Consider the following 144,179-nt stretch of genomic DNA (forward strand, 5'->3'; position numbering starts at 1 on the left):
AAGCTGTTGAGTCTAGTTTGTTGGATATATTCAAAAGGGAGTTAGATGTGGCCCTTATGGCTAAAGGGATCAGGGGGTATGGAGAAGGCAGGAGCGGTGTACTGAAGTTGCATGATCAGCCATGATCATATCGAATGGTGGTGCAGGCTCGAAGGTCCGAATGGCCTGAATGGCCTGCTCCCGCACCTATTTTCTATGTTTCTATGTAAAGCACCAAGACCAAAGTAATAAGCAATCAATCAATCAATAACAAATAAAAAATAGAAGTTCTACCTTTATGTGAAGGGAAGGCAGCGGGTCGCCGAAGAGGGAGCCCATTTGGCCAGGGACAGGGGCAGCGCGCTTCGGGCCCCTCCCACACAGCCTGCAGAGCACACTCACAGATTGAGGGGGCGAGGAGCTACTGCGCATGCGCGCACACTCTAGCGCGCATGTGCAGAGGTCCTGGCACTGTTTTCAGCACCGGGACCTGGCTCCGCCCCCGAATCTAGTTGCCATGCTACGCCACTATCGAGGAGAGGCTGGGGAGCGGCCAAACTCGGCCCGAAGATTTTTGGCGCCCTTGGAGTTCTACAAAAGCAGCGCACCTCTGGTGAGTGTGCCAGAAATCTGCACTGGCCAAATTTGGGCCCTTTGTGTGTAGAAGTGCTTTCTAATTTCACTCCTGAAAGGGCTGGCTTTCATTTTGAGACTATGCCCCCAATCCCAGGTTCCCCAACCAGTGGAAATTCTTGAGGTGATAACATCCCTTTAAAAAAGGGCTGCAGCATAGCTTAATCTCAGCTTCTTTCGGTGTAGCAGAAAGCTGGGACATCCTTTGTGATCCAGTTTGGGCTGCTCAAAAGGAGGTGCAAATCCACCGAAACACGAACAGGAGAATAAAATAACCAATGTTGTGAAAAATAGTCTGCTCGGGGCAAACAAGCAAATCCTAAAATAACTTTTGTACTTGCTGCAGGGATTGAGCAAATCAGCATCTAATGCCTTCAAATGTTCTTACACTGCAATGACAACTCAGCATGAACACATATGATCAGCTCACGATTTGCATTTATATCCCCACAAACACAATTACAAGGCGCATTTAACTCGCATTTTGTTCATTCAGAAAACCTTGGAAATTGGAATATTTTTATTGGCGCAGTCATATGTCCTTTTCTCTGCTTTCATTTGTGTCCTTGAATGACTTCTATGATCGGACTCAAAAGAAACCCACACAATGCATGGAAATGACAGAGTAAAACACAAAGACCTGTAGTTTGAAACCTGAAGGAATTCAAATGTCATAACAGCTTTCGGTTGAGCAAACCCTTCTAATCTATTACTGAAGGCTAACAGGAAAGTGAGCGCTGTAGTAAGTCAGTAATCCAGTCACATTTGTGCAACTCCAATTGGACTGCATTAATGTTACTGGATGAACAGGACAAGTTTACACTCTGAATGACAGCAACACTGTAAAGCTACAGCGGATTATTACAGGGCAATCTCTTAGGTTTTATTTTAATTGTGCCAGATGATTGAGGAGGGGGGCGAAAAATAAAACAACACAAAAATGGCTTTGCGCAGGCAAAGGTTCGATACTGAAGAGCTGGTGGGTGATGAAAAAGCTAACAGCAATAGGACATGCAGGAAGATTGATGTGTCTGGTGTGGACATGTTACCCGATGTGAAGGGACAAATTATATCCCTGTTGATTATATGCTATGGGACAAGGATTTCCAAAGGGGGGCCACATCCCAGCATTATACTGCCTCTGTTGGCAGAAAGCAAGCCGAGAATCTTTCGTCTAAAGCTTTTCTCAGCACAGAATCATGAAAGAAGCACCGATTAATATTAAACACAAACGATTGTTAAAAGGACTAGGTTAACCTTTCCCGTTCTATGGTAGCATTTCTGCACTGATTCAGATGCAAGCTAGTTTAAAAAAATTCAAATGGCATGGTCATATAGTGACTGTATATATTCAAAATGCACCGAGAGTTGAGTCAATCACTGCAAGCTTATGGTGTACTAACCGACATTTGATTAGAAAGACAGATCTTGCATTTATTTAGTAACTTTCATGCCTTCAGGATGTCTCTAAATACTTCACAATAGAGAGAAACTATTTCTTCTGGTGAGGGAGTCCAGAACAAGGGGGTATACCATTAAATGTAGAGCCAGGCCGTTCAGGGCTGATGTTAGAAAGCACTTCTTCACACAAAGGGTGGCGGAAATCTGGCACTCCCTCCGCCAGAAAGCTGTTGAGGCTAGGTCAATTGAAAATTTAAAAACTGATATTGATAAGGGTATTAAGGGTTAAGGAACCAAGGCGGGTAGATGGAGTTAAGTTTCAGATCAGCCATGATCTAATTGAATGGTGGAAATGGCTCAAGGGGCTGAATGGCCCACTGTTCCTACAGCCTATGAATTACTTTTAAAATGCACTCACTGTAGTTTTGTAGGCTGATGTATGCAAATTGGTTCTTGCATTGCCTAAAACATAAGTGACTCCATTTGAAAGTGATGTATTGACTGCGAAGCACTTTGGGAGATCCTGAGGATATGAAAGGCACTATATAAATGCAAATAATTTATTTCTAGCTAAATGTCGCTTATTATGCAATAAACTTAGTGATTGCACAATCATTAATCCCTCAGTGAGAACATCACACCTTGACTCCATGAGTCTGATTTGATAATGACTCTTAAATCCCAGCCTCGCCGGGTCCGTATGGAATACGTATTGACCCGGCGAGGCCTTGCAAAAGCTTGTTTTCAGGGCGGACTGCGCATGCGCCGAAAACCGGCTTTTTCGATCTGTCAAGATATCTACTTTTACCAGCATGAGCTTTAAAACATTTAAAAATAAAATTTAAATACACATTTTTATAGTAAAAACCCTGTTTACTAAGGTAAGTGTATTTTAAACCCTATTAAAACACATTGAAAAAATACAACAAAAATTTTTTTTTTCTAAAACATTTAATTAACTTTAATTTCAATTAATTTTAAATATGTGAGGTATTTTTTTTATTTACTATGTTGTGTTTGGGTGTTTTAGGGAGTTATTCTCATTGATAGTAATCGGAACTCGTAAAATTGGAGCTCCCATTACTATCAATGAGAATACTGTACCGTGATTGGTTGTCCAGGCCCACATGACTCCAGCTTCTCCATCCATATCTAGAAGACATGGGCGTGCTGCGAAACACGGGAAGAGAAGGCCTCCGACTGGAATCCAAGGCGTCTCTGGGACCACCAGGTACTTTCGTAAAGAAATTTGGGGTCGGAAGTATTCATCCGAAGGAAGCCTCCGACTGGAATTTCAGGGCCAATAGCCACTCTGAAGTCTACCACCAACGAAAGGGGCAGGAAGCCAAAAAACAGTGGCCCATCTATGGGTTTGGAAGATGGCTTTCAGATGCTCAGATTTTGATCTCGTGGTTTGTGTCACTTGAACCAATTATTGAGTTATAAATTCTTCCTGATATCCACTGCTCTATTTTTACTCTTTCAGATGCTCTACCATAGAAACTAAGCACTTTCTGGTTTGAGTTTCAAGATGCCACACATAGGTTTAACGAATGCCAGCAGCTTTGCTGTACTGTCATAACCTTTGTATAACTACCGAAGAATTCATTATGTTGGGTTTGCCTCATTCACATGAGGAGGGGCTGAAATCATATCAGTGTATGAAGACTTAACCTGTTTAGGGGTACAGTAGCATAATGGTTATGTTACTGGACTAGTAATCTGGAGACATGAGTTCAAATCCCACCACAGCAGCTGGGCGATTTAAATTCAGTTAATTAAATAAATCTGGAATGGAAAAACTAGTATCAGTAATGGTGACCATGGAACTACTGGATTGTTGTTAAAACCCAACGAACTCACTAATGTCCTTCAGGGAAGGAAATCTGCTGTCCTTACCTGGTCTGGCCTATATGTGACTCCAGATACACAGCAATGTGGTTGACACTTAACTGCCCCCTTAAATGGCCTAGCAGGCCATTCACTTATGGCAGACAGCTACGACAAAGTCAGCACTATGGGAATACCTTCTCCACACGGACTGCAGCGGATCAAAAAAGCTCACCACCACCTTCTCGAGAGCAGTTAGGGGTGGACAATAAATGACAGCCTTGCCAGTGACACCCACATCCCATGACCGAATATTTAAAAAGGTTCATATAAAATGTTTTTTGTCCGCTATTTGAATGGAGGCATTAACCGATTCAATTTCAAAAGAATGTCTTACAAGCTTTCGAAGTGTTTGCAGGTTAATATTACACAGCGCAATTTACCCACAGCAATGTTGTGGAGGTTGTGTTGCGTTAATGTTTATCAAGGAATAAACGTCAGTTTTGAAATTTCATGGCCGCTATTGTATCTGCAGAAAGGCAGAAACCCCAACAACTAACATCGGCCACAGTCAGAACCCACAGCCTAGTCCAGCAATTTCAATAAGGCTTTGAACACAAACGGATATATTGTCGACCATTTTTCCAAAGTTGCTATTGAAAGGATGAGTAAGCTGTCCTCTCCCATCGTGCACAAGAGTCCAGTGAACAGATCACGCTGAGTTTGGTTCAGAAAGCACTGAAGGATGCAAGGCTGGTGGTTTTTAAAACTTTCTTGGTCCGTTTGTTTTTAGAACAGCTGGTGCATCCTTTTCGCTCACTGTGAACCTCAGACTTCATTTCTGTTTTCCTTTTGTCTAATTTGACAACGTTGATCAATTTGAGTGCTGTAGGGTGGAGGTCAGCTTTTCTAGAACTTATTGCTGCCATGCTTATCACCTAAGAGGAGGGAAGAAATAAAGTCAGCTTGTGTTCATTGGATGTGTCACCCTGCTACACTCTGCATCAAGCTGCCACTCCATTGGTTATTACCAGCCACCAGCCCCAGGAGAAGGGGGGAAAGAGCATGGTTGGTTCCAGTGGGTTTTTGTTTTTTTGCAGGGTGCCATAACTTACATATTAATAGAGCTCTTCACAAAGAAAGTCTTGAATTCATATAGCGCCTTTCACAACCTCAGGATGTCCAAAAGTGCTTTATAGCCAATGAAGTACTTTTGAAATGTAGTCACTGTTGTAATGTAGGAAATGTGGCAGCAATGCGACAATGACCAAATAATCTGTTTTTTGTGATGTTGATTGAGGGATAAATATTGGCCAGGACATCGGGGACAACTCTCCTGCTCTTCTGTGAAATAGTGCCATGGGATCCTTTATGCTCACCTGAGAGCAGACGGGGCCTCGGTTTAACGTCTCATCCGAAAAACGGCACCTCTGACAGTGCAGCACTCCCTCAGTACTGCACTGGAGTGTCAGCCTAGATTTTTGTGCTCAAATCTTTGGAGTGGGACTTGAACCCGCAACCTTTGGACTCAGAGAGAGAGTAGGACATCTCAAATCAATCAGAAACGAACCCAGTTAACACCGCATTTTATATTGGTGGGACATGGAATTGTCTTGTTTAGTTGGAGGCTTTAATGTTATTTAACTTGAATCGAACAACATGTTCTAAAAGGAGGTGAACTACTACTTTCCTAACCCAAGGAAGGATGTACTTTCTATTGAGGGAGTGCAACAAAGGTTCACCAGACTTATTCCTGGAATGGGGGGATTGTCCTATGAGGAGAGATTGAGTAGATTAGGCCTATATTCGCTAAAATTTAGAAGAATGAGAGGTGATCTCATTGAAACATACAACATTCTTACAAGGTTTGATGTTTCCCCTGGCTGGGGAGTTTAGAACCAGGGGTCACAGTCTCAGAATAAGGGGTCGGCCAGTTAGGATTGAGATGAGGAGAAACTTCTTCACTCAGAGGGCGGTGAATCTTTGGAATTCTCTACCCCACAGAGCTGTGCAGGCTCAGTTGTTGAGTATATTCAAGACAGAGATGGATAGATTTTTGGATATTAAAGGAATCAAGGGATATGGGAATAGTGCAGGAAAGTGGAGTTGAGGTAGAAGATCAGCCATGATCTCAATGAATGGTGGAGCAGGCTCGAGGGGCCGAATGACCTACTCCTGCTCCTAATTCTTATGTTCTTAGATTTCTAGAATTCATTATGTTTTCAACCCCTCCCCTCCCAGTACAGACCTGTTGGGGAGAGTTAGTCAGAGTTACTGGAGCATTCCAAGCAGCAATCAAAAATAAGGAGGAGGGCATCTGCTCAAAACAAGCCCTTGATCTTTGACCAGTGAGGACATGGGCACGTCTCCCTGTACCCATATTTATTTACACGATGGGCCCCAGCAGCAAATGAATTAACAGAATACATGTGAAGCTGGGGTCAGGTACAGTTCCATATATTTGTAACTTTTCAAGGCATTTTGATTTAAAAGTCCCCATAAATCTATAGTGGTTTTCTTTCAACCTGGACTTTCTGTAACTTCCTACAATTGCAAATTGAGATTTTCAATAAGGCAATTACACCATTCTCGTTTTCATTTGCTTTCTCATCTTGACAGACAAAAAGTAAAGAAAATAATAAGTGTTGCCCTATTCTGCATAAAGTGTGAACACTCGGGGTTCGTAGGTCAGCAGAAAATAGTGATAATGATTAAACCAGGACCATGGCTTTGGTTTCAAAATGCAGTGATTACAAATGGCTCTGTTTTTATTTCTTCAGTAGCAAAAGGTTTGTCTGTGCAGAATGGAAATTTCATCTCACTGCAGCATTGGAGATAGTTTAAGATATATTTATTTCTGTTCATAGTTATTTTTAATCCAGTTCAAGGGAGATATCAAAACGTCAGCATTCTTCAAGTAATGGTAGTAAGTTTTAAGAGAATTGCCTGAACAGCCCAGCAATGTTGGTACGGATAAGGCGCAATCTCAAAGCCTCCCACATTTGGTGAATTTGAGATGTCAGCTCTGAGAAATGATCTTTTTCTTTCTCCATTTCAGTCACCCACGTATCAGCATTTGTCTGATCTAGATCAGGGATGGTATGAGTTAGATATCTTACTGTGCCTCACTCCTGTGCTTTGCCACCTATCTTATAATTCATAGTTAACCTGCCAATATAGTGTTGAATTCAGGGCAGTTCTGTGCTGTGAACTCATGCCAACTAGGAGCTGGATTAAGAATGTCCAACGCGTTGCATTTTTGGCCTTTATAGCTATCGGAGAGAAAGACATTCAGCATGGTTTGGATTCAAACCCAGCTCCAATCCACTGTCCCGCCCAGGACTCAGACCTTAGGTAGGGCTCTAAGTTCCATTTTTCCCTTTTTTTTTAAACTACTGTCATTACGCACAGATCAAAGCTGTAACCTTATTGAAAAGAAGAGTCAATCTATATCTGCTGGATTTCTGTTAATTCATTAAACACTTGCTGCAGCCCTCCCCTATTTATGTAGTTCCAATAATGTTAGCGACATTATCTGTACTTTTGGGAGGAAGGAGTTGTGGTGGAAACAATGTAAGGTAGACCTCTTCACAACCACTGGGAATGGGGCTTTTCTAAGTGGGTGGACCTGGGCCTGTGTCTGCCTCTGCAGAAGGATTAAGGAAACGAGGCAGGAAGGGCTCTTCACACAGCGCAGAAGGAAGCCATTCAGCCCATTCTATCCATGCCGGCTCTTTAAAAGAACTATCCAATTAGTCCCACTCCTCTGTTTTTCTCCTTAGCCGTGCAAATGTTTCCGTTTCAAGTATGTATCCAATTCCCTTTTGAAAGTTACTATGAATTCACTTTCAGGGAGTGCATTCCAGGTCGTAACAACTTGCTGCATAAAACAAATATGTTTTGCAATTTCCCAATGCTGTTACTAGCTGCTTTTCTTACCCAAATGAATGCTATAAGTTGATGTTGATAAAGTGCTTGCTTGGCTCTGATATGCTACCTGCAGTAGTATGGTTAATCTCATGGTTATTAATTACACCCAGGAGTTGAGTCTGACACTATTAATAACTTATCTGTTTTAAACACAAAAGTTAATACTCTAGACCTCATTAGAACATGGCCCTTAGAATTCCCCACACAGATCCCAAGATACAACATGGTATATTAAAGGATCAAATTACTAGTTATAAAGATTAATATTGCACAGAGGGCAGGGTGAACTGTTTAAAATTGTGCTATTAAAAAGTTTGCAGGAGGAGGTGCATAAATTTCAATTTGTGATTCGAAGCCTGCGCTTCAAGTACTCTTTATAATTGTGGTAGGTAGATTTTTGTGAGCTGGGATTCCTGTGAATAATGCAAAGGTAAGTTTACCTAAAAAATAATCAGTTTTAAAAATGAGGTCTCTATCTTAAAATACACACAGGAGGACTTTGTTTTTGTATTAATATTGAAAAGTATCAATAATACTAATCATGTTTACACCTGGATTGATAATTTAATACCATAACAAGCAATGTGCATTACATTAATATAATAATGAGTACAGATGTACAGAGTAAGAATGCAGAAGAATTAACTACACATTAATACGAGTTTTGTGCTCTTGGGTTTTAATGAAAGTCAATGCATAAGTAAAAATATTACTAATGTTATCCCCTCTAACTTGTAGATTAGAAACAATTTAAAATGCTAAATGCAGGCAGAGTTCAATCATTGTTGTATAGATGCAGGGGTCATTTGCTGCATCAAATGTCCTTTGAGATAGCACGATATTCACATGTGTTCTGTTCAAAGAATTTGCATCGGAATCCTGAGCACTCCCTCAGGTGTTGCAACAACAACAACAATTTTTATTTACACAGTAGTAAAACATCCCAAGGTGCTTCACAGCATTGTTATAAGTCAAAACAAATAAATTTGACACCAAGCCACATAAGAAGAAATTACAGCAGATGACCAAATACTTGGTCAAAGAGGTAGGTTTTAAGGAACGCCTTCAAGAACATAAGAACATAAGAACATAAGAAAAAGGTGCAGGAGTAGGCCACCTGGCCCCTTGAGCCTGCTCTACCATTTAATATCATGACTGATCTGATCTTGGGCTCAGCTCCCCATAACCCTTCACTCCCATATCGCTCAAAAATCTGTCTATCTCCGCCTTAAATATATTCAATGACCCAGCCTCCACAGCTCTCTGGGGCAGAGAGTTCCAGAGACTTAAAACCCTCTGAGAGAAGAAATTCCTCCTCATCTCAGTTTTAAATGGGCGACCCCTTATTCTGAGACTGTGCCCCCGAGTCTAGATTCCCCCATGAGTGGAAACATCCTCAATGCATCCACCTTGTCGAGCCCCCTCATTATCTTATATATTTCAATAAGATCACCTCTCATTCTTCTGAATGCCAATGAGTACAGGCCCGATCTGCTCAACATTTCTTCATAAGTCAACTCCTTCATCGCAGGAATCAACCTAGTGAACCTTCTCTGAACTGCCTCCAATGCAAATATATGCCTCCTTAAATAAGGAGACCAAAACTGTATGCAGTACTCTAGGTGTGGTCTCACCAATACCCTGTACAGCTGTAGGAAGGAGGAAAGAGAGGTAGAGAGGAGAAGCGGTTTAGGGAGGGAGTTCCAGAGCTTAGGGCCCAGGCAGCTGAAGGCACAGCCACCGATGATTGAGCAGTTATAATCAGGGATGCTCTAGAGGGCAGAATTTGAGGAGTGTAGACATCTCAGGGGGGTTGTGAGGCTGAAAGAGATTAAAGATATGGGGGGCAAAGCCCTGGAGGGATTTGTATACAAGGATGAATATTTGAAATCGAGGCGTTGCTTAACCGGCAGCCAATGTAGGTCAGGTAACACAGGGGTGATGGTGATGATGCGAGTTAGGACACGGGCTGCCGAGTTTTGGATGATCTCAAGTTTTTGTAGGATAGAATGTGGAAGGCCAGCCAGAAGTTGGAGTTGTTAAGTCTAGAGGTAACAAAGGCATGGATGAGGGTTTCAGCAGCAGATAAGCTGAGGCAGGAGCAGAGACAGGCGATGTTACAGAGGTGGAAATAGGCGATTTTACTTATGCCACGGATATGTGGCTGGAAGTTCATTTCAGGGTCAAATATGATGCCTAGGTTGCGAACAGACTGGTTTAGCCTCAGATAGATGTTAGGGAGAGGGATGGAGTCAGTGGCCAGGGAACGCAGGTTGTAGCGGAGATCAAAGACAATGGCTTCGGTCTTCCCACTATTTAATTGGAGAACATTTCCGCTCATCCAGTATTTTTACAATTTAGAGACCATGGAGGGGTCGAGAGAAGTGGTGGAGAGATAGAGCTGGGTGTCATCAGCGTACATGTGGAAACTGATTCTGTGTTTTCGGATGATATCGCCAAGGGCAGCATATAGACGAAAAATAGATGGGGACCAAGGATAGATCCTTGGGGGACACCAGAGGTAATGATGCGGGTGTGGGAAGAAAAGCCACTGTGTAAAAAGGGGACATATAGCTTGGAGTCTAAGGCCTTCTCATCCTTCCTAAAGTGTGGTGCCCAGAATTGAACACAGTACTCCAGTTGGGGCCGAACCTGTGTTTTATACAGGTTCATCATAATTTCCACACTTTTGTACTCTATGCCTCTATCTATGAAGCCCAGGATCCCATAAACCTTTTTAACTGTTTTCTCAACCTGCCCTGCCACCTTCTACGATTGCTGCACACATACCTCCAGGTTTTTCTGTTCGTGTGCCCCCTTTAGGATTGTACCATTTAGTTTATATGTCCTCTCCTCATGTTTTTTTTAATACCTGTTTTAGATTGTGTCAGACTGAAAATTTTAGGTGCAAACTATGTTTGATTGGCATATATTGAGTATATTCAAGACAGAGATCAATAGATTTTTGGATACTAAGGGAATCGAGGACTATGGAGGTGGGGCTGGAAAGTGGAGTTGAGGTAAAAGATTAGCCATGATCTTACTGAATGGCGGAGCAGGCTCGAAGGGTCGAATGGCCTACACCTGCTCCTATTCCTTGTGTTCTTATGTGAGTCCAATGAGACAAAGAGAAGAGTTGACTGGAATAAATTCACCGTCCTTCATGCATATTAGGTGTCGGTATTATGTGTTTTATCTTGCCAGTATTTTCTTTGAAGGTCCCCCATCTCATGATCCATTAAAGCCAAGTGGGTCTGAATTACTAACAGAAATTCCAGTTTAAACAATGTCCGCTTCTGAGTATTACACAGTGTGAAAATGTGTCTCTCAGGGAATTAACAATGAAAATGTTCTGGACAGTTTGATAACTGGAAACTTTTATGTGACAAACACACTTTAACTTTCTGGAAACTGCTGTTATATATATTTTTCAAAAACACTGTAGATTCACATTTTCATTGCCAATTTTGGAGTTTGCTAGGCTGATAATGGTAACCATTTAGGCTGTTGCCTTCTGGTTGCCTCCTGACCTATTGGACAACAGAGCGTCTTTAATTCAGGTAAGCACTTAGCTTGACAAAAACAAACAGTGGCAGTCAGCCTAGTTTAGTGCATGAGACTGAGGATTAAGAGTAGGTTGATAAAATTAGTGATAAAATTGTATTTAAACAGACAAAAAGTGACCTTACAGTGATTCTCCCCAAAAGGTTTGACGTTATATATTGCAACATCTCAGGGAATAGCAGCTAATTGTAAATGAAAGTTTCATATGATTTTTATAAAGAGCACTTAACATTTTTTCTGAACTATAACATTGATTTTACTAGTTGTGGGAACAGGATTGCCATCACAGCCATTGGGAAAGTACGGTGCGTTGGTGCTTTAAAGCGGTGTGTCAGAGTTGTAGTTTGCATGGACCATTATCCGTGGGACCATGAGTATGTGATCATATTTGAGCATTCAGAGGAAAGCAATGGTCAGGGGCCAAGCATTTCCTTCCTGGAGAGCGTGAGAGCAAAAGAGAGCTCGAGTGCAAGACCAAGAGCCAGCAAGCAAGAAAGAATCATTCCAAGATCCCATTCGCTAGCAGCATCTACATAGGTCTGGAGAAAGACCACTTTCCCAGCCTTCTAGGCACAAAGTGTCACTCGGCCAGATCTGAAGACAAGAAGAACTAGCACTGCTAACAAATAACTAAAGACAAATGGTTAAACTGACTTTTCCACTTGATTAATTACAACAGTAGAGCACATTCCTTGCTAGTGTAATATTAACTCTTTTTTTTCTCAGGGAGTCAGATGTATTCAATAATTTGCAACATTTTTCAGTGTCAGCTGTGGCACAGTGGGTAGCACTATCGCCTCTGAGTCAGAAGGTTGTGGATTCATGGGATACGAGCACAAAAAAATATAGGCTGACACTCCAGTGTAGTGCTGAGTGAGTGCTGCACTGTTGGAGGTGCCATTTTTTGGATGAGATGTTAAAAGCGAGGCCCTGTCTGCTCTCTCAAGTGGATGTAAAAGATCCCATGGCACTATTTCGAAGAAGAGCAGGGGAGTTATCCCTGATATCCTGGTCAATATTTATCGCTCAATCAGCATAACAAAAAAACAGATTATCTGGTCATTATCATATTGCTGTTTGTGGTAGTTTGCTTGTGCGCAAATTGGCTGCTGCGTTTCCTACATTACAACAGTGACTGCACTCCAAAAGCACTTCAGTGACTGTAATGCGCTTTGAGACATCCGGTGATCGTGAAAGGTGCTATATAAATGCAAGTCTTTCTTTTGCATTTCAACTAGGATCCATAGGCTGTAAGTGAATGTATTGTGAATCTATGTCTGGAGATATTAAAACTGTTACGTCTTTAATACTCTTATGAATGACTCCACGATGTCTAGTATTGTACTTGAGCTGTTGTGACCTTAGTCCTATTTATTGTAACCCCAGAGTCAGGCACAAGCATGGTGGGCAGCCCTTTATACTGGGCCCTGCAAACCTATGCAGGTGACCCTCAGGTCTCCCACTGCAGTGGCCTCTGGTGGCACACCTTATGTGGCTATACAGTTAATATACATGGTCTACATACATGACAAAAACAATTCTCTTTTCATGTTTTATTACATTTCTGTGAAGTGTTGATGTCAAATCATAAACAGGTTAAAACTAAACTGAATGGTGGCCATCCCTAATGCAAATGATTTTGATTTAAAGCTACCTGGGTTTAACATCCCCCATGTATTATTTTGGTTAAGATGCTTGAGTTAAATTGCTGACTGTGTCATTTTGGTGCAATCTTTAACCTGGGTATTTTAACCTCATTAACACAAATGCATTAATAGTGCGCTAAAAAGCTTAGAGGAAATGAAACCCCACACACTGTTATCAGGGCCAAGTTATAAGATTAAAGGCCCTCACACTATGAATGCATCAGTATACAGTATCCTTTTGGTAAAGTGCTATATGAAAGAAATGGAATAGTCCCTTCAGAGTTGCGTCAAAATGTACAGCTATTAAAATAAGCCTGTTTTTAAATGATCACCCAGTGTTCAGTGAAAGCCATTTAAGAGTGAGACCGAGGGAGAGAGGCAAGCCGAGGACAATCTCACACTGATGACTCTTGTCCTCTGTCTTCAGCTAGCTCAGTCTCACTGTGAAATATTTTGATATTTCAGTGTGTCGATATTTGATGTATCCAAGATAAGAGGAGATTAATTGATGTCCTGTTACTGACTGCTCCATTTTTGATCAGGGCGGAGGAGCGGCGAGAGATCGGGGTCCAGGAGAGGCAAGGGTTCGGGACCCAGAAGACGTGAGGGCCCAGGGGCAGCACGGGTTGCCCACACTGCAATCTATGGATAGTAGGAGCATGTGTGCGCACTAGGTCCGTGCAGTAGAACTTGGTCTCCAGTCGTCTTAGTTAACCCTTGCCACTGGATCAAGACCTAGCTCTGTCAAGCCATGTGGTGACTGGTGTGCAATGGCCACTCCACATTAAAAGAATCCATGCACAGGTATCTTCCACCTTTCAATATGTAGTTTGGGACCTGGACTATCAGGTCCCTCATTGAAACACCTGTGAACTCATCCCTTTTTGGTGTGGAAGCAGGTCATCGTCGATACGAGGGGCCGCTTAATACTATACTGTGGCCTGCCAGTTACTCTCCTGTTGCAGTGTTGTTTTCCATCAGGATTCCTAACTCTCTCCTCAGTATCTCTATCTCCCTCTGCTGTCTTTGTGTTGTGACCTTTCTCACTCTCTCTCTCTCTCATATCTTTGTCTCTCTTTAGCTGAGGTTCCTAAGTTAAATGAAGCCTTTCATTATTCCCCCAGCTCGTTCCTTCATTGTTACTCAGAACATTTTATGCAATATGCAACAAGAGCTAACAGCGTTTTTTTTAATAGGTATGCCCACGACCGTTCCTTCTCAATCAGCGTGCGAAGCATGCTCCCATGGGCCGTTAAATGGATTTAAAACTGTGGAAAGCAGGATATTCATTTTATTTACAAAAATGTTTCTGTGGAACAATACAAATTATGCAACAACAATTACTTGCATTTATATAGTGCCTTTAACATAGTAAAACATCTCAAGGCACTTCACCAGGATTTGACACTGAGCCACATAGGAAATATTAGGTAGATTTTAAGGAGCATCTTAAAGGAGGAGGGAGAGTAGAGGTTTAGGGAGGGAATTCCAGAGCAGCTGATGGCCGGCCACTAATAGTGGAGCAATGAAGATCGGGTCTGTGCAACAGGTAAGAATTGGAGGTGTGCAGAGATCTCGGAGGGTTGTGGGGCTGGAGGAGATAGGGAGGGCCGAGGCCATTGAGGGAGCTGAAAACAAGGATGAGAATTTTAAAATCAATATTGTAACAAAACGATTATCTGAAACACAAAGCATTTCATCCAGTCATTTCTCATAACTGTCTAACATGGCAGAGTGTTGAAACAAGAAGTAACTGTGCAACCTGATCTCCAAACATTGTAAAATGTATCATTTTGATGGAAAGTAAAACAGCTAGCTCTATCCATTCAGCAACAAGATGAATAAAATTTCTATTCACTTACAATTGCACTACAGATACGGAATGCAGTACAGATCATTAAAAGTAATCGAAGTGACTCAAGCAGAACTACGGACAGTTTTATATGAAATGAGTAGCAAGGATGACAACATGAAATAGAAATTGTTTAAAATCACTAAAAATGCTGCTGCTTCAAATCCCACCATGGGCATCTGGAATTACACAAGATATCACAGCTACTCTCAATGAACCCAAACCACAAAGCATCAGAGCTTCGGATCCTGAAAGTTAATGTGCATTTAATGTTTGTATGTAGATTACATTATTCTATGGAAACTCTCCACTAATTTCCTGGGTTACAGCCATTTCAGTCTTGCAGCCAGTGCTCCTCCATTCTTTCATCTTTTACAATATGCAATCACATTTTCAGATGCCTTTTATAGGCACATCCAATACATGAGCTGAAAGGTATTGATTATGGCTAGTGTGCTAGTATGGCTCTTGGGATATTGCCATATCATGATAATCAGGACAAATTATCGATTTTTTAAAGGAACGATCCATTGCCCTCCGACAGTTCCATGTTATTTATTCTGCGGGCAAATCTGACAAGGTGCATTTATTGCCCATCCCTAGTTGCCCTGAGAAGGTGATGGTGGGCCTCCTCCTTGAACTGCTGCAGTCCTGCTGCAGTGATGGTGCTCCCATGATGGTGCTAGGTAGGGAATTCCAGAACTTTGAACCATACAACGATGAAGGAACCGTAACATATGTCTAAGTCAGGATGGCATGCGACTTAAGTTGCCATACTGAGGGGGTGCTGTTTAATGGATGCACTTATGCATATGCTCATAGGTTTGTAGAGCTGTTGCATTGTGAGTGGTGTTCACGGAACTCAATAAAACCCCAGTCAGTTGGGTCTAGGTCATCCACGATGAAGTATGCAGTTGTGAGCCGAGTGGATGAACTGGTAATGTGTAGTGTGATTGTTAAACCTTTCTTAATAAACCAACTAGTTCTTAATAGCAATGTATTGCTATGAATTATTAAGCAAAGAACCCATGAGGCAAATACATTACATACTGCATTGTTGGAAATAAGACATTAAACTGAGGCCCTGTCTATCTGTTCGGTGACGTAAACGATCCCTTGGTGCTGTGTGTAGAAAAGCAGGGAATTCCCCAGCCCAAAATTCCTTCCTCAACCAACAACAGCAAAAAACAGATTCATTTGTTATTGATCTCCTTGCTAGTTCTGAGACGTAACTGCCATTTGCTTACATAACATCAACGACTGTAATTAATTGGTTGTGAAGGTCTTTGAGATGTTGTAACGATGTAATAAGGTGCTATATAAATGCAAGCTTTTTCATTGATGAAATAAAACCACATTAGCCAGGTAGGTTGCTAACTTTTTTAATGTTCTGGACAAATTAGTATTTGGGAAGCCAGGAATTACTCACTCACCAGTTTCCATCATTATTGATGGCAGGGAGGATCCTTAGACAGCAAGCTGGATCTTAGTAAAGTCTATTCTGTACTATATTCAGCTGAGTACTGCAACGTTTACTCTCACACACCCCAGCTTAAGCAGTGTCTTTGCTGGAAGAATACATAATTGGAGATCAACGAAGACAAGCTCTTGGATTAAAGAGGCCACATCCTCAGAGAAAAACCGAGGATTACTTTTCTTCTTTTACAATTCACGCATCATCGCAGTCTCTCCTCCAGGTGGAGAGAGTCACAACCATGGATTTCTTAACAAATGTCTGTTTTTACATTCTACCCCTCCCTCCAGACTGGAGAGGGAGAAATCAATATGTGCTGCACTGTATCTTGTTCCTTCCCAAGATCTCAGACCTCTGGCAGTTCAACTCTCTTCCTTTCCTCTTATAGTCAACAGGGTATTGAGACCTAAGCTTGGTATCACCTAATCACTTCCAAATGTACTTTGCCTTCTCTATTACTCTTTTCAATCTTGGTGGTTGTAATGTAGGCACCTGTGAGTATGCTCACAGCTTTGTAGAGCTGTTGCAGTCCCATGCTCCTGATCTTTGGACACCCTGTGTGGAGGGGAGCGGGTAGGTCTGACGGCCTCCTTGTAGGACTGCTCCTGGGCACGGCCAAGGATGCCATCAGCCGGTCCAGGCAGTGGGTATTCGAGGGGGTCGTTCAGCCTGACTGCCTGCCTCTCTTCCGTGCTTACATCCGGGCCAGGGTGTCTCGAGAGATGGAGCACGCGATGTCCACCGGTACGCTCGCGGCCTTCCGCGAGAGGTGGGCGCCGGAGGAACTGGAGTGCATTATCACCCCCGGCAACCAAATTTTAATTTGATGTTACATGTTTTAAATTGTTTTAATTGCCAGGTTTTAATGTCCCCCTCCCCTTTTATAGAGGGCACTTGTAAAATATATAATTTTAATGACCCCCAAAAAATCACAAAAAACCCACAAACAAACCCCCAAAAACCAAAAAATATAAAAAAAGAGGGCAGTTAAAAGTGTCTGGAATGTCCCCTAGATCAGGGGGGCACTTGATCTAATGTTTATTTTGTCCCCCCCCCCCAAAAGAGATGTAGAGCTGTTGCAGTCCCATGCTCCTGATCTTTGGGCACCCGGTGCTGAGGGGAGCAGGCAGGTCGGAGGACCTCCTCGTGGAACTGCTCCTGGCAAAGGTGGCCATTAACAGATCAAGGCAGCGGGTATTCGAGGGCGTCGTTCAGCCCGACTGCCTGCCTCTCTTCCGCGGTTACGTCCGAGCCATGGTGTCACTGGAGATGGAGCACACAGTGTCCACCGGTACGCTCGCGGCCTTCCGCGAGAGGTGGCCGCTGGAGGGACTGGATTGCATCATCACCCCCGGCAACCAAATTTTAATTTGAACTGTTAGTGTCTAAAGTTTCATTTGTTTAATGTGTCGGTTTTAGTGGCCCGCCCGTCTTTTAGCCAGGGGGCACTTGTATAATTTGTGTTTCTGGTGCCCTCAAAAAAAAAAACAAGGGGTACTTGTTTTAATGATTATGTTTTACAGATTACAACAAAATAGTTGTAGAGCTGTTGCAGTCCCATGCTCCTGATCTTTGGGCACCCGGTGCTGAGGGAAGCGGGCAGATCAGAGGGCCTCCTCGTGGAACTGCTCCTGGCAAAGGTGGCCATCAACAGGTCCAGGCAGCGGGTAGTCGAGGGGATCGTTCATCCCGAATGCCTGCCTCTCTTCCGCGGTTACGTCCGAGCCAGGGTGTCCCTGGAGATGGAGCACGCGGTGTCCACCGGTACGCTCGCGGCCTTCCGCGAGAGGTGAGCGCCAGAGAGACTGGAGTGCATCATCACCCCCGGCAACCAAATTTTTATTTGATTATTATTGTTTAAAGTTTAATTTGTTTAATTGCCAGTTTTAGTGCCCCCACCCACCCCCACCTCTTTTAGCCAGGGGACACTTGTAAAATTTGTGTTTTTTTAGTGCCCTAAAAAAAATGGGCACTTGCAAAGTTTTTGGAGTGTGCCCCCCCCCCCCCCACCCTCTCCCCATCTCTTTAATCAGGGGGCACTTGATTTAATTGTTTAATTCGGTTCACACCAAAAGAGTTGTAGAGCTGTTGCAGTCCCACGCTCCTGATCTTTGGGCACCCGGTGCTGAGGGAAGCAGGCAGGTCACAGGGCCTCCTCGTGGGACTGCTCCTAGCAAAGGTGGCCTTTAACAGGTCCAGGCAGCGGGTGGTCGAGGGGGTCGTTCAGCCTGACTGCCTGCCTCTCTTCCACGGTTATATCTGAGCCAGGGTGTCCCTGGAGATGGAGCACACAGTGTCCACCGGTACGCTCGCGGCCTTCCGCGAGAGCTGGCCGCTGGAGGGACTGGATTGCATCAACACCCCCGGCAACCAAATTTTAATTTGAACTGTTGGTGTCTAAAGTTTCATTTGTTTAATGTGTCGGTTTTAGTGCCCCGCCCGCCTTTTAGCCAGGGGGCACTTGTATAATTTGTGTTACTGGTGCCCTCAAAAAATAAAACAAGGGGTACTTGTTTTAATGATTATGTTTTACAGATTACAACAAAATAGTTGTAGAGCTGTTGCAGTCCCATGCTCCTGATCTTTGGGCACCCGGTGCTGAGGGAAGCGGGCAGATCAGAGGGCCTCCTCGTGGAACTGCTCCTGGCAAAGGTGGCCATTAACAGGTCCAGGCAGTGGGCGGTCGAGGGGGTCGTTCAGTCCAAATGCCCGCCTCTCTTCCATGGCTAAGTTCGTGCCAGGGTGTCCCTGGAGATGGAGCACGCGGTATGCTCGCGGCCTTCCGCGGCAGGTAGGTACCAGAGGGACTGGAGTGCATCATCAGCCCCGGAAATCAAATTTTGATTTGATTTCTAAGGTTGTCTTAAATATTTTTGATTAGTTTTCAGTTTCTAGTTGTTGTGCCCCTTTAACAAGGAGGTACTTGGTTTAATTGTATAATTTAAAAAAGAGTTGTAGAGCTGTTGCATTATGAATAGCTTAGCCAGTCACATGATGTTCACAAGACTCAATAAAACCCGTCAGTTGGGGCTAGGTCATCCACGATGAGGTATGCAGTTGTGAGCCTAGTGGATGAATTGGTAATGTGTCATGTGATTGTTAAACCTTTGTTAATAAACCAACTAGTTCTTAATAGCAATGGCGTGCTATGAATTCTGAAGCAAAGAACCCATGAAGCAAATACATTACAGTGGTGTCCTGCACTTTAGTCCTTGGCCCTTCATGTAACAAAAGTGGAAAGGACATGCATCACGTGCATTGCTCCTTTTTGTAGCCCACTTCAAACTGTCCCAACTGAAATGGACAAGAATGAGGGATGGATAACCCGGCATTCAAGTTAACGATGGCCTGAAGTTTTATCTTCACACCCTCAAGCTGTTACCTTACTTGATGTGATTTAGTTTTAAAGTTATAATATAAATATATTCTCTCGAATGCTTGTATTGTCAAACATCACATAGTGACATTCATCTTCATAAATCGCCTCGCCAGAAGGCTCTTAACTAGCAACAGGACGAAGGTTAAAGTGTAACTATTTTGTCCCGGTGCACTCCAGCACACTCAGTCACGTTTCCGCTCGCATTGTCTCCATTTCTCTGGTTAAAAAGTTAACAAACATCTGAGCATAACAATTAATGATTAACAGACCCAAGCAAACATCACATTTTAAAGTCTTGCAGACTGGGGTTGCTGAGGTCAGAACGAAAGGATTTTCTCATTACTTACACAGCAGGTTTACTGCATGAACCACTGTTTCGGAATGAGTCAGATTTGCCTGTTGTTTCAGTAATAGCCTTGTATGTTTTAGAGATATACTTGAGACTCATCCAATAATTATTATGTATCAGCAGTGTGAGTTGGAGAGCTACCTTATGAGAAATGATGAATACAATCCAGTGTTTCCCATCTTATTTGTATAACTGTTATTTGCATATTCTCTACTTAAATGAGAAACTGTTTTGTGTCATTCCTGTTAACACTGCAGGCAAACAAAATATTTTAGGTGCACAGTGTTTAATTTTCCTGTTTGTTGTTTTCTGTTCTGATGTGCTATGCTGCAAGTGGTTTTTAAGAAGATTTTGCTTATTGTGGAGTCACAGAATCATAGATCATGCTGCCATTTGGCCCATCATGCCTGTGTTGGCTCTCTGAAGGAGCTGTCCAACAAGTGCCACTCCTCTGCACTTTCCCCATGGCCCTGCAAATGTTTTATTTTCAAGTATATATCGAATTCCCCTTTTGAAGTCTACCATTGAATCTGCTTCCACATTATATGGGATATAATTAAATCTCCTCTTAACCTTCTTTGCGCTAAGGAGAACAATCCCAGTTTCCCTAGTCGCTCCACGTAACTGGCTTCCCTCATCCCTGATACCAGGTAATGAAAAAATATAGAATAAAGAAAAGAGTATCGCGAAAAATTATGAAAAATGAAATTCGATTGTAAATGAATGCAAGCCGTCACACACAGCGTCAGACAATAGACTGAGCACAAAGTAGCATATCAGCTTTAAAACTCTTCCCATTTTGGCACCACCCAAAGTACCTTGGGGGTGGGGAGGGATGCCAGATGGGCAACTTGCCCCCCGAGCCTCTATGAGTGGCAGTCATGAGCCAGCTATGAGCAGGTGTGTGTGAGAGGCCGTGTGGAGAGGGTGCAGCCTCTTTGATGGTACGAAGATCTACAGGTGTTTTAGAGTGTGTTGAGAATGTCACAAGGGTGAGAAGAGGAACACACAACTGTATAATTGTTGAATGTAACAGCCAACTAGTTACCGTATCTGTGCTCCACTCACCAGCTTATCAAACAAACCAGGAGATATAGAGCCGTAAATTGCGGCCTCTCAGGGTGTGTACGATGTGTGCATGCACCCGAAGACGCCCCCCCAAGTTACGGGTTAGGGCGCGCAAATTGAATACGCCGAAATCCAGCACTTGCGATCTGTCAAAATCCGTTTTGACAGTTCCAACGCATATGAAAGTAAAGGGCCTCCGCGGGTGGAGATTTTTCCCAATTCTTGCCCAGTGAATGTCCTTCAAACTCTTACACCTGGTAAAAGCAGCGTAAGGCCTGCTTTTACCAGCCTAAGAGTTTTAAAAGATAGAAAAAATAAATATCATCACTAATTTTTATATGAAAAACCCTGTCCATTAAGGTAAGTTTATTTTTGACCCTATTAAAACAATATCCTAAAATATTTAATTTAGTTCAATTTCAATTCATTTTAAATTCGAGGTGTTTTTTTATTTATTGTGTTGTGTTTGTGTGTTTTGGGGGTATTGTCATTGATAGTAATGGGAGCTCGTACAAACCGAACTCACCATTATTATCAATGAGAATATTATATTGTGATCCCAAGATGCCCATACGTTTCTGGGATGTGTGGGCTTCCGCGCTGGGCTCCGCAGCCAGGCCTCGGCGCAAGTGTTCATTCCTCCTGGATCACCAGGAACTTTTGTAAAAAAAAGTTTATGTCTGAGGCATCCACGGGAAGCTTCTGACCACAATGTTTGCCCCATAATGTTGTATTTTTAAACAATAACTTAAAATGAGGTCAATTATTTGAACCAGCATGTTTGGATAGACAAAGTTTCTCTCATTTTCCAAACCCTGAGAGTGCATTATATCTTCATGCGCACCCTTGGCATATTCGGCTTTTTATAATGCAGTCTTTTTCCCTTCCCCCTCACGTTGTACGTTTGCTTTTTTGAATTTTATTGTTGGTGTGCACCCAAACAGTTGTTGGGTCATGTGACACTGCTTCATGTGACAGGAAGAGATTTCTTCATTGTACTATTAAAGTTGTGGTAGTGTCAATGACAGGAAGAACAGTCTATGGAACAATACCTTTACTGGGCTCTAATATTCCCGCATGTGTTTTACTTTCTACCTCCCGTCTCCTGATGGTGTTGACTCCTTGCTGAGATATCAATGCGATAACACTGAAACCTAGCTAACCCCTTTTATCTAAAAATTTTAATCTCACTCGAGGACATTGATTTGATGACTTCTGCACTCCTGATTTCTAACAGCCTTCAATTGGATAGCTGCCAAAAGCAGTGCGAAAACCTCAGCAGTGTTACAAATCCAAATTGTACAACTCCTTGAAAGCAGAGAAGCCATATTGAATCAACTGCGAATTAAAAAACAAATAGCACATGGAAAAAAAATCTATAAAATTGTTGTTTGACTTACACCACCTTATTTTACCTCTTGAAAACTGCGAAGTTATTGATCAGATAGATGGAAAGTGTGAGGAGTGAACTGCCAAAGCATGTAATGTAAAAAAAAAAGAGGATATTGTAGGTGTTAAAATCGATTCTGTGAGGAAGAGGAGAATTTCTCACAGCTTTTACTGCAACGGGTTGTCACAGCCAGATTTTTTTTAACCCATTCTTTTATTCACGCTCAGACAAAAAGCTTTTAATTCACAGAGGTTTCAGAATATCGTTGGCTCTAATTTTGCTTTTAGGCAGTGCTGGGCAAGCAACATCTTTGAGAGATGATCTTATTGAAGCATGCAAGATTCTGAGGGGGATTGACAGGGTAGATGCTGAGAGGTTGTTTCCCCTGGCTGGAGTGTCCAGAACTAGAGGGCACAGTCTCAGGATAAGGGGTCAGCCATTTCAGACTGAGATGAGGAGAAATTTCTTCACTCAGAGGGTTGTGAATTTTTGGAATTATCTACTGCAAAGGGCTGTGGATATTGAGTCTCTGAGATTGTCATGTGTGTAGGCTTGGGGTTACTAGCCATCAGGGGGCGCCACTGTCGGAGGTCATTGGGCTGGACGCATATGTGTGCGGCCCAGGTATAAAAGGCGAGCCATCATGTAATGTAATCACTTTGGGCCCTAATAAAGCAGAGCCAGGTTTGTCCCGTGTTAGTTTACAATGTTCAGTCTATCGAGTTATTACATATATAACATTTGGCGACGAGGTAACTCAAGAACCTTCGCATGCAAAATGAGCACCATTGGAATTCTGGAGAGATTCATGGAGGGAGAGGACTGGTCGGATTTTATCGATCGCCTGGACCAGTACTTCATGGCCAACAAAATGGAGGAACCCACTGACGCAGTTAGGGCAGTTTTCCTCACGGTTTGTGGTCCGAAAATCTATGGACTCATAAAAAATCTTCTCTTGCCTGCAAGTCCAACGGACAAGGACTATGAGGAATTGTGTGCTCTGGTACGTGACCATCTCAAACCAAAAGAAGGCATCATCATCTCACGATATCGATTCTACACACATGTTCGTTCTGAGGGCCAGGATGTGTCAAAATTCGTTGCCGACCTAAGACGTCTTGCTAGGCCATGTAAGTTCGAAGACACGTTGGGAAACATGCTGTGAGATTTCTCCGTAATAGGAATCAGCCACGAGGTGATCCTCCGGAACTTATTGACTGCGGAGACGCTGGATTTGAGCAAGGCCATTGCGATTGCCCAGGCATGCATGATGACGGTTGATAATTTAAGGCAGATATCATCGAAGAGTCGGAGCTCCACGGCAAGTACTGTAAACAAAATTTTGTCATCGCATGGCAGAGCTGCTTATGGCAAGGCCTACTCAACTGCGTATGCGAAACCTGTAGCTGCTCAAAGTCCGGCAATGGGTACGAATCCGATTTCACCCTGTTGGCATTGTGGGGGCAATTATCGGCATGATCAGTATCATTTTAAATAGTACATCTGTAAAGGCTGTTCGAAAGTGGGGCATCTTCAGCGAATGTGTCCACAAGTGAGCAAGCGTGCTGCGACTCACCACGTGGATGATGACGACCAGTCTAGCGCGGACCTGGATAGGCAACCCGAGATACCTGACAAAGAGCCAACCGATAATCTTTAATGTAAAACTAAATGGCATGCTGGTATCAATGGAATTGGACACGGGTGCGAGTCAGTCGATAATGAGCCAAAGGACATTCGACAAGCTGTGGGACACTAAGGCTGTGAAGCCTAAGCTGAGTCCAGTCAATGCCAAGCTGCGTACTTACACCAAAGAACTCATAACGGTGATTGGCAGTGCAGTAGTCAAGGTGTCGTATGATGGTGTGGTTCATGATCTACCATTATGGATCGTTCCAAGAAATGGTCCAACGCTGTTCGGCAGGAATTGCCTCGAAAAAATCAAATGGAATTGGAACGATATCAAAGTGTTGTCATCGGTGGATGACACTGCGTATGCTCAAGTGCTGAGCAAGTTTCCCTTGCTGTTTGAACCGGGCATTGGCAATTTCACAGGAGCCAAGGTGCAGATTCACCTGGACTCGGGTGCAAGACCCGTCCATCACAAAGCTCGGGCTGTTCCATACATGATGAGTGAGAAGGTCGAAATTGGGCTGGACAGACTCCAATGTGAAGAGGTAATATCACCTGTCGAATTTAACGAATGGGCCAGTCCCATTGTTCCTGTGTTGAAGAGTGATAGCACTGTCAGGATTTGTGGAGACTACAAGACTATGATCAACCGAGTTTCGAAACAGGATCAGTACCCGTTACCAAAGACTGATGACCTGTTTGTAACGCTAGCTGGTGGGAAGTCGTTCACTAAACTGGATCTGACATTGACCTATAATGACAAAGGAGCTCGTCGTCATATTGAAGAAACTTACATGCATCAACACTCATAAAAGACAGTTTATCTACAACAGGTGTCCTTTCGGAATTTGCTCGGCTGCAGCCATATTTCAGAGGAACCTGGAGAGTCTACTGAAGTCCGTCCCTAGAACCGTCGTGTTTCAAGATGACATTCTGGTCACAGGCCTTGACACTGCCGAACATCTGAACAACCTTGAAGAGGTTCTACATCATCTGGACAAAGTGGGACTCAGGCTGAAACATTCGAAGTGCGTCTTCATGGCACCGGAAGTCGAATTTCTGGGGAGGAAGATTGCTGCTGATGGCATCAGGCCTACGGACTCGAAAACCAAAGCCATCAAAAATGCACCCAGGCCGCAGAATGTGACGGAGCTGTGTTCGTTCCTTGATCTACTCAACTACTTCGGTAATTTCTTACCTAGGTTGAGCACTTTATTAAAGCCACTGCACATGCTGCTCAGAAAAGGCAACAATTGAGTTTGGGGTGTGTCTCAAAATAGAGCTTACGAGAAAACTACAAATCTGCTTTGGTCTAACAAGTTGCTGGTACATTATGATCCGTGTAAGCGTCTAGTATTGGCCTGTGATGCTTCATCATATGGGGTTGGTTGCGTGCTCCAACAAGCTAATGAGTTGGGTAAACCACAACCTGTTGCGTATGCTTCTAAAAGTTTGTCAAAGGCGAAAAGAGCTTACAGCATGGTAGAAAAAGAAGCTTTAGCCTGCGTATATGGGGTTAAAACGATGCATCAGTACCTGTTTGGTCTTTGTTTTGAACTCGAAACGGATCACAAGCCACTCATTTCATTATTTTCGGAAAAGAAAGGTATCAATACCAATGCATCGTCCCGCATTCAAAGGTGGGCGCTGACATTATCTGCATATGATTATGTCATTCGCCATAGACCTGGCACCAAGAATTGTGCCGATGCACTGAGCCGTCTGCCTTGGCCCACACTGGAGGTGGAGATGCCACAACCTGCAGATCTACTGTTAGTTATGGATGCTTTTGAGAGTGAAGGAACCCCTGTCACTGCTCAACAAGTTAGGACCTGGACCAGACAGGACCCGATTTTATCAGTTGTAAAATGTTGTGTCCTTAGTGATGATTGGTCTGCTATACCTATGAAAATGTGTAATGAAACCAAACCTTACAACCATTGCAAAGACGAACTATCCATTCAGTCAGATTGTTGACTGTGGGGTAATCGTGTTGTTATGCCTAAGAAAGGCAGAGAGAAATTTATACGTGATCTACATAGCACTCATCCCGGTATTGTCATGATGAAAGCCATCGCCAGGTCTCACGTATGGTAGCCTGGAATTGACTCTGATCTAGAAGCATGTGTGCATCAGTGCAACACTTGCATGCAGCTAAGCAAAGTACCAGCGGAATCTCCGCTGAGTCTGTGGTCGTGGCCATCCAAACCATGGTCGAGGATCCACATTGACTTTGCGGGTCCTTTCCTGGGTAAGATGTTTTTTGTCATGTTGGATGTATATTCCAAGTGGATAGAGTGTATAATCATGTCATCCAGTACATCCACAGCTACCATTGAGAGCCTTCGTGTCTTGTTTGCTACTCATGGTCTGCCTGACATCGTTGTGAGCGACAACGGATCTTGCTTCACAAGTCTGGAGTTTCAAGAGTTCAGGAAACTCAATGGTATTAAACATGTGAGATCAGCACCATTCAAACCTGCTTCTAATGGTCAAGCAGAGCGTGCTGTCCAAACAATCAAGCAGAGTATGAAATGTGTAACTCAGGGTTCACTGCAGACTCGCTTGTCATGCATGTTGCTTAGTTACAGGACAAGACCCCACACGCTTACCGGGGTCTCCCCTACTGAACTATTGATACAGAGAGGTCTCAAGACCAATCTCTTTCTCGTCCATCCTGATTGAATGATCGTGTTGAAAACAGACATCAAAATCAGCAGTGGCATCATGATCGTGCTGCTGTGTCACGCGACATCTCTGTTAACGATCCTGTGTATGTGCTAAATTATGGTCAAGGTCCCAAGTGGGTCGCCAGTACTGTTACGGCCAAGGAGAGTAACAGAGTGTTTATTGTCAGGCTCAAGAATGGGTAAACATCCAGGAAACATGTTGATCAGGTAAAGCTGTGGCACGCGGATGAACTGGTACAAGTTGAGGAAGATATGATCAATGATCAACCAACCTATATTCATTCATCAGAGGAGTCCACCGTCATCAATGAATCTGGACTTTCAATCTCTGACATGGTCATTGCCACTACCATCAGATCGGCTACCCAGCCTCCAATCATAACTGACTCAGAACGCTCGCCCAGAACTGGAGTTGAACTGAGACGATCAATTCATGAGTGGAAAGCCTCGGACCACCTTAACTTGTAAAAAGACTGATACTAAGATCTTGAAGGGGGATGTTGTCATGTATGTATGCTTGGAGTTACTAGCCACCAGAGGGCGCCACTGCCGGAGGTCATTGGGCTGGACACACGTGTGTGCGGCCCAGGTATAAAAGGCAAGCCATCATGTAATGTAATTACTTTGGGTCCTCATAAAGCAGAGCCAGGTTTGTAGCTGTGTTAGTTTACAGTACTCAGTCTATCGAGTTATTGCATACATAACAGAGATAGATAGATTTTTGGACTCTAGGGGAATCAAGGGATATGGAGATCGGGCAGGAAAGTGGAGTTGAGGTTGGAGATCAGCCATGATCTTGTTGAATGGCGGAGAAGGCTCGAGGGATCAAATGGCATACTCCAGCTCCTATTTCTTATATTCTTATATTTTCAACTTTTGTCACTCACTGTCAGCATGAAATACACTAAGGTCAGAAATGGTATAGATCAGAGCAAAGTAAAATGCCCGCTAACCTCCCCCAACAACATACATTCAGCTGAGCCTCAGAAAACTGTTTCCAACTGCAACAATCTGAATTTTTCCATTTCCCACACACAAAAATAAAACCTTCTAGCTTGTCTGAATGAAGTGTTCATTTAACATCAATTTGCCCCAATTCACATCCAGTTTTGAAATTACTAGTATCTCTGTTGAAACTGTTGTAAACCATTTTATTCAGGTCCTTACTATTGTGATCCTAACACAGATGAGGCTGCACACAGGGAGGTTAAAGTAACAGTGACCTCAGTCTTTAATAAGACACTCCAGAGTGAGGAAAAGGCCTTAGGGGCCGGCTTATATGCAGTGCTCCCAAGGGTTGCTGGGATCCCTTGGGACTTCAGGGGATGAGCTCCCTGGTGGCGGAACATGGGAGTGCATGCTTTACAGATACACAACATCACTCCCTCCGCAAAGTCAAAGTGAAAACTATTTACAAGGTGAGGTGGTCGGGAGCCTTTCTTTCCCTGGTGGACCGCCTTGGTACAAATGTCTGTTCTGGTGTGTTGGCTATGCCCTCGCTGGGCTGGCATGTTGTTGGCCCTGCAGGGCTGCTAGGTGTGCCTGGCCTTGTTGAGCTACTGGGCATGATGGGTTTGATTTCCTGGTCCGGGGTGGTGTCGTTGATCCTTTGGGTGTGTGTTATGGGCTCGAAAAAGGTGGTGTCTGCTGTGGGTTGTTCAGGGCAGTCTGTGAACCGCAGCCTCGGTTGGTCCAGGTGCTTTCTGCAAATTTGTCCATTGTCTAGTTTGACTACAAACACCCTATTCCCTTCTTTAGCTAACACCGTGCCCGCGATCCACTTGGAACCGTGTCCATAGTTTAGCACATACACAGGGTCATTCAGATCAATTTCCTGTGACACAGTGGCGCGACCATCATTTACATTTTGTTGCTGCCGCCTGCTCTCTACCTGATCATGCAGGTTAGGGTGAACCAGCGAGAGTCTGGTTTTAAGTGTCCTTTTCATGAGTAGCTCAGCCGGGGGCATCCCTGTGAGAGAGTGGGGTCTCATGCGGTAGCTGAGCAGTACTCGGGACAGGCGGGTTTGGAGTGAGCCTTCTGTGACTCGTTTAAGGCTATGTTTGATGGTTTGTACTGCCCGCTCTGCCTGCCCATTGGAGGCTGGTTTAAACAGAGCCGACGTGATATGTTTGATCCCATTGCGGATCATGAATTCTTTAAATTCAAGACTGGTGAAACATGGCCCGTTGTCACTGACCAGTATGTCAGGCAGGCCGTGGGTGGCAAACATGGCCCTCAGGCTTTCAATGGTGGCGGTGGCGGTGCTTCCTGACATTATTTCACATTCAATCCATTTTGAAAAAGCATCCACCACCATCAAGAACTTTTTACCGAGAAACGGGCCCACATAGTCAACATGGATCCTCGACCATGGTCTGGAGGGCCAGGACCACAAACTTAGTGGTGTCTCTCTGGGCGTTGCTCAACTGAGCACATACGCTGCATTGCTGTACACAGGACTCTAAGTCAGAGTCGATACCGGGCCACCACACGTGGGATCTGGCTATCACTTTCATCATTACTATACCTGGGTGTGTGCTGTGGAGATCCGAGGTGAACGTCTCCCTGCCCTTTTTTGGTAGCACTACGTGGTTACCCCACAACAGGCAGCCTGCCTGAATGGACAGCTCGTCCTTTCGCCGCTGGAACGGCTTGATTGGCTCTTGCATTTCAACGGGGTTGCTGGCCCAGCTCCCATGCAGTACACAGTTTTTCACTAGGGACAGCAGAGGATCTTGGCTAGTCCAAGTCCTAATCTGGCGGGCTGTGACAGGTGATTTATCATTTTCAAACGCTTCCAGGACCATCAACAAGTTTGTAGGCTGCGCCATTTCCACCCCTGTGGTGGGCAATGGTAGCCGACTGAGAGCATCCACACAGTTTTCGGTGCCTGGCCTGTGGTGGATGGTATAGTTATATGCTGATAGAGTGAGTGCCCACCTTTGTATGCGGGCTGAGGTATTAGTATTTATCCCCTTGTTTTCAGCGAACGGGGATGTGAGGGGCATGTGATCGGTTTCCAGTTCAAATTTGAGGCCAAACAGGTACTGATGCATTTTCTTTACCCCGAACACACACACTAATGCCTCTTTCTCAATCATGCTGTAGGCCCTCTTGGCCTTCGACAAGCTCCTGGAAGCATAGGCGACAGGTTGCAACTTCCCCGCAACGTTAGCTTGTTGTAATACACACCCGACTCCGTATGATGACGCATCACATGCTAGCACAAGTCTTTTACACGGGTTATACAATACAAGCAGCTTGTTGGAGCATAAAATGTTTCTGGCTTTCTCAAAAGCAATTACTTGTTTTTTTCCCCATACCCAGTTCTCACCTTTGCGCAATAACACATGTAAGGACTCTAAAAGGGTGCTTAACCCCGGTAGGAAGTTACCAAAATAGTTGAGGAGTCCCAGGAATGACCGCAGCTCCGTGACATTCTGTGGCTTGGGCGCGTTCCTGATAGCCTCTGTCTTGGCGTCTGTGGGCCGAATGCCGTCCGCCGCGATCTTTCTCCCCAAAAACTCCACTTCTGTTGCCATGAAGACGCATTTTGACCTCTTCAGCCGCAGCCCTACGTGATCCAGTCGTTGGAGGACCTCCTCCAGGTTTTGTAGGTGCTCGGCAGTGTCCCGACCTGTGACCAATATGTTGTCCTGAAAGACCACCGTGTGTGGTATCGACTTGAGTAGGCTCTCCATGTTTCTCTGGAAGATCGCTGCAGCCGACCGAATTCCAAACAGGCATCTGTTGTAGATGAACAGTCCCTTGTGCGTGTTGATGCAGGTGAGGCCCTTCGAAGACTCCTCCAGCTCTGGCGTCATATAGACCGAAGTTAGGTCGAGCTTGGTGAACGTCTTGCCTCCTGCCAGCGTCGTAAATAGGTCGTCTGCCTTAGGTAGCGGGTATTTTTCCTGTCGCGAGAAACGATTAATAGTTACTTTATAATCGCCACAAATCCTGACCGTGCCATCACTTTTGAGTACTGGAACAATCAGGCTGGCCCACTCTGCTGAATTTCACTGGGGAGATGATGCCCTCGCATTGCAACCTGTCCAGCTCAATTTCCACTCTCTCCCTCATCAAGTGAGGTACCGCTCACTCCTTGTGGTGAATGGGACGTGCCTCTGGGACCAAGTGGATCTGCACCTTCGCCCCGGAGAAGTTTCCAATGCCTGGCTCAAAGAGAGAAGGAAATTTGTTAAGAACCTGGGTACATGAGGCCTCATCGACATGTGATAGCGCTCGGATGTCATCCCAGTTCCAGCGGATTTTGCCCAGCTAACTCCTTCCAAACAGTGTGGGGCCATCGCCCGGGACAATCCAGAGTGGCAGTTCGTGTACCGTGCCCTCGTAGGTGGCCTTGACCATGGCGCTGCCCAGGACAGTGATAAGCTCTTTGGTGTACGTTCTCAGTTTCGTGTGGATGGGGCTCAGGGCTGGTCTGAATGCCTTGTTGCACCACAGTCTCTCAAACATCTTTTTACTCATGATGGATTGGCTAGCACCAGTGTCCAGTTCCATGGCAACGGGTAAGCCATTCAATTTTACGTTTAGCATTATAGGTGGACATTTCGTCGAAAATGTGTGCACCCCGTGTACTTCAGCATCTGCCTCCTCTCTCTGAGTCTCGAAATTGCTTTGATCCACCATGGACCGATCTTCCTCTGCCATGTGGTGGTTAGCAGGTTTTGCAGAGCTTGCAGCTCGTTTGCAAGCTTGTTGGAGGTGCCCCATTGTTCCACAGCTCTTGCAAACATACCCTTTGAAGCGGCATGAATAGGTTGAATGGACACCTCCACAACACCAACAAGATGTGAATTGCCTTGCATTCATCCTTCGTTGGGGACTCTGAGTCATCTGGGTCACCTGATGCCTGCTGGCAGTTGCAGACTCATGGGTTCTGCCCTGTACATTTCTGCTCGCAAACACAGTTCCAGTTAATTTATGAACATTGCTCGCACTTGTGTGCTGAGAGATTTGTTTGGTGTTATCACTGGTGGACATAAACGCCTGTGCTATCGCAATGGCCTTACTGAGGGTCGGTGTCTCTACAGTCAAAAGTTTTCGTAGGATAGTCTCATGGCCAATACCCTGTACAAAAAAGTATCTGAGCATTTGCTCCAGGTAGCCATCAAACTCACATTGTCCTGCAAGTCGCCTTAGCTCGGCGACGTAGCTCGCCACTTCCTGACCTTCAGATCGCTAGCACGTGTAGAACCGATAACTCGCCATCAGCACGCTCTCCCTCGGGTTAAGATGCTCCCGAACCAGTGTACACAGCTCCTCATACGACTTATCTGTGCGTTTCACCGGAACCAGAAGATTCTTCATGAGGATGTAGGTCGGTGCCTCGCAGACTGTGAGGAGGACCGCTCTCCTTTTTGCAGCGTTTCCTTCTCCGTCCAGCTCGTTGGCTACAAAGTACTGGTCTAGCCGTTCGACATAGGCTTCCCAATCCTCACCCTCCGAGAACTTCTCCAGGATGCCCACAGTTTGCTGCATCTTTGCGTTGGATTCATACTCTCGTCGCCAGTTATTGTGTTCCTAACACAGATGAGGCTGCACACAGGGAGGTTAAAGTAACAGTGACCTCAGTTTTTAATAAGACACTCCAGAGTGAGGAACAGGCCTTAGGGGCCGGCTTATATACAGTGCTCCCAAGGGATACTGGGATCCCTTGGGACTTCAGGGAATGAGCTCCCTGGTGGCGGAACATGGGAGTGCATGCTTTACAGATACACAACACTTACACTTGGCAAAGAGGGAAATCTTTCATCCTATTATTAGGGATTTCATTTGAAGCTTCATCGAGGAGAAGGAAAGGAAACTGGACAATTCCAACCCTGAAACTGACCACTTTTCATGATTGAAATGTGATCTCTGCCTTATCGTAAACTCTTCCATGAGCAAACATGATATACGAATTAGGAATAACCTTTCAATGCATTTTGTTAGCCGACTGACCATATACACACATGGTAATTATGACCTGTATTTTTCACTGTTAGTAGGCAATAGGTCAAGTGACATGTATTTGTTGTAAAGCCACACAAGCATGATATAAATACAACTTGCATTTATATAGCACCGTTAATCTAGTAAAACATCCCAACGAGCTACACTGGAGCGTAAACAGGCAACGATTGACACTGAGCCAAAGAAGGAGACATTAGGACAGGTGGCCAAAGGTTTTAAGCAGCATCTTAAAGGAGAAGAGGGAGAAGGAGAGGCAAAGCGGTTTGGGGAGGGAGCTCCAGAGATTAGGATCTAAACATCTGAAGGCATGTTCCTCAATCGTGGGGCCGAGATAGGGAGATGTGAGGCCATGGAGGGATTTGAACATGAGGATGAAAATGTTAAAATTGAGGCATTGGTGGACCATGTGCCAATGTGGGTCAGCAATCACAGGAGTGACGGGTGACTGGAACTTGGTGTGAGTTAGGATTCAGGCAGCAGAGGTTTGGATGAGCTGAAGTTTATGGAGAGTGGAAGATGGGAAGCCGGCCAGGAGAGCTTTAGAATAGTCCGTCTGGAGGTAATAAATACAAGGATGAGGGTACAAGATACATCTACATTATTACTGCATTCTAATCTCCAGAAGTTGTGATCCCGTGACATTTTAAAAATTGTGTGGCTTGGCTCAATGGTAGCACCCTCTCCACTGAATCAGAAGGTCGTGGGTTCAAGACCCACTCCAGAGACTTGGGCACATAATCTATGCTGACACTTCAGTGCATTACTTAGAGAGTGCTGCGCTCTCAGAAATGTTGTCTTTTGGAAGTGTTAAATCGAGGACCGTCTGCTTTCTCAGGGAGACATAAAAGATGCCATGGCACTATTCGAAGTAGAGCAGGGCTGTTCTCCTCATGTCCTGGCCAATATTTATCCCTCAACCAACATCACTAAAAACTCAAATTGCTGATGATAGGACTTTGCTCTACACAAATTGGCTGCTGCCTTTCCCTACATCACAACAGCGACTACACTTCAAAAGGACTTATTTGGCTGTGAAGCACTTTGGGAGGCCCTGAGGTTGTGAAAAGCACCATGTAAATGCAACTTATTTTTTCTTTCTTAAAAGCATTGCTTGAAACCGAAACTGTGGAAGTCGAGGAGCAACTGACTGTGCTTGACCCACAGTTAAGTATTACTCCCTATTTTGATCAAAAGTGGCCAACATGGACTGCACAAGTTATTGAAAGTTAATCCATAATATACTTTATATGTGTCTCAACTATAAATAGCCGTCTCTAATTGTCATGTATGTACATGTTGTTTGTAGCCACCAGACGGTGTCATTGTTGGAGGCCACTGAACAGCACGCACATGGTGCTGCTCTGGTATAAAAGGCCAGCCATTTTGTGAGTCAGGCACTTTGGGTCGTAATAAAGCAGAGCCAAGGTTGTAACTTGTTCAGTTAAACAGTACTCAGTTTGTACCTTTATTGCATACTTAACACTAACTCACTATCAGATTAAGTGGTTTGAGTAAAATGATTGGGATCAGTGTACTATGTAAGAACACTGGCATGTCAGGACATTCCGTGGGAAATGTGCCCCAGGGTTGGGCCACATATTAACGTAAATTCGATGTAAATCCCTCAATTGACATTTCTTTTGGGGGGGTGGGGTGGGTAGGACAGGATGTTCAAAATGTATATCTAGCAAGACAAAACCAGCCACAGTCCTATATAAAAAAATACAAAGCACAGTGTCACTGGGGAAAGATTAATTAGAATGCACACCAGGTGAGTTTAATGGAGTGTTTTACCATTTAAACTCCAATTAAACAATTAACTTGTTCAGTTGGTCATTTAAGAGAGCCTATATTGAACATTTCGTGAAGGCCAGCCTGTGTTCCAATGTCAGCTGAGTGAGTCTGTATATTGATCATTTGGAATGGCAGCATGAGCAGGGCAGGAAGTTACCAACCCAATGAATTACTGTTTCTCTGACAAGAATTTCTTCACCTTTCCCCCCTCTCCCTCCCTCCCCGTTAATTCATTTTTGTCACTTGAATATTTCCTGCACATTGTTTTGTGACTCAAATGCAAGAGTGCTACATTTCTGAAGCAACCAGGCCTCTTCTGAGCTTCCAGAAGTGGGAATGCAGCTCTTGAAGGGATTCATTAATATTGCTGGAACGTGGAGAATGTGAGCAATGAGTAGCCAGCCTGCCCCCAGGCTCTCTGGTGCCTGCCTCAGTTGAAGAGGTGAGGGCAAGGAGGGGTGTCCTGTTTCCCAGAAATGAGAAGTGGATTGGAAAGATCTATATACATTAGGTCCAGAGAGAGGTGGTAAAAATGATCTGTTTCACTCCCAGGACCTGGATTCAGTAGAGGAAACACTTCAGTGACCTTACAAGACTAGCAAGGGAGAGTACGTCTCTCTATTTCTCCATTTCTCTTAGTAACACCTGGCAACAGTCCATCTCCCTCCCCCGACAATTCATCATCATCATAAACAGTCCCTCAGAATCGAGGAAGACTTGCTTCCACTCTAAAAGTGAGTTTTCAGGTGATTGTACAGTCCAATGCAGGAATTACAGTCTCTGTCACAGGTGGGACAGACAGTGCTTGAAGGAAAGGGTGGGTGGGGAGCCTGGTTTGCCGCACGCTCCTTACGCTACCTGCGCTTGGTTTCTGCATGCTCTCGGCAATGAGACTCGAGGTGCTCAGCGCCCTCCCGGATGCTGTTCTTCCCCTTTGGGTGGTCTTGGGCTAGGGATTCCCAGGTGTCGGTGGGAATGTTGCACTTTATCAAGGAGGCTTTGAGCGTGTCCTTGAAACGTTTCCTCTGCCCACCTGAGGCTCGCTTGTCGTGTAGGAGTTCCGAGTAGAGCGCTTGCTTAGGGAGCGTCATGTCGGGCATGGGGGCGACATGGCCCACCCAACAGAGCTGGTCGAGTGTGCTCAGTGCTTTGTTGCTGGGGATGTTGGCCTGAGCGAGAACACTGACATTTGTACATCTATCCTCCCAGTAGATTTGTAAGATCTTGCGGAGGCAGCATTGGTGGTACTTCTCCAGCGCTTTGTGATGTCTTCTGTTTATGGTCCACGTCGCTGAGCCATACAGGAGGGCAGGTATCACTATTACCCTGTAGACCATGAGCATGGTGTCAGATTTGAGGTCTTGGTCTTCAAACACTCTCTTCCTCAGAAAACCGAAGGCTGCGCTGGCACACTGGAGGCGGTGTTGGACCTCATCATCGATGTCTGCCCTTGCTGATAGTAGGCTCCCGAGGTATGGAAAATGGTCCACGTTGTCCAAGGCTGTGGATTTTGATGACTAGGGGGCAGTGCTGTGTGGTGGGGTCAGGTTGGTGGAGGATCTTTGTCTTACGGATGTTTAGTGTAAGGCCCGTGCTTTTGTACACCTCGGTGAAGGTGTTGACAATGACTTGGAGATCGGCCTCTGAGTGTGCGCAGACGCAAGTGTCATTCGCGTACTGTACTTTGATGACAGAGGATGGGATGACCTTGGATCTAGCTTGGAGGCGGCAAAGGTTGAACAAGTTCCCATTGGTTCTATCGTTTAGTTCCACTCCAGTGGGGAGCTTGTTGAGAGTGAGATGGAGCATTGCAGCAAGGAAGATTGAGAAAAATGTTGGTGCGATTCCTTCTCAGCTTCAAAACTCTGAAGAAGACACCCTGGATGAGGACAATGCTCCTGAGGATGAATCGTCATGTACTCCATCCCTCTCAAGCACCAGCACAGAGATTAGCACCTTGGGTGGGTTCGACAGTGAGTTAGAGGGGTCTGCAGTTGGTGAAGCACCCAGCACGAGTAAGCAGGAGCAGGGAGCAGTGCAGGGACAGCCCAGATGTTTTCTCATCAGAGGTCAAGGTCATTTTTCAGCTCTGCGGCTGACTTCAGGGTATCAGCCTTGACAAGAAACTGCTTGCATCGCACAAGCAATTGTATGAGGTACTGGAAGGCCTGCCAAACAATTTCTACATCATGGCTGAAAGTATGAAGAGTCCCCTTCCAGCTTGTGTGGTATCCTGTCTCCTGGCATCAGCACTCTGCAGTCTACCTTGGAACATGTATTCACTTCCAAGGACAGTGCAGCCGAGCCCACACACCAGGAGTCTGTGCTTCCAGACTTTGTCGCTTTTGTTGGTCCAAATGGCTGCCACCCAGACTCTGGGCTCCAATTTGTGTTCCACATTGGAGAGGCTAGTGGACTACAGGGGTAGGGTCTTTCAAGGCATCACTCAGCTCCTACGATCTCTTCTCCCGCAAATCAGTGGGACCGATGAGCTGTTGCCCCGTGGGAGTGGCAGTGGCAAACCGGAAGTGGCATGTGTTGCCCTCTCTGAGGATGGCAGCATGTATACCCCCTCACCGCCGCCTTAACCATTGTCACCATGTGTCAGAAAGCCAGCTCAGCCAGCCTCACAGGCTCGAGCTCCCAAAAGCCGCTGACCACGAGCTCAAAGCTCTTAACATGAGTAACAGCAGCCTCAGCCAACTTCGATAAAGATTTCGGAGGGGCACCTTGCAGGAGCAGTCGAGTTAGTAAAGCTTCTTGTAAGAAAGGCATTTTTGGTCGACACTTGTGTGAGAAAGGAATTCAAGGCAATTATTGTGTTTGGCATTAAATTAATCACCTTTATCACCTTTGGCACTTTGGTCCTTTCATAGCAACGTCTAAGGCTGCATTGCCCATATATGGAGGATTCTTATTTGCAGTCAAAAAATTCTTGATGGTGTAAGACCGATGAGGCTTACGCATGTAGTAAAGTACGCAAAACATGCATAAGTCTTACAAGTCCAACCACTTTGGATTTGAATCCTAACGCATGCAGAAAGACAGTGGTGTCTTGCATGTATAATTACTTGCATGTTGTGCCAGCTTCTTATCATTTGTATATGTGTATTCAGGTATGTTTTGCACTATGCATTTTGTGCTTATTCATACAATGAAATATTTGACTAAACCAAGACCTGAGTTATGATCTAGACAGAACAAATTAAACAATGCAAGGTTTTCCACATATTGAAGCACTACAGCATGCAGTCTAATCCTGAATTCTAAAAATCTGATTGAAGCTTAACTGTATTGGGAAGCAAACACTGGCAGGTATAATTAGGAAGAGAATTTGTCAAGCTCTTGACTTTGCCTAAGAATGAGAGGGCTGGAATAGCAATATCCTAACTGTTTGCACAGTGTCAATGCACACACAATGGCAATTGCAGCTCCAACCTCAACTGGATTAATATTTGATGCTGGAAGAGAAATGTGAGCTGTTCATGTTTATTTAGGATATCATGAAATACACTGAAATTTGCAATTTTATTGGTGCCCAAGACCCCCTTTTTTCCTAAAGTCTTGCATGTGTACCTGACAGGAGGAGTTAACCCCACCACCCCCCCCCCACGATCCGATGGCAGATTGTTTGATGCTTTGAATAGGATCACATTTAAAATACAATACATGTCATTTTATACCTATGGATGCAGTTTGAAATCTTATGTACGATATTAGTAACAAATAGGATTACATAGGATATACGGCACAGAAACAGGCTATTCAGCCCAACCAGTCCATGCTGGCATTTATGCTCCACTCGAGCCTCCTCCTGTCTTTCCTCATCTAAATCTATCCACATAACCCTCTATTCCCTTCTCCCTCATATGCTTGTCTAGCCTCCCCATAAATTCATCTATACTATTCACTTCAACCACTCCCTGTGGTAGCGAGTACCACATTCTCACCTATCTTTGGGTAAAGAATTTTCTGCTGAATTCCCTATTGGATTTCTTGGAGACTATCTTTTTTTGATGACCTCTAGTTATGCTCTTTCCTACAAGTGGAAACACTCTCTCTGCATCCACTCTATCAACACCTCTCATCATTTTAAATTAAGTTCACATGAAGTTCCTTCATTAACTATTTTAATGATGATGCAGAGCAACTTTGGATTAATTAAGATATTAGACGGAACAAATTCATACAAATGTGTTATCTTGTTTGGTACTAATGCCGCACAGCGCAGCTTTAATTTTTACCCCCTCAGAAATACATGACATTTAAGAACATTTATTTTCTTGCACAAATCATTGCTGGGTCAATGTCCTGGAGTTGCCGACCTAACACTGTTGTGAGAGTACCATCACCACAGGGACTGCAGCAGGCCCAACACCAGCTTCTAGGAGCAACTATTGCACACCATTAAATGCAGCCTTTCCAGCATTACCCAAGTGAAAAAAATTCAATTTTGGTCCTTAATAATATCTTTTAATTTCCACTAAAGCACTGAAAAAAGTGGTCTTGCAATGCGTGACATACTCTAATCAACAATTCATGTAAGTCCTACACCGTTTTCTTCAGGTACAAACCGCACTCACGCCTTCTGAATTATGGATTTAATTTTTTCTCCAAATTCAGGCGAAAAAAAAATCTGGTGAACTCAACTGTGAGCAAGAACTGGCCTTTTTGAACCAATAATAAATGTTTGTCATTTTTAAAAAAATGCTTTGACTGGCAAAATAATTTTGGAAGTAACAACTAAAATATTTTAAGTAAATAATAAATGCTTGCAGTTGTCTGCTGAAATGTTGATAACAACAACAACTTGTATTTATATAGCGTCTTTAATGTAGTGAAATGTCCCAAGGCGCTTCACAGGAGTGTTATGAGATTTAAAAAATTTGACACTGAGCCACATAAGGAGAAATTAGGGCAGGTGACCAAAAGCTTGGTCAAAGAGGTAGGTTTTAAGGAGAATCTTGAAGAATGAAAGAGAGATAGAGAGGCAGAGAGGTATAGGCAGGGAATTCCAGAGATTAGGGCCCAGGCAACAGAAGGCACGGCCACCAATGGTTGAGCGATGATAATCAGGGATGCTCAAGAGGGCAGAATTAGAGGAGCACAGACATGTCGGGGTGGGGGCGGGGGGGGGGGGGGTGGCGGTGGTGTGGGGAGGGCAGTTGTGGGGCTGGAAGAGATTACAGAGATAGGGAGGGGCGAGGATTGGAGAGATTTGAAAACAAGGATGAGAATTTTGAAATCGAGGCGTTGCTTAACTGGGAGCCAATGTAGGTCAGCGAGCACAGGGGTGATGGGTGAGCGGGACTTGGCGCAATTTAGGACACGGGCAGCCGAGTTTTGGATCTGTTGTGTATGTGTAAAGCATGCACTCCCATGTTCCGCCACCAGGGAGCTCATCCCTTGAAGTCCCAAGGGATCCCAGCATCCCTTGGGAGCACTGTATATAAGCCGTTTTGTAACACCGTTTTCTTTTCAACTATTGTATTTCAAAAGACTGGACAGATTTTATTCTTTTGCACTTGGCTATCAATAATTCCCTGGGTAGCGTGTGTAGAGAAAATTTGGGCAGAGATGATCACACGTCCAAAACACAGCCAATTTAAATTAATGAACATAATGAATGGATTGAAGTTCAGACATGCTGTGTTACAATTTGCGATCTTCCCTGTCTGATTTTCCTCTAAGCTCTCCAAGATTATTTATATCCAAGTGCAAAAGACGAAAATCTGCTCCTGTACATTAACCTCACCCCTCCTCTGCCTGCATCACTCTGTTGTGAGTGGAAGTCGCATAATATTTAATTATGATTATTCACAATCGCTACAATTGCAGTGTTGTAAACTACATGATGTGTATAAATGTGGTTTCCATGAAGTATGCTTCATGAACTTGACAACATATTTAAATTACTGGAGCTATTCTTTATTTGAAGATTTAAAGATGAAGTTGAAGACAATGTTGAAACCACAAGCATTCTAAATCCACAGCAAGCAAAGATAGTTTAATTAGCATGTGCAGTAGGAGTATAATCATCCCTTTTTAGCCACTTTACTATATTAACTTGACTTAATTCTTTAGCAGATTGATGTTAATGTAAACACAAACATCATGGAGACCTGTGAGATATGATTTATGGAACTACTCAGACCACATTTTCAGCTTCATTGCTCATGGGTTATCACGTCAGATCTCTTATGGGATACTAATCATATCTCAAGTGTCTTCATAATGTCTGCGCAGCATTACTTTTTTTTGTAGACCCCCAGTATTGTTACTTCACAGGGGTGAAAATAAAAAGATAATATACATGTTGCAAATGTCCTGCCAAATGCTTCCAGGGCCGTGCACTGTCACCCAAAAAATACAGCGTAGACAATCCCTTGCCAAATATGAATCACAAATGATTCTGTTCCATAAATGTTCAGCTGGTCGCAGACCCTCATATCTAGAAAGATGTAAAGGGCTGCAAGATACCCGGGCAGCAGCCATGATGCTTTCATATTTACAAATGTCCACAGTGTCACAGCTATTGAAGGAATAGGAAGAATGATGGATGGTGCAACTGGACATATCTTTCAGCAACTGGTGTTTATAGCCAAGGAGGTGAGGGCATCTCCAGTTTCTGATGATGTAAGGGATAAATTGTAAAGTTGCAAATAGGTGATCAGAATTATGCTGAAGTGAGAGAACTTATCAGTATTCGGAGGGTCTGTATAATTGCCTATGTATGTAACACTTACTTATGTAGGGATAGCACAAATGTATGATGCATTAAGCTGAATCTGTAAACTCTGTAATACTTAAACAGCAAAATCAGCAGTTGTTGATCAGAAATCTCTGAGGAAGAGATAAGGAAGCCAGTTTAGGTGTCTATTATACTGTCGCTAAGTGCAAGTCATAGGACAACACCATAGAAGATGAGCAATTGCATAAACCACTCAGAGACAGTTTGATAAAAGTCGACAAATCAATGTAACTTCGCTGATAGAATTAGACCTATCGAGGATTTTGTAGGGGGGTACTCCTCTCCAAAACCTGTCTAAATTGTACTTGAAACCTCTTGTATTTCGGAGGTTCCACGACTGAACTTTCCCGTGCATTGCTCGTAATAAAACCAGTAAACCTGAGGTTTCGTTTGTTTACTTCCGTGGTCGTTATACAGTGGGAAGCTGGGCGAGGTGTCGAATAACTATATCAGCTAGTCCACCTTGAGGGAGAGAAGCCTCTTTTTACCCCAACAGACGGGCAGGTGTCGATTAGCTATATCAGTTAGTCCACCTTGAAGGAGAGAAGCCTCCTTTTTACCCCAATAGATGGCAAACTGCTGCTCCTGAACGAAGACCTTACAATCAAAGCCATGCTTCTGTTAGGCCATAGATTGCCTTGCTCTGCTGCCATCAGCTGAATGGACTGGTTTCTTCTATCCCCTACCTGTGTACTCCACAGTCCTCCGAACGGGCTCGCTGGGAATGCTGGATGAGTCATTACTTTGAGAGGTCAAATTCTAATCTATCTCTCTTCCTGCTATTCCCCTGCTTCTGGCGGATGACCAAGAATTTCGATAGGATCAGACCTTTAGTTGGCATTAAAGTGTGAAGACTCCTATCAAGGTGCTCTAAAGCCAGTCTCCCCATTTCTGTAGAGCAGAAGGGAGAGCCTCCTGTAAGTCAAAACCCAAGTTCTCAATAGCGGCTGACACAGTACTGGTGAAGAAAATGGCATCGGTGTTTTCTTGGGGCTCTCCCACAGTTGTCCTTGAGTTGTCCTTTTCTCTAAGGTGCTTTGCAGGTTCATTAACCTTTCTTGTATGCCCACACAGAAACCTTTCTTGTACATCACTGCTGCATGTCCTATGCCATTACATGCTGTGAGTTCTGAAGATTCCCAGAGAATTGCATGAAGAGCTTCTGCTCCTTAATGACTGACGCTTGCTATGCAGCCCCCATGAGGTCAAATCCGTGGGCCGCAGAGCAGCTCTCACCTACCCCGAACATTCCTATTACTGCTGATCTGTCCCCACGTTCAATGTTTCATTGTCACTGATGTGCAATAGTTCACCAGGTGCTCATTCCTGACTCTCCCTATCTAATTCCCCTTAAGTGGATATTTCTGTGGGGTCTGAAGTGCTTGATTGGTGCACATGCGATGGGGTTACTTTCTGTTCCTCCCTGGTGCTGGTGTCATCCTGGGAGGCCCTACACACAATAAAAGCTACATGTGTTGACATTGTGTACACTGCCAATGGCTCTATACACAGTTGCAAGGCCATTAGAAACCCTTGCAACAGAGGTACAGATGTGACTGCTTGTTAGTCACTGAGTGTAACATGCCAGCAAGAAGATGCACTACAACAGTTACTTTGTTGGGTTTGCACGAAAACATCAAACTCTCCCTCGCCCACTCACTTGATGGCCTCTTATGTCTATAATGTACTTATGAATGACTCCACAAGGCAATGTGTTGTACTTGAACTGTAGTGACCTTGGTCCTTTATTCCAAACTCCAGAGTGCTGTGCAAGCATGGTGTGCAGCCTTTTATACAGGGCCCTGCCACCAGGGCAGGAAACCCCAGTCTCCACCAGTTGCACCCTCTAGTGGTGCCAGCATGTATGTACACGGTGTAAACCTTATTGATAGTACATCAGGTAAACAAGTCTCCAACTTATGCAATCACACATGTTTCCAGTAAAGTGGACAAAGGAGAACCAGTTGATGTGGTATATTTGGACTTTCAGAAGGCTTTCGACAAGGTCCCACACAAGAGATTAATGTGCAAAGTTAAAGCACATGGGATTGGGGGCAGTGTGCTGACGTGGATTGAGAACTGGTTGTCAGGCAGGAAGCAAAGAGTAGGAGTAAACGGATACTTTTCAGAATGGCAGGCAGTGACTAGTGGGGTGCCGCAAGGTTCTGTGCTGGGGCCCCAGCTGTTTACATTGTACATTAATGATTTAGACGAGGGGATTAAATGCAGTATCTCCAAATTTGCGGATGACACTAAGTTGGGTGGCAGTGTGAGCTGCGAGGAGGATGCTATGAGGCTGCAGAGTGACTTGGATAGGTTAGGTGAGTGGGCAAATGCATGGCAGATGAAGTATAATGTGGATAAATGTGAGGTTATCCACTTTGGTGGTAAAAACAGAGAGACAGACTATTATCTGAATGGTGACAGATTAGGAAAAGGGAAGGTGCAACGAGACCTGGGTGTCATGGTACATCAGTCATTGAAGGTTAGCATGCAGGTACAGCAGGCGGTTAAGAAAGCAAATGGCATGTTGGCCTTCATAGCGAGGGGATTTGAATACAGGGGCAGGGAGGTGTTGCTACAGTTGTACAGGGTCTTGGTGAGGCCACACCTGGAGTATTGTGTACAGTTTTGGTCTCCTAACTTGAGGAAGGACATTCTTGCTATTGAGGGAGTGCAGCGAAGATTCACCAGACTGATTCCCGGGATGGCGGGACTGACCTATCAAGAAAGACTGGATCAACTGGGCTTGTATTCACTGGAGTTCAGAAGAATGAGAGGGGACCTCATGGAAACGTTTAAAATTCTGACGGGTTTAGACAGGTTAGATGCAGGAAGAATGTTCCCAATGTTGGGGAAGTCCAGAACCAGGGGTCACAGTCTGAGGATAAGGGGTAAGCCATTTAGGACCGAGATGAGGAGAAACTTCTTCACCCAGAGAGTGGTGAACCTGTGGAATTCTCTACCACAGAAAGTAGTTGAGGCCAATTCACTAAATATATTCAAAAGGGAGTTAGATGAAGTCCTTACTACTAGGGGGATCAAGGGTTATGGCGAGAAAGCAGGAAGGGGGTACTGAAGTTTCATGTTCAGCCATGAACTCATTGAATGGTGGTGCAGGCTAGAAGGGCTGAATGGCCTGCTCCTGCACCTATTTTCTATGTTTCTATGTTTCTATGACTACACATAGAGTACATCCATAGTCAGCATATACAACATCCTCCACCCCAAATATTTGGAGGGTCTACTCCTCATGGTGGGTGAAGTGTCACCGATTGGCTGGTGTGCGTCCAGTGCAGGTTCTCTTCTAATGGTTATGTGCAGCCTTCTCCTTTGTAAAGAGATCCTTTGACTATCAGAAAATAATATGACCTCCCCCACCCCCGCCCCAGTGAGTAGCCCATTCCATCAAGTGTGAAAGATTGAGCAGAAAGCCTGACAATAATTAGAGGAGCCACAATGAGTTAGTGAGAAAAAAAATGCTAGAATTTTGTAAGTGAAAGGAAATCACCAAATTGGAGGTGCAACTTCAAGGACAGTATTTTAGAGGTTTAAGAAGTGGGAGGGGGAGCAGCGGCTGTGCAGGCCGCATTGCAGATGTGACTGCCTACTCCCAGAGGATGCATTTTACAGCCATTCCCTTGTTTTGTATTTGGCACTCAATAGTCTTCCCTACACTGGCAATCTTCCTCAATCTAGAGCACTGTTTCCTCATTTGTTTGCATAAGCAAGGAGACTGCACTCATATAACTGGCCACCACATGCCACCTTGCTGTAGCGTGGCTTTAAATGGAGGATATACGTCTGGCCCATTTTCCTTCAGGCCAAACACTTCCAACAAAACATCCAGACACAGTTCTGTAAAGGGGACTTATTTTTCTTCAGACTCTAATTAAAATCAGTGACCTCCCTTTAAGAAAAGGAGCAGCCCTTTAAGAGCTGCTGCACTCTTGATCCCCCCATCACCACTGGTGCAACAACATTCTCTGCACTTGGGAAAGGTGAGGAAGGAGCATATTTTAATGACTTAAATGAGCTGAGCTCATGGAATCCAGTGGGGTTGGGCTGTCACTCTACCTATGCATATGGGACCATTATTGGTGAATCGGCTTAATGTCTGATAATGAATTCTGTCATTTAGTATTAAGAGCTTGCATTCTGGAAGTGGTTCTGAATGATTTAAGGTTATAATTTCTTAATTTGGTTATAATTAGGGGCATAGGTTCCTGAGTCAGTTGGTCGAACATTTATATTCAGTACCAGTGTATTACCGTGCTTGTTTATTTGATCAGTGGGAAAGGTGTCATCATTTCCTCATCTCTGGAGTGTCCTTGAATTACAGATTTTTTATGTTTATGAAGTAAACCCCGTCAATACTCTCCTTGGAAGAGGTATAATACCTGTATCCATAACTGTGTCAGATTCATGCTATTCATATCCATTCAACTATCAGAGGTTAGAGTATTGGTCTATCCTGAAAACCTGATGCCATGGTATAGGAGTATTAAAACGGGTCAGGTCTGAGTGGCTACAGGAAAGCAAGTTCATGTCCACAGTTCCCTACATGTTCATGTTCGTGGAATATTTTCTCTTTAGTGTATTTGTGTGGACCAACACTTGTGGAAGTATCTTCCACCTGCTATGTCATGACGGAGAAGGGAAAAAATAGACAGGCTTTCGTTGGGTCAAGTTGGCTCCAAGATGACATACATTGGCAAAGAGCGATTGGAGCTGGGCGAGATGAGACTCTGTAATCTGATCCCTGAGCCAGGGAGGCCTGAGTAGTCCAGTGCACTGTTGATGATTGATCAGCCAGCCAATTTAGCTCATTGATCATACCTGGAGTAAGTAGAACTGATGCTGACTAAAGATAACCGTGCAAGTCAATTGAGATCGAGTTGGTTGGACAAACAGTTTACCAGTGCTTTGTGCTGGCAAACTGCAGTTTTGGCCAGTTGAACTCCAGCAGTACCCTTGGACACAATGGCCCCAAGTTTCCACATGATTTGCTCCTGATTTTTAGGAGCAACTGGTGTAGAACGGAGTATCTTAGAAATCGGAATTCTCCACATTTAGTTTCCTCCAGTTCTAGTCAGGTAGAACAGTTTCACTTTGGAACTGAATTTTTCTTCAGTGTCCGGCCACTGATGCCTGATTTCAAAGTTTCCACAGTGAAAACGTACTCCAAACTAACTTAGATGGAGTAAGTGAAGATTTTTGTACGCTTGAAAAAACCTTGTCTACACTTTAAAAAATCAGGCGCAGGTTACAAATTAGGCATAGGGAACGAGGTGGGGGGGGGAGGGGGGGGAAGGGAAGTCATTAAATTCTACAATCAATCCTTAGTTATACTTATACAAATATTATACAAATAAATCCAACCTGAATAAAAATTTATAAGCAAAGAAAAGATTAAATAAACCATGTTCCTACCTGTGTGAAAGTGCGTCAGGCAGGCCTTTCAGGCAGCGGTGTGGCGTCAGTGTCTTGTCTCGACGGCAGCGGCAGGCAGCAAGCAGCCTTCGAGCTGAGCTGCGGTGCTTGAGGCAGTCCTTCATTCCCCGCGAAGATGCAGCACCCGGACGGACTTGAGGCCATTCGGCCATGGGATTGCAGCGGCGTCAGTGACTGGCCGGGAGCCGAAGAAAGAACAGCAGCAGCCTTCGAGCTGTGAGGGGGACTGACTGAGGCCATTTGGACAGGGAGAGGCAGCCACATCGACATCTTTATATTTAAATTTGCAGAATGGGTGCACCACATATTATGCAATGGTTTGCTTCCTCATGCAAGAAATTCTTTGTTCTTGGTGGACGTTGATCCATTGCAAAGTTGAATTGGCACTTTTATTTCTCCAAACACACAGTCCTTAATTTGCAGGCACCGGTTCTGCAAGTTTAGCAGTGAAAAGCTGAACTCACTGATTTCAGCAGGTGATTTATTCAGCAGTGCTGCTAAAAGCACTCCCTCACAAACAGAAATATCAAGAAAATTAAAATATAAGCCTTTGCAGGGGTCCAAGAAACAAATCTTCACTTTTTCTGCAGTACTTTTAAAAATGGCCGAGTGCCAATGTTTACTTCAGACTGCGCGTGCTCGAACGCTCCAACGCGCATGCGCAGGGTTGCCGGCACCAAGAAGCCTCATTTCAATTGTACCCGCCCCCTCCTACTTACAAAATCGGCGCGAGTGGTAGGCTCCGCCCCCTGTGCGCCACGCCAAGCAGACATCGAGCTCCAAGGAGCTCGAGAATACCGCACTTTTTTTCCGTTGCCGTTTTCGGCGCGAAAACAGGCGCCCAGCTCTGAGGAGCGCCTTTTTCGCCGCGTGTGGAAACTTGGGGCCAATGTGAGGGAGAGGGGATGATATCCTGTGCCTTGGCTCTTGCCAATTTTCACCTGAGCTTTCTAGCCTTGGGTAAATGGTGTGTTTCCTGATATGGAATGAATGTACACCCCTTATCAGGCAAAGACTGATGTGCATTTTTCAGTAGTTTGGTTCTTTACCTGGTGGGTTTCCACATGTGCACATACTGATCAAAGAAAAACCAGTGATAAGCAGTTTGTGATATGTTTTCTTGTTTATCTGCTTAAAAAAAATGCCGAACAAACCTAAAAAAAATGAATTTGACACGAGCAAAAGCAGCAAGTCCGATGAAAGTAAAAACTCCAATGTTTTCCTTTAAATCAGCGTCACTCACAGGACTAAGATCATATTTCACGGGAAGCCACTGAACAGCTTCAATTTCTGTCATTCATCAGAGACTTGTTGGCTGGTATATTTTATTTATAAGCTGTTTTACAGTTTATTAATTGAAACCTTTCAGATTTACCTTTTGTGCCTTTATTACAATGCTCTCCCCCCTCCCAACAAAAAAAGCACTGTGCGACTATAAAACACTGTAAAATTACAATAAAATGATAAATCTCTTCAAATCGCCTATCACTGCAGCGCTGAATTGAAATCAAGACTTAATGGATACAGCAGAAATTATTTTGAAGTGTAGCTTAATGCAAAGGCTTACATTCACACATTGTGATAGACTTAGCTTACTATTAGTGAAGAAATTAAGTAAGTAAAAGCCTTAAAATAGATCACTATTGACAGCATACTGAAACACGATCCTTAAACATTATTAGCATTCAGAATGCATTAGCTGGCCAAGCGCTTCAATTTTTGTTTGTAAGTATGTATATAATTTATAGTTCTGGAGAATACAATTTACAAGAGTCATTTTTGTCTGTTTTATGATCTCACAAATAGATGGATGAACTCAACCATATAACAGTTCAAACACTAGGCATAAATATGACCTAAATCTTCCAAATGTACCCTACCATAAAAGTAGCTTACATATATAAAATAAATTAATTCTTGCATGTCATAATTGGTTTTTTAACATAAATTTAAGCTGTGAGTCTGTGAACCAAGTTTGTTTTTTTGAGGCGAGGGACGAGTAACTACTGGCAGACACCCTGTGTAAACATATTCATTAACTCTCTTTATGTTGTTTCAGTTGCATTTACCCACAACTCCTCCAGCCCTCTAAGAATGCTAATTTGTTGCAAGAAAATTGGAACATGGAAGATATTATGAAACAGCCCTGCTTAACTGATGCGCAGAGGTAGGAGTGAAAGACACAGATAATGATGTTAGCTGTGTTTCTTTTTTATCAATATTTAAATGAGCATAGTTTGAAGGCTCTGGAAAGACCAGTACCGTCCAGTTGGCGAATATTGACTTCAAACAAGACATCGAAGACCTCAGCACAATATTACAATGAAGAGCCCCTTCTGAAGACTCTGGAATAGAATTTCCATGGGGTTTCCTCTCGATCTCCTGCCACAAATTCGGCAGATGATCCGTGGAAACCCTGTTCATTTTGGAGTTTTCGCCCAAGTTACGGTGTGAGATTGGGGACAACCATTGTGGAAATTCTGCCCCTCTTTGTTCTATATGTTTCGGTATATAGAAGAAGTGAGAGAAAGGAGAGATTTCCCGACTAGTAAAATGGCTCCAAATGACAGCATGAATAATTGTTACTCAGTAACCCTTTGCTGAGGGCCAAAAAACAGTCTCTCACTTTTTCTAGGGCCACTGTTAGAAATGTACCATGCGATGTGGGTCTACTCCTGCAATGCACCACATGATGAGTTCCTGATTTCAATCATGCCTGGGAAGGTGCCAAGCAGAGGACAGAAACACTGTAGTTAGAAGAGAACACATTTTGTTTTGGGCGAATTCAACTCTTCCATTCACTCTCCCGTCTATTCGCACTCTCATATGCTTGTCTAGCCTCTCACAGAGAAAATGTTTCCACTTGTGGGGAAGAGCATAACTAGAGGTCATCAATATAAGATAGTCACCAAGAAACCCAATAGGGAATTCAGACGAAAATTCTTTATCCAAAGAGTGGTGAAAATGTGGAAATTGCTACCACAAGGAGTGTTGAAGCGAATAGTATAGATGTGTTTAAAAGGAGAAACATAGAAACATAGAATCATAGAAAGTAGGTGCAGGAGTAGGCCATTCAGCCCTTCGAGCCTGCGCCACCATTCAATAAGATTATGGCTGATCATTCACCTCAGTACCCCTTTCCTGCTTTCTCTCCATACCCTTGATCCCTTTAGCCGTAAGGGCCATATCTAACTCCCTCTTGAATATATCTAACGAACTGGCCTCAACAACTTTCTGCGTTAGAAAATTCCACAGGTTAACAACTCTCTGAGTGAAGAAGTTTCTCCTCATCTCGGTTCTAAATGGCTTACCCCTTATCCTTAGACTGTGACCCCTGGTTCTGGACTTGCCCAGTATCGGGAACATTCTTCCTGCCTCTAACCTGTCCAATCCCATCAGAATTTTATATGTTTCTATGAGATCCCCTCCCATTCTTCTAAACTCCAGTGAATACAGGCCCAGTCGATACAGTCTCTCCTCATATGTCAGTCCTGCCATCCCAGGAATCAGTCTGGTGAATCTTCGCTGCACTCACTCAATAGCAAGAACATCCTTCCTCAGATTAGGAGACCAAAATTGAACACAATATTCCAGGTGAGGCCTCACCAAGGCCCTGTACAACTGCAGTAAGACCTTCCTGCTCCTATACTCAAATCCCCTAGCTATGAAGGCCAACATGCCATTTGCCTTCTTCACCACCTGCTGTACCTGCATGCCAACTTTCAGTGACTGATGTACCATGACACCCAGGTCTCGTTGCACCTCCCCTTTTCCTAATCTGTCGCCATTCAGATTATATTCTGCCTTCCTGTTTTTGCCACCAAAGTGGATAACCTCACATTTATCCACATTATACTGCATCAGCCATACATTTGCCCACTCACCTAACCTGTCCAAGTCACCCTGCAGCCTCTTAGCATCCTCCTCACAGCTCACACCGCCACCCAGCTTAGTGTCATCTGCAAACTTGGAGATATTACACTCAATTCCTTCGTCTAAATCATTGATGTATATTGTAAATAGCTGGGGTCCCAACACTGAACCCTGCGGTACCCCACTAGTCACTGCCTGACATTCTGAAAAGGACCCGTTTGTCCCGACTCTCTGCTTCCTGTCTGCCAACCAGTTCTCTATCCACGTCAATACATTACCCCCAATACCATGTGCTTTAATTTTGCACACCAATCTCTTGTGTGAGACCTTGTCAAAAGTCTTTTGAAAGTCCAAATACACCACATCTACTGGTTCTCCCTTGTTCACTCTACTAGTTACATCCTCAAAAAATTCCAGAAGATTTGTCAAGCATGATTTTCCTTTCATAAATCCATGCTGACTTGGGCCGATCCTGTCACTGCTTTCCAAATGCGCTGCTATTTCATCTTTAATCATTGATTCCAACATTTTCCCCACTACCGATGTCAGGCTAACCCTGTTTTCTTTCTCCCTCCTTTTTAAAAAAGTGGTGTTATATTAGCTATCCTCCAGTCCATAGGAACTGATCCAGAGTTGATAGACTGTTGGAAAATGATCACCAATGCACCCACTATTTCTAGGGCCACTTCCTTAAGTACTCTGGGAAGTAGACTATCAGACCTGGGGATTTATCGGCCTTCAATCCCATCAATTTCTCTAACACAATTTCCTGACTAATAAGGATTTCCTTCAGTTCCTCCTTCTCACTAGACCCTCGGTCCCCTAGTATTTCCGGAAGGTTATTTATGTCTTCCTTCGTGAGGGCAGAACCAAAGTATTTGTTCAATTGGCCTGCCATTACTTTGTTCCCCATTATAAATTCACCTGATTCTGACTGCAAGTCTTCACTAATCTTTTTCTCTTCACATATCTACAGAAGCTTTTGCAGTCAGTTTTTATGTTCCCAGCAAGCTTCCTCTCATATTGTATTTTCCCCCTCCTAATTAAACCCTTTGTCCTCCTCTGCTGAATTCTAAATTTCTGCCAGTCCTCAGGTTTGCTGCTTTTTCTGGCCAATTTATAAGCATCTTCCTTGGATTTAACACTATCCCAAATTTTCCTTGTTAGCCACGGTTGAGCCACCTTGCCCGTTTTATTTTTACGCCAGCCAGGGATGTTACAATTGTTGAAGTTCATCCATGTGATCTTTAAATGTCTGCCATTGCCTATCCACCGTCAAGCTTTTAAGTATCATTCGCAAGTCTATTCTAGCCAATTCACGTCTCATACCATCGAAGTTACCTTTCCTTAAGTTCAGGACCTTAGTCTCTGAATTAACTGTGTCACTCTCCATCTTAATAAAGAATTCTATCATATTATGGTCACTCCTCCCAAAGGGACCTCGCACAGCAAGATTGCTAATTAGTTCTTTCTCATTACACATCACCCAGTCTAGGATGGCCAGCCCTCTAGTTGGTTCCTCGACATATTGGTCTAGAAAACCATCCCTAATACATTCCAGGAAATCCTCCTCCACCGTATTGCTACCAGTTTGGTAGCCCAATCTATATGTAGATACTGGCAACTCCAGATCCTCTGGTTCTGCCGGCCTGGCTGGTATGGCATCGGAGGGTTCCATGTCATATCCCGAGACCATCGATTGCCACATGGTATCGACAGTCGACGATTCGCTGCACCGCGGTGATCAGCTGCGACATACTGGTAGTATGCTGCTCTGCAAACGCGGCGATGTTGGCAGCTATCCCAGCCATGGCCTGGAGGAGGTCTTGACCTAGGTCGACACTCATCCTCGACAGCTGAACCATTTCCTGCATTGCTGCCACCCATCTTACATCATTATCTCCTTGCTGCATCATCCTGGGTGGAGGCGGCTTGGTGGCTTTACCGGCACGGGTGCAGCGATTCGCAACGCTTGATCCCGCTTCCTCTGACTCGAAGCCCAAAAACTCGGACCCCGATACTGATGTTGGTCGCACAGGTGGCACACATGTCAAGAGGGTGAAGTCCTCCACTTCCTCCTCCTCGAGCTCAAGTGGGACAAACCCTGGACCTTCTCCCTCCTCTTCCTCCTGGTCTTCGTCTCTGTGGGATGCGGTGGCTATGGGGGATCTTGAGGCGGGGGGGGGGGGGGGCCGCGGAAGGAGCTGCTGTGGCGGGCTCCTGATGAGGTCGAGGTGGATGGTGTTGGTGTTCGACATGGCCTATGCGTACCAGAGGTGGATGGAGTGCCGATTCATCATCTGCAAGTACAATACAACATTTCAGTGTTTAGCAGTGGGGCAGGGAGGGTCATGCTGACATGAGTACCATGACGTTTCACATTCTTATTTCAAGGGCTACCATCGCTACATCACCACACCCTAAATGGCCGACACACAGTACATTAAAATGCATTTTACATCACATTACATGACCTTGCACGACATGAGCGTAACACAGACCGGAGATTATGATAAACTTACCATGCTGTAGCACGGGATCGGCATCACCATGTGTGGTGGCACGAGGGTAGTCACCCACCAACGCCAAGGCATGCTCCACGATGTCAGTCACTTCGATAACCTCTGGTGGACCCCCGCCCATGCCACACTGCTTTGAGGCGTTGGCTGTTCTTTTCGGCTGTAGAAATAAAAATTGCAAGCTTTAATCGGTTTGCAGATGCAACACACACACACACACAAACAACCACATATACTTTTTGAGTAGTACGGGAGTGCAACAATAGGATCTTTACTTACTCTTACTGCCGCTACCACATCGTTCCATCTCTTCCTGCACTGATCTCCATCACGAACCATGGTGCCCACTGCAGACACGGCCTCCCTAATCTCCCGCCAAATGCTGGCTTGCCATGACCATCCCGGGTGAGGTCTCTGTAACGGCGCTCCACCTCAGAGACATGTGCCTCCAGTTCTTCATCTGTAAACCAGGGAGCTCTGAGCCTCCCTCCATTAAACTTCTTGGCAACTTTTCTACCACTCATGATAGGTTTTCAAGGTGGATGGCTGATGATTCTCTTGCCTCTCTCTCTCTCAATCACTTCCCTCTGCAACGGTCAGGTGCAAGTGAGTTACCAGATTTTATGCGCATGCGCAGTTGAGCCCTCAGCCCCAATTGCGGGAAAAGTGAGGTTATCCAAATCTCGCGCAAGCGCAGTGCACGGCTTCCGATGTTTCCCAAGTCGAGAGGCCTGCACCTACCGCCGACTCCTGCTGCCGCCCGCTATTGGCCGTTGCCTCCCGCTGCCTGCTGCTCCCGCCGACAAAACCAGGATGAATCTCGCACCCACTCGGCCCCAGTGGTAGCGGCCGGTAAAAAAATCATGCAACGCCCAGCGACCGCCGAAAAATGGGCGGAATTTAGGTTTGACCAAATTCGGGCCCCAAGTCTCTCTTTCCTGCTTACTTTCCTACCAGCATTCCCTTCCTTTCTTATACTGGACAGCAGGAAAAGACAAGGCAACAGCGCTGAACCAACAACCCAATTATCAACCCACAATGGACAGCAAAGTATGTATCACACATTCAGAAAACAGCAGCAAATAACAACTGAAGTGACTGCAAGTGTACCAGTGAGAAGATAGCAAGTAACAGCAACTTGCATTTATATAGCACCTTTAACATAGTAAAACATCAGCGGCAGGTCGGGGCCATAAAAGGAGCGGCGAGCGGCGGCCCCTCAACAGCATGGCGGCTTACCACTTCATGGTACAGTGCGAGCTGGTGCAGGAGGGCGACAGCAGCGAAGAGGGACGTCTTTAAGGTCCAGGTCGGTGATTGGAGCGTGGGCAGGTACAGCAGGAGCGGCGTGATCAGGGCGAAGGAGCTGCGAGAGATTGTAGAGGGATGTGATCGAGACTCGGGAGAGGCATGAGTTCAGGGCCCAGAAGAGGCGAGGGCCCAGGGCAGCACAGGCCAGCCCACACTGCGATATGTGTGCATACTAGGCCCGTGCAGCAGAGCAGGTCTCAAGTCATCTTTGCCACTGGACCAAGACCTAGCTCTGTCAAGCCCGTGTGGTGGCTGATGTGCAACGGCCACCACACGTTAAAAAAATCCACGCACAGGCATCTTCCACCTTCAAGATGTAGTTCGGGATCTGGAATATTAGGTCCTTCATCGAAACAACTGTGAACTCATCCTTTTTTGGCGTGGAAGCAAATCATCCTCGATACGAGGGACTGCCTATGATGATATGATGATGAAAACGTCCCAAAGCATTCACAGAAGCGTTATCAACCAAATTTGACACCGACCTATATAAGGACATATTAGGACAGGTGATCAAAAGCTTGGTCAAAGAGGTAAGTTTTAAAAATCATCTTAAAATGTAATGTCTGGAAGCTTGTAATGTTTGTAGCTCCACACTGTGGATGTGGACGTATTGTGTACTGCAAGTGCAGGGTTAATAATAAACAGAACCAGGCAGATTTCCGGAGAGTTCCGAGAGAGCTGCCTGCCATGTTAGGAAGCTGTGTGTGCTGTGCTCTGTGAATATATCACATTTGGCGACTGAGATGGGATTTTTTCGATGATTTAAAGCTGAAATTTTGTTGGTGAAGGATTCAGCCAGCCGACAGAAGACTTTGGAAGTTTCTGTCTTTCAAAAAAGCTACAAAAAATCCGAGGTAACATAAAGCACACGGCGTGAACAGCTAGAGATTAAAATGGCAGGTGTATTGGGACATTTGGGAGAATATAGACACGACCGGGAACGTTTTAAAGCAGCTAGAATTGTATTTCGTTGCAAATAACATAATCGAAGTTCCAGACAGTGCAGTCCAGAACCAGGCTGTGTTGGAACGTAAGAGAGCGATCTTCTTATCGGAGGCAGGTCCGGCATTATATGACACTCTTGTAAATCTGCTTGTGCCCGAGCCAAAGGACACAACGCTTAAAGAGATTTTAACGAAGCTGGAGCAGCACTATAACCCCAAACCGTTAGAAATTGCTGAAAACTATTGTTTCGGGATTCGGAATCAAAAGGCTGATTAAAGTATCAGTGATTACGTCGTAGCATTAAAAATGCTATCGATGCACTGTAATTTTGGAAACTTTCAAAACCGAGCATTACAGAATCACTTTGTTTGTGGGGTGAAAAATGATGCAATCAGAAGGAAGTTATTGACGACGGATGACTTGATTTTTGAGATTGCTTGTCAGACAGCGAGGTCGATGGGCATGGCCAAACAATATTCCCGAGAATTAAATAATAATTACGGTCGTCAGTCAACCGAGATAAATCACCTGCAGGTTCAAAGTAAAAGACAGTGGGGGCCCAAAGTCTCAGAAACTGGAATTTCTAACAGAGCGTCGTAGTCGTGCTATAGGTGCCTGGGACAACACATTGCTCAAAGTTGTCCATACGTAAAGGCAGAGTGTTTCTTCTGCAGGAAGACTGGGCATCTTGCGAAAGCATGCCGACTGAAGGGTAAACCGGCTTTTAAAGCTATGAGTCCAGTGTTCAAAACTATGAGTAGAAATCCCAAGATACTACATAGCATGGAAGAACAACAATAGGACGAGGAGATGTTAGAGTTACACGTCATCAGGAGCACGAGGTTAACGGACAGCGATTCAGGAAACATCAAAATCCACATAGATGTTGCGGGATTCAAGATACCAAGGAAACAACAGTTGTCATTGGATCACAAATTGGCTAATTTTTTGATTACATATCGAAATACTCCTCATACAAGTACTGGTAGAACACCAGCAGAGTTGTTTCTCAAACGACAGCCATGAACCAGATTCTCGTTGTTAAAGCCAAATTTGGCACAGTCCGTAGAAGAGACGCAATTAAGATAGAAAGAGAATCATGATAGAGGTAGAGTAAAAGAGAGAAGTGTGAAATTAAACCAGAAGGTGAGAGTAAAGAACCATCATCATAAATGGTTAAAGTGGTTACCAGGAAGAGTGGTGAAGATATGTGGTCCTCGCACATATTTGGTAAAGATGTTTGATAATGGACAGGTTAGGTTTGTTCATATTGATCATATTTTACCTACAGACATGGAAGGAGTTGAAGGTGGGAATGATTCAATTATTTCTGACTCATCAGATAGTTTTGATACACCAGTAGCAAATCCTAAATCCAATGTACTGGAAACAAATCCAGGAGAGAATCAGAATGAAAGTCTGAGTCTGAGTCAGAAAAACAAAGAGCCTGAAGTTAGAGTGACTTCAAATGAAAATCAAGGAAATTCCATGGAGGAAAATGTTCCTCAGGATGAGCCTTGAGACCATGTTTGGAAGGTTCTGTTCGGGAGCGAAGGTATCCTCTTCAAAACAGAAAACAAGTGGTAAAGTTAAATTTGTAAATATGGGGAAAAAAAGTTTATATCCTGTGTTATGTATAAACATGAAAGTTATGTATGATGTTTGTTATGATGGCTTCTTCATTAAGGAGGGAGAAGTGTAACGTCTGTAAGCTTGTAATGTTTGTAGCTCCACACTGTGGATGTGGACGTATTGTGTACTGCAAGTGCAGGGTTAATAATAAACAGAACCAGGCAGATTTCCGGAGACTTCCGTGGGAGCTGCCTGTCATGTTAGGAAGCTGTGTGTGCTTGTGCTCTGTGAATATATCACATAAAGGAGAGGCAGAGAAGCGGCAAGGTTTAGGGAGGGAATTCCGGAGTTTAGGGCCTTGGCAGCTGAAGGCACGGCCGCCAATGGTGGAGTGAAGCAGGATCAAATGCTACCAATTACAAAGCTCACAAGCTATCAGAAATAAGCAGTCGGCAAATAGTTATCAAAAGCATGGAACAGAAGGGGAACCAATAACATTGTTCAAAATTTGTGCACAAATTGCCTGCTGGATCCCAATAAACTTACAATTGATGGTAAAGCAGATTAAAGTAGAGCTGGAATGATGAGATCTGGGCTTGAAGAGGCTATTGTTATGCAATCACTGCAGATTAATACAGAATCTACAGGAGGGTATAATAACTGGGAGTGAAGACAGGGTAGTAATTTGACTAAGGGTTGGTTCCCTCATGAAGCTTGGATGATTTTAATCCATTATCTTAACTTTGAGGTTAGATACTGCCTTGCTGGGTTTCCATTTAATGTTAGAAATACACATGGTTATATTTGGGTTTGAGTTTGTTTTATGCCAGCACTGTCAATATGGACATTGCATGCTCCATGTCATTGATGGGCGATACTATTCACAATGAATTGTTTAATGATATTGTTGTCATTACCTCCTGGTCAGGGAGCTCTGTCAGTTGATGCTGGATTTGGAACTAATCTGTCCTGGTTTTGAATGTTGAGAGGATTCCCAAAAGTCTTTCCCCTTTGTAAAGACGATAGGATGGGATAAAAACAGGTGACTGCATGGAATGCGAAGGAATCACCTCACAGTGCTGTGTCTTCTGGCTGTTCAACACTGAAAACGTGGATCAGCTAATAGGCACTTTGGAGATCATTCTACATGGGTGATCGACCTCTCCTAATTACTGCAGGGTTACAGAGAAATAAAGGATTCGGGACGGAGAGCAGGAGAAACTGTTTTATGCAGGGTTGTGTAGCTGTGGAATGTACCACCAGAATTAATGATTGAAGCAGAGACCCTGTCGACATTTAAAAACAGGTTAGATAGGTGGTTGAAGGAAAGCGGAATAAAGTGATATGAGAATGAAATGGGCGCATGGAATTAGAGCGACTGCTCATGTGGAGAATAAACACCCACACAGGTTGGTTGGGCCTGTTGGTTGGGAATGGCCTGTTTCCGTGCTGTAATCTCGATGTAATTCTTGGTAAACTGTAATTGATTCTGATACACTCATAATAAAGGGTGAAACTGAGTACTGTGTACAATGAACAAGTGTGACCTTAGCTCCTTTAATAAGACTCCAGAGTGTAGGTACCTCGTGGGCGGCCTGCTTATATACTGTACTCCCAAGGAATGTTGGGATCCCTTGGGACTCCAACAGGTGGGCCCTCTGGTGGCCAGGTGTCATGCAGGTTACAAATGGTTAAATACATAATAGATTCAATTAGAAATTCTATGCCCACTGTACGTTATAAAGGAATTTTAAGAGTTTAGTAAAAAAAATAGTGGACAGTCAGCAGATTAGTAATCCAGACATGTGATTCTTGGAACTAGTATGTATGTGACCAATGTCTGCCGATCACTCGTTACTCTGTGTGTGATAATATGAGTTAATTGTGACAACAGTCATCATTGCCAAATTTCACTGATATTTTTTGCTGCCATTCTTACAACCTCAATGAACGTAACCAAAAGTGTAAAATCCACAAATTATGCCCCGTTTCTGCATAAGGTGTGCAGCCTTCTCTTTGACTTTGCATTTTCTGTGTTAACTTTAATATAAAATGCAACAATGTCACTGTTTAAAATAATGTATATAAGGGGGTAATTTTACAAATTTGCAATCCACTTACCATTTGTTGGCTGCAGAGATTGTCAAACTAGGCTGCTCCTGGCCCTTTGACATTGCTGCTCTGTCATCAGCTCCAAGGAGATGCCTGGGAGTTATTCGGCCCAGTGGCTGATTTTGCTGCCTCCATTTGCCCCAATCCCAATGATGACCCAGCGATGATCGGGAACTCACTAGATGTGAGGATTCCTGTAACGGCCAGCTCCAGATCCCACCAATCCACTCAATGCTGGCTCAGCAAACATGACGCTCTTCTCGGCTAGACCTGTAACAACACATAATTGCAAATAACTTAGAGGTTGCTCAGATCATCATCACACAGCCCTTGAACTCGGGCGGAGCGAGTAACGTTCATTGATGTATCCCGCAACAAAAACAAAGCCGAGAGACCTAAATTACAGGTGAGCATGCCAACATTTGAAGTGGCAAGAAATGCCCTGCATTCCCTCCTTTGTATGATGAGGGAGCTGACCTATAGAAATATGAGAGCTTCAACACTGCACTGAAAACCATCTTCGTATCAGCAGAAGGAAAGGGCAAATGGTGACATCCTCAACCCGATTAGTATCAGGTCCCATGTGCAGGGACTAACCCTAATGGGGTTAATACAAGGTTACAATTCATTTTGGCCCATTTTGTGAATGAGCATCTCTCCTGCTGCTGTATTCATTTGCGGCCTATCCTTCCTATTTTATACTCTTCATAATAAGTCCGTTTTCGAAAATGCTGGGGAGTCTGTCAAATGGCACTATTTGTCATTCAGTTTATGTTTTCGAGTTTGCAGCTGAAAACTGTTTTTAACTATTGATAATTTCAAATTGCAATGAAAAAAGAATTTTAATTAAAGTAAGCTATGGCAGTTAAATTATTAACTCTGCCTAGTTGTGTTTCTAATCTACATATTTTGTCAGCATGTTAATTTTAAAAAGGTGACCTTATTTGAACATTTACTTATAACTGTGCTTATCGAGTTGTTTCTAAAGTAGCAAGGAAATACCTTCCATAAGTAAATCACAATAATGAATGCGTTCAATACTAATTATCCAAATGGGGATAATTCAGAATCTCCTCATCTCTCTATCTGTTAATTAATTAATGGTTTAAATGTCATCTTGATGGGAAATGCTTGTCAGAAATGGAATCCACGATCGTGATTTACAACTTGGCTTCCAACTGCTCGAAAGCTGCAGCACCCCAGGGTTAAATTTAATTCAAATGTAAGATAGTCAATTGTTCTCTAACAATTTTGCTAAAACTCCCCATCGGGAAAGCAGTATGAAGCATTGATGGGATATATGCTTCCCTTCCTATTCATTGTCATTTGTTGGAACCTGAAATATTGAATTAAAATTAGTGGTTTGTCATCCTGTAACAGATTTGTTCTGTGCAATGCTGTATACGGTAATTGAAGGGATTACCCACTGTGTTGCCGCGGAGGCCTTTTCTAAAGAGCAGCCTTTCAAAATATCAAGTACCTGTGTCAGGCGCCTAATCCAGTCTTAGCAGCCAGAGCAGAATGGAGACAATGTGATTGGACTTGCTTGAAGACAATGCTGGCTCTGTTTAATTTAATAAGTGTCGTGCTGGTTCGAAGACTGATTAAAGGTGTGACTGAATGTTAAAATATCGGCATGTTTATGTCATCAGATATCTACTTCACATTTACCATATCATGTGAGATACACACCACCCCACCAAACATTTTCCTTCACGTTACCGTAAAATGGGAATTTTTCATTTGCAGTATATTGGGCCCACATTTCAATTGGGGATTGGAATGGCGCACCTCTGAGAAATCCGCCGATTTCCTGGAATAAAAAGCGCGCCTGTCTCCTACCTTGCTATTCTCGACTTTCATGACGCCTCCTATGGCCTTGGTGCAGCGTAGCAGCAACAGTGGGGGGCGGAACTACAGCCCTGCGCTTAAAAGACTGCTGGCAGCTGCGCGCGTGCGCAGTGGAGTCTGCGTGCGTGCACAGTTGCTCCTGGCCCCCAGATTCTGTGTGCGTGTGCTGCAGGCTGTGTGGGAGGGGCCTGAAGCACGCCGCCCCTAGCCCTGGCCGAATGGGCTCCTGGAGCGGGTGACCGACTACGCGGAGGAGAAGGAGATCCTGAGCTCGGACCTGGAGACGGCAAACAAGAAAGGGAGAAGGAGCTGGCAAAAGTGACCATCAAGAAGGAAGATGTCGATTGCTCTCACTGACTGAGGCCATCGAGTGTTCCGTGGGACTATCTCGGAGATGTTCGGAGGGGCGGAGGTAGCAGGAAAGCAACGGGATTGGAGGCAAGACGTGAGTAGGATGGGACCTGAGCAGGCTCATCTGTTTAACGTTGTTCCCTCTCCCCCTCCCCTCCCCTCCCCTTCCCCCTCTCCCACCTCCCGCTCCCCCCCACCCTCTCCTCCCCTCCCGGCCGCGCTCATGACCCTATCCCTGGCCAAGTGGCCTGCCGCTGCTTGCTGCCTGCATGTATGGGCTGCGTGTGCATCCTGCTGTGTGCACTGCTGGAGGGCTCCCGGTGCTCCTGAATGGGTAGGTGAGGTAGGAACGTTTAATTTCTTATTTATTGATTTATTGAATTAAAAAAAAAAATTTATTCATTGATTGATTGATTGATTTATCATTTATTATTGATGATGGTTCTTTATTTTTCAAAGTGAAGGTGTTTAGAGCTCTCTCTTCCCTCCCCCCCCCCTCCCCATCTCTGGCTAGCTGCACTGATTTCTTAACTCTATACAAGGTTTTTCGTGGTGTATAAAAGTGGACACTTATTCCGTTCTAAGTTAGTTTGGAGTAACCTTTCGCTGTCTAAACTTGCAAAACAGGCGTAAGTGGCTGGACACACCCCCTTTTGAAAAAAACTGAACTAAAACGAAAGTAAACTAACTCACTAGAACTGGAGCAAACTAAATGTGGAGAATTGCAATTTCTAGGATACTCCAAAAAACTAGGAGCAAATCCAGTTGAAACTTGGGCCCATTATGTGTGATCAAAGATCCTGGACTTTAAAACAAAAACACACAAATACAAAAATCCCATTAAATGTAGTGTTGAATGTTTACTTTTTTCTGGCCATCAATTGACCCTTTTATCCACATCGGCCAATACGACTAATATTCAGTCATGTTAACGTATGCTGGGGTTTGTGTTTCTGTTTCTTGGTTTTCTCTGATTATATTTGTTTAATTATTATAATCTTATGTTTAATTGTATCTCATCTGTACAAAATACCATAGAGATACAAATTGCTGATCACACAAGGGCCCATTTCGATGGGCCTGATGTCATGTTGGGAGAATGAGTAAATGTAGAGGCTGCTGAGAGTATTAGAGACAGTTATCTTTGCTTCTTCCACACGAGATGTTTTGAAACATAATAGCTGCCCTGCCTTAGCATAGTACATGAATATGTTTGACCAGAAGAGATGACTGCAGACTATTTGCTGGCACCAAGGTTTGACAAATAACAACTTTTACTGATATAAGGGTGAAATGTTGCACTTTAGAGCTCCTGATACATACCAGCAATGTATATTGAGAAACCATGCACCATGGAAAATCATGGGCTGGAGGTGTGCAATTTACTGATACATGCTCCCAGAGTGTTCCATGAGCGATGAAGCAAAAAACCTCCTCCAAAAATACCCCAAGGTGCTTCTTGAAATGGATGAATTAAGGAGGAGCGGGATGAAGTTCTCATTCGCTGCTCCACGCTGCAATAGAAATGCTTTAAAAGGATGGAAGACTCTTAATGCTCAATATTATCCCAAGGAAATTAGCTTTTTCTAAAAATCCATGCAAAATAACTATTGTGTTTTGTGTTTGCAGTGTGTCATCATAGTGAAGAGACCAGGGAGGGAAGACCAGACAGGAACCCCAGGCTGCCCTTGTGTTACTCGAAGCAATCAGCTAAGGAGAAACCTTGAGCCGGTCTCCATTCTGGTTTCTCAGATAAAGGTAGCACAAGGGAACATTTGGAAAAAAAGGGAAAGAAAATGAAAAATAACTTACAAGGATGAATTGAAGTTGAGGATGTTTGATGGTGTTGCATGAGCGGTCGTGTGACCATGAAGCAGAGTCATGGCCAGCACACCACAGATTTTACAAATGCTGTATCTAACCTTTCTGCAATATTGCCCAAAAGAACAGTGTTGTTTAAGTTTTCTTTTTATCATAAAAGCACCCAGAATTCACAATATTGAATTAAATAGAAGATACATCAGGGAATGGTGGAATATTCCGCTTATTAATGGATAAAACAATCAGTGAACAGAAAATGGTGGATACTGCACCTGTGATTTTCCAATAAGCCAACCATTGCATGGAAATTCTTGGCAGTGATGTGGGTTTGGAAAGTTCACTCTAACCATTCTGCTTAACTGGTGCATGTGACAAAGTAGGATGAATGCAATTTTCATTAAAAAAAACATTTGCAAATTAAGGTTGTGATGGAAATGCTTAAAAAGGATGGCTGGTTCTTAACGTTCAATATTTTCTCAAGGGAACAAGTTCTCTTCGAAGGTCCAAGTGAGATAAAATTCAGTGAAACGTTTCGGTGCCATTTGAACTGAATAAACAAAAGGAAATATCTTGCCTTATTCACCATCAGCTGCTGCATGGATAGAAATTGCATTTTTGCTACTTAATTCCTGTGTAGTGGTAAGTGAGGTGCTGTTGCCATGGGCCATCAGAGTACAGCCGGTTTATGCAGCAGTCAAAGAGGGGGAAATGCTGGCCACATTACTATGTTATCACACTTTGCAATAAATGATCTATCTCACTGGCATGGATATGCAATGAATATGCTAAAACAAATTGTGCAGCCTAAAGGACGAGTAATGTGATGTTTAATTTGTCTTTATTATGTACAATTTCCCCACATTTTATTTCAGAAAACTGAACATCACAAGTAGATTGCAAGCTGAAATAGGAAAACTGGAAAACATTTAACAATTAATGGCCGAGCTTTAAACATTAAAATAAAATTCAACTTGGCTCAGTGAAAAAACACATTCTAGTGGAAACAAAGCATGTAGAAAAAAAATTAAAACATCTAAATCAAAAACCATGTCACTTGTCAACTTTCAGGCATTATAATTTCCTTTAGCATATTTACTACTTATCAATCCCAGTGTAGCATATTTTGTACAGAATAATAACTCCAGGTGAGGTCCGGGTTCAAGCAAACTCAATGTACTGATCTTTGATTTATTATTCTTTCATTTCTTTGACATTCAAAGAAGTCAGTTGTGACCCTTGTTTCCATTACCAAACAGTTAGGACCGTCCAATGGTAGATACTTACACAGTGTGACACACATAGTGATAGTGTGACACATACTGTGATTCTGCTGCAAGGACAGCGAAGTCTCCTACTTTATCCCCATAATCAAAGGTATGGTGTTCACTTGCAGCTCAGAAGAATTGAAAAGTTGAATGAACTTTGTCATGGCTCAAGCTGGGACATTCTAGCCAAATCTGCTACTTAATCAATGGAGCTATCTGATACGCGTGATTTTGTATTTGATTGTAATATAAATATGTACATAATTACATGTACACGTATGTGTGCTTCCAAAAACAGCATATAAACAAAATGGGCCATAAATTGCGGCTTCTTCGGATGTGTACGATGTGTGCACGCACCCGAAGAGGCCTCGCAAATGCCAGTTCTCGGCACGCGATGCGATGCGCATGTACCGAGAACCAGCATTTGCGCCCCGGGAGAAGGACATCTGCGGGCAGAGATTTGGGCTATTTGCCCAACTCCTGCCCAGTGAATGTCCTTCAAACTCTTACACCTGGTAAAAGCAGGCATATAGTCTACTTTTACTAGCGGAAGAGTTTTAAAACATAGAAAAATTACATTTTATCAGTAATGTTTGTATTAAAAACCCTGTCCATTAAGATAAGTTTATTTTTAACCCTATTAAAACATATTTTTAAAAATTTCAAAAAAAACATATTTTTTCTAAAACATTTAATTTCAATTAATTTTCAATATGTGAGGTGTTCTTTTTTATTTATTGTGTTGCGTTGCTGTGTTTTTGGAGGTATTCTCATTAATAGTAATGGGAACTCGTACAAACGGAACTCGTCATTACTATCAATGAGAATACTCCAAGGTCATTGGCGGTCCAGACCCACGCGGTCCCAGGTTACGTTTCTGGGATGTGTGAGCCCATATGCTGGGCTGCGCATCCAGGCCTCGGACCGTAAGTATACGCTCCTCTGGGATCCACCAGGTACTTTCGCAAACTAAATTTCGGCCGGAGGCGTCTGCCTGCAGGAAGCCTCTGACCGTAATTTTCGGGCATATAGATGGAATGATCTCCATAGGTCATTAAAAAATGCAATTTCTATTTATGCAGCTTTCTTCAGCAGTAACTCCCAAACCCACGACCTCCACAACCTAGAAGGACAAGGGCAGCAGGTGCATGGGAACACTTTCACCTCCAAATTCACCTCTATGTCACACACATAAGAACATAAGAAATAGGAGCAGGAGTAGGCCATATGGCCCCTCGAGCCTGCTCCGCCATTTAATAAGATCATGGCTGATCTGATCATGGACTCAGTCCACTTCCCCGCCCACTCCCCATAACCCCTTATTCCCTTATCATTTAAGAAACTGTCTATTTCTTAAATTTATTCAATGTCCCAGCTTCCACAGCTCTCTGAGGCAACGAATCAGACTTGGACATATGTTGCCATTTCTTCATCATCACTGGGTTAAATTCCTGGAACTCCCTACCTGTGGGAGTACTTGCAGCAGTTCAAGAAGGCGGCTCACCACCACCTTCTCACGGGCAACTAGGGATGAGCAATAAATGTTGGCCTCGCCAGCGACATCCATATCCCAAGAATGAATTGAACAAAATCCCTTTCATGATTTGGTCTGCCATGAATTTTGAGGTGTTATATGTGTCCCATGGATTCCATTGTGCATTCCTCACAGCTAACTAGAATGCTACATAAGGAAACCATCAGGAAGCCTTTTTTGTGTTGGAGGTGCATATATACATATATCCTATTAGTAATAATTGTGTAAACAGATTGCATTTCATTCTTTGTCCAATGTACTTTAAACAATAGGGTTAATTTACTGATCCTGGCGTTCCCAGTGGGGAGCTATAATCAAAAGAAGCAGAGGTTGGAGAATCACCAGGACAGTGCAGGAGCCCAAACTCCGACCTGTGCTCTCTTCGAATGCAGCTCAATGTCGAGGTTGTAGAATCATTGAATTTGCCTTAATATTAATATTTCAAAATGATTCTGTGAATCTGAACCACATTCTCAAAGCACATTGCAGCACCCCTATTGGAATCAGAAATCAGACACGATTTATGATTTGGCCTATATCCTATATTAGCCTGATGAAGGGTCATCGACCCGAAATGTTAACTCTGCTTCCTCTCCACAGATGCTGCCTGACCTGCTGAGATTTCCAGCATTTTCTGTGCCAGCTGTGGCTTCTGAGTCAGAGGTTGTGGGTTCAAGTCCCACTCCAGGGACTTGAGCACATAAATCTAGGCTGACACTCCAGTGCAGTGCTGAGGGAGTGCTGCACTGTCGGAGGTGCCGTCTTTCAGATGAGATGTTAAACCGAGGTCCTGCCTGTCCTCTCAGGTGGACGTAAAGATCCCATGGCACTATTTCGAAGAAGAGCAAGGGAGCTATCCCTGGTGTCCTGGCCAATATTTATCTCTCAATCAACATAACAAAAACAGATTATCTGGTCATTATCACATTGCTGTTTGTGGGAGCTTGCTGTGCGCAAATTGGCTGCCGTGTTTCCTATATTACAACAGTGACTACACTTCAAAAAGTACTTCATTGGCTGTAAAGTGCTTTGAGACGTCCGGTGGTCATATAAATCCAAGTCTTTCTTTCTTTCTATGAGATACCTTGCAATTTATTTTTCAGCATGAAGGATCTTTCAGGATTTCCAAACGAGACCCACAACAAGACATTTTGGCTTTGGTTTCCCTCAAATTATTATTATAATTAGAAGGGTAGTGAAACATCGCCATCCGTAGCACTTTTTAAAATATACAGTGACAGGGACAAATTTATTCAGATTATGTGAGAAATCTTAAATTCTTATTGAGGGAAATAAAAATCAGTGTATTATTCATAGACAACAGACTCATTCGTTTTTCTTGAAGATAAGAAGCTAAAAGAAAAAAAAAGAAAATCAATTCAGGTCAGCACATTTCTTTATTGCTAACAGTAACCTTCCCCATGGTTACTTGTTCCTTGCAATGTTACAGTTGTCTTGCTGCAGCACATCAACAGAAGACCCAATTTTGTCATGCAAATGAATTCAGCTGTATTGTAAATTGCACGGTGGAACATCATTTTATCAGGAGCGTTCCTGCATGCACACACTGGATTTTCATTCACACTCCTGTTAATTCATGCACCGCTCTCCCCACAATGTGGAAGGCAGTGGCCACTCAATACTCAGTGGCGTGCAAAGCCTGAGATAGCCCTTAATGAGAAGCGCCTTGTCTTTATCTCTTTTATGCGCCAACCATTATCTTTCCTAGTCTATAACCATGTGGTTACTAGTGACGATAACACTCTCAGGCATCAACCGCTGATGAGTTTTCTATGTAGTTCCCCACAATGAGTCTATCAAAACAGCTTCGAAAATATGAACCTTGGTGACAGACTAATAGCGTGGCTTGAGCGCGAATTTACAGCCAAAACACAACAGTCCTTTAATTCTTCAAGCAGCCTTATCTGTCCTGTTTCTCTTCTGGGTATAAGATAACAGTAATTCTCCAGCATCCTATTTTTTTGACTGAGTAAGATGTCCCAATGTCTTTCTGCATGCTTAAGATAAAGGGTTAAAGACCAACTTGTGTTGGTTTCTTTGTTAGGGGGAAAAAAATCAATATTCAACAGATTTTATCTACCCTACATAGCATAAAACAGTAATTTTCCCCGCATCAGTTAGTTTTTATGAATGCACATAATGCTTGGAGTGTTGAGGGCAGATAAAAGAATTAGTGGCAGCACCGGGGGACAAAGGCACAAAGTACAGCAACATATTAGAGTGTCATTCTTTGTCCTCACTGCTCATATAGCCAGCCAGGCTGAGTCCTGGTAAACAGTTCAATCTTTCGACTAACTCCAAATATGCACATCATATTTCTGCAGCAGGATACCCGGAGCAGCACTTATGTGGCGCTGCTGGCGGTGTAGGGGAAGTATAAACAACCAAAGTTACAACAACAACAACTTGTATTTATATAGCACCTTTAACAGGAGTATTATGAGATTTAAAAAATTTGACACCGAGCCACATAAGTAGAAATTAGCGCAGGTGACCAAAAGCTTAGTCAAAGCGATATGTTTTACGGAGCTTCTTGAAGGAAGAAAGAGAGGTAGAGAGGCAGAGAGATTGAGGCAGGGAGTTCCAGAGCTTAGGGCTAGGCAACAGAAAGCACTCCCACCAATGGTTGATCGATTATAATCAGAGGTGCTCAAGATGGCAGAATTAGAGGAGCACAAACATCTCGGGGGAGGGGGGGGAGGGGGTTGAGGGGTTGTGGGGCTGGAGGAGATTACAGAGATAGGGAGGGGCGAGGCCATGGAGGGATTTGAAAATAAGGATGAGAATTTTGAAATCGAGGCGTTGATTAACCGGAAGCCAATATAGGTCAGCGAGTACAGGGGTGATGGGTGAACGGGACTTGGTGCGACTTAGGAAACGGGTCGCCGAGTTTTGGATCAACTTTAGTTTACGTAGGGTAGAATGTGGTCGGCCACAATTATTATTCTGTAATACTGTGTGAGCTTGGGGTTTATATATCAACAAATTATGATTTGTCAAGCAAAAAGATGAATATAGTGCAGCTGCTTAGCTTGAAAATATGCAGGGCTTATAGCCAAGGTGTTGAAACCTTTCCCCTTCATGGCTCAGAAATAAAAAACTTACAACTTACGACTTACCAGCTCACCATTCCCATCGCCACTGGTACCGCAATCATCCTCACCTCCATTCCCACTGTTGCCATTCCTAACTTGCTTAGAATGGTACAGAATTTCTTATCTTTTCGTATCTTTTATGATACTTTAATACTTTTCTACCCATTCAGCATGGCTGTTTTCTCCCTAACCTCTTAGTCCAAGATTACATTCCCCCCTCCCCCCAGTTCCAGCGGGTACTCTTCTCCCAGTTGAAGATTTTGCCTCTCCCTCCCCCAAATTCATGCTGACACTATTTTCCCTCCTCTAATTTAGGAACAAAGGCATATGAGGAGGCCATTCAGCCCCTTGTGCCTGTTCCACCATTCAATTAGCTCATGGCTGATCTGTATTTTAACTCCATTTACCAGCATTGGTTCTATATCCCTTAATACCATTGCTGAACAAATATCTATTAATCTCAGTTTTGAAGTTTACAATTGACCTAGCCTCAACAGCTTTTTGGGGGAGAGAATTCCAGATTTCCACCACGCTTTGTGTGAAGAAGTGCTTCCTGAACTCACCCCTGAACGGCCCAACTCTAATTTTAAGGTTATATCCCCTTGTTGTGGACGTCCCCACCAGAGGAAATCGTTTCTATCTACCCGATCCAATCCTTTAATCATCTGAAACACCTCAATTAGATCACACTTTAATCTACTCAAGGGAATACAAGCTTAGTCTATTCAACATGACCTCATAATTTAACCCTTTTAGCCCCGGTATCAACTGGTGAATCTGCGTTGCTCCCCCTCGAAGACCAGTATATCCTTCCTGAGGTGCGGAGCCCAGAACTGAACGCAGCACTCCAGACGCGGTCAAACCAGAGCTTTATACAACTGCAGCATAACTTCCACCCATTTGCATTCCAGCCCTTGAGATAAAGGCTAACATTCCATTAGCCATTTCAATTAATTTTTTTCTATCCATTCACTTTTAGTGATTTTTATGCATGATCCCCTAAATCTCTCTGCTCCTCCACAATTCCTAGTTTCTTACCATTTAGAAAATATCCTGATCTATGTCCTCATACTTCTCCATATTGAACTCCAGCTGCCACTCTATCTCAATCTCCATGTAACCAGGCTTTATAATGGCAGCCAAAGGTATTTTCTCTCCTTTGGCTTGCTTTGGGTCTGCTACAATTTTACTTTGTATTCATGACTCCTTTATCATTGATCCATCCAGTGCTTAAAGGATGGGCACGAGACCTCTGACCTCTGTAAATACCACTCCATGGCCGCCACTGGAGAGATGAAAAAGTTCTCTGGAGCAAATTTCCCATTCGTCTGTGGGAAAGCAACTGAGATTGTAGACAGGAATTAATGTTTGGTAATGAGAATTTTAGCTGTAATGAGCTCTGTCTCACAGCTCACATGTATTTTTTTCATTAAACAAAACTCAAATTAGCAAATAAAACTGGCACAGAGTTTGTACTTGTAAAATAACCTCGGAATTATTTAGCTGAAAAAGACTCTAATGACTGTGGGCTCAAGCACCGCTCCAGGACTCAAGATCATCATTTAGCCTGGAACTCCAGTGTAGGAGTGTTGCATTGTTGGAGATGGTATTTATCAGATGAAATATTAAACTGAGGTTCCATCTGCTGGTTTGGCTGGATGTTAAAGATCCCACGGTACTACATGAAGCAGAGCAAGTGTCCCGTCTAATATTTATCCCTCAATCAACACCACCAACAACAGACGAACCGATCATCTATCTTAGTGCGATCTTTGCGATGTTGCTATGTGTACAATGGCTGCCGCATTTTCCTTTATTACCACAGATACTGCACTTCAATGTAATTCATTGTATGGGAAACACTTTGATGTGATAAGGCGCTACATAAATCCAAGTCTTTCTTAATGGCCAATAGTAGATCAGTTATTATTTTCATTTTTAAAATTAGCCCAGATACCAAGCCACACAGTGGTTGTATTTCTTTTCAACCATTAATAAGAATCACAATGCTGGCCGTCAATAAATGACAAATCATGCAGGAGGCGGCATCTTTAAATGTGAGCATATTTATTATACAGAAAGCTTTCACATCCTCATGGGCTCTTCTTCAGGTGATGAAGTGATATCAGCAGCGCATATATTTTTTGGAGGACACCAGAGGATGTATGAAGAGAATATGTGGAACAAAAAAATATAATTGCAAGGATTTCCTGCAGAGAGATGTGAAATCTATTTTTCAGTAGTTTCTGATTCCGTTGGGTTTGATGCGCCTCCGATAAGTCAATGATTTGCAAATGATGTTGAGTTTTAGTGATTGCATAACGGCGTCTAAATCACAACAATGTGTTCTGCATCAAAGACCAGACAATTCTGTCTTTTAATATGCGCCTGCCAAGAGCCCTATGCACTGGGGAGATGGCTTAATCCCTGTGATAGCTGATGATGTTTAGGCAAAGGGAATCTTTTATTATGATTTAGATGTTGCAAAAATGTTCTATGAATCTTGATGCTGCTGGTTGTGAGAACTGCACCAGAAGAGATGATGATATATATGAACTTTTAAATAAAAGCGACCATAATGCCATTGGAAGGGTGTCTTATTGTTGAGGTCATTGGAGGATATTGAGCCAGCCATGGCATGCTGGAAAACTTCCTCAATCCCCGAGGAGGCTGTATATCAGGAGCACAGTGAGTTATGATGCATCTTCACACAATGAGAAAAACACCAGTGTTGTATCAGCCATTCAATAATATTCTAATTTCTGCTATTCATTTTTGAGATTTAAATAGATTCTGGAATCTAGTGATAATTTAATTAATCAAAATACTGTTTTTAATTTCACCTGGGAGGGTAAAGAAATGTTCAACCACCAGGTTTATAGCAGCATATGTCTAATTTACAAACATGTCATGCAACTTGAACAGATCAATGCATTTTCTTGTGCTTTCATGCTCATTTTCAAAGGCATGGATTACGCTGTGCGTTTCTATATATTTTTTGCTTTTTCGTCATTCACATCTGTTAAGTTGCCCTGTGTAATGTATGCACCTGTGAGTATGCTCACAGGTTTGTAGAACGTGACTTAGCCAGTCACATGCTCAATAAAACCCCAGTCAGTTAGGTTTAGGTCATCCACGATGAGGCATGCAGTTGTGAGCCTAGTGGATGAACTGGTAATGTGTAATGTGATTGTTAAACCTTTGTTAATAAACCAACTAGTTCTTAATAGCAATGTGTTGCTATGGATTCTTAAGCAAAGAACCCATGCAGCAAATACATTACATCCTGTGTCACCAATCAAGAGAGTCAGGCTGGTGACCTGCCAATGTTGTTCTTTAACCAGTCATTAAAGCTGAGTCAATATGTAGCCAAGGGTGACACGTCCTTTGGATCTCCCCGGCCTTTAGGAAGACATTTAGATGCTGAAATTGGCTTCTGACTGGCTCCACGGCCATTTTTTTTCAGACAGTTGAGTGCCAGATCATTAAAGATTGATACTGTCACACCATGGACATGACCAGGCCAATCCTTGATGTGTTTTTGTGTGTCAAACTGGAGAGGGGGAAAGGAAAGATTATAGCCTGTACTGGTTACTTCATCTGTAGCACCAACAGTCTAATCAGGTCCAGGTCTGATAACACATCCATGTCTAGAAACATTTCCTGAATTCCAAAATCAATTGAACAGCAGTTCCATTACTTTGACCGTGTAGCCTCCTGACTTCCCTCCACTCACCAATGCGAGGAAGTATCAATTGTAAACTACCTGTTGTGTATCTGTAAAGCATGCACTCCCATGTCCCACCACCAGGGAGCGCATCCCCTGAAGTCCCAAGGGATCCCAAGGGAGCACTGTATATAAGCTGGCCCCTAAGGCCTGTTCCTGACTCTGGAGTGTCTTAATAAAGACTGAGGTCACTGTTACTTTAACCTCCCTGTGTGCAGTCTCATCTGTGTTTGGAACACAATACTACCAAACAGCGATAAGTTCCTCCAACTGCTGTTGCCAATCCTGCGGTCCCAGTATGAGATAAATGACATCAGATCACTTCATTCTAAAATTACTTACCATTAAAGGAGCCACATTTATCAATTTGGTGCAGTTGATCAGAGCCAACATTCTGCTCGTGCATTCTCACTCACCTGACCCCTTACTTCTCACATAATTACATAAGAACATAAGAAATAGGAGCAGGAGTAGGCCATTCGGCCCTTCGAGCCTGCTCCACCTTTCAATAAGATCATGGCTGATCTTCTACCTCAACTCCACATGCCTGCACTATCCCCATAGCCCTTGATATTCCCTTATTATCCAAAAATCTATCAATCTCTGTCTTGAATATACTCAAAGACTAAGCCTCCACAGCTCTCTGGGGTACAGAATTCCAAAAATTCACCATCCTCTGAGTGAAGAAATTTCTCCTCATCTCAGTCCTAAATGGCCAACCACTTATTCTAGACTCCCCAGCCAGGGGAAACATCCTCCCTGCATCTACCCTGTCAAGCACTGTAAGAATTTTGTATGTTTCAATGAGATCGCCTCTCATTCTGTTAAACTCGAGAGAATATAGACCTAGTCTACTCAATCTCTCCTCATAGGATAATCCCCTAATCTCAGGAATCAATCTGGTGAACCTTCGTTGCACTCACTCAATGGCAAGTATATCCTTCCTTCGGTAAGGAGACCAAAACTGTACACAATACCCCAGGTGTGGTCTCACCAGGGCCTTATAGAATTGCAGAAATATGTCTTATACTCAAATCTTTTTGTAATAAAGGCCAACATACCATTTGCTTTCCTAATTGCTTGCTGTACCTGCATACAGATGTGGTATACTTACTATTACATCCATAACTCTGGAGAACGGGCAGAGGGAGGGTGGACCAGCTGGATGGAACAATCTATTTCCTACTTTAACATGTTGATACAACATTTATATTCCTTTCTTATGAAACCCATCTTGAATATATTTTTCAAAATCCAAGTATTAAAGAAAGTACCATTCAAGATGGGTTCAGTGGTCGTCATCCAGCTCTTTATTCAAATCTCTTTCTAAATAAATGTGTGACCCACCCATCGTCATGACTTTATTCACTAGCAGCTTGAGGCCAGTATTCTCCCAAGTGCCTGTAGCTTTTCAGTCGTGTTCTTCTCTTGTATTTTATAGGGTAGTTTTCTTTTGATGTGAAGGTCATCCTTGGAGATTTCAGTTCATGCAGATGCAATATACTTGCTGTCATCCAGAAATATAAAATTTAAAAAGACCAGTAAGGAGATATGTTATATGTTCCCTATATAGCAACACGTACAGTTTGAAAGCTGTAACTCAGGGTTCAGATGAAGTTCATCAATCATTCGGGCTTCTCTCTCTCTCTCTCTGGATTATGATGTCTTTCGAATTTCTCAATGTTTACTGTTTTATAAGAATAGGAGGGCTTAGAAAATGCCATTTGACCCATCAATCGCAAACCTTCCATAGGCAAGCTGCTCAATCATGGACTCTATCGCATAGATTCGATCTCCAGGGGAAAGGTTCTGTAACCATGCTCCTCCCGTACAACTATTTTGTGTAAAACCATAAATTAAGTGCCCCCTTATTAACGCGGGGGGGGAGGGGGGGGGCACTAAAACCGACAAATAAACAAATTAACTTTGTACCATAAACTTAAGTCAAATTAAAATTTGGTTGCCGGGGGTGATGATGCACTCCAGTCCCTCCGGCGTCCACCTCTCGCGGAAGGCCGCGAGCGTACCGGTGGACACCGTGTGCTCCATCTCCAGGGACACCCTGGCCCGGATGTACCCACGGAAGAGAGGCAGGCAGTCGGGCTGAACGACCCCCTCGACTGCCCAGTGCCTGGACCTGTTAATGGTCACCTTTGCCAGGAGCAGTCCCACGAGGAGGGGAGGCCCTCCGACCTGCCTGCTCCCCTACATGACAGGTCAACCAAAAGTCCCAAACATCTGCATACACTATTAAACCTTGGGCACTTGTCTCCCTTGGCATGATATTTCCACAGTCCCAGCAGTACTGAAACAACAGTATTAATCCAGGGAATAGGCCATTCAAATTTACAAAGTAGAAATAACATACGTTTTTGAAAAATCAATGATTAACAGAGCTTCCTATCTGAAATTACTTATTGCACTGTTTCCATGCCTATGCATACAAAAATATGTAACATGTGATCATTTCCTGTTGCTCACAGCCTCACTTACTTGCTAGAAAACAAAGGGCTTTATTTTAACTTCACCGTGGCCTGGCAGGGTCCAGAACTTGGTGGAAGCTAAGTTCCACCCAAGTGCCGCCCTAAGGACCGCTGAGATACCTGACGGTACTTTGGGCGGGAGTTTGATGAAAAGATCCTGGAAAGACCGCTCGGCGGCAAAAATGCAACTTACGCCCTGAATCTGGGCGACAGCGAGCGGGAGCTCCCAATCTCGGCGCCAAATGCGATCCTCGGCAAAGTACCACCGAGGGGTGAGTCTGGCCCAGGGAGGGGGGGGAACAGATAAAATTAAACATTTCCAAAAAATAAAAAATAAAACACTGGAAAACATTCAGGGGACCCCATCCACCTGAATCGCTGGGGGAAAAAAAATAAAGAAAAGAAGTTTACTGACCTTTTTTTTTTGCAGCTCTTCATATTTACTATTGAGGTTAGACCTGCCTCCACGTGGTGGTCCTTTCCTCTGTTGCAGCGGACTCCCGCCCAGACCAAACTGGCAGCTCGGCAGGCGGGAGGACACTTAAGTGCGTTTCACGCCAGCGGACGTCAGCGGGCGGTCCCCAGTGGTCTTCCCTCCCTGCCGGCGGTAGGCCTCCGCCAAACTCGCTCGGAGGGGAGACCGCCCAAAAAACTCGGTGACAGCGGGCGGTCGGTTCACCAAGTTCGGTCCCCAAGAGCAGGAGACTTAGCTACTCCTTTCCTGTTCCGATATGCCCAACTGCAATTTTAAATGAGGACACTCACTCCAAGCCGCTGGTGTCCTCTTTAAATATGTAGATCAGGTTCCAATGATGTCATCGGGGCCCAAACTGCCATTTTACCCCAAGGCCTGAGCGGGGAACAGTGCTGGCAAAACCTGACGGGAATAGCAACCAGGGCCAAACGAGGACCAGTAAAGAAGCGTAAAAAAGTTTTTACTTGTGGGCCAGTGGAGAAGTCGTCCTCTTCCAGGACCCACCACCTGCCCCAGGTTTGGTCCCCCCGTCTTCCATTCAGGAGTTAAATTCAAGCCCAAACTATTTTATTGTGAATATTAACTACATTCCATAATCTAATTTTCCACATCAAAAGTATGTGTTAATCTTAAAATAACAAAATGTTATTCGCGGTGTAGGGTCACCTACGCTGATAGTAACTGAGCACCCTCTAGTACTCTACATATAAATGGGTTGGCGCCTACTCTAATTGCACGTATGCCCTGAATGGCCCATTTAATGTATTTGCTTCATGGGTTCTTTGCTTCAGAATTCGTAGCAACACATTGCTATTAAGAACTAGTTGGTTTATTAACAAAAGTTTAACAATCATATTACACATTACCAGTGTTATGTATTTAACCCCTTGTAACCTGCATCACACCTGACCACCAGAGGGCCCACCTGTTGGAGTCCCAAGGGATCCCAGCATCCCTTGGGAGGCACAGTATATAAGCAGGCCACCCACGAGGTACCTGCACTCTGGAACCTTAATAAAGGAGCTAAAGTCACACTTGCTCATTGCACACAGTACTCAGTCTCACCATTTATTATGAGTGTAACAACCAGTTCATCCACTCGGTTCACAACTGCATACCACATCGTGGATGTCCTAAACCCAACTGACTGGGGTTTTATTGAGTCTTATGAACATCATGTGACTGGCTAAGCCATTCACAATGCAACAGCTCTACAACTATTTTAATGTAGACTTTAAATCAAGTGCCCACTTATTAAAGTGGCACTAGAACCGACAAATTAACAAATTAAACTTTTGAAAAAAAACTTTGGTCAAACGAAAATTTGGTTGCCGGGGGTGATGATGCACTCCAGTCCCTCCGGTGCTCACCTCTCGCGGAAAGCCACCGGTAGACACCGCGTGCTCCATCTCCAAGGACACCCTGGCGTGAAGTGAGGCAGGCAGTTGGGCTGAACGACCGCCTGCTGCCTGGACCAGTTAATGGCCACCTTGTCCATGCCCAGGAGCAGCCCTATGAGGAGGCCCTCCGACTTACCCGCTCCCCTCTGCACGGGGTGCCGAAAGACGGGATTGATTTGCAGCCAAAAATCGAGGAACAGCCCCTTCAAATAATGGAATAGGGGCTGCAACTTCACACATTTAATATAAACATGGAATGTGGACTCTTCCAGACCGCAGAAACTGGCTTAAAAACTTATTGCACGGGACTGCCACGTGCAACACCCTGCAGGCCACCTCCCTAATAAATAAAGGGAGGACCCCCACGTAGAGAGCACTTCATTAGGGACCCCCGCCTCCTCCGGATGGCAAGATGGCAACAGCTCTTCAACTATTTTGAGTAGAAACTTTAAATCAAGTGTCTGGAACAGCTCCACAATTATTTTTGTGGATCTACAAATCAAGTGCCCCTTTGTTAACGAGGGGGCACTAAAACCGGCAAATTAAACAAATTAAACTTTAAACTTTAACGATCAAATTAAAATTTGGTTGCCGGGGGTGATGATGCACTCCAGTCCCTCCGGCGCCCACCTCTCGCTGAATGCCATGAGCGTACCGGTGGACACCATGTGCTCCATTTCCAGGGACACCCTGGCTCGGATGTAACCGTGGAAGAGAGGCAGGCAGTCGGGCTGAACGACCCCCTCGACCGCCTGCTGCCTGGACCGGCTGATGGCCCCCTAGGCCATGCCCAGGAGCAGCCCTACGAGGAGGGCTTCTGACCTGCCCGCTCCCCTCCACACAGGGTAGCTATAGATCAAGAGTGTGGGACTGAAGTGCAACCAGAATTTGAGGATTAGCCCCTTCAAATAGTGGAAGAGGGGTTGCACCTCGCACATACAACATAAACGTGGAACACGGACTCCTCCAGACCGCAGAAATTAGAGGCGGCCTGGGAGCCTGTGAACCGACTTAAAGACTTATTGCACGGGACTGCCACGTCCCTAACAAATAAAGGGAGGACTCCCGCGTAGGGAGCACTTTATTGGGGACCCCCGCCTCCACCAGTCGGCAAGATGGCAACAGTTCTACAAACCTGTGAGCATACTCTCAGGTGCATATATTACTGCCCACAAGTGTTAATGCAAAGTCCTCCTAGGTCAGGTATAGCATGGAAGAGGTGGGGTAAAAATTCCTGCACTTTGCCTCCACAAATATGCCTTGACCCAACTTTAGCAACCCTTTTTCATTTTCCACGCCAGCTGTCCTTTTGTCCTGTTTCAGTGAGGTGATCAATTTAGTGCCCATTAGTGCTGAAGTGTGTACAGGTTTTTGCTCCTCAACGTCATCTCACAAAAAGCTCTCCGAGCCAGCAGAGGAAAAACATTCTTCTCCTATCAGTCTTTGCTGAATTTGAACCCACATCCTGAAGAGGAAAGGATAGCCACTGTGCTACTCACACCCCAAACAGCTTGGTATCGTATTTTTTTACTTCACTTGTATTCTATTTACCTGCCTCAAAGATGAGGAAATCTCATTAATTATTCCTAATAATTTCCATCAGTACATTGTGTTTAAGGAAATTATTTATAGATGCTGGTACAATATTGCTATGATAGCCAATGTATATATATCTCAAAATTAACTTTCATGTAATGTCTCTCCCAGCTTATTAAACTGCTCTTAAATGCTGTTGTGCAGACCATTGCAAAGTTGCCAAAAACTCATGCTCGTGTTAGGAATGATTCACTGTTGTGCTAATGTGTGTAATTCACAGCAAAAGGCAAATCGGACTGGAAATTGGACATGCTCCACTCAATTTTCTCCAAATTTGACATCGGGGTCCTGGAGCAAGGGTTAGGTCCCTGGTTAGCATAGCTGAACACCATTGCCCCGATTTTGCATCAGAAATCGGGCGTATCACATATCCATTACTCCCCCCTGTACTATTCTACTGACATGCATATAGTTTAACAATAGTGCAAATTCAATAAATTCTTTACAGAATTGCTGGTGGGTCTTCTGCTATTGTATATTACATACACAGTAGGCTACAATCCCTTGGCTAACAGGTATTCTATTTAGGAAGCCGATAATGCCTGGTTTCCTTTCTACTGAGATAGTTAATACCCTTTTGTTCACTGCTGGTTGCTCAGGTTGAATCTCTGCTGTATGGATATGGTGGCCTCAATTCAAAAGCTCTCTCTATCATACCAAGCATTCCCTTTAGTCCACAATTGAGTGAATCCAGGATTATGTGAGGACGCAGGCACTTTATAAACCAGAGCACAAAGAGCGTTTTGCATTGGCGCAATCTATAGACTCCAGACAAAGCAGTGCTCACTGCCTGCAAATAATTATAAATGCTGTGAGAGAATCCTGCAAATGGGGCAGAAATTCAGGCCTCCCGGGTCCGTACTGAGTGTCTACGGACCCAGGAAGGCATTGTAAAAGCCAATTTTCAGTGCACAATGCGCATGCCCTGAAAATTGGCTTTTCCAAACAGATCTTCCGTATCTCGGCAGCCTGGACATTTGCAAGGGCAAGATTGCGGTATTTACCCATATCTTACCCAGCAAATATCCTGAAAATTGTTGCGCCTGATAAAAGCAGGCATAAGGGTTTTAAAACACACTTAAAACATAAAAAATAAAATTTAAAAAACACATTTTATTTTTAAAAACATAATTTAAAAAACTTTTTTAAAAATCATAAAAATATATATTTTTAATAATACATAAAAAAACTTTAATTTAAATTAATGTTAAATATGTGGTGTATTTTTTCTATTTTTTTATTAGTGTTTTGGGTGTTTGAGGGCGGGGGGGGGGTTCTTATTCATAATAATGGGAACTCCAACTTACAGAGTTCCCATTATTATGAATGAGAACATATTTTAGCTGATTGGCTGCCCAGAGTCATGTGACTGCAGCTCCAGCCCTGCGCACATCCTGACGTGCACGCGCTGCAACGCGCAGTCAATGGAGGCCTCAGGACCGGGAACTCGCGCTTGTGCAGCAGCTTCAGGTAAGTGCGCTTCTTTTTTAAGTTTTTTACCCGATCGCCCGCGGGAATCAGCTGACCGGGATTTCTGGGCCACTGTTAACCTCAGTGACTGCTTTACATACCATTCTAGATAATCTAGCGCTGCCGAGTACTGTGGCTGTGTGTCACTGGAAAGGAAACCTCTGAAACCTGGCTGCCCTAAAAAAATACAAAGTGACTATTTGTACTGAGCTATTTCTGTCGCGTCCCCGTCCCCGATCGTCCCGTCCGGTCGAGTCCCCGCCCCCGATCCTTCTCCCCCCAAGTCCCCGCCCCCGATCCTCCCCCCAGAGTCTCCGCCCCCGATCCTCCCCCCCCCCCCCCCCCGAGTCCCCGCCCCTGATCCCCCCCCCCCGAGTCCCCGCCCCCAATCCTCCCCCCAGAGTCCCCACCCCCGATCCTCCCCACCGATTCTCCGCCCCCGATCGTCCCGTCGAGTCCCCGCCCACGATCCTCCCCCCCCCCACCCCCGAGTCCCCGCCCCCAATCGAGTCCCCGGCGCCGATGTCTCCCGCCCGAACCGCAAGTGTTGGAACCGTAAGTGCAGCTCCGAACCGCAATCAGGCCGACCACGTGTGCTACTGATCCTCCGAGAGCCTGCCGACGGACCGAGTCTGCTCATCCTCTGCTGCCGAGCCTGCTGATCCTCAGGTGGCTGGGTGGGCAGGCAGCGAGGCGGCCGAGCTCCCCGCTGGGCCACCGAGCCCCTAACTGAGGGGAGAATGGCAGGCAGGGCGAGCCGGCGGGTGACTGGGGTGGGGGATAGAGAGAGAGAGAGTCTGGTTGGTGGGGGGCGGGGGAGAAAGTCCGGTTGGGGGTGGGAGGGAGGAGGGAGCGAGAGCCTGGTTTGGGTGGCGGGGGGCGGGAGGAGAGAGAGAGCCTGGTTGGGTTGGGTGGGGAGTGATAGAACTCAGGGAAGACAAATCACATTCTTCCAACCCCCTTTACACCCACACCTGACATTGTTGGATCACTGACACTCCATACCCAATAAACCTGTTAACAATCCGCACCAATGCCCATCTCTGGGGGGGGGCGGGGGGCGGAAGTGAGTGGTGGGGTAGGTGGGGTGGAGGGTAAGGTCATGCACTCGCACTTGAGTAAGGGACTTCAACTGGGGGAGGCAGCACTTGTGCTGGTGGGGGCAAGGGACTTCAGCTGGCACTTGGTGGCTTCTGGGGCGATCTATCCTCTGTGGCTTCTGGAAGTCAAAGTGGATTGAGTTATAATTTGCAAAGTCAGTGAGAACTTGGGCTGGGCGGTTCCAGTTACACATTTCAGAGAAACTTCAGAGTGTGGCTTATCCTCCAAGGGGACCAGAGACGAGGTGCTGCCATTTTTATAGTACAAATAAACGCGTCCAAAGAAATATATCGATTTGACAAAAGGTATCATTTTGTACAATGAGGCTATTGTAAATGATTGCTTTAGCCTCTGTTTGCCCCACCAACACCCCCCTTCAAACCTGACGTCGTCCATTTAAATAAAGCCATGGTTCATGACTTCTTGGTTGAAGCAGTAAAACCTACTGACAAGCAGACTAATCTATACAGGGTAAAAAGTAGCTCAACTCTGTCCCACCAGCACTGGATTCTGCATTGTGTCCCAGATTCACTTGATGAATGTTACTGAGACAGAAAATGATCTGTAACAAAACAAGCCTGTGTGGTCACATTTGTGTACTTCATTGCCTGTAAAGCGTTTTGAGACGTCCGGTGATGGTGAAAGGTGCTATATAAATCCAAATCTTTCTTTATTTGAAAAGGACTGGTGCCTAAAAGCACAGAACAGCATAGCTTCAGTTTGTTTCATTTCTTGGAACCATCGGGAATCCAATCTCATTTTAGTCATACATATCCAAATCCTACAAAAGTAGCAGAGAAAAATAAAGCTTGTTTGAAGGGGTCATTTAAGATTGAGTTGGCGATATGTAGACAAAGCTATCTGTTTGCTGCCATGCAACATAACTAAGTATAAGGAGGGGCCAATATGTGGAAATGAATTGTGACAAGTGGCTGAAGATAAACAGGCCACCAGCTAGGCTTTTGGCACATCAAAGTGCGACATTTATTCACCAAAAGTGCCGTAGAACGTATTTGCTTGGGTCCTTGCCAAAGACCCTTCCGAGCCTCAGTGCTGCCTGCTTTTGTTTGGCTACAGCAAACATTCGCATTAACAGCTGCTTGCAAATCAACGGTGCTGACGGCTTTCACGCTGTACTGAGTAACCCACAATCTGTGAGCTGTCGGGCTGACCCCTTTCAGGTCCATCTGCACATTTCTGTAAGAAAGCATTTCCAACGGGCTACGCTGCGCTGTCACCAAATAGAGAACTAAATAAAGTTCAAAAGCTGTCCCTGTTTCAAGGAGAAGGCAGGAAGATAAAAAGGAAGTTGATAAATAACGATTAAAAAAAAACAATAAAAGCTAGTTGCGAAGAAAGGCCACCAATGCAAGCTTGTAAACTTTTAACGGTCGGAGGGACAATCCCCTTTTTACAATCAAAGTGGCTCTCCCTATGTTGAAAGCTGGCTAACCTTTTCTCTGACTTTCCCAGACAGTGTGTCGTAGTGATCCAATTCACATTCAATCACATCAGTGTCTCGCATCATAAGGTCGCTTGTGCGTGATGTCATTGCAACAAATACAATGCACAGCTGTCCTTCCCAGTGCCCCTTTCAAAGGTCCACTGATCAATTCCGTCATTATATTTCTTTAAAATCAATCATTTAGTGATCTTACTGATCCACAGCAATAGAAATAGGCCTTTCCGACCACTGTGCGTGCAGTGCTAATGGCAGCCTGCTTTTATAATCTAAATACCCCAAATGTTATTCAAGTAACACCTTGTAACCAGCTTCCTACCGCCACCAGAGGGCGGATCTGCTGGAGTCCCAAGGGATCCCAGCATCCCTTGGGAGTACTGCATATAAGCAGGCCTCCCATGCTGGAGTCAGAATAAAGAGACTAAGGTCACACATGCTCAAGTCTACAGTACTTGGTCACATTGCATTATTTGAGACATAACACCAAAGGTTTGATTATCCAATCAGGGACTCCAGCAAAGAGTGGCACTCACAGGGAGCATTGATTGGAAAAATCATGGGCCCACTACCTCGATTTTCCACCTATTTAAAATAATCAGTGAGAAATCAGGAGCTGTGGGTCCACGATTTCCTGAACAACACTCCGTATGAGTTCCCTTTAGCGCTGGGAATGCCTGTTATGGGAATCAGCCTTTGTATCCCTTACTTGCTAGGTAGTATCAGCCTCCCCTTTCAACACCTCAATCTCTGGCTTCCTGGGAATTGAATTCCACATTCTCACAACCACTTGTGAAGACAATTTTTCCTAAATTTGATTTTAACCAGCTTAATACAAATTTTGAGATTACATTCCTTTGTTCTAGGTTTTCCTACTGGAGGGAAGGTCCATCAAAACCCTGAGGCATAGATTGACCCTGGCGATTCCCTACATTATTTTAAGTATTTTAAAAAGTGAGAGTTTTAAAATTCTCGATTTCAAAATTCTCATCCCAGTTTACAAATCCCTCCATGGCCTCGCCCTCCCTATCTCTGTAATCTCCTCCAGCCCCACAACTTCACCAAGATGTCTACGCTCCTCAAATTCTGCCCTCTTGAGCATCCCTGATTATAATTGTCATGTATTCAACTATCATTGTAACCCATGTATAAGCTGACCTAAGTTGTACACCTTGAGAACATTGACCACAAGGGGGAGACACTCCTAACCTGGACTTTCAGGTATAAAAGGGGAAGCTCCGCCCACCTTCATGACTTGAGGTCTTGGTAATAAAGGGAACTGGTCACAGAGTGACTTTCTCTCAAGTATGGGCCTCGTGTGCATTTATACTGTATAGCAAGGGCATATCATTGGCGATGAGAAACTGGGATTTAAACCACGTGAGCATGGCCACTAGCAGCACAGAAGGGAGGTACTGTGTTGGTGATGACTGGGACGACTTTATTGAGAGACTACAGCAACGTTTTGTCACTAAGGAATGGTTGGGACAGGATTCGGCCGAAAAGCGAAGGGCTCCTCTCCTGACGGTTTGTGGATCCAGAACGTACTCCCTGATGAAGGACCTTCCAGCGCCAGAGAAGCTGGTGGACAAGACGTTCGAAGACCTCAGTAAGTTGATCGGGGAACACCTTAAACCGGTGAGCAGCATGCAAATGGCGAGACAACGGTTTTACATGTACCGGCGGCGAGAAGGGCAAAGCGTTCCTGACTTCATGGCAGATGTCCGGCGACTGGCGAGCCTATGTAAGTTAACAGATGCATGCAGAGCGGAGATGCTGCGAGACTTTTTTTATTGAGGGCATCGGGCACGCTGGGGTTTTCAGGAAACTGATTGAGACCAAAGACTTGACCTTGGAAGCGGCAGCTCTGATAGCCCAGACATTTATCTCAGGGGAGGAAGAGACCAGAATGATGTATGACAAAAATCTTGGCTCAAATGCGGCAAACGACCAGGGAGTCAACACTGTTAATGCGGCACACAGTTCTTTAGGCAGACAAGGGCAATCAGACATGCCCCAGCATGTAGTAGAACCCAAAGGGGAAATTCAACAGAGACAATGGCTAGCTGAACGGCGATTCATGCCATCGCAATGGACAATGCGGCCAGTAATGGGGCCATCAACACCTGTTAATGGTGCGCTTAAGGACAGTTACAGAGACAGTCAGAGACGATCGACTGGTAATGGAGCTTTTGTTTCCAACAACGGGGCCTCCAGCTCATGCTGGAGCTGTGGAGGCAAACACCCAGCCAGAGCTTGCAGGTATCAGCAATATACCTGCAGAAACTGCAACGTCAGCGGTCACTTGGCGCATATGTGCAGGAAGCCTGCAGCCAGGTTGATGTACGAGGAGGACGGGCCCGATGTAAGCCCTACAAGGCCAAATGAATACTGGGGAAATCGCTGGAAGCTGAAGTTCAGCGAGTTCATGTGGAGCACATATACAGTTCATATACCAGGACGCCACCGATAATGATGAAAGTGCTCCTCAGTGGCATCCCAGTATTAATGGAGCAAGACACGGGGGCCAGCCAGTCCCTGATGGGTATCAAACAGTTCAAAAAGTTGTGGGCGTCCAAGGCCAGGATGCCAAAATTATCGGCGATTGACGCACAGCTACGGACTTACACAAAGGAGATCATTCCGGTGCTGGGCAGCACCACGGTAGTCGTGACCCAAAAAGGTTCGGAGAACAGGTTGCCACTCTGGATTGTCCCGGGGAATGGTCCCGCACTACTGGGGAGGAGTTGGCTTGCTGTCATGAACTGGAAATGGGGCGATGTCAATGCAATTTCTTCTATGGAACGAGTATCATGCTCACAGGTCCTGGACAAATTTGACTCATTATTTCAACCCGGCATCGGCACTTTCATGGGGGCCAAGGTAGTGATTCACATAAACCCGGACGGCAGGCCAGTACACCACAAGGCCAGAACGGTGCCATACATGATGCGGGAAAAGATAGAATGCGAATTGGACTGCCTGCTGAGGGAAGGCATCATCTCGCCAGTCGAATTCAGTGACTGGGCGAGCCCGATCGTGCCAGTGCTCAAGGCGGATGGGTCAGTCAGGATATGCGGCGATTACAAGGCCACCATCAATTGGGTGTCACTCCAAGACCAGTACCCGCTACCGAGAGCGGAGGACCTCTTTGCGACGCTATCCGGTGGCAAACATTTTTCAAAATTGGACCTGACCTCAGCTTACATGATCCAGGAGCTGGCGAGTGAGTCGAAGAAGCTGACCACCATCACGACACACAAAGGATTTTTTGAGTATAACAGATGTCCGTTCGGGATTCGTTCGGCCGCATTGATCTTTCAGCGAAATATGGAAAGCCCTTTGAAGTCGATTCCAAGGATGGTGGTTTTTCAAGACGTCATCCTCATCACGGGTCGCGATACTGAAGAACACCTCCACAACCTGGAGGAGGTGCTATGCAAACTGGACCAGGTAGGGCTGCGACTGAAAAAGGTGAAGTGCGTCTTCTTAACTCCAGAGGTAGAATTCCTGGGAAGGAGGATAGCAGCAGACGGGATCAGACCCATTGCGTCCAAAACGGAAGCAATCCAGAGACCACCCAGACCCCGTAACACGACGGAGCTGCGTTCGTTCCTGGGGCTCCTGAACTATTTTGGTAACTTTCTTCCCAAATTGAGCACGCTGTTAGAACCGCTACACGAGCTCCTATGCAAAGGTCGCGACTGGGTCTGGGGGGACAGCCAGGAAAGGGCTTTTGATAGAGCACGCAACTTGTTATGCTCCAACAAACTGTTAACGTTATATGACCCATGTAAGAAACTTGTTTTAATGTGCGGTGCGTCGTCCTATGGGATCGGGTGTGTGTTGCAGCATGTGAATGTCAATGGTCAGTTACAGCCAGTAGCTTATGCCTCCAGAAGTCTGTCCCAGGCAGAAAGGGGCTACGGGATGATAGAAAAGGAAGCGATAGCATGTGTATATGCAGTAAACAAAATGCACCAGTAATTGTTTGGCAGGAAATTTGAGCTGGAGACAGATCACAAACCCCTAATGTCCCTTTTGGCTGACAACAAGGCTATAAATGCGAATGCATTGGCCCGCATACAGAGGTGGGTACTTACGTTAGCCGCTTATGACTATACAATTCGGCACAGACCGGGCACTGAAAACTGTGCTGATGCACTCAGCAGGCTCCCACTAGCCACCACTGAGGGGGCAACTGAGCATGCTGTTGAGATGGTCATGGCTGTTGAAGCTTTCGAAAGTGAAGGCTCACCTGTGACAGCCTGTCAGATTAAAGTCTGAACAAATAAAGACCCGCTACTGTCTTTAGTTAAGAAATGTGCCCTGAATGGGGACTGGGCAGCCACGTACGGGGCATGCCCTGAGGAATTTAAACCATTTCATAGGCGCAAGGATGAACTCTCGATTCAGGCTGATTGCCTACTGTGGGGAAACCGAGTAGTCATGCCCCAGAGGGGCAGAGAGGTGTTCATCTGAGAACTTCACAATGAGCACCCGGGCATTGTCATGATGAAGGCAATTTCCAGGTCACACGATTGGTGGCCAGGGATAGATGCAGACCTGAAACTTTGTGTTTGCAGGTGCAACACGTGTGCTCAGCTGCGCAACACACCCAGGGAAGCCCCCCTTAGCCCCTGGTCCTGGCCCGCCAAGCCATGGTCACGCATCCATGTGGACTACGCAGCTCCTTTCATGGGAAAAATGTTTTTGGTTGTAGTAGACACCTACTCCAAATGGATTAAGAGTGCCATTTTAAATTCAAGCACATCCTCTGCCACGGTAGAAAGTCTACGGGTAATGTTCGCCGCCCATGGTCTACTGGATGTCTTGGTCAGCGACAATGGCCCGTGCTTCACAAGCACTGAATTCCAGGACTTCAACCATGTCAGAACGGCACCGTTCAAGCCGGCCTCAAACGGCCAGGCAGAACGAGCATTGCAGATAATCAACAGGGGATGCTCAGAATCCAAGGGGGGGTTCCCTACAAAGCCGCTTATCATGCCTCCTGTTGACCAATAGATCCTGACTGCACTCGCTCACAGGGGTTCCACCCGCTAATGAAAAGGACGCTCAAAACCAGGTTATCCCTTATACACCCTCCGATGAAAGAAATTGTTGAGAGCAGGCGTCAGTCACAATGTGACTACCATGACAGGAATGCGAGGGAGCGATGTATTGATGTCAATGACCGTGTTTTTGTCCTTAATTACGCTGCAGGGCCCAAATGGCTTGCAGGCACTGTGATTGCCAAAGAGGGGAATAGGGTTTTGGTAGTTAAACTTACCAATGGACAAATCTGCCGCAAACACGTGGATCAAACTAAAATGAGGTTCAGCAACCCCATAGAAGAAGCAGAGGAAGAACACGATGTAGAGTCTACTCCACCACAGGTGACCGAACACCGGAACCAAGTGGAGGAGAGCCCAGTCACTGTGGGCAGTCCGGACAGGCCTGAGGCACCGCAAACAGCAAACACTCAGGCCAGTGCCCAACAACCGGAGCCCCAACTCAGGCGCTCTACAAGGGAGCATAAACCACCAGAGAGACTTAACCTGTGATCCCATTAAGACTTTGGGGCGGGGAGGGGAGGGAGGTGATGTCATGTACTTAACTATCATTGTAACCCATGTATAAGCTGACCTAAGTTGTACACCTTAAGAACATTGACCACAAGGGGGTGAACTTGTGGGAGACACTCCTAACCTGGACTTTCAGGTATAAAAGGGGAAGCTCCACCCACCTTCATCACTTGAGGTCTTGGTAATAAAGGTAACTGGTCACAGAGTGACCTTCTCTCAAGTATGGGCCTCGTGTGCATTTATACTGTATAGTAAGGACATATCAATAATTGCTCAACCATTGGCGACCGTGCCTTCAGCTGCCTGGGCCCTAAGCTCTGGAACTCCCTCCCTAATCCTCTCTATCTCTCTTTCCTCCTTCAAGACGCTCCTTAAAACCTAACTTTTTGACCAAGCTTTTGGTCATCTACCGTAATTTCTTCTGATCTGGCTTGGAGTCAAATTTATTTTTTTGTCTTATAATACTCCTGTGAAGTGCCTTGGGATGTTTTACTACATTAAAGGTGCTATATAAATACAAGATATTGTTGTTGAGATTTGTAAATGATGGAAAACACTCTCACCAAATAAAGCACTGCCTTCTCAAAGTTGCTTTGTCAAATATTGTTGTCAAGTACAGGAGCCCAGTTTATCTACAAAGTTTTCTAAAAACTACAAACCCCTTTCCTGTAATGCACAGTTGCAGATATAGGGCTGTCAAGTGTCAACTGTCGTTAATATGGTATAGGACTCACTAACAATACGTGCATTGTTAAAGTGGCTTTAATGGAGCAAATGTCCCATGGCATTTCGTAGAAGAGAAGGAAATGCAGAGAATTAATAGTGGAGTTAGGATAGATGACCTAAAGTGTGATTGAAGGGATAGATTCTGGGGAGCCTTATAGGGGATGGTGGGTGGGGGAGTGAAGCAGAAAAGCAGAGTTGTTGAGGGAGACAGTTCCAGAGATTAGGGCCAAGACAGCTGCTGGCTCTGCCACTGATGCTGGAACAAAAGGGTGTGTGCACAGTTCGCCATTCAAGGATGGTAGGGCAAGGATGAGGAATCTGGGCTGGAGACGGCTGGAAAAGAAAATCTGGTGAGATGTAAAATGGACTGCTGGTTCACTATCTCCTGTTTTTCATCCATCGATAAAAGTTAAAATGATCCCCAGGGTGTGGTGAAGCCGTGGAAGGGTTTGTAAGTGAGGAGGAGGATTTTGAATTCAGTGTGCTGAGAAACGGGCAGCCAATGAAGGTTGGCTAGGAGATGCATGATGGGTCAATGAGACTTAATGCAGGGCAAGACACGATGGTGGAACTAGACCCGTTGGCGTTCATGTCGGTGCAGCTCTGGAAGCTGGCGACGAGAAGTCAAGTCTGCAGGTAAGGAAAGAAAGATTTACATTCATATAGCGCCTTTCACGGCCACCGGACGTCTCAAAGTGCTTTAAAGCCAGCAAAGTCATTTTGGAATGTAGTCACTGTTGTAATGTGGGAAACGCGGCAGCCAATTTGCACATAGCAAGATCCCTCAAACAGGAATGTGTTAATGATCAGATAATCTGTTTTTGTTATGTTGATTGAATGATAAATATTGGCCAGGACACTGGGGATAACTCCCCCGCTCTTCTTTGAAATAATGCCATGGGATATTTTACGTCCACCTGAGAGAGCAAACGGAACCTCGGTTTAACATCTCATCCGGAAGACGGTACCTCCGACAGTGCAGCGCTCCCTCAGCACTGTACTGGAGTGTCAGCCTGGATTTATGTGCTCAAGTCCCTGGAGTGGGACTTGAACCCACAACCTTCTGACTCCAAGGCAAGCGTGCTACACTGAGCCACAGCTGACATCACATGAATAAAAGTTTCAGCAAATGGCTGTGCTGAGTTAAGAGCAGAAGCAGTCAATGATGTGGTGTAAGTGGGTTTTGTTGATGGATAGGATATGGACGTTGAAGTTCAGCTAGGCGTTCCATCAGGGATACTAAGGTCCTGTACGATTCGGTTTTACGATCTGGGCAGTTTGGGAAATGGATGGAGGTGGTGATTAGCTTGCAGAGTTTTCTGATGAGAACCAAACAGGATGCCTTCAGAGGGGATCTCATAGAAACATATAAAATTCTGACGGGTTTAGACAGGTTAGATGCAGGAAGAATGTTCCCGATGTTGGGGAAGTCCAGAACCAGGGGTCACAGTCTAAGGATAAGGGGTAAGCCATTTAGGACCGAGATGAGGAGAAACTTCTTCACTCAGAGAATTGTGAACCTGTGGAATTCTCTACCACAGAAAGTTGTTGAGGCCAGTTCGTTAGACATATTCAAAAGGGAGTTAGATGTGGCCCTTATGGCTAAAGGGATCAAGGGGTATGGAGAGAAAGCAGGAATGGGGTACTGAAGTTGCATGATCAGCCATGATCATATTGAATGGTGGTGCAGGCTCGAAGGGCCGAATGGCCTGCTCCTGCACCTATTTTCTATGTTTCTAATGCTTCTAACCAATGGTCAGCAGTAGAACGTTTTGCTTCATCCTTGACTTGATATCTGACAAATGGTCTGACAGTGGAATAATGTTTAAGAAGCCAAGGTGGGTGTAGACAGATACAGCTGGGCATTATTGAACACTGAGCGGGAAACACAGCAGCAGGCACAAAAGACTTTGGGATTAAGGGTTTGCTTTTTCAGGAGAGAACAATGGTAGTTTTGAAGGAGGGGAGGGCAGTGCCCATGCAAAGGGAATCGTCACTGAGGTCAGCATGCTTTTGAGTAAGGAAATGCAAAATGTGCCTTGGTTTTAAGAACATAAAAAAATAAGAGTAGGAGTAGGCCCTACAGCCCCTCGAGCCTGCTCCACCATTCAATAAGATCATGGCTGATCATCGATCTCAACTCCACTTTCCCACCTGATCATATCCCTTGATTCCCCTAGACTCCAAAAATGTATCTATCTCAGCCTTGAATATATTCAGAGACTCAGCATCCACAGCCCTCTGGGGCAGAGAATTCCAAAGAGTCACAACCCTCTGAGTGAAGAAATTCCTCCTCATTTCTGTCTTAAATGGCCTACCCCTTATCTTGAGACGGTGCCCCCTAGTTCTAGACATTCCAGTCAGGGGGAAACAGCCGCTCAGAATCTATCCTGTCAATCCCCTTCAGAATCTTGTATGTTTCAATTAGATTACCTCTCATTCTTCTAAACTTGAGAGTACAGGCCCATTCTACACATTCTCTCATCATAAGACAGCCCTCTCATCCCAGCATTATGTGTATAAATGCACCTTAATAGGTTTACAATTTGCTAACTCTGTTTGATACTGAAGTTCACTCCTAACACCTCCATAATGCGGGCAGCTCTTGGGTCACTAAGCCTCAACTCTGCCCAATTACTGCCCATATTCAACGGGGAGAAATTAGGCACAGGAGCGGAGAGTATCTGCGTTGACTGTTTTGTATTGACAGTCTGTATTGTGAATGCGAATATATCACAGGCCCCAATCAGGTGTAGGTTAACACACACATAAATGCACTGGGGGAAGGGGGGGGGATTGTAACATAAAAACATAGAAAATAGGTGCAGGAGTAGGCCATTCGGCCCTTCGAGCCTGCACCGCCATTCAACAAGATCATGGCTGATCACCCACCACAGCATCACCCCCGCCCCCATGCCCCCTCCACACCCCCCGACCCCCCCAGCTGCAATGACCACATCCAACTCCCTCCCGAACACATCCAATGAACTGGCATCAACAACTCTCCGCGGCAGGGAACCCCACAGGCCAACAATTCCCCGAGTGAAGAAGTCTCTCCCCATCCCAGCCCCAAACAGCCCACCCCCCATCCCAAGACTGTGCCCACCCCCCCCCCCTCGGCTCCGCACCCACCCAACACCGGGAATACTCCCCCCGCACCCAACCCATCCCGTACCGTCAGAATCCTTCCCAAATGCCGAACACCCCCGGATGTCGAGCCCCCAGCCCCGGCCACCCCGGAGCCACTCCCCCGCGACGCCAACCACACCACATCCACCAACCGATTCCCCACGACAGGCAGGAGAGGGTTAGGATTGGGGGCGGGGGAGGGGGGAGGGTGAAATTGGCATAAATGTGGACCTGATGGAAACAAACCTGAGGCCATCACACCCACTTTCGGTTTAACCCTGGCAGGTTTGGGGGAGGTGAGTTAGTGATTATAATATTTAAATGAGGCTGCATTCCTCAGATTTTGGTAGCCCTTTGAATTTAATGGGTTTCCCAGGGCTCGGGAAACCCGGCAGCTGAAGGGAGGCAGGAGCTGCCAGTTCCAGCAGGTAATTGCTCTTCCAGCCCCGCCAGCAGGAGTCGGAGTGTTTCCCCCAGCACTTCCAGCCAACGTTCTGCCGTGTGCTCTCCACCACGAGATTCCGTCTGCTCTCTGATGTGGACATAAAAGATCCCATGGCACTATTTTGAAGAAGAGCAGGGCAGTTATCCCTGGTGTCCTGGCTAATATCCCTCAATCAATGTAACAAAAACAGATTATCTGCTCATTATCACATCGCTGTTTGTGGGAGCTTGCTGTGCACAAATTGGCTGCTGCGTTTCCCACATTACAACAGTGACTACACTCCAAAAGTACTTCATTAACTGTAAAGCGCTTTCAGGCTTCCGGTGGTCATGAAAGGTGCAATTCGGCAGGAATTCTGCCTTCCGGTATTGCTGGATTTCCTGGCCACAAACACATGTCCCTGCTCCCTCTCTGCCTCCCGTAAATATTGAGGCTACTGTGAATAGAAACATGACTGACAAAGAGAACACACGTGGGCAAATTGTAGATCCAAATTTAATGCACGTAGAAAATGTGCCCAATATGTTATGTTGCAGCTGATGGAAGCCTTTTACAGGAAAAAGGTAGCTGGAGAGACTCAAGGAAGGGGAGCTGTGATGTGAAATGCATACTGCTCTTTTAATGAAAGTAGTTCAGCACAGGAGACTGAAAATACAATTGCCAGTGAAATTAAGCACAGCACAAAGGGCGAGTCTATTGTGCGGCAGTTTTCTGTGCCTTGGTTGCATTTCACAAGTAGTTGAATGAAGAACAAAGATGAGAATAGAAAAGGACAAGCAAAAAGAGAAAGATGTGTTCCTGCAAAAATATTGTTGTAGAAAAGATTCAGAAAGCAGAAAAACTAAGAACTGAAATATACGACATGGCATAAATCTCAAAACTAGATGGAATGTTTCAGATATTTGAACGTAAAGAAGTAGCACTTTTTTAAACTATGTCTTAATGAAAGTATATTGTTTCTCAGTGTCAGCTGTGGCTCAGTGGGTAACACACTCGCCTCTGGGTCAGAGGGTTGTGGGTTTAAGTCCCACTCCAGGGATTTGAGCACATAAATCTAAGTTGACACTCCAGTGCAGTGCTGAGGGAGCGCTGCACTGTCAGAGGCGCCGTCTTTTGGATGAGACGTTAAACCAAGGCACCGTCTGCTCTCTGAGATGGACGTAAAAGATCCCATGGCACTATTTTGAAGAAGAGCAGGGCAGTTATCCCCGGTGTTCTGGCTAATGTCCCTCAATCACTGTAACAAGAACAGATTATCTGGTCATTATCGCATTGCTGTGCGCAAATTGGCTGCCGTGATTTGCCACATTAAAACAGTGACTGCACTCCAAAAGATACTTCATTGGCTGTAAAGTGCTTTGAGACGACCGGTGGCCGTGGAAGGCACTATATAAATGCAAGTCTTTCTTTTTCAGCAGAGAGAATTAAAGAAAAGATTTTTTACGCAGGTTTGATGTGTATTTCTAAACTGTCAAAGAGCTGGAGTGATCGACATGGCAACGAGCCGACTGCATCTGTTACTGTCCCATGGTCAGCCTCAGGTTGTGTTTGCTCACAACATTCAGATTGAAGATTGCGTGCCTGATATATATCGATATATATATATATATAGATAGATACACATATATATATATACACATCGATATATATATTGATGTATACCTATATTCTTACATTTGTTTCAAAACCATCCTAGAATCGACACCTTTGAACGCAAGTCACTTATCCTCTTTTTATTTGGTGAATTCTGTGCCAATTAGTGAAAGAAGTCAGTGCTGGGAGACCTCTTCACTTTGGCATCCAGTGTCAGCATTGAGCCCTCTTTATTCAGGTTTATCACCGCCAGATGCAAAGAACATCTCCTTTTACTCTGCCCCGATAATATGCTTCAACTCCCCATCTCCAAAAGAGTGAACCAGAACTGCCCCAGTGTGATTTTTTACGCTTTCTAAACAGCCATCCTTATAGCCTGAGTGAGATTGGCAATCTGTGGGCAGTTTTGTACAGTGAATCCACATCAACTAGAAATGGGATTGAAGTTGCTGAAACAAATTCATAAGTCCCTTTCAGAGGGCTCCATTTTCCCCAAAGCCATTTTTTGGGGGCCCAAGTATGCCAAAACAAAAGTATTGGAAGTTCTGACGTTGGATCTCTTCATTTTGGTGTGGCCTAACCCGAGGGGGGTGGAGCCTTGATCTGCACCAAAAAATCAGATTGCCATGGTAACCAGGGCTGAGGCTGCAAAGTGAAGCATACAGCCACCTCTCAACACATTAAAACAATTGAGAAACACATAGCACCACCTTATCTCTCTCTCTCTCTCTCTCTCTCTGTGTGAACCGGTGACTCAAAATGGAACGGGACAGCCTTCCTGTGTGTGGGGATGGGCAGGGTTGGAGGTAAGTTGCTGCTATGTGTTTTTCAATTTTTTCAGTGTGTCCGGGCATTTGCTGTGCCGATTTCCTTACTTGCGCCGATTTCCTTAACTCTCGGGAAGGTTTTTCAGGACAGGGCACATATGCTGGCCTAATCAGAACTGGAGTAACTCTCAGCTGGCTAAACTTCCATAAATGGCCAGAAGTGGCGTAGGTGGCTGGTTACACCCACTTTGACTGAAAAAAAAAACTGACCTAAAAAATTCGTAACTAACTGAGTTACGCTAGTGCAAATTGATTGGGGAAACTGGGGATTTTTAAGTTAGGCCAGAAAAAGCAGCCTGCTCCAAAAATAACAGCGCACATACTGGGGAAAATTAAGCCCTCTAAGACAGAGGTGACATTCATCCCAACAGTTTGGGTTGGATGTGAACCCAAGTCCATGAAGTGAAAAGGTTGTGCCATCAGCATATGGTTTGACCTGGTAGATTGTTGGAATCATAGTGGTTCCACCATTAACAATCCCAGTAGTACTGGAGAGGTTGATTAAGGTGTATTTATGTCCCTATGATTTCTATACAGCAACCACAGTCAGTTCTGCCTCTGTGCAATAACAGATATAGGCTGGGATTTCCTTAGAACTTCTCCCAATCTGCTGCTGTATCATTGCTGGATCCACTCCGAGGAAAATCCTGGCTACATTACGCACGCCAGAGGCCTCATGAAAATGGGAAGTGGGCAGCTGGTTACTGTTTTATGTTAACCCCACTGGGCAGTAAACTTGGAATTAATACACACACACACACACACACACATATTTTTCACACACACACATGCACATATTCACACACACGCACAAGCACATATTCATGCATACACAAACACATATTCACGCACACACACACAAGCACATATTCAGGCACACACACACAAGCATATATTCACACACACACAAACAAGCACATATTTACACACACACACACGCACGTGTATATTCACACACAGATACACACACAAGCATATGTTCACACACAAGCGCATATTCATACACATACACACAAAGCACATATTACATAGAAACATAGAAAATAGGTGCAAGAGTAGGCCATTTGGCCCTTCTAGCCTGCACCGCCATTCAATGAGTTCATGGCTGAACATGCAACTTCAGTACCCCATTCCTGCTTTCTCGCCATACCCCTTGATCCCCCTAGTAGTAAGGACTTCATCTAACTCCTTTTTGAATATATTTAGTGAATTGGCCTCAACAACTTTCTATGGTAGAGAATTCCACAGGTTCACCACTCTCTGGGTGAAGAAATTCCTCCTCATCTCGGTCCTAAATGGCTTACCCCTTATCCTTAGACTGTGTCCCCTGGTTCTGGACTTCCCCAACATTGGGAACATTCTTCCTGCATCTAACCTGTCTAACCCCGTCAGAATTTTAAACGTTTCTATGAGGTCCCCTCTCATTCTTCTGAACTCCAATGAATACAAGCCCAGTTGATCCAGTCTTTCTTGATAGGTCAGTCCCGCCATCCCGGGAATCAGTCTGGTGAACCTTCGCTGCACTCCCTCAATAGCAAGAATGTCCTTCCTCAGGTTAGGAGACCAAAACTGTACACAATACTCCAGGTGTGGCCTCACCAAGGCCCTGTACAACTGTAGCAACACCTCCCTGCTCCTATACTCAAATCCCCTCGCTATGAAGGCCAACATGCCATTTGCTTTCTTAACCGCCTGCTGTACCTGCATGCCAACCTTCAATGACTGATGTACCATTACACCCAGGTCTCGTTGCACCTCCCACCTTTCCTAATCTGTCACCATTCAGATAATAGTCTGTCTCTCTGTTTTTACCACCAAAGTGGATAACCTCACATTTATCCACATTATACTTCATCTGCCATGCATTTGCCCACTCACCTAACCTATCCAAGTCGCTCTGCAGCCTCATAGCATCCTCCTCGCAGCTCACACTGCCACCCAACTTAGTGTCATCCGCAAATTTGGAGATACTACATTTAATCCCCTCGTCTAAATTATTAATGTACAGTGTAAACAGCTGGGGCCCCAGCACAGAACCTTGCGGTACCCCACTAGTCACTGCCTGCCATTCTGAAAAGTCCCCATTTACTCCTACTCTTTGCTTCCTGTCTGACAACCAGTTCTCAATCCATGTCAGCACACTACCCCCAATCCCATGTGCTTTAACTTTGCACATTAATCTCTTGTGTGGGACCTTGTCGAAAGCCTTCTGAAAGTCCAAATATACCACATCAACTGGTTCTCCCTTGTCCACTCTACTGGAAACATCCTCAAAAAATTCCAAAAGATTTGTCAAGCATGATTTCCCTTTCACAAATCCATGCTGACTTGGACCTATCATGTCACCTCTTTCCAAATGCACTGCTATGACATCCTTAATAATTGATTCCATCATTTTACCCAGGCTGACCGGTCTATAATTCCCTGTTATCTCTCTCCCTCCTTTTTTAAAAAGTGGGGTTACATTGGCTACCCTCCACTCCATAGGAACTGATCCAGAGTCAATGGAATGTTGGAAAATGACTGTCAATGCATCCACTATTTCCAAGGCCACCTCCTTAAGTACTCTGGGATGCAGTCCATCAGGCCCTGGGGATTTATCGGCCTTCAATCCCATCAATTTCCCCAACACAATTTCCCGATTAATAAGGATTTCCCTCAGTTCCTCCTCCTTACTAGACCCTCCGACCGCTTTTATATCCGGAAGGTTGTTTGTGTCCTCCTTAGTGAATACCGAACCAAAGTATTGTTCAATTGGTCCGCCATTTCTTTGTTCCCCGTTATGACTTCCCCTGATTCTGACTGCAGGGGACCTACGTTTGTCTTTACTAACCTTTTTCTCTTTACATATCTATAGAAACTTTTGCAATCCGTCTTAATGTTCCCTGCAAGCTTCTTCTCGTACTCCATTTTCCCTGTCCTAATCAAACCCTTTGTCCTCCTCTGCTGAGTTCTAAATTTCTCCCAGTCCCCAGGTTCGCTGCTATTTCTGGCCAATTTGTATGCCACTTCCTTGGCTTTAATACTATCCCTGATTTCCCTTGATAGCCACGGTTGAGCCACCTTCCCTTTTTTATTTTTACGCCAGACAGGAATGTACAATTGTTGTAGTTCATCCATGTGGTCTCTAAATGTCTGCCATTGCCCATCCACAGTCAACCCCTTAAGTATCATTCGCCAATCTATCCTAGCCAATTCACGCCTCATACCTTCAAAGTTAGCCTTCTTTAAGTTCTGGACCATGGTCTCTGAATTAACTGTTTCATTCTCCATCCTAATGCAGAATTCCACCATATTATAGTCACTCTTCCCCAAGGGGCCTCGCACAACGAGATTGCTAATTAATCCTCTCTCATTACACAACACCCAGTCTAAGATGGCCTCCCCCCTAGTTGGTTCCTCGACATATTGGTCTAAAAAACCATCCCTTATGCACTCCAGGAAATCCTCCTCCACCTTATTGCTTCCAGCTTAGTTAACCCAATCTATGTGCATATTAAAGTCACCCATTATAACTGCTGCACCTTTATTGCATGCACTCCTAATTTCATGTTTGATGCCCTCCCCAACATCACTACTACTATTTGGAGGTCTGTGCACAACTCCCACTAACGTTTTTTGCCCTTTGGTGTTCTGCAGCTCTACCCATATAGATTCCACATCATCCAAGCTAATGTCCTTCCTAACTATTGCCTTAATTTCCTCCTTAACCAGCAATGCTACCCCACCTCATTTTCCTTTTATTCTATTCACACACACGCACAAGCATATATTCACACACACGCACGCTCACACACAAGAACATATTCATGCGTACACACACAAGCACACATTTACATACATACACACAAGCACATATTCACACACAAACATACAAGCACATATTCATGCACACACACACAAACACACATTCACACACATGGCGTACGGTAGCATAGTGGTTATGTTACTGGACTAGAAATCCAGAGGCCTAGACTAATAATATGGAGATGTAAGTTCAAATCCTGCCATAGCAGCGGGGGAATTTAAATTCAGTTAATTAAATAAATCTGTAATAAAAAGCTAGTAACAGTAATGATGATCATCATAGGCAGTCCCTCAAAATTGAGGAAGACTTTCTTCCACTCTAAAAGTGAGTTCTCAGGTGACTGTACAGTCTGATATGAGAATTACAGTCTCTGTCACAGGTGGGTCAGAGAGTGGTTGAAGGAAAAGGTGGGTGGGGAGTCTTGTTTGCCGTACGTTCCTTCCGCTGTCTGCGCTGGATTTTTGCATGTTCTCGGCGACAAGACTCAAGGTGCTCAGCGTCCTTCCGGATGCTCTTCCTCCACTTAGGGTGGGCCAGGGACTCCCAGGTGCCAGTGGGGATATTACACTTTATCAAGGAGGCTTTGAGGGTGTCCTTGAAACGTTTCCTCTGCCCACCTTGGGCTTGCTTGCCGTATAGGAGTTCTGAGTACAGTGCTTGCTTAGGGAGTCTCATGTCAGGCATATGGACAATGTGGCCCACCCAACAGAGCTGGTCGAGTGTGGTCAGTGCTTCGATGCTGGGAATGTTGGCCTGAGCGAGAACACCGATGTTGGTGCGTCTATCCTCCCAGGGGATTTGCAGGATCTTGCGGAGGCAGCACTGGTGGTACTTCTCCAGAGCTTTGAGGTGTCTACTGTATATGGTCCACGTCTGTGAGCCATACAGGAGCGCGGGTATCACTATAGCCCTGTAGACCATAAGCTTGGTGCCAGATTTGAGGTCTTGGTCTTCAAACACTCTCTTCCTCAGGCGACCGAAGGCTGCGCTGGTGCACTAGAGGCGGTGTTGGACCTCGTCGTTGATGTCTGCCGTTGCTGATAATAGGCTCCTGAGTCATGGAAAATGGTCCACATTGTCGAAGGCCATGCCGTAGATTTTGATGACCAGTGGTGGGGGTGGGTGGGGGGCAGGCTGGTGGAGGACCTTTGTCTTATGGATGTTTAGTGTAAGGCCTATGCTTTCGTACACCTCAGTGAAGATGTTGATGATGGCTTGTCATCGTGGAGCAGGCGGAGGATGGTGACAAACTTCTGATTGCAGTGCCTGGTCTGCCCTCAAGGTCACCATAATCAGCGCCTGCGAAGAGATGCTCGGTCACTCAACCAGGAAACACCAAGACTGGTTTGACGAGAATGACCAGGAGATCCAGGATCTAATAAGCCGCAAGCGCAAGGCATTTCTGAACTTAAAACAGCAACCCAATTCGGGAGCAGCAAAGCAGCTCTACAGGCGGCTGAAGGCTGAGGTCCCACAAAAAATCCGTGACTTAAAGAATGACCATCAAACTACCGGATGACCATCAAATTACCGGATTGTCAGAAAAACCCAACTGGTTCACTGATGTCCTTTAGGGACGAAAACCTGCCTTCCTTACCCAGTCTGGCCTATGTGTGACTCCAGAGCCACAGCAATGTGGTTGACTCTTAACTGCCCCTCTGAAATGCCTAGCAAGCCACTCAGTCATACCAAACCACTACAACAAAGTCAGCACTGTGGGAGTACCTTCACACGGATGTGCTTGTGTGTGTGTGTGTGTGTGAATAAGTGCTAGTGTGTGTGTGTGTGTGTGTGTGTGTGTGTGTGTTCAAGAAGGCGGATCACCACCACCTTCTCAAGGGCCATTGGGAATGGACAATAAATGCCGGCCTTGCCATCGACGCCCACATCCCGTGAATTAATAAAAAAAACACACACACAAGCACAGAATCCACTCCTGATAATTAAAATTTAGTTTTGCCATAAACAAGTTGAAGTATCAGATAATTTGAATTAAGCAGCTTTGCCCAAGAGTAGACAAGAATACAGCAGGGGCAAAACCATACAATGACAAAAGGAAAAAACATTAGAGCAATTTAACCTACTCCTAAATGTTGATTTTAGGAAGATTACCCAATTGGGAAATATTTTATTTCTTTATATGCCTTGGAACATACTGTGATTGGTTGTCCAGGTTTGTGTTTTGGGAGATTCATGGCTGGCAGTCCTTTGAGGAAGAGAACATAATTGGAACGGTGAGGATTCTGATTTCTTCATTTTTCTTGCAGTGCCTGCTGTCAACAATTTTACCTTCGTTCTTTTTTTATTCTTCCCCCTCTACATCCTGCCGTTCAGCTCTTTCACCCCCTTTTCCTTTCTTTCACTCCTGACATCTGGGACTTGCTCCAGTAAATGGAAAACGCATTCAATGCAATCAGGGCCCATGGGTAGATGGGGAAGGGCAGAAGCGTTCAGGTCGGAGCCAGTCATAAACCATTTCATTGCCTATTTGAGAAGATAAACTGACTATTTTGGCCTTAGGGAGTGAAAGTCAAGCTTCTATTTCTCCGAGTGCATCAAACACCTTGTGGGTAATGGCCGAATGCGCCTGCTAATTATCTGCTCTGTATATATAGAGTGTACCTTACCCTCTGTAACAATGTAATGCTTACAGATATTAATGACACTTTAGTGCAAAGTAACTGATCACTGCTATATTAATGTAATAGTAGTCCTACATTAAGTCATTACGAGAACCAAAACAATTGAGCAGTAACAGATTGTGTCGTGTACAGGAGTTAGTCTGCAATAATTTCTGATCTTGATACAGATTTTTAAAAGTTAGAATGCTGTACAAATTAAGAAATATTTCACAATATTGTTCAAATGATGAAAAGGCAGCATTGATACACTATCATGCTTAGTGTCAAGGAGTACTTGCATATTCACCTCTTAACATTAGAGAGTACTTAGTTATTCAGCTCTGAATAGCTCCTTTAATACAAGGTTGTCAAAGAACTTGTTAGTGATTAAAGGTGATTATGAAAATCTAAAGTGTAATTAACTGTGACAAATAATTCACTAGCGGTCTGGTGGTAATTGATGGCATCTCATCAATGTCTGTATGGAGTAAATGCCACATATACTTCTTCAGAGTGAATTACATTCTAGCTACGTTGCTGCGAAAAGTCGAAGGTGTAAGTGTCCAAGACTGTTGCATGTGAAAGCTGATCAAAGTTGTCACAGATGATTCCCCGATCTCAATGGGGAGCTGGGTTATAACTTTTGAATAAAAGCACGCAAGGCATCTTGGGTACATTCCAGCAACCATGTAGAGAGGCAATGGGGTTGAGATCAAGTCACTCAACTAGTCTCTACGTTGGAGGATGGGGAGGGAGGGAACTACTGAACACAAGATGGTGATAAACATGGCCAAAAAAACCACCGGTAGCTTCAGCAATACACTATCAGATTTCAGTTCTGTGGCCTTGACTTCAAGCCCCAGTCTTAACTGTCAGCGAAATTGGGTTATCTTCTATGGGTTAGTTTCATCTTTTCAGGACACGATGAGACCACGAGTCATACACAAACTCCACCATACCACCAGCAGTTATACATAAACTCCACCACTAGACCACTATGAGCCGTACACAACTCCACCACTAGACCACTACGCGTCATACACAACTCCACCACTAGACCACTACGAGTCATACACAATTCCACCAGCAGACCATCACAAATCAAACACAAACTCCATCACTAGACCACCAGGAGTCATACAGTAGAGCATCACGAATCATACATAAACTCTAACCTGGGACTACCATGGATGGTACATTCTCTATTAAAATGCTAGTGTTATGACCGCTCCCCATTGCATCACCAGAAATAAAAACAAAAATGTGCCTTTCACATTTTATACTGTGGTGGCAGCCAATAACACCAGGCATCAATCATCTGGTGTGACAGCAGACACCAGAATGGGAAGAAGGGTACATAAAACCAAAGTGGCCCAAGTTTAGGTCTGAGCAATAATTCGTTGCTCATCCTTATAGTTACAGTGATGCTAGTTACTATTTAGCTCTAATCAAGTTAGATCAAAATAGATAAAGAGGCATTGACTGCAGCATGCGTACAGGAAGAGAATAATCACTAAGTGCAGGATAATGAGGCTGTGTATAGAAGTTTGCCATCAGCAAGCAGTAACACTTACTATTACTGTTTTGCCTTGTACCCATGACGGCCTCGGAATGACTGCCATTTTCATGCAGTAATGCACAGGTACAGCTCCTAAATACTTGCCACATATCTCATAACAGAGGACAGTAAAAAAAAATGATTTTGCCTAACTACGTTAGACTTCTGCGGTATTCAAAATGGTGTTTGCCCACTCAAATACAGCTGCCAAACAAACATGCACGTGTAAACACCCCTGGAGATGCTTGTAAATGAATTGAATGGCTTGACCTGTTGATCAGTACCAAAAACTTTGAGCGATCTGTGAGATGGATGTCCGTCCTCGGACTATGGCCACCTAACAGTTAAAAGGGCAATCCAATTGTTGCTTATTAGAGCTCATTGACCACAGCAAGCAGGTAAAGAACCACAGATCAGTGCCTTTGACATCCCATGCGGCAACGTATATTCTATGGCACTTGGTAAATCAGCTAGCAGTACTTTATTTTAACTTTGTGTGTGTCATGACATACAAGAAAGAATCTATTACATAGCTCACCATAGACAAAAATGTTCCATTGTGGTCACGGGGAAGAAATAAATCATTAAAATGGGGGCCAAGAAGAATAAATAATTTTATTTTCAAGCTTAAAGTAACCCAGGTAGATGCAGGACAGAACGTTGCAACAATTTTATGGCACCATTAAATTTTACAACAAGCTACTGTGAAGAAAACCTAAAACAGATTATACTTACCCAGGTGTGTCACGTATGTACATTACTTCTATGTGAGTGATTAAGAGAGACAGAGATACAGAGAGAGGAGAAACAGAGAGAGAGAGAGAGTGACAGAGAGAGAAGGAGAGACAGAGGAGAGAGAGAGAGAGAGAGGAGAGAGAGGGAGAGAGATAGAGAAGGAGAGACAGAGAGAGAGGAGAGCGAGAGAAGGAGAGAGAGAGAGAGAGAGAAGGAGAGAGAGAGAGAGAGAGAGAGAGGAGAGAGAGAAGGAGACAGAGAGGAGAGGAGAGCGACACACGCAAAGAGGCAGAGAGAGGAGAGACAGAGAGAGAAGAGTGTGTGACAGGGATAGAAGGAGAGACAAAGAGAGGAGAGGCAGAGAGAGAGAGAAAGAGGCAGAGAGGGAATGTGCCAGAGAGAAGAGAGAGACAGAGACAGGAGGGACTGAGAGAGAGAGAAGAGAGACACAGAGCGAGAAGAGAGACAGAGACAGGAGGGACTGAGAGAGAGAAAGAGAGAGAGAAAGAGAAAGAGAGAGAGAAATAAACAGAGAGAGAAATAGAGAGAGAAAGAGAGAGAGGGAAATAAAGTCTGAAACAAAATTGTAAGATATATTTTATTCTTACTTTGATACCATTCCTTCCTTCCTTTTGTTTCCCGGGATCACCCCCTCCCTGCCCCCACCTCCCCAAGCTGGAAGATTGCCTACAATAAGACTGCTTCACAGCCTGGAATTTGCACTTGAATGAAACAAAAACTGCCGGTTTGCCCTATACCAACTTTCAGTGCATCGTTACACCTTGGGCAGCGATTATGTGGTGCGATTGGTACAAACAAAAAATACACGCTTCATTCTGGGCAATAAATGAAAGAAGAGACAAAGTAGCAATTTGAAAGCAAATAGAAGAAAAGAAGAGGTAAATTGACGTGTCTGGAAGCGAGAACCCAGACAGCTAATAATCCTGCTTTTGTAAGGGGGAAATTACTGTTATGCAGTGTTTACACAGTACGAATTGTGAAAATTATGTTGTCATATTGACATGTGTAGCAGAAGGACAATTTTAAAATTACATTGTTTGCCACCTTTAATGACTTGTAATGCAAGAGGTGTGGCTACCCCTATTAAATGTGTGCAGAATCAATCCAAGGCATAATTGGTGTTGTTAGGGAAAATTATAATACAGCTGTTATGTTGCAATCCAGTGTCCTAAGTAAACTGCTATTATTTTTGAAGGTTTGAAGAAAGACTTCTGCCTTCCTCCTATGATTTGGCTTCTCTCCCGCCTTCCCCACCCCCCAAAGCCTCTTACCACTCCATTTCAATAAACCAGCAGTGCATGTCTTCAATCCAGTTACTGCTATTGTCACACACTTGGTAATTTACAGATTTTTCTACAGCCAGGTAAATATGTTCTGAGCGGATTGTGCACAAATTGTGGGAATGGGGACCTCCCAGCGTCTATCTGTTCCTCGGTTTCGTGGCAGTGCTCGGAATTAACATCTCTGCTGAACTATCTTCTGAGATTAGACGAGGTTGTTTGCTGGAAGAAATTCCTGGCCGTGTGTAAGAGGTTTTTAATTTAAAAATGTTTTTAAAATTCCTTCTTGCTCATTTCGAATGGAGGGAGAAAATGTTAATGTGCGTTCCGTTTTGCACTGCGGCGGAGCCAGGCAGCTGGCTGCTATCAGGGACTGTAAACTACAGCGGGACGAGAGGGCTACAGCACAGGGAAAGGTTAATAGCAATGCACGGGGTTGATAAACATGCAAACCGCGTTGCAGCCTCGGCATTCGGTGATGGGTTCGAACTGGGTGTTGACATGAGATATAGAAGTGCTCATTGAAAATAATTCTGACTGACGGCTGCATAGGCCAGGAAATGGGGATGAGCTGAATGGCTGAGCACTTGATGAAGAGCCAAAGGTTACACGGTGTCTCTGGTTAAGAAAAACAAGGAATTTTACAGCAGTGGGTGGAGGGAGAGAGAGAGAATGAACACAGATAAATATAGGACATGGTGTTTTTTTTTCTCACTTCTATTTGCTGAAAGATACTGGCCCAGAATTTGCTGGAGCGAGGCCTTGTTAGATTTTTTTTTATTCCTCACCTTTCAGCTCGAAGTGTTTTTGGGCAGTAAATTGCTGGAAGTGCGAGCTGGAAGGGCAACGGAAGCAACAGCCAATCTCCTTAACCAGTCAAACAAGGACTGAGAAACAAACAGAGGAATGATGGAGAAGGAAATAGGGTGAACATTGAGTCAAAACAGGTACAGAAAGAGAAGTAAAGAGAGGAAAAGAAAGATTGGATAAGAGAGAAAAAAAAACATAAACAACAACAACTTGTATTTATATAGCGCCTTTAACGTAGTAAAACGTCCCAAGGGCGTCACAGGAGACTTATAAGACAAGAAATTTGACACAGAGCAACACAAAGAAAAGAAAGACTTGGATTTAAACAGCGCCTTTCACGACCACCGGACGTCACAAAGCTCTTTACAGCCAACAAAGTACTTTTGGAGTGTAGTCACTGTTGTAATGAGGAGGAATTAGGGCCGATGACCAAAAACTTGGTCAAAGAGGTATGTTTTAAGGAGCGCCTTAAAGGAGGAAAGATAGGTAGAGAGGCAGAGAGCTTGGGGCCTAGGCAACAGAGGACACGGCCACCGATGATTGAGCGATTATAATAAGGAATGCTTAAGAGGGCAGAATTAGAGGAGCGCAAATATCTCAAGGGGGAGGGAGGGTGTTGTTGGGCTGGAGGGGATTACATAGATAGGGAGAGGTGAGGCCATCTAGGGATTTGAAAACTGGGATGACAATTTTGAAATCGAGGTGTTGCTTAACAAGGAGCCAATGGAGGTCAGCGAGCCCAGGGGTGATGGGTGAGCGGGACAGTGCAAGTTAGGACATAGGCAGCCGAGTTTTGGATGACCTCAAGTTTGCATAGAGTAGAACGTGGGAGGATGGCCAGGAGTGAGTTGGAGTAGAAAGGTAAAATAAGACTAAAAAACCCTCAGAGTCATTTACTACCTGCAGGAATGAGACTTCATACTTTCAACTGTTCTCTTTCTGGGCCACAGAGGTAGAGTGGCATTGCAGGAGCATAAATGTCATCATTAAAAAGGCTCCTTAATCTATTAAGTGCCAGCCCCAACTTCCTGCTCTGAGTTTAATTCATTTTAACAGCGCAAATGCAGCAATTTCTTGAAACCCATGGGGAAGTTGATGGCAAGTTGTCATTTTTAACGAGGCTAACAACCAATTTGCAACTCAGGGCATATCTCTTCCTCGCCACAAATTGCTGGGTTTTTATTCGCACTAATAACGATGTCCGCATTAAACTCGTCGTCATTTTGCCAGCAGATTCTGGCCCTCTGATTATTTACAGTATCTATTTTTAGAAGATTTGATTTATCATTGTCTAGGGAAGCCTTCCAGGATGCTTTTGGATAGCTGCCTGTATTTCCGTGGAATTGTTTTCATCATCTGCCATGCGCCGGGCATGGTACAGATCCATCAAAATGGACACGGTGTGCCACCCAGGAGTGCCAAGCACCAAGCACAGGCCGGGGATGAAAACAGCAGATTTGACGGTGGGAATCTTCCTCCTCCGTGATAACGGAACACAAGAGTATGCCCGTTGGGAATGCTGCACCCGTCCCCCGAGGAGCCCGACCGGGAGTCGGGAGTAAGGGAGTGGAGGACCCGATAAAACTGCCAATGGGCTGACCCTGGGAGACGCGAGTCCACATGTGTCTGTTGGCAGAATGGCAAACAAAGAAATGCTTTGAAAAGCGTTTGCCCGCTGCAGAAATCTGCCTTGAAAATCGCCAGACCGAGTCAGGAACTCCTCAGCTCCGCCGATATCAGCTGGTCCTGGCACCGGCCTTGTCTCATGCTTCTCAGTCTAAGTTATCCATCAGCAGGGCAAGCCCAGGAAATGCGCTGCAGTTACACCATTGGTTGTCACACTGACATATGCAAATGAGGCCAGCCGGAGATTCGAGGGGCGGAAGGCTCAAAAAGTGCCAGGAAACGATAACGAGTAACAAATATATCCAAATTTGCCGATGACACAAAGATAGGCGGCGATGGAGGCATAAAATTTGCAAAGGGATATCGATAGATTAAGTGAATGGGCAAAACTGTGGCAAATGGATTTCAATGTAGGCAAATGTGAGGTCATCCACTTTAGTACTTTCTAAATGGTAAAAAGCTAAAAACAGTGGATGCCCAAAGAGACTGGGGGTCCAGGTACATAGATCATTAAAATGTCACGAACAGGTCCAGAAACTAATCAAAAAGGCTACTGGGATGCTGGCTTTTATATTTAAGAGGCCTAGAGTACAAGGGGATAGAAGTTATGCTGCAGCTATGAAAAAACCCTGGTTAGACCACACCTGGAGTACTGTGAGCAGTTCTGGGCACCACACCGTAGGAAAGATATATTGGCCTTGGAGGGAGTGCAGTGTAGGTTTACCGGAATGATACCCGGACTTCAAGGGTTAAGTTAGGAGGAGAGATTACACAAATTAGGGTTCCCCTAATAGGGGTGATTTGATCGAAGTTTTCAGGATATTAAGGGGAACAGATAGGGTAGATAGAGAGAAACTATTTCTGCTGGTTGGGGAGTCTAAGACTAGGGGGCATGGTCTAAGAATTAGAGCCAGACCTGTCAGGAGTGAAATTCAGAAACACACAAAGGGTAGTAGAAGTTTGGAATTCTCTTCCGCAAACAACAATTGATGCTAAATCAATTGTTAATTTTAAATCGGAGATTGATAGCTTTTTGTTAACCAAAGCTATTAAGGGATTTGGGCCAAAGGCGGGTATATGGAGTTAGGTCGCAGATCAGCCATGATCTGATTGAATGGCGGAGCAGGCTCGAGGGGCTGAATGGCTTACTCCTGCTCTTATGTTCAGATGAAAGGAAGGGCAAGCATTTTAGCAATGCACAAGCGCCAGAAATTCAATTCTCTCGCCAAAAAATTCCTATATTGTCTATACAACACTAATGTGCTGAAAATGGAGAGGAAATTCATCCTCATTGTGTGGTAGAATGTGGGGATTGCATCCAAGTTTTCACATACACTGATCGCACCAGTGTGACTGTGAGGAAGTGTTAAGTAATTACCTGGGCACTTCCCCACAGGGAGGGAGGGAAAGTCGGAGTGAATCCAGGCCACTCATGCATCTCTTTGTGAACAGTTTCCCAGCAACATTGGCGGCGGTTTTGGGACAGGTTTCCATTTGTATTTTTGCCGGGAGTTGGAGAATAGGATCAGACAGACCAAGAAAAGTGGAATAAGTACCTTGAAGGAAAAAAAAGAAGCTTTGCTCCTCAACAAAACAAACAAAATTTCCAATTTACACAGCATCTACTTTAATGATTCAGAATTCTAGAGTGTTTTGACTGATGTTCAAAGAAGTCAGTGTTGTCTGTTCTGTTGCTCAAAATTGTCCACCTGTCCCACAGCTTGCAATAAGTCAAGAAAATAGAATATTGCAGGGTAGCAGAGCAGCACAGGATGTGTTTATAAACCGAGACCCCCGGGACACGATGGTGGGGGATGAGTTTTACTTCTTGATTTCAGTCATGCCGACGCTGGGGACGGGGCAGAGGGTGGGTATAGATGCTGAGTGTTGGCCAGGCCCTGCCCAGCAGGCACTGAGCGATAAATGGAGGATGCGTCAGTCAGCTCACTCTCATGCACCTTCTGGCAGTCACTGTGTCGAGGGGTTTGGCTGTACCCTGGAAACCAGGCAGCAGCCTAATCTCTGGCCAAGCTGCCGTGCGGGATCCAGAAAGGTAAATTAAATTCAACAACGATGGGGGAAAAAAAACAATGATAAAAGAATAGATTACGGAATCAAACGTACATGGTTACTTTTTAATAGATCAATAAGAAGCTGTGTATCTTTCAATGGGCCCTATCAGCTCCCTCTATTGCTATTCTTTGGAATGGCAGCATTTTGACAGGTTACCCGTGATTGTACATTTGCCTTCCTGGAAGTAAGTGGTTTTCAAAATGAGCAAGAAAAGTGGAACGCCTCAACTCCCTCAGTAATTTCCAAACAAAGTGTGAAGGATATTTGAATTACATGAAGTTGGACGATGTCTGATGAACTGGTTTGAGTTTTACTGCTGACATGTTAATCAGGTGCTTTTATTTGTCCAGCTTAGAAGGATAAAATCATTCATTTTTCTTATTCATGGTCATTGAAATTTTATGTCAGAACTATATTGAAGAGGTACCTGCAATTAAGGCAAAGTTTAGAAATACTGCCATTATTTAAAAGAAAACATTTAATTGCACAGATTACAAAATATGAAAGAAAGACTTGCATTTATATAGCGCCTTTCACGACCACCGGACATCTCAAAGCGCTTTACGGCCAATGAAGTACTTTTTGGAGTGTAGTCACTGTTATAATGTGGGAAACATAGCAGAGAATTTGCGCACAGCCAGCTCCCACAAACAGCATTGTGATAATAACCAGATAATCTGTTTTTCTTTTGTTGTGTTGATTGAGGGTTAAATATTGGCCAGGAAACGGGGTAACTCCCCTGCTCCTCTTCAAAATAGTGCCATGGGATCTTTTACATCTACGTGAGAGGGCAGACGAGGCCTCGATTTAATGTCTCATCCGAAAGGCGGCACCGCCGACAGTGCAGCACTCCCTCAGCACTGCACTGGAGTGTCAGTCTCGATTTTTCGAAGAGTAGGAATCATTGAGCGGCAATTTCCCTGAATCTACTCCAGCTCCATTGCCATTGCATAGAATTACATACAGCACAGAAACACGCCATTCGGCCCAACTGGTCTGTGCTGGTGTTTATACTCCACATGAGTCTCCTCCAATTCCATCTACCACATCTCGGCCTTTCAGCATATCTTTCTACTCCCTTTTCTCTCATAGAAACATAGAAACATAGAAAATAGGTGCAGGAGTAGGCCATTCGGCCCTTCGAGCCTGCAACGCCATTCAATATGATCATGGCTGATCATGCACTTCAGTACCCCATTCCTGCTTTCTCTCCATCCCCCTTGATCCCTTTAGCCATAAGGGCCACATCTAACTCCCCTTTGAGTATATCTAACGAGCTGGCCTCAACAACTTTCAATCTAGCAACATAGCCGAAAGTCTGGCAGAAATTCCGTTCTCGACGCCTGGAGTAAGTTGCAATGTGCAGGCTTCTCCCATTTCTCCTTGAAAGTTGCAATCGGAGTCCAACAACAGACGGAGGACCCCAATTTGTATCTTTAGACAGCCTTGCGCCTGTTGTGGGTTGGAGTGTTGAGTGCCCATTGAAAGTTGATTCAGGCGAGCAAATGGGTGCACAAGGCCCCCAGCAGATTTTTGACTGCCAGTCGCATGTTTTTCAGGTGAGACAGCTGGCCATCAGTTGAAAGTTGCCCCCAGTGACTAAATTATTGATACTTACTGAAGTAAAGGCATGCCTGTAAATATCAACCATAACTCACATTTAAATAGCACTTTTAACATAATAAAACGTCCCAAGGCGCTTTACATGATCGTTATCAGATGAAATTTGACACCAAGCCACATAAGGAGATATTAGGTCAAGTGACTAAAGGCTAAATCAAAGAGCTCGGTTTTAAGGAATGTCTTAAAGGAGGAGAGAGAGGTAGTGAGGCGGAGAGGTTTAGGGAGGGAATTCCAGAGCTTAGGGCCTAGGCAGCTGAAGCGATTAAAATCAGGGATGCACAAGAGTCCAGAATTAGAGGAGCGCTGAGATCTCGGGGCATTGTAGGGCTGGAGGAGGTTACAGAGATAGGGAGGGGTGGATGATACCATAGCGTATTGTTACAGCGTACAAAGGTAATCCTCCCTCAAAGTTAGTTCAACCCACCCGCTGCTTATGTTACAATAAAACTATCAGAGAAATCAAATTCTAACTCAGAGAACTGTTTCCCCACTTGTATGACTGAGGAAGATTAAAATGGATAGACGAGAACGTTATTTTAAAAAAAAAACTAAAAGCAGAATACAGTAGATGTCGGGCCTCCGTTGAGAAACAGAAGTTGACATTTCAGATCTTGACCCCATTCTCAGGATCGGAAAGCATGAACACGTGAGCAACATTTAAAAAGGAACGGGACAAGGGAAAGGGGGAAGAGAAATAAAGACACACCCAGGAAAAGAAATGGAATGACCATGTTTAAATTACACATTAGCAGGAGACAAAAGGAGGCGTATCAAGAGAAATAAAAGAAACATACAAGACGCAGAAAGTGTGTGAATATTTAAAGGGGGATAGATCGAAAGAGATGTCTGAAAAATTGGCAGGGCGGAGGAGGCTCCAGAGGTCCAGGAGTCGGGTGGAAGAAACAAAAGTAGGTTGACACAAAGGCTGGAATTTTGACGGTGCTCAGAGTGCGGGTTTAGAGGCGGGACCACTGTCAAAATCAAAAAGATTGACAGCGGGTCGATATTCCACTGTAAACCCGCCTCCTTGTCAGTTTCCCAAGTGTCGGGTCTGTCATTCCTGAACAGACCCGACACCAAGCAGCTGGTCAGTCAATTTAGAGAGTTAAAAGCTTGCTAAAAGGCAGTTAAGCAGGATTTGACCATGTACTTACCATTTTACCAGGTTTTTAACGTGTTTACCGGAGCACGGTTATCACGTCAGGGTAAGAAGGTCGGGTGTTGTGTTAGCATCGAATGATTCAATAACTTGGCAGCTGTAAATGGGCTATGAAAGCTCCCATTTCACAGGTCTTCACTTTCCAAGGTTAGAAGCAGCTGCTTAATGCATTTAGAAGACAGACTGACCTTTATGCAGCTAGCAAGTGTTTGGAGCAAACTCTCGATCCAGTGTCACCTCATTGGAACAACCTCTCTCACCATTGACAGATCGCTTCTGTCATCGCAACCTCACCTGCCACCATCTATTCCATCAGCATCGGTGCCCTTGAAAGAAATCTCACCTTGGTCCTCAGATTCCCAACACGATCAGCCGCAACACCAGCATCACCGGGCACACCAGCAGCACCAACATCCACACCAACCTTCTCTGCAATCAACTGGTGTTGCACTGGACACAGGGTATCATCACCCAAGCACATTGCTGCCTGGGGTGCCAATGATGGCCTCACCATGTCCAGATTTGCTTCACTTAACACTGTAGACTCTGGCTGCCACATGATATGCCAGGTTGGCACCACCCCACACCAGCAGCATAAAGCATCCCAACAATGTTCAAGCCATTCCTTTCACACTCATCACCAGTGGAGGGGGTCCGGGGGGTGGAGGGGGAGGGCGGGGGGCGTTATGTCGTACCATTCACTGGAACTCACTAAGACATTTTCAAAGGTGCACACAAATCTGTCCAAGAAGGCAAAGTGGTGAAAATAAAGATTTCAATGCTTGACAACACAGTGACAGAAATTTTACATGAACATTTGCTAAAGCACCCAAGTGTCTACCCTTGTGTGTTGTTAGTTTGAATGATTGGACAAGGATGAGAGTGAGTGTAAGAGGTGGCTACTGAGATGGGGAAGTGATAATGTAGATAGAGAGGGATGGGTGGAGGTGCAAGGTAAGTTGGTGTAAGCATGTGCAGGAGTAGGGTAGGGAAGGCAGCGTGATGGGGATGTGATGAGAGGCACAGCAGGCTGAGGTTGAGTGTGGCTTTGCAGTAACATTTCATGATCTACTGAGATCATTGAAAGGTTTTTGCCGCTGCAGCCAGGTCCTCCTGATGACATCCCTGCTAGTGCCCTCCTGTGCAATGTGCAACCAGGTTGCGTTGATCTCCTGGGGAGGTCTCTTCCACCCATTGGAAGGGAAGAGAACCTCCCTGCGTGCTATATGGAGGGAGTCATGGCAGAGCCTGAATGCAGCCTTGCAAATTTTTGCAGTGCCTTGTCAGTGTTTGCAGCAGCTCAATGCTGTAGAACACTGACAGCACAGTTGTCAAAATTAACGTGGACATGGTCCCTTTAAGGAAAGCGGCTGATGACGCGTCATCAGATGATGCCATCAGAGCCACTTCCTTTTAATTGGCCGAGAACCTCGCAGGGCGGGCTTAACAAGCCCAACCAGGGCAAAATCACCTGGAGGAGGAGGGATGAAGACGGAAACGGGGTTTGAGGCCGCTGTCTACTCCAGCCCCACTGTACTCGCCGTGGCTGGTGAATTTGCGGCCTAAGGGTGCAGACCACTCCACTCATGGTGTTCCAACAGATCCGCACCCTAAGTTATAACCAGCTCCCTCCCCACCATTCCCCAAAACGCTGGCACATCCATCCCACATTGCCAGAGAGAAAATGGGCACCGCAGTTAAGGTCTGAGGTTGTTACAGTCAATATTGAGGACAGAAGGCTGCAAAGTGCCTGGTAGAAAGATGAGGTGCTGATCCTCGAACTTACATTGAGCTTCTAGGAGGTCAAAGACAGAGAGGTCAGATTGGAAGTGGGGTGTAGAATTGAAATGACAAGTGACAGGGAACTCAGGGTCATACCTACAGACAGAGCAGAGGTGTTCAGCAACGGGATCATCCAATCTGTATTTGGGTTCCTTTTTATACGATGCTCATGTGTAATATCTTCCAAACCTGAGGAAGACCTGAAACAATGCCTACTGTTTTTCCTCTATTTTAAAAGAAAATTCTTTCATTTTTTTCCTCCAATTTTTCTCTTCAACCCTTGAAAATGCTGACAGATGCCTGAGCACCTGGAGCCCTCCAGTGCCTCAGCCAAGTGACCATTTGCCATCTGTGAGCCTAGACAGTGAGGACTGGTGGGCTATTTGCCCATCGGGGAGGGGGCAGCACCATTGAGCCTGCTCTCACCGGACAACCACATGTACACATTTGCCAGCAGGAGGCACTGGTTAGTGTTTAGGTGTGGGACACCTGGCTGATTTCCCTCCCATTGCCCAAACAGTAGAATACTGCCATTCTCTCTAGTACAGAGATTTGACAAGCTGATTTTGTTAAACCTATACAATTCGTTTCAGCTATGTTTACATCAAGATTACCCCAAGGACAGTTAACAGTGAACAATTTAAAAACAGCTCAGATGGTTCCATTGTTGATGTAATGTATGAACCTGTGAGTGTGCTCACAGGTTTGTAGAGCTTTTGTCTCCCTAAATTCTGATTGCACTTCAGTCCCTGATCTTTGGGCATCCTGTGCGGAGGGGAGTGGGCAGGTTGGAGGGCTCCTCGTAGGACTGCTCCTGGGCATGGCCAAGGTGGCCATTAACTGGCCCAGGCAGCAGGCGGTCGAGGGGGTCGTTCAGCCCAACTGCCTGCCTCTCTTCCGTGCTTACATCCGAGCCAGGTTGTCCCTGGAGATGGAGCACGCAATGTCCACCAGTATGCTCGTGGCCTTCCACGAGAGGTGGACACCGGAGGGACTGGAGTGCATCATCACCCCCGGCAACCAAATTTTCATTTCAACCATTATTGTAAGAATTTCATTTGTCTAATTTGTCGGTTTTAGTGCCCCTTTAATAAAATGCATTGTAAATGGCTTAGCCAGTCACGTGATGTTCACAAAACTCAATAAAACCCCAGTCAGTTGGGTCTAGGCATCCACGATGAGGTATGCAGTTGTGAGCCTAGTGGATGAACTGGTAATGTGTAGTATGATTGTTAAACCTTTGTCAATAAACAAACTAGTTCTTAATAGCAATGTGTTGCTATGAATTCTTAACCAAAGAACCCATGAAGCAAATACATTACAGTTGAGTAACTAAATGTGGATTGCAGAGGTTAGAGGACATGATAGTCTTGCCTGAGGGAACCAGTCACTAATCATAGCTCTTTTAATACTATTACAAGGTTGGACATAATTAACAAAATCTTCAGGAAAAAAGCCTCAAAAAGTTTGAAGTAATTATTATACATAGATAACCGGCTGAGAATTGCAGTTATATACAGCTCCAAGTATTTACGTCCACTTTTGTCATTATATTGGACCATTCTGAGAACAGCTGCCTGTTGATTGTGCTCCGTGTTTCGCATACAATACATTCTTCTTCGGTATTTCACCAAAGTCATTGGGGGCGAATGTTCATGTCCCTTCCGGTGCACTCAAGCTTAAGTCAGCAGGAGTGCAGTGGAGGTGCCGTGAATTAGATCAGGACCTGGATATGGTGGGCTCAGGCCCTCCCAGGCAGCTGCGGCAGGGCCTAGTTTGGTGTGTTGTCACCACCCACCCCAAGCATGGTCCCTTGCACCAGAAGGAGTGTGTGGCCGGGGGTGGGGGCTCTCAGCCAGGGGAATTTCTTTGACCCTGTGCTGGCGAAAGAGCAGTGGGCGAGCTTGCAGAGTGAGAGTAGGTGTACTGGCCAGCCATCTTGTCAAAGTGAGGCCCACCTCGGGTTCCAGGTATGGGTAGTGATCCGGACTATGGAAATGTTTTGCCTGTATTGTGGCCTTCTTATAAAACAGGTTAAATGGGCTACGTAACATTTCTTTCTAGGGTGTGCCCCCGATCCCCTGCACCTAGCATACTCTATGCCACATTTTGTGGCCTTCCCTCACCTCTAGGCGCTCAAGAAGTGATCCTAGTGATATGAGCACTGTCATGTATGTACATGCTGTTTATAGCCACCAGATGGTGTCATTGTTGGAGGCCATGGAGCAGCACGCACATGGTGCTGCTCGGGTATAAAAGGCCAGCCATTTTGAGAGTCAGGCACTTTGGGCCATAATAAAGCACAAACAAGGTTGTACCTTGTTCAGTTAAACAGTACTCAGTTTGTATCTTTATTGCATACATAACAGGCACCCACCTGGGTTATGTTAATAGGGTGTCCTTAGCCCTGACCCTGCATACCTCCACGGGGTCGGCATTGGAGGTCCCTTGGAGGTCCCTTCCGTTTTATAATCAAGTTAGCTTGCAAGAATCAACACAGAAGCAAAACTAAAGAATGAAAGCATCACTGCCTTCGGGACTTCCCCCTCCGATCTGCTGCCGTAACTTGGCCAGAGGTGTGGCGGAAATGTGTCTTCACCGAACTTCCACCACAATTACAGCAGCAGATTGGGAGCAGCCCTGAGGAGATCTACGGGCATAGGCTATCACTGAAAGTGCCTTTATACGACAGGGACTGAAATTGGGGCCTCCATGAAGCCGGCAGGCGCAAGGAGTGTGCCTCTGGAGGTGCCTCGGTACTTTTCAAAGCAAGCACTCTAATCAGAACTCCTACACGGCAGGTGATCCCCAGGTGGCAGAGGAAACATTTCAAGAGCACCCTCAAAGCCTTCTTGATAAAGTGCAACATTCCCACTGACACCTGGGAATTCCTGGCTAAAGATTGCCCTAAGTGAAGGAAGTGCATCCGGGAGGGCGTTGAGCACCTTGAGTCTCGTCGCCGAGAGCATGCAGAAATCAAGCGCAGACAGTGGAAGGAGCGTGCAGCAAACCAGACTCCCCACCCACCCTTTCCTTCAACCACTGTCTGTCCCACCCGTGACAGAGACGGTAATTCCCATATTGGACTATAGTCACCTGAGAACTCACTTTTGGAGTGGAAGCAAGTCTTCCTTGATTTCAAGGGACTGCCTACGATGATGGAGTACTTTTGTGGGGTTCACCGCACAGAAACATTTGATAATCACTGGATAATACAGAAACAGCCAGAATCAGATGAATATAAGAAAGCCATTCAGCCCATTGTGTCTTTGAAAGAGCTATCCAATTAGTCCCACTCCCATGCTCTTACCCCATAGCCCTGCAAATACTTCTTTTTCAAGTATATATATCCAGTTCCCTTTTGAAAGTTACTATTGAATCTGCTTCCACTACCCTTTCCCACATTACAACAGTGACTACACATCAAAAGTACTTCATTGGCTGTAAAGTGCCTTGAAACGTCCGGTGGTCATGAAAGGTGCTGTATAAATCCAAGTATTTCTTTTTTAGGCTGTGGATTCGAGAGTACCAGAATATGCTTTGTAACACCACATTTAATGTTCCAAATAAACTTGTGGAAATCCCCAAATTTAAAGAAAAACACTTGGACTCAAATGTTAAACTATTGAACAGATGCCATTTTCTCTTAATGTGACAAACTGACGATATTTAGAATAATTCACTGGCTGTCAGATTCCATGTGCCACTTCTGTATAATGACCACGGAGCAAATGATCATATGCTCGAAAATAAAAATGACAAAAAACCTAATATAAAAGATGTCTTCCACCGCATTATGGCTCAACTATAAAATATTAATAGTTAGAAGACATAAATATCCTGCCATCAGAAGGTATAACTAAATGTCTTGTATCGTTTGGGTATTATAGTTTGCGATCCTAATTTTAATTCGTGCAGTTTTAAATTCTAAGAACATAAAATAATATTAATTCAGAATTTAACTGCAATGAATAAGCTTTTTGCAACCAATGCAATACAATAGGCACATAAACTATGGGTCTTTAATGACTCTGTCTTAGCCTGAAAATATTGCTGCTATACAATTCTTTGCAGTGACCATGCACTGCTTAGAGTTAACACTAATAAGTGTAGAATCCTGTTACATGTGATAGTTTGGCATGGGCAACAACAACAACTTGTATTTATATAGCGCCTTTCACGTAGTAAAATGTTCCAAGGCGCTTCACAGCAGTGTTATAAGACAAAGCAAATATATTTGACACCGAGCCACATAGGAAGAAATTACGGCAGATAGGTCAAAGAGGTAGGTTTTAAGGAGCGTCTTAAAGGAGGAAAGAGAGGTAGAGAGGCGGAGAGGTTTAGGAAGGGAGTTCCAGAGCTTAGGGCCCAGGCAGCTGAAGGCACGGCCACCGATGGTTGAGCAGTTATAATCAGGGATGCTGAAGAGGGCAGAATTTGAGGAGCGCAGACATCTCATGGGGTTGTGAGGCTGAAAGAGGTAGGGAAGGGCGAGGCCATGGAGGGATTTGTAAACAGGGATGAGAATTTTGAAATCAAGGCATTGCTTAACCGGGAGCCAATGTAAATCAGCGAGCACGGGTTGATGGGTGATCAGGACTTGGTGCGAATTAAGACACGGGCTGCCGAGTTTTGGATGAACTCAAGTTTACGTAGGGTAGAATGTGGAAGACCAGCCAGGAGTGCGTTGGAATAGTCAAGCCTAGAGGTAACAAAGGCATGGATGAGAGTTTCAGCAGCAGATGAGCTGAGGCAGGGGCGGAGTCGGGCAATGTTACGGAGGTGGAAATAGACAGTTTTAGTTATGCCGCAGATATGTGGTCGGAAGCTCATTTCAGGGTCAAATATGACACCTAGGTTGAGAACAGTCTGGTTTAGCCTCAGACAGATGGTAGGGAGAGGGATAGAATCAATGGCTGGGGAATGCAGTTTGTGGCGGGGTCCAAAAACAATGGCTCGGTCTTCCCAATATTTAATTGGAGAAAATTTCGGCTCATCCAGTACTGGATGTCGGACAAGCAATCTGACAATTTAGAGACCATGGAGGGATCAAGAGAAGTGGTGGAATGGTCAGCATGCATATGGAAACTGACTCCATGTTTTCGGATGATATCGCCAAGGAGCAGCTTTTTGATGAGAAATGGGAGGGGGACAAAGACTAATCCTTGGGGGACACCCAGAGGCAACGATGCGGGAGTGGGAAGAGAAGCCATTGCAGGAGATTTTCTAACTACGGTTAGATAGATAAGAATGGAACCAGGCGAGTGAAGTCCCAGCCAGCTCGATGATGGTGGAGAGGCATTTCAGGAGGATGGAGTGGTCAACTGTGTCAAAGGCTGCAGACAGGTCGAGAAGGACGAGGAGGGATAGTTTATCTTTGTCACAGTCATAAAGGATGTCACTTGTGACTTTGATGACAGCTGTTTTGGTACTGTGGCAGGGGCGGAAACTGGATTGAAGAGATTCAAACATGGAGTTCCTGGGAAGTTGGTCACTGATTTGGGAGGCGACAGCCCGTTCAAGGACTTTGGAGAGGAAAAGGAGGTTGGAGATGGGGCTGCAGCTAGCAAGCAGAATGGGGTCAAGGGTTGTTTTTTTGAGGAGAGGTGTGGTGACCGCAGATTTGAAGGAGGGGGGGACAGTACCTGAGCAGAGAGAACCGTTAACAATGTCGATTAACATGGGAGCCAGAAAAGGAAGTTGGGTGGTCAGCAGTTTAGTGGGAATAGGGTCAAGAGAGCAGGGAGTGGGTCTCGTGGACAAGATGAGCGTGGAGACGCCAAGAGGGGAGATCAGAGAGAAACTAGAGAAAGATGCGAGTTCAGGGCTAGGGCCGGGGAGAACCTCAGAGGAAGTTTGGGCCGGTGGGCTAGAGGAAGGAAGGGAACTGGCAGAGGCAGCTCATCGGATGATCTCAATCTTTGAGACAAAGAAGTCCATGAGCTCCTCACACATTGTTGGAGGTGAATGTGATGGAGACAGAAGACGGTTAGCAGTAGAGAATAGTAGTTGGGGGGTTATCTTTGCATCCCAGAATGATCCTGGAATAGTGAGCAGTTTTGGCAAACAAGAGTAGGACCCGATAATGCTTTATGTGACCAGCCAGATCTGGTGGTGAATGGCTAAATCAGTTGTCCACTCCATTTGTTCAAGTCTGCGTCCCTTGGACTTGAGGGAATGAAGATGAGGGCTGTACCAGGGGAACGGCCAGGGTGAGCGAGAACACTGGTTTTATTGGAACTGGGGCATTAAAGGTGGTGGTGAGGGTGTGGTGAGACTGGTAACAGCAGAAATGTCATAGTGAAAGAAGGGCCAAAGGCCTAACAGTTGGGAGTTGATAAGTGCAGTTGTAAGAGTGTTTGGAGAGAATTTTTTCTAGGGATGGATGCAGAAGGAAGTAGGGTTGGGTGGGGGAAGGGGGATGTGGGTGAAGAGCTGTACAAGGAAATGGTCAGAGATGGCCTTATCTGTAATTGACACGGTAGGAATAGCAAGGCCACGAGAGATTGCAGGGTCAAGGGGGTGGCCCTGAATATGGGTTGAGAAATTCACATGGAGGGAGAGATTAAGGGAGGACAGGAGGGTAGTGAACTCAGAGGAGAGAGAACATGATGAGGGAACTAATTAGCATGGACAGCTAATAAGGGAGACTACCGGCCCAGTTTTTGCGAGTAATTCAATGTAGATGAGGTCTGGGAGTTAAAATCTCCTAGGCCTCGCACTGCTGAGATCGAACGGTTTGCCACTCACTTCAATCCTCCCCAACACAACTACCACTCTGAGTTAAAATTGGGGTTCAAAGTCTGGTTTTCAATCACTGCATTTAAAAATAAATAGTCCACCCACAGACCTGAGCATGTGGGAGAAGATCACTCCCCAGCTCCAGCCACAGTGATCACTCCTTCATACCAACCACCGTGTGACGTTAGAATTCTGGCCCTCAATTTCAGTCGCTCCACGCCCTCACTCCACTCAGTCTCCGTGACCTTCTCCAACCTGTATGTCTCTGTCTATACCTTCTGGTCCTCCAACACTGCCCTATTGCCTGTCCTCTGCTCCATCAGCATTAGCTGCTCCTTCAGCCATCTGGAGTTCTCTCTTTCAACATCTGCACCCTGCGACCTCCCTTCATGCCTTCAGAAACGTCCTGAAGATCCTCCTCTGATCACACTTTTACAAGTTTCAGGTGTCTAAGCTGTCAAAAACATGTTTTTTCCTTCTTTCTGTTCAATCTGACTCTAGCAAGCAGAGTATGTGTTCACATGATAGAATCGTCCTCATCACAATAGGTTTCAATACTTCAACATATTTCTGCCTTGGGATGTTTCCCATATAATAGGCGCTATATAATTACAAGTTGTTGTTGTTGAAAGGTTCGCATGCCTGACACAAGATTCCCAAAGCAAGCACTCTACTCAGAACTCCTACATGGCAAGCGAGCCCAAGGTGGGCAGAGGAAACGTTTCAAGGACACCCTCAAAGTCTCCTTGATAAAATGCAACATCCCCACCGACACCTGGGAGACACTGGCCAAAGACCACCCTAAATGGAGGAAGTGCATCCGGGAGGGCTTAAAGCATCTCGAGTCTTGTCGCCAAGCGCATGCAGAAAACAAGCGCTGGCAGCGGAAGGAACGTGCGGCAAACCAGTCCCACCCACCCTTTCCTTCAACAACTGTCTGTCCCACCTGTGACAGAGACTGTAATTCCTGTATTGGACTGTACAGTCACCTAAGAACTCACTTTTAGAATGGAAGCAAGTCTTCCTCGATTTTGAGGGACTGCCTATGATGATGATGATGTTGAAAGGTTACTGACCTGAAACGTTAACTCTGTTTCTCTCTCTCCACAGATGTTGCCTGACCTGCTGAGTATTTCCAGCATCCTCAGTATTTAGCCTTTGTATTAAGATTTTAATATTTGCTGGTCATCTGCGATGATATAGAGAATTACTTTACGTTCCGGTCACCTTGGCTAATGGGTCTGGGTTGAAGCAATAGGACCCTCATTGTATCACTTTGAAATAGACTGTGAGTTGTGATATTCCATAAGATGGCTCATCTGGCGTTCGACAAGGTCCCACACAAGAGATTAATGTGCAAAGTTAAAGCACATGGGATTGGGGGTAGTGTGCTGACGTGGATTGAGAACTGGTTGTCAGACAGGAAGCAAAGAGTAGGAGTAAATGGGTACTTTTCAGAATGGCAGGCAGTGACTAGTGGGGTACCGCAAGGTTCTGTGCTGGGGCCCCAGCTGTTTACACTGTACATTAATGATTTAGATGAGGGGATTAAATGTAGTATCTCCAAATTTGCGGATGACACTAAGTTGGGTGGCAGTGTGAGCTGCGAGGAGGATGCTGTGAGGCTGCAGAGCGACTTGGATAGGTTAGGTGAGTGGGCAAATGCATGGCAGATGAAGTATAATGTGGATAAATGTGAGGTTATCCACTTTGGTGGTAAAAACAGAGAGACAGACTATTATCTGAATGGTGACAGATTAGGAAAAGGGGAGGTGCAAAGAGACCTGGGTGTCATGGTACATCAGTCATTGAAGGTTGGCATGCAGGTGCAGCAGGCGGTTAAGAAAGCAAATGGCATGTTGGCCTTCATAGCAAGGGGATTTGAGTACAGGGGCAGGGAGGTGTTGCTACAGTTGTACAGGGCATTGGTGAGGCCACACCTGGAGTATTGTGTACAGTTTTGGTCTCCTAACCTGAGGAAGGACATTCTTGCTATTGAGGGAGTGCAGCGAAGGTTCATCAGACTGATTCCCGGGATGGCGGGACTGACCTATCAAGAAAGACTGGATCAACTGGGCTTGTATTCACTGGAGTTCAGAAGAATGAGAGGGGACCTCATAGAAACATATAAAATTCTGACGGGGTTAGACAGGTTAGATGCAGGAAGAATGTTCCCAATGTTGGGGAAGTCCAGAACCAGGGGTCACAGTCTAAGGATAAGGGGTAAGCCATTTAGGACCGAGATGCGGAGGAACTTCTTCACCCAGAGAGTGGTGAACCTGTGGAATTCTCTACCACAGAAAGTTGTTGAGGCCAATTCACTAAATATATTCAAAAAGGAGTTAGATGATGTCCTTACTGCTAGGGGGATCAAGGGGTATGGCGAGAAAGCAGGAATGGGGTACTGAAGTTGAATGTTCAGCCATGAACTCATTGAATGGCGGTGCAGGCTAGAAGGGCCGAATGGCCTACTCCTGCACCTATTTTCTATGTTTCTATGTTTCTAACAGACATCTTCAATGATAGCAGCCACTGGTCTTTTAAACCTTTGTGAATTCATTTTGTTTTAAAACACAACACTTCAATACCAAAATCTATTCCTTGAAGAAAAATAAATGATCAAAAATCACAAAACATGGCACATGCTTTCGTGCTCCTCGACCCTCTTATTTTTTCCTCTCTGCTTAGTCCTATCCACTATCCACCACCCTGTAAAGTGCTTTGAAACATATCTTTGTATGTAACGTATAAAATTCGTGGCGGGCTTGACAGGGTAGATGCTGAGAGGCTGTTTCCCCTGGCTGGTGAGTTTAGAACCAGAGGTCATAGTCTCAGGATAAGGGGTCAGCCATTTAGGACTGAGATGAGGAGAAATTTCTTCACTCAGAGGGTTGTTAATCTTTGGAATTCTCTACCCCAGAGGGCTGTGGATGCTCAGTCGTTGAGTATATTCAAGACTGAGATCGCTAGACTTTTGGACACTATGGGAATCAAGGTATATGGGGATAGGGTGGGAAGGTGGAGTTGAGGTAGAAAATCAGCTATGATCTTACTGAATGGCAGAGCTGGCTCAAAGGCTGTATGGCCTACTCCTGCTCCTAATTCTCATGTTCGTATGTAATGGGTGCTATAGAAATGCAAGTTGTTGCTAATTGCCTGAAGTATGCCGACTAAATGCAAAAGCAATTCAAAACTAACAATCACCAATGAACAAACACTCAAAAAAATTCCCAACAACTACCACAAAATGAACCAATCAGATCGCTGAAAATCTCCTCCCATCCTTTCAACAGCCATTTTCCTCCTTCACTGAAGTTAGGCATAAAATTTATAGAACAAACTCAAAAAAGCCAGGAAGGCCCGGTACCTGTGGACATAGCTCTATTGGGACAACCACCGTGGGGAAGACTCAGTATAATGAGACAGGAGTGTGATGATATTGCCATTGCCTCATCTCCATATAATTTAAATACCTCGCGCCCTCAGAAACCCCCAGAAATACAACGTAAAGAAAGGGAAAATCAGTCCAATTAAGTAAAAAAACTTGCACGTTGATGTCCAACAGATTAGAATTGAGAAGAGGCAGATTGATTGGAGGTCAAGACTGTAAGGAAGTGCAGAAAATCTTCTTCGGGGATGGAACAGCAGCAGCAGGGCCCGATGCCATAGCCCATTAGTGCTGTTGCTGATGTCTGAGCGTCCAGTCACAAGCCCGTCAAGGGCAATACCTTTGCCAGGGTGCCTCGGGCCCATGATAAAGATTCTGAAGATGCAGCAAGATTCAGGTCGGGGCAGACAGGGTACATTGGGAGCAGTTCGCCTGACATGTGCCCAAGCAGAGGAATGAGGGTGCGAGTAAAATTGACCCGAGGTGACACTATTTATTTCTGTTGTTAACATTAAATGCTATACTTCAAATTGCAGTCCTCATAATAGCCACCTTGTTTAACACTTATGATTTAGAATTACTATTTTATCAATATGCCAAGCATTGGTGGTTCACCGGTACAATTTTTGCCCCATTTAAAGATACATGTGCAAAGTTTAATAATCACAAGGGTGGGGGTGGGAACGCTAACTTTCCTGGCTGAGCGGGAACCAAGCCGGCGAGCGGTTAAAATGAAGCGGCTCCATTTACTACTCCGTTCACTCAATCTCCGACTTTCAATGCCGTTGGTTTTGGCTGCGGACTCAAGCGGGATCCGACGGCACATTAACTGGTGCCTGAGCGGGAGCCACCGCTCCGTTCCTGTCAGGCTGAGGCAACGGTGGGAAGGACGAAGAGGCCCGCCAAAAAAGTCCAAAAAAAAGTTTCACTGTGCTGCCAGGTCGAGCAGGAGTGCTCCTCTGGGCCCCACTAGGAAAGTCATGGCTTCCCCTGCCCCGCACTCCGCCGCCCACTCCTATCCTTCCCTCTCGCCTCTCCCCACCACTTTCCTGGAAGCCGATGAGTGGCCAAGAGAGGCCCCAATTTCGCCTGCGTCCTCCTCCCACCTGTTCTGAGCGATAAGTGGACTGATGCATTTAAATTTAAAATACTCCAGGCCCGATAATTAAGTCAACAATTTAGTTTCAAACTATGCCCGGAACCCACTCAGGGTTAAAATCGACCCCAAGGTGTGTTTTGCTGTTGTCTGGCCCTCAGAGCGTTCGATAGCTCAGTTCATTGAGCTCCAGACTCAGGCCAGAAGGTCCTGGGTTGGAATCCTGGCAAAATTCACTCAAGTCTTTGTTCCTTCTTTAATAGGTAAAATCAATTCAATGTCTTAGCATGTGAGGGGAAGCAGGTGGAGTGTTTGGCCTGCATCCTAGTGTCTTAAAAGAAGTGGCTGCAGAGATAGTGGATGCATGGTTGTAATCTACCAAAATTCCCTGGATTCTGGAGAAGTCCCAGCGGATTGGAAAACCACAAATGTAACACCCTTCTTTAAGAAAGGAGGGAGACAGAAAGCAGGAAACTATATATCAGTTAGCCTAACATCTGTCATTTGGAAAATGCTGGAGTCCATTATTAAGGAAGTAATAGCAGAACACTTAGAAATTAATATTGCAGTCAAGAGGAGTCGGCATGGTTTTATGAAAGGGAAATCATGTTTGACAAATTTACTGGTGTTCTTTGAGGAAGTAACGAGCAGGGTGGATAAAGGGGAACCAGTAGATGTCATGTATTTGGATTTCCAGAAGGCATTTGATAAGGTGCCACATAAAAGGTTACTATAGAAGGTAAGAGCACACGGGGTTGAAGGTATTATATTAGCATGGATAGAGAATTGGCTAACTAACAGAAAACAGAGAGTCGGGATAAATGGGTAATTTTCAGATTGGCAAACTGTAACTAGTGGGGTGCCACAGGGATCAGTGCTGGGGCCTCAACTATTTACAATCTGTATTAATGACTTGGATGAAGGGACCGAGTGTAATGTAGCCAAATTTGCTGATGATACAAAGATAGGTGGGAAAGCAGGTTGTGAGGAGGATGCAAAGAATCTGCAAAGAAATATAGATAAGATAATCTGGTCATTATTACATTGCTGTATGCAAGAGCTTGCTCTGCGCAAGTTGGCTGCTGCGTTTCCCACATTACAACAGTGACTACACTCCAAAAGTACTTCATTACTTCATTGGCTGTAAAGCGCTTTGAGACATCCGGTGGTCGTAAAAGGCGCTTTATAAATGCAAGTAATTCTTTCTATTACCCATTGGCTGATTGGCAATGAAAATAGTGATCAGCTGGGAGAGTTGCTCAGTGTACTGCAGACTGGGCGATGTCTCCTGTAGAGGCCTGGATGGAACCTGAGGTGAAAGAGTTCTGAGAAGTGATGACTTTCACAGTCACTGGCAAAGCATTGTCCCCTGGTCCAGAGGCAGCAGGTCCTGCTGCATGCTGCTGCACAGATATGCAACGCTGACACACTACTCCTCTGAAATGTCCACAAATCTGCTCGGAGAAGTTACTGTAGCAAAGCTGGTGGTCAGATTTTCAGATGTTTCTTCTTTGGATTTGAGTAGTGATGGTGGCCTTTGTAGACTTTTTTGGGGGGGAACATGCAATAATTGTCTCCATTTTCATCAATCAAGTCCCAGGAGGGCAGAGAAAACATGCTTCAAGGACACCCTCAAAGCCTCCTTGAAAAAAATGTAACATCCCCAGCGACTCTTGGGAATCCCTGGCCCAAGACCGCTCAAAGTGGAGGAGCATCATTCCGAGAAGGCGCAGAACATTTCGAGTCTCTTCGTCGGGAGCATGCGGAAGCCAAGCACAAACAGCAGAAGAAGTGTATGACAAATCAAGCACCCCACCCACCCGTCCCTCCAACCACCATTTGCCCCACCTGTGACAGAGACTGTAGGTCCCGCATTGGTCTCATCAGTCACCTGAGAACTCATATTAGTGTGGAAGCAAGTCATCCTCGACTCTGGGGGACTGCCTAAGAAGAAGAATTACAAAGTATTACAATCCCATTTACAGCACAGAAACGGGTCATTCAGCCCAACAGATCCATACTGCTGTGTATGCTCCATGTGAGAAGAGGGGTGTGATCCCAATTCCTGATGTTCTGGAATGTGGTTGCTGTATCATGGGATGAGGGAGGACAAGGGAACTTACATCTTCAGTCTTGAGCAGTTGTATCTGAATAAACTACCACTACAGTGGTACCATAATAGAGACAGTGGCTTGTGGGCAGCATCTTAGAAACAGTGCGCTAAAGTATAAAACTGGGCCATGAGAGAGGACTGAGCGACACCAATAAGTATTTAAATAAGTTTTGAAAAGACGCTGATACACGGGTAGGGAGACAGCCTTCCCTAAACAATCAGGGACTCACACATAGGTCAGGGAACATGTTCCCTCCGAGAGACATTGCGAGAACCGGTGGTATCAGTAGAATATTTTTCAAAACACAATTTCATGTTTCGAAATGATAGAATTAATATTAACAATGAGAAAGTCCTAAGACGAAGTAAATTTTTTCAATGAAATAAAACCCAAATTAATCTTTACATGTAGATCTAAAATTGGCTTTGTGGAATGTATCTGTGCTTCAGCTTGTAACGCCAGTAACAATCTGAGGTGCTCTCTCACTGCTCACTTATAACACCAGTAACAATCTGAGGTGCTCTCTCACTGCTCACTTATAACACCAGTAACAATCTGAGGTGCTCTCTCACTGCTCACTTATAACACCAGTAACAATCTGAGGTGCTCTCTCACTGCTCACTTATAACACCAGTAACAATCTGAGGTGCTCTCTCACTGATCACTTATAACACCAGTAACAATCTGAGGTGCTCTCTCACTGCTCACTTATAACACCAGTAACAATCTGAGGTGCTCTCTCACTGCTCACTTATAACACCAGTAACAATCTGAGGTGCTCTCTCACTGATCACTTATAACACCAGTAACAATCTGAGGTGCTCTCTCACTGCTCACTTATAACACCAGTAACAATCTGAGGTGCTCTCTCACTGCTCACTTATAACACCAGTAACAATCTGAGGTGCTCTCTCACTGCTCACTTATAACACCAGTAACAATCTGAGGTGCTCTCTCACTGCTCACTTATAACACCAGTAACAATCTGAGGTGCTCTCTCACTGCTCAGGGTCACTTGCCTCAGCAACCAATTGTTGGTGAGTTCAGTTCATTGCAAATGGATTCCTGCCCATGGTGCTGGTCAGTGGAGAGCCCTGAAGTTTCATTAGTAATAATAGCTAAAAATATTGGTATCTTTCAAATTTTAATTTCATACCTAATTTACCTAATGAAGAATATAGCTTGATTCTATCAATACGTAAAGGCAAAGAAACATTTTAAAATGGCCCCAAATTGGACAGATCAGTTGGATCTGCTGTATAATACAATGAAGCATCACCATATTTAAATGGGGCATTATATTTATTTTGTGTTTAAATGAAAATGTATCTGCAAGTAAATGAAAATAATATTGACACTTAACTTTCTGCCTGCTCCCCTCACATCACCTCCCATGTATTAAGGAGAAAAAGAAAGACTTGCATTTATATAGCGCCTTTCACAAACATCAGATGTCTCAAAGCATTTTACAGCCAATGAAGTATTTCTGGAGTGTAGTCACTGTTGTAATGTGGGAAACGCGGCATCCAATCTGCACACAGAAAGCTCCCACAAACAGCAACGTGATAATGACCAGATAATCTGTTTTTGTTATGTTGATTGAGGGATAAATATTGGCCAGGGCACTGGGGATAACTCCTCTGCTCTTCTTCGAAACAGTGCCACGGGATCTTTTTCGTCCAACTGAGAGAGCAGACGGGGCCTCGGTTTAACGTCTCATCTGAAAGATGGCACCTCCGACAGTGCAGCACTCCCTCAGCACTGCACTGAACTGCCAGCCTAGATTTAAGTGCTCAAATCCCTGGAGTGGAACTTGAACCCACGACCTTATATGATACCACGTTGTCCAGGGATGGTGAGGTTGAGCTCATTCTACAAAATCTGAAATGGATAACAGGATTCACATTCAGAGAGCTTGAGTTTGAATTCTAATCGCGACATCATCATTCAAACCTAATTCTCTTTCACTGGACAAGTTTCACTAGCTCTCGGCTGAGCAGTTAGCTAGAGCTTTTCACGCTACTGGGGTGGGACAAGTTGATATTGGGACTAGAGTATTTGAGCAGGGACATCGCCTGGCTAACAATTCTCCTTCAACCAACACTACCAATAAATCAGTCATTAATTTCATTTGTTGTTTGTGGGACCTTGATGTGTATAAATTGGCTGTTGTGTTTACCCAAGTAACAACAGTGACAGCATTGCAACAATAGCACATTGGACGTGAGATCCTTTGATATGTGATAGGTGACAAGTGATTAATGCTAAGTCGCTACATAAATGAAATAACTTATTCTGGCTCCACCTTAATGCACGCCTCCTGTCAGTTGATTATGGAGTGCCATTGACTTCAGTTAGGTGGGTGAATGAAAAGTCTAACACTGCATATGGTCCCCATGTTTCAGAACATCCCATTTTGAAGACCCAAGGAAGAGGATCTATTGGAGGTGAGGGGGATGAAGTGGAGTTAGACAAAAGAAATAAAAGCAAATTTACAGCTGCCAGTTTGGAAATGCTTTCTTTCACCCCCAAATATCTATTTTGCCGCTATTTTTTGATAGTTACTACATGTGATACCAACAATTGCGCTATTCAAGGCTGTGGGGTGGGGGCACTGATGGCGGTGAGGGGGGGGGGGTGTGGGGGCGAGGAGAGAAGACAGCAAGGGGAACCAATTTCTGCAGGGTGAATCAATTATCCCATGGCTCAGTTTAAAAAATACCACAAATATTTTGATTACACCTTTGTAATTTTCCTGGTCGCCTTCTTAAAGCACTGGTACATACTGTGCACAAGGGCTCTTTATGACCAACAGCTTTTTGAATATAAGTGCTTAAACAGATACTAATTTCACATAAATCTGGCCACAGTTAATCATGTCTGCATTTCTAATACGTTTTATGAGGTCAAAACTTGTGGACCAAGTTATTCCATGCAGCTGAGACCTGGCACAATATTGATTGCCACAGTGTGGTGATGCTGTGTGCAGATGAGCATCTTTATCAGTTCCCCCTATACCCCTGCAGCATTAAAAAAAAAATTATATTCCTCTAATTTCAGACCTCCTCCCTAAGGCATTTTCAAAGAACAAAGGTTGATATATAACATCCTTGCTGTCGCCTGTGTTAGCTATTATCTTTCAGCAAAAAAAAAAATGAAATAAATTAAGAGAGAATGTTTTACCTCAGGTTTTTTTTTAAATACACACTGGCGTCTGCCATCTAATGCTAATCTACAAAAAAGAACCCCAGATAAAATGAACCTTTAACAGCGTGTTAGATTTCTGTCTTGAGATTGTGCGGATAAAGGCAATGAAACACGGAAGCAACCACGAGAGAGAGAGAAAAAAAAAATTCCCTTTGACCTGGAGTTCCTTTGCAGAAATCGTCTCCTTTCCTGAGGATTGAGTGATCTGACATTGAACAAAAAATATGCCTCACTGGTATCTGTGTTCTCTTTTGTACTTCTCTTCCACTAACCATGCTCCCACCTATGAAAAATCAGCAAATAAAAAGTTACATTAACCCCACCCTGACCTTTACGACATAATACACTGCGCCTGATGGCTGCCTTTGGAGCTTCATTGAAAAGCTGTCAGTCTTCCCAATCCAAAGTATAGCCTAGGGAGCATTTACTGGATAATTAATATATTAAATGCATGAAAAATAGTTACACAGGCACATCGTCAGCTTTTCAAGGGGGTAAAGAAGGATATGGCCTGTGAACCATCAATATACAAGCATCCCTGAATGGCAGTCATAAAGCTGCACATAATTTTATAGCTTCATTCACTATGGCATGCTGCAGAGGAAAGCCATATTTTCTCATAGAAAATCACTTTCGGCTCCTTGTGAAAACTAAAGAGCCAGTGTCAGTCACAAACTTGATAAGCTGTACTTGTAGGAAAAGGATGAAAAGGGTCATTATTTTGTCCTTTTCCTAACCTGAAGGGTTTTAAAAAAAAAAGGGATCAGGTTATGAAACTCAGCCACAGTAAGTGGTTAACGTGACGGTTTTCGTAGAATCTTTTTTTGCATGGCCCTGTCTGTGTTTTTTTTAAATAAAAAAAGAGATCACCAAGCAGAAATAATTGAACTAGTTTTCAATGAATGTGATTTGAATGCTCCTCGGTTTTATTTCCAACTTTTCTCACACGTATCAGAACAAAAATGCAAAAATATGAAAATAAGCTGGGCTAGGATATTCTGCAATCAGCCTCTCTCTATGAGAGCTCTGGTTAAAACTCAAAGTTCAATGCGTTTCCTACTTTACTGTGCTCCATAATTACTCCACACCGTCTGATATTTTCATGGAACATTAACTGTGTCACATGATCCTCTCTGTGTACGCCTAGCTGTTATCCAAAAGACCCCCTTAGACCTTGACATTATTAATAGTCCTATTCATTAAATATTACTCTTGTAGAATGGAAAGCATAATATTGGCCTGAAGACAGGAGCAGAGAGAAGGAATAAGTGAAATTAATTTTCTGGAGCAAAGTCTATGATTTTTGAAATGACATTCTATACTGTTAACATTTTTAATGTGACATAAATGGCATTTGCCACAATTTGCAATAAAAATAGCGGCAGAGGCTGGTTATAGTATTCTGTGCTGCTTAAACAGTCCAATGATATGATACATTATCAGTGTCATTATCAGTGATGCTATTTATTTGCATTTAATTCCGAATGAAGAAAGCTGTGTAATCCAGCATCAATGGTCATATGAACAAGAGATATCAATTTTCTAAGATGCCGGTGGGTATAAAGCCCCTCGAAACACTGGAGCACTATTAAAGCATTTTCCGTGCCAAACTATACAACACTTTTTATTTAATCAGATAATATAATTATGGAAAGCCCTTTGAGATCTTCCACTAACGGACCGTGTAACATTTAAATATATCGTATTAAGAAAATAACTTTTAAAATATGTAATATAGAAACAAAATCACATTCAATGATCTTGAATTTAAACAAAAAAAAGAGAGCAATTTCTGTATTTACAGCATTAAAAGGGAAGATTTCCCCTGTGCGTTATGTGTCGTAAAATTGTTAGCACATTTAGAAAGGATACACTCATGATTTCACTACACGTGGTGCAAAGCAGAAATCTCCGCTCAAAATTCCCTTGCTCTACAGTTACCCTGGAATGTTATAAATCTACTATTTTCCCCTTCATTTTGTTTTCTACTGGATTGATTCACAGCTATGAAATGTATCATCCCTACTCCAGCAAAAAAAAAGACAGAGGTTTAAAACTCATGAGCCACCTCCTCAAGTACCCAAACTGCATCCCAGGAAAAAGATACAGGTCGACAAATTAGTCCCATCAGTGCCCCAAGCAAAGGTTGGTCCATGATAGTACCCTACCCCAGTATGGCCTCCAATCAGTGGAGGCCAGACTCGCTACACCCTGCATAGAACCATAGAATAAAATCACAGAATGGTTACCCAACTGAAGGAGGCCATTCGGCCCGTTGAGCCCGTGCCGGCTCTCTGCAAGAGCACTTCAGCTAGTCCCACTCCTCCGCCCTGCAATTTATTTTCTTTCAGATACTTATCCAACTTCCTTTTGAAAGCCAAGATTGAGTCTGCCTCCACCATCCTTTCAGGCCGTGCATTCCAAATCCTAACCACTCGCTGCGTAAAAATGTTTTTCCTCACGACGCCTTTGGTTCTTTTGCCAATCACCTTAACTCTGTCTCCTCTGGTTCCCGGCCCTTCTGCCAATGGGAACAGTTACTCTCTATCTACTCTGTCTATAACCCTCATGGTTTTGAACACTTCTATCAAATCTCTTCTCAACCATCTCTGCTCTAAGGAGAACAACCCCAGCTTCTCCGGTCTATTCACGTAACTGAAGTTCCTTGTCCCGAGAACCATTCTTGAAAATCTTTTCTGTCCCTCTCAATGGCCTTCACATCCTTCCTGAAGTGCGGTGCCCAGAATTGGACACAATTCTCCAGTAGAGGTCGGACCAGTGTTTTATACAGGTTCATCAACTGATGGATATACAGTCCCTACCACTTAAACTGCCCATTTTTAAATCGGGCAATGGTTTAAATCGGGCAATGGTTTAAATCAGGCAAATAGCACTAAACAATTTCCGTTACCATTACTGTCAAGTTGCCGCTTACGTTGTGTTAAGCCACTGGCTATTTGTGCAGAAACAGGTGTTCAGTGAGGAGTTCGCACCTTGTTATGGCATTATTACCCATTTTACTTAATCCCATCTAAAAGGTGTCGGATTACAGTCTGTGGTCCATTGTTGACCTATAATCCCAAATGATGTCGGTCACTTTTACATTTCATTTTTATCATAAACATGGATAATGAGGGAGGGACTTATTGAGGCAATCAAGCTTGCCTGCTACGTTGGCTGATATTCAACTTCATGTCAACCGTCCAAGAAGCAAGATGAAAGAAGATTAAATATTTTCCACACTCACACGGAAGAGGAATAATGGCAAGACCAGATCAAGAACATTATAATATTGTGCTCGATATGGAGTGGGACAGTTAACAATACCGATGCAAGAAGGATTAGATATCTGTGACTAATCGTGACAAGCATTTCAAGGTAGTTACTGGACTGCATATAAACTGTCCAACGCATACAGCAGGCAAATCGCGTTAGCCCCAAGGCGCCCGTTATACACGGTGGGGACCGTATACAGATACTTCCGAAAGATGTGTGCCAATGTAATCCCACTCCACACTTTGCACCAAAAGAGAAAAAGTGCAGAGTGCAGCGAGGAATACACAGAGCAAGAGTTACAGGGAAAACAAAGGCTACGCACGCAGCGAGGGGGAAAAGAAATGAATGATTGATTAAAAGAAAGGATTTCATATGCCAAACCACAAAAAAAAGGACAGCATGTGGGGAAAGAAGAAAAATGTGTAAAGCAAGACAATAAAACAAAATGGAAATGGGCATCACCTTAGAAAGCACAGCTGAAAATATGCATCCTCGACATTGATCAACAATTTATCAAATTTCAAACCTTCTAAAATGCAGGCGTGGAGCTGCAGAAACTGTAATTACAAATTAAATACAGCAAAAAAAAAATTAAATGAGTGATAACATTTTGAAACAACAAATTGGTGCGGTTGGTGGTAAAGATTTGTGAAACTTAGCATTATTGAATATGCATTTAATCAGACCATTTGGTATTATAGAGTCTATGTACCGTGACTCCCTCCTAAGACACTGAGTGAACAGTCATAGACCATTAGCCTAAAGTAATATGTATGAGGAGCCTCCGTTCCTTAGGGTGCAGTAACCATTTCTGCTCCCCTGTTGTCCCCATTAAATCATTAAACCTCAGGACAATCTGCTTTACAAAGCATCTCCAGACCCTCCAAAACAGAACTGTAAATGCGCGTTAAAGATTATTTTATACAGCCACCTTAATGACCCTTACCATTCTAGAATTCAAGTTGATGTATTATTTGAAAATCAAGTTATTTAACTGTAACCATAGAAAATGTAATCAGCAAGTGTTCATGTTGATGAAGGATTGGTACTTGTTACGTTTTCTTCTCTGCTCATCGTGTTACTCCAATAATCTTTCATTCTTTGACTCTTTTACAGAGTTGAGTGTAACATCGCTACATGAATGAATCCAGACATTACTTAATAACAGTATAAAATCAGATTTCAGTTGTGCCTTTTACCATGTAAAATCTGTAGGGGTTGAAATTGCCCCTCCGGGACACTGAGCTGCCCATCTCGCCGGGCGCTAAAGTTTCATTTCATTCGAATTGTGCACCTGTACTATTCCGATAAACCTAGATTGTAGAGCTCCTCTACCATTTGTTACAAACATAGTCAGCTTGGCTCAGTTAGCAGCATTGTAGCCTGAGAGTCAGAAGATTGTATGGTTTAAGTCTCACTCCAGGAGCTTGGCACATAAACTAAACTGACACTTCAGCGCAGTACTGAGGGTATGCTGTGCGGCCAGAGGTGCTGACTCAGAAACTTGGCCCATGCAGTGCCTGTTTTTTTGGCCACAAAATGGTCTCCTAAGCCTCCAAAATGGTGGCCAGGACATTATGAGCTGGAAGTGCGCTGCCTGCCATATTGGTCTCAGTCAAATAATCGGCGTGTGGTGCCCAGACCGGAAACAGGCAATTATCCCTTTGCATCTGTAAATAACGGGTCGAGAGTCTGTTTGAACCCCAATTCAAGATTGGTTTGCGCTGAGGCAGCTGGCACAGGACCACTAGGCCCACCTGCGGCCTAACAGGCGGACCTTAAAGGGACTGTTTGTTAGGCCACAACCAACAAAGCAAAGTTTAAAAAATTTACTCACCTGAAACTCTTTTAGAGTTTACCTTTAAAACATAAAACATTAAACCGTGCCACCCGACCTGGATGACACACCAGACATTTACAAGGCCCTTTTTTTTTTACTCACCTGAATGTGGAGCCGTGAGGAGCAGGAGCGTCCCTCCCGACCCCACATTAAAAGAAGATGGGCCACTGCCGGTTGCTGCCTCCCCCTCCCCAATCGCCAACGTTCCCACCACCCCGGTCATCGCTCCATCCTGACCCGTTTCCCTCCCACTTCCGGTCACCCTTCCCCTTCCCTCTATAACCCGAGGGCCGCGGCGGTGTCAGCGGTGACCCGATCTACCGTCATGCTTCGCAGGTGGGGCGGTCCGCTACACTCCGTGGCTTGCCAGCTCGATGGAAATTAGACCCAATATCGGGGAGTGCCTCGGACTGCACCATTCAGGTGCAGGGATCCATCCCTACCCCGCTACCACTCCCCCACCCACCCAGAAATGTTGAATTTTGTTTGACAAACATGAAAGGACCGACCACCAAATATCCCTCAGCAAATGTACAGTATTCCTCCAAACCCCCTCTGTCCATAAAAAGTTCAACATGTACAGCAGCTCTGCAAAATCATCACTGTACATGAAAATACCTTGTCTTGCAACAACAACATGCATTTATATAGCACCTTTACTGTAGTAAAATGTCCCAAAGTAATAACAAGAGTGTTATCAAACAAAATTGGACACCGAGCCACATAATGAAATATTAGTACAAAAGCAAAATACTGCAGATGCTGAAATCTGCTGACCTTTCCGAAATATCTGAACTTGTCCCATTACCATCTCCTTTTGCCTGACACCACCATCCTGTTTGTCTCTTAATCTCTTCTGCCTTCCATCCTATCACGGATCTTCCCTTTTGTTCTTTCCGCCCCTCCCCCTTTCCCTGCCCCTGCACTTGCTTAAAATCATGTTACATCGCTAACCTTTTCCAGTTATGATGAAGGGTCATCGATCTGAAACGTTAACTCGATTTCTCTCTCCACGGATGCTGCCTGACCCGCTGAGTATTTCCAGTATTTTCTGTTTTTATTGTTAATAAGGAGATAATAGGAAAGGTGGCCAAAAGTTTAGTCAAAGAGGCAGTGTCTTAAAGGACGAGAGAGAGGTAGAGAGGCAGAAAGGTTTAGGGAGGGAATTCCAGAGCTTAGGATCTTGGCTGCTAAAGGCATAGCCATCAATGGTGGAGCGAGGCTTAAATTCGTGGAGTGCAGAGATCTTGACGGGTTGTAGGGCTGGAACTTATGATGAAAGGCCCAAACTTTACTCAAGTCAATAAAAATCATTTGTTTTTATTAATTTCCACCAGTTAAAGTAAATCTTAATGGAAATATCGAGTAGAAATGGTGGTGGCTGATGGAATGGTCAGGCCATTACACCAGGACATGTGCTGGTGCATTGACCCAAGGTGTACCTCAGTGACAAACGGAGGAAATGCAAACAATGAGAAAATGGGTGTTAGAGGGAGAGAGAGAGAGAGAGAGAGAGAGAGAGAAGAAGGGAGGCAGAGAGAGATAGAAAAATGAGGTTTGTACGTATTGCTTTAAGCTCAATAGACCCACTAGTTTGAACTAGTCTACTTGTGCTAATTGGAGTTTTCAGCAGGGAGATGGGCCTCATGGTAGACTGACACTGGTCCAGCTTGTTAAACTCTTAGAGGATTATAGCAGCATTTTAGTGCTATTTTTAACACATAAGCAAATTAAATTCTGCAGTGTTGAGACCTGAATTGGCTGCTAGCCCGTTATTTCATTCTTCTACTATGCCCAGTAATGGCTGCCGTTATTATTCCCATCAAATGGCGTCTGAAAATGTACATTGCAGCCAGCCTGTCTTTCGAGTATAGAATTACACAGAATGTATAGCGCAGAAACAGGCCATTTGGCCCAACTGGTCCATGCCGGTGTTTATGCTCCACACGAGCCTCCTCCCTCCCTACTTCATTGAACACTATCAGAATAACCTTCGATTCCTTTCTCCCTCATGTACTTATCTAGCTTTCCTTTAAATGCATCTATGCTATTCACCTCAACAGCTGCATGTGGTAGCAAGTTCCACATTCTAATCACACTCTGGGCAAAGAAGTTTATCTTTGTTGGATTTATTTGATACTATCTTATATTTATGGCCCCTAGTTTTGGACACCCCGGGGTCAAAATTGCCCTGTTTGGCGAGCGGGGGGGTCGCTAACAGGGTGCAAAACAGTTTTCGCCGGGGGGCGGGCTCCCGTTAAGTTGCACGGGAGTTAGCGGAGGCAGTGCCACAGTCGCGGCACGCCCCGCTGGTAGTGCCCCGAGCCACCAGGCAATGATGTCATCGGCATGCGCCGTGACCCCTTAGCTCCGCGCAGCGACCCCTTTCCACCCCATGGTGGACATCGGCCAGCGCCCCGCGAGGCTGCTGCGGGGCGAAAGTTAAAGGGGAGGTCGGGAGCGCCCTTTGCCGCCATCATACCTGTTTGGTCTAATTATCAGTCGGACCGACTTCTTCTTCTGTTGCGTGGTCCGGGCCGCAACGCTGCAGCTTCGGCACCACGCCGCCCTGGTGGAGGCCATCAGAGGCCATGCAGAATGCACAGCGGCACCTCCCCTTTAACCGAAGGGGAGGAGCATTGAAACGCGTAAGCGCTACGTGGAGCAGCCGCGTAGCACTGACCAATGCGTCCCAGTAGCGCCCCGGAACCCGCCCCAACAGGAAGTGAAGCATTCAAGATTGCGCTCCACTTCCTGTTAGGGGCGGTAACCGCAATTTCGCAGTCGGGGCATGATATCCACGCCGGGCACAGGAAGTCCCACCCCGAGTCGGTTACCGCCCCCAATCAGGGCGCTGGGGAATTTCTCCACCCCCACCCATGTCAACCTTATCAAACCACTTCATAATTTTAAAGACCTCTATCAGGTCACCCCTCAACCTTCTCTTTTCTAGAAAAAAAAAAGGCCCAGCTGGTTTAACCTTTCCTGATAAATATAACCTCATAGTTCTGGTAATAGCCTTGCAGATGACACCCAGAGTTTGGGGAGATATCAATAAGAGAGTCACCCTATTCCATTAGCTGATACTCAGTAGTGGCACATTGAAGAACTGGAGTGGCGGAGGTGGGGTGGAATGGAAGGGTGTAGGGGAGGGGGGGAAAGAGAGACATGGGGTGGAGTTGACTGAACTAGCAGGTCACATTTTGGGGTCGCGGCGTCGCTTGTCATTCAGACTTGTTTGCCTCAGTCGGGTACATTGCATACACTCCGTCAGGATACTAGATGAAGCACAGCACAACAGGGTTACAGGGTGGAGGAAAAAGGGGCATCAGCTGGGCTCCCTCTGTGCCACCCTGGGCTCTGCCAGTGGTCCATGGAGCAGCACTGATAATGGTTGGAAAGCAATCAGTCGGATAACTCCACCAAACCTACAGATACTGGTGGCCAGTGGCCAGCATGGGAGCATGCGTTACGCACAACAAAGAAAGGAACGGCTTTCATTTATATAGTGCCGTTCACATCCTCAGGGTATCCCAAACCACTTCACAGCCAAATGAAGTGTAATCACTATAGTTCTGGTGGCAAAAGTGGCAGTCAATTTATACACAGCAAGGTTCCATAAACAGCAACGAGTTAAATGAGCAGTTAATTTGTTTGGTGGTGTTGTTTGAGGGATAAATTTTGGCCAAGATATTGGGAGAACTCCCTGCTTTGGTTCAAATAGTCCAGTGGGATTGTTTTACATCCACCTGAGCAGGCACATGGGGCTTAGTTTAGCTTTTCATCTACAACGCCTTCAATACTCCCCTGAAATGTCAGCCTATTAGTGTGTTCAAGTCCCGGAGTGGGGCATGAATGTAAATGTAAGAAAGGTGGCTTGGTTTTATAAGGCAATGTTGTGCCAAGGCACTGTGTCACAGAGTGGCAGAACCAGGGTTTTAGTGGTAGATAATTCGCTTCTCAATGGGTTTTCATTGTTAGCTAGAACTGCCTGAACTGAGTGAAGGCACGACCTTTCATAGAAAGAAAGACTTGCATTTATATAGCGCCTTTCACGACCACTGGACGTTCCAAAGCGCTTTCCAGCCAATGAAGTAGTTTTTGAAATGTATTCACTGCTGTAGTTCTTTGTGCATATCTCTACCAGCTACCCGAGTGTGATCGCCAGTGATCTGGGAGTATGTTACACTCCCATTCTGTGGCGAGTGATGCAGATGTCGTGGATTCAATTTTCAAACTTCGCCATGACGGAGAACCCCTGAAAATATTGACATATTCCCAACAGCCTTCGACAAATATTGACACAGCCCCTGTGGACCTCTGTCCTCATTTTTGAAAGGCACTTTACCAAAAGGTAAACAGAGCCATCATCGCGGAAAATACTTTTTATTAGATGTTAGCGGATTTTCCATGGTTATGGTTGCAACAAAAGGGTTATTAGTCCGGCAACAATAACCGCTGCTTGATTCAGGCCCGAGTGGTTGTAAACAACAAGATTTAATATACATTAACTAATAACAGTATTGGTTTAATACAACTGTCCCACTGCATTACATTAAATAGTGAGAAATTAATACAACCTGTTTTCTTCAAAAAGTTTCGTTCAAGCTGATCAGACTTCCGACTGTCCCGAGAGCCCTGACGTTTAAGTGGAAAAGGGTCCCATTCTTATATTATTCGACTACCTTGGGCTGCACCTACGCACAACAATACATTGGCTGAGGCCACGTATTTAGGTGTTCTGCTTCTAATCTTTTGGCCTTCATCTCTTTTCTACAAGCTTTGTTTCATGCCTAGGCCCATGGCCTTACAGTCTCCCATAATTCTGACTGCCTTGTACCATCTTACTGTGATGTGCATTGTCTTAGCCACTGCCCCTTATCTCAACATAGGCCATCTCTTGACCTGGGTGTTCTCGGTCTTTTGCCAGCTGTCTTTGTTTGCACATTTCCCCTTTCCTTGGCATTAAGGAAAGGTACATTGGGATGCTTTGACCATTTAAAGCTTCATGGGTTAGTTGCTTAAGAATTCACAGCTACACATTTGCTGTAAAGAACCAGCTGGTTTATTAGCAAAGATTTAACAATCAAACTGAACCCTACCAGTTCATCCACCAGGTCCACAACTGCGCACCTCATCGTGGAGAAGCTGGACTCAATTAACCGGGGTCTTATTGAGTCTTGTGAACATCACGTGACTGTCTAAGCCACTCACAGTGCAATCTCCACAAAACTTTGAGCATGCTCACAGGTGCATACATTACAAAAGCATTTTGAAATATTCTAATATTAGTGTACAGAATCTTTCTTACAAATCAACAAAACAGGAGAGTACAGAAATCTGGTGACAGATGGGCAGACCCAATGGCATCTCCATGCCGGCAACTTCAGATCCAAGGACCTCAGTTTGGTCGGAGAGAGGTGAGACAGCAAAACAAAACAATCGTTGAACAAAAAGGAGAAATACAAACTAAATCCTCATAATACATGTTCAGTGATCTTTAGCACAGTTTGGCTGCAGTCACAATATTATTTATGGAGTTATCACATGATGGAGGTCACGCTCACAGATCGGTGTAGGACCTGCACTGCACTGACCAGAATGAACCTGTGCAGAATTAATCCCCAGCACAAGATTACATACGTTTGAAGAGCCTAACTTACTCATCAGTTTGCCCTGCTGTCCTCTCAGCTCTTTGTGCCTCTTGACATATTACGGACGGACTTGCAAATGCAATTGGTTTTCTTCTATGAGGCACATGTTGGAATTTCAAAATTGCACCACTGTTTAAGTGGTACCCACAGTTTGTAGGTCACAACTTGCATCAAGATACAACTGACAAACTACATTTCACAATTATTAAAGTAATGTTCATGACTCCTAGTCTCAAAGAGTGCTCTTTATACCTTTGTCAGCGTCGGCTGTGGCTCAGTGAATAGCACTCTCGCCTCCGAGTCAGAAGGTTGGGGGGTTCAAGTACCATGTCGGGACTTGAGCACAGAAAAATCGAGGCTAACATTTCCAGTGCAGCGCTGCACTGTCAGAGGTGCTGTCGTTCAGATGAGACGTTAAACAGACGTTAAGTAATCTGCTCTCTCAAGTGGATGTAAAAGATCCCATGGTACTATTTCGAAGAAGAACTGGGGAGTTATTCATGATGTCTTGGCCAATATTTATCCCTCAATCAACATAACAAAAAAACTAGATTATCTAGTCATTACCACATTGCTGATCGTGGGAGCTTGCTTGTGCGCATATTGGCTGCCGCGTTTCCCACATTACAACCGTGACTACAATCCAAAAGGACTTCATTGGCTGTAAAGTGCTTTGAGACGTCCGGTGGATGTGAAAGGCGCGACATAAATGCAAGTCTTTCTTTTTGTGAAAATGATGATAATTGTAGATGTCCTATTGTAATTCAATAAGAATTCAGAGCTGTACAAAAAGTATTGTGCAATAGAAAGGGTTAATGGAGAAGGCACTGAAAGTAGTGGGTCAGTGATTAAAAGACAGCATATGGAGACAGATCTCCAGACCTTGATGACGGATATAACAGCCAGAGCTCTGAAAATCCTGATGAAGTGAAGATAGTGCTATGGCTTGGGCGATGCCTCTGGGCTGAGTACCAGTGCTTGGGCCAAGGCACAACAGATGCATTCTTTAGGCAGATACTTGGTACATGCTGTTGACTGCCCTGAGCAAATCTTTAACCCAGCATCTCAGAGAGAGCATGACTGCGCATCTCATTGTAGCCGAGCCAACGTGTCACACCTGGGGATCAGAAGCTTTTTTTCTAAGTCCAGAGGCAACCCAGTTTAACATTCCCCTCACTGCCTGCTTAGTTGAGCCTGCCGCTCCCCCCACCCCCCCACCAATCTCCCAAGAGGCTCCCTAGAACAGACAGGTGGCAGGTGACATGGATCCAGCGGAATTATAAGCCTTAGTTTCCATCAGTTCTCTTTGTCTAACTGTACAAGCAGAAACAAAGGGAAGAGGCCAACTGCTTTGACCTGACATATCTGAGATCCAAGTGATTTGTCTATAAAATAATAAGCTATCCAATTCCTGATTCAGTGCACTGCTGTGGAGTGTGTAACTGATTTCCTACAATTTGTTATACACTTACCAGGGTAGACAGTTAAGAGGGCCCTGTATAAATTACATCGGAGCACTAAAAATTCATTTAGAAAAATCCGACTTTCCATTTCCAGTAACAGGCCAGTTAGATCAGCTTAGAGAAGCTTAGGGTCCGATTTTTTTGCAAGTTTTTTTTTCATGCAAATCTCCCGCATCTCATGATGTGATGCGGAAAATATTCAATTATTTTCACATTGTTGGTATTTTCAGCCGCGACGCCACGGATTTGCAAAACTTAAGAGCAATCCATGAAAGCAAGCTCCATCCAATCAGGAAATGGGTAGTAATATATGCTAAATGCAGATAACAGATGCTAATGCATGCTAATGAAGCTCGCTGTCCTGTTTCCAACACATTGCAGCCGGATTGCCGGCAAAACCTGTAGACAAAATGTCACAAGAGGAGGAGAAATAAAAGATGTTAGCTAAACCTCGACGAGAAGGACATTGTTAGTGTGTAAGTGACAAGGAGCGGCAAGGCGAGTAACTGGGCATATAATAAGATCACCGGTAAATGCAGAGCAAACTGACTTCTCAGCGTCAATAAAAAAGCATTTAATAAATGTTGTTCGACTGAAGGGGCATTATCTTATTCCTGTGTAACCAGTAGGTCATCTTTGTTTCACACAGACCCACAGTGATTGGGGCAGGATTTAAACAACAACTTGTATTTATTTATATAGAACGTAGTGAGGCGTCGCAAGGCACTTCACAGGAGTAATATGCGATAAATATTTGACACTGAGCCGCATAAGTAGAAATTAGCACAGGGCTAGGTCAAAAAGGTGATTAAAAAACCCCCTTCAATCATACCCAGCAGAATCATCATCATAGGCAGTCCCTCGAAGCGAGGATGACTTGCTTCCACGGCAAAAAGAATGAGTTCGCAGGTGTTTCAATGAAGGACCTAATATTCCAGGTCCCGAACTACGTGCTGAAGTGTGGAAGATGCCTGTGCGTGGATTTTTTTAACGTGTGGTGACCGTTGCACACCAGCCACCACACGGGCTTGACAGAGCTAGGTCTTGGTACAGTGGCAAGAATTAACCAAGATGACCAGCAGAAACTGGGCAAGGGGAGGCGGTTATAAAGGAGCTCGGGTCTTACCCACCGGCGTCTCGCCCTGATCTGGCCGTCGGCCATTTTAAATACTAGGCGGCAAGGGCACCCGCCTGGGCCAGGCGGTGTCCTTCTG

This window comes from Pristiophorus japonicus, chromosome 16 (genome assembly GCF_044704955.1).
Source record: "Pristiophorus japonicus isolate sPriJap1 chromosome 16, sPriJap1.hap1, whole genome shotgun sequence".
NCBI lineage: Eukaryota > Metazoa > Chordata > Chondrichthyes > Pristiophoridae > Pristiophorus > Pristiophorus japonicus.